General features: G+C 54.1%; 3 protein-coding genes and 1 pseudogene across 10 annotated transcripts; 2 read left to right on the top strand and 2 right to left on the bottom strand.

Moving 5' to 3' along the window:
• Nucleotides 1–36,721: 36,721 nt before the first annotated feature.
• Nucleotides 36,722–37,579, bottom strand: LOC309965534 (mas-related G-protein coupled receptor member G-like; the record flags this gene model as incomplete). Its single annotated transcript, XM_082845043.1, has 1 exon — nt 36,722–37,579. The coding sequence occupies one exon, from the start codon at nt 37,577–37,579 to the stop codon at nt 36,722–36,724; it is 858 nt and encodes a 285-aa protein (XP_082701169.1).
• Nucleotides 37,580–45,686: 8,107 nt separating this feature from the next.
• Nucleotides 45,687–46,444, top strand: LOC309965533 (mas-related G-protein coupled receptor member E-like; annotated as a pseudogene). Its single transcript has one exon. The product of its transcript is annotated as a mas-related G-protein coupled receptor member E-like (transcript).
• A 4,069-nt stretch (nt 46,445–50,513) lies between these two features.
• On the bottom strand, nt 50,514–86,139 carry NADSYN1 (NAD synthetase 1). Of its 5 annotated transcripts, XM_082845192.1 has the most exons (21): nt 85,930–86,139; nt 84,786–84,846; nt 82,678–82,794; nt 77,030–77,083; nt 76,490–76,579; nt 66,938–66,989; nt 64,023–64,111; nt 63,736–63,853; nt 62,840–62,971; nt 59,608–59,682; nt 58,634–58,758; nt 58,160–58,208; nt 57,590–57,692; nt 56,998–57,166; nt 55,989–56,124; nt 55,210–55,316; nt 53,602–53,733; nt 53,160–53,229; nt 52,727–52,855; nt 51,934–52,110; nt 50,514–50,778 (listed from the first exon to the last, which is right to left on the bottom strand). In XM_082845192.1, exons 1-21 carry the CDS (start codon nt 86,012–86,014, stop codon nt 50,695–50,697), a joined length of 2,154 nt encoding a protein of 717 aa, XP_082701318.1. In that variant the 5' UTR covers nt 86,015–86,139; the 3' UTR covers nt 50,514–50,694. The 5 variants fall into 5 exon arrangements, with proteins under 5 accessions (XP_082701318.1, XP_082701317.1, XP_082701319.1 ...); XM_082845191.1 differs by lacking the exons at nt 84,786–84,846; nt 85,930–86,139 and having other exon boundaries at nt 82,678–83,523; XM_082845193.1 differs by lacking the exons at nt 76,490–76,579; nt 77,030–77,083; nt 84,786–84,846; nt 85,930–86,139 and having other exon boundaries at nt 82,678–83,523.
• Nucleotides 86,140–90,167: 4,028 nt separating this feature from the next.
• DHCR7 (7-dehydrocholesterol reductase) lies at nt 90,168–107,192 on the top strand. Of its 3 annotated transcripts, none has more exons than XM_082844168.1 (10): nt 90,194–90,230; nt 94,915–95,046; nt 95,218–95,347; nt 97,717–97,814; nt 98,384–98,606; nt 100,054–100,144; nt 100,904–101,117; nt 102,876–103,080; nt 103,248–103,379; nt 106,354–107,192. In XM_082844168.1, exons 3-10 carry the CDS (start codon nt 95,321–95,323, stop codon nt 106,816–106,818), a joined length of 1,455 nt encoding a protein of 484 aa, XP_082700294.1. In that variant the 5' UTR covers nt 90,194–90,230; nt 94,915–95,046; nt 95,218–95,320; the 3' UTR covers nt 106,819–107,192. The 3 variants fall into 3 exon arrangements, with proteins under 3 accessions (XP_082700296.1, XP_082700294.1, XP_082700295.1); XM_082844169.1 differs by having other exon boundaries at nt 90,212–90,230; nt 94,936–95,046; XM_082844170.1 differs by lacking the exon at nt 94,915–95,046 and having other exon boundaries at nt 90,168–90,230.
• The last annotated feature ends 33,506 nt before the right edge of the window (nt 107,193–140,698 follow it).

Genomic DNA, 140,698 nt, shown 5'->3' with positions numbered 1-140,698 from the left:
GCTCTGGGGACGCACTGGGTGGGCTTCGCCGTCTAGGAGCTGTCGGGGCTTGGGCAAGTTCGTGAAGCTCAGTGCTCAGGTTTCCCCACCTGTCAAGGGGGGCGGGGCACAAGAGCATCTCACCCTGCAGGCTGCCGTGAGTCCCTGGGGTGAGAGGACTCCCCTAGTGAACCCAGGGGAAGAAGTGGCTGGTACCGTCTCTGAAGTATAGCCACTGGCTTCTCACTCGGTTCTGAATTTATGCTAATTCATATGATCTGTCTGTGAGAGGTAAGTTTTCTTTAAAGTGCCTTTACAAATACGGAGAACTTTACTCTTTCTCAGGCGGGATGTAATTAAAGTTAAGACTGTTTCCATCCAAGTCTGGAGAACGGTGGTTCTCAGCGGGGCGAGTTTTGCCTCCCCTCTGGAGGTGACATCATGTGCTGTCCAGAGACATCCTTGGTTGTCACAGCTGGGGGTCCTACTGGCATCTAGTGGGTGGAGGCCACTAAACACCCATCCGCACCCAGGACGGTGGCCCACGGGGGGAAGGATCAGGCCCCAAACGTCAGCAGTGCCGAGGCCGAGAGACCCCGCTCTAGAGCGAGTGCACTTGTCACCGCTAGGGTCGCGCCTTCTGGGCGGTCGGTCCGTGGGGATCGCGGGAGACCCACAGCCTCCTGTTGATGGATCCCCCACCCTGTCCCCGATTCCATGGCAAGGGGCTCTAGACATATGGACTCGAATCCTCCCCACAGTCCCAGAGGGCAGGTCCTGACAGGCTCCATTTTACAGGCGGGGAAACAGAGGCACAGAGCGGAAAGTAAGCGTCCCCCGGCAGCCTGCTCCAGAGCTGTGCTCCGACCCACAGGCTCAGAGGGGAACACCTGGGGGGCCCTGCCCCTTCTGCTGCACCGGCTGCCCCACTGGGAAGGGTGGGTAGCCAGAACACGCTGGAACACACACGCCCGTCTCAGAGAGGGCGCCTCCCGGGTGGGCTGCGGGGGCTCAGACCCCTGCAGGGCCAGCGCTGGCTGGGCCGGTCCACTGGGGTGGGAGGCCCGAGCCAGGCAGGTGCCAGGTGCTTTCACACCTGCCGAGCCAACGGAAGCAGCAGTGACTATTTCTCCCGTTTCTCAGATGAGGAAACTGAGCCCCAAGTAGTAAGGGGTGCAGCCGAACCCCTGACTCCTAGTTGGGCCCAGGGTGGCAGCAGGGCGGCCCAGGGGTTCAGCCAGGGCAGGGGAACCTGGGCCCGCTGGCCCCTGCTGGCCCGAGGGCAAATCCATCCTAATGGTGTGACTAGACTCAGGGACAACTCCAGAACATCTCGGCGCCCGGGTCCCAGTTTCCTTACCTGTGCAGCAGGGCTGAGGTAACTTCCCCACGAGGGGTATGTGGAGGTGTCCAGAGCACAACAGCTAATCGTAAAAACAATCACGGCATTTATCCATCGCTCGTCCTGTGCCGGGCACCACGTCCCCACTTTCCGCGCCTGCGGGATTCCATCCCCTCCTCCGCCTGGTGGCGGGGTCACCATTCCCCGCCCCGTGGAGGTTAAGTGACCGGCTCCAGGCCAGGCCGCTAGGGAGTGGCCAAGGCAGGACTAAACGCCTGGAGTTGTAACCTCCCCACACTTGGGGCTGGGCACATGGGGAAGAACCGTCCTCCAGCCCTGTCCCTGTGGCTTCAGCTCCCACAGGGAAGCATCGCATCCCCAGACCTGTCCCTCCGCCTCTGGCTGGGGAGACGCTGTCTGGTGATGTCTTCCCGGGCTGAGTCACCAAGCCAGGTGTGGGGACCAAGCAGTGGCTGTTTTCTGTCCTTTCTCAGAGGAACCTGTGATGAAATTCAGCTGGAGAGTCTCTCTTTGGAATTCTGAGTCACGTGGGCACCCGGCTGCCTGGATGGCTCCATCTCTCTGTCTCTGTCTCTGTCTCTCTCTCTCCCTGTCTCTTTGCTTCTCTGTCTCTCTGTGTCACACACACACGCACATGCACGCACACACACACCTGTCCTCCAGAAGGTCACATCCAAACCCCTGATTCAGGCAAACCCCTGATAGTAGATAAAGATAAAGGCGTGGAATTTCCCTCTCTCTTGGTCCCAATACTTGTTCTCCTACCTAGAGGGACAGGAAGGTGTTATCTACAGGGCAAGTCCTCCAGGGACTTTACAGGAAGCACTGAAGCGGCCGTGGGGAGCGCATGGTGCCGGATGCCGTTGGACATGCCACTGTGCCCGCACCCAGACCTCCCCGTGCTCACGGAGGTGAGATCCGGGCCATCAGCCTCTGCTTCTAGCCCTCCTGCGTGGGCCGTGGTGGGCACTGCCGTGAGTGGGGGTGACATGCCTGGGGTGCCCTGAGGTCCAATGAGGTGGACATTCCCCGGAGAGCAGGTGCAGCTCGCTCCCGTGGTGTGGACAGAGAATGTCACTTGCTCTATCAGCAAACAAAGGGTGTCGCAGCCCCCAAGCTGTCAGCCACTGCAGCCGCCCGACTGTGCACCCTGCGGGGACTCAGGATGGAGAAAAGCAGGATGCTGGCCCCAGGTGGCTGAGGTGCGCATCCGGGGAACAGTTCCAATGAGCCCAGGCTCTTGCATCTTCCCATACATAGAAAAGCGCTAAGTTCATTAACTTGAGGTGTCTGGTTTTTCTTTCATTAACAGCCATCTTTTGATGTTCCTGCCGCCTGGCTTTTGTTGCAAAAACCCCTGTATATCCTCGTTCCTCCCTTGCCTCTTCAGAGCAGCTCCTCGGAGCGATCTGAGGGGCTGCCTCCTGGGCGTGAGTCCTCAGCAAGTTCGCCAAATAAAACACAATTCTCTCCCTCTAGGTTGTGCGTTTCTTTTCGGTTGACGCCGGCCCCTCTTCACCCAACCGCCTTCTCTGGCTCATCGACACACTTCCTCTACTGCTGTGTGTCCCCGTCTCAAGTGTTCCTTTCCTTTCTCTTAAAAGGATACAGTCATTGGACTTAGGGCCCACCAGGATCATCCAGGATTTCGTATGGAAGTCCTTAACTTAATGACACCTGCAAAGACCGTATGTCCAAATAAGGTCACACGCACAGGTGCTGGGTTTGGACACTGATGTATCTTTGGAGGACACGACTCGCCCACTGCAACAGGGGCCCTCGGGCATCCTGCATCTGCTGTCCCTTTGAAGACCTGCGGTCTGCTTTGCGGAGCCAGACCGAAGTCTGTTGAACGTCTTCCCTGTTCTAAGTGCTTTTGTTCTGAGTCTTCATTTGAGGACACGGCCTCGGGGTCCTGAAAGCTGTGGACTGGAGCTGATCCAGGCTCTGCCCCTTCCTGTCTCTGAGCCCCAAGCCAGAAGCCTGTCCCCTGCCCTCAGTTACAGAGGATGGAAGGGCGGTGAGGGCTTTCCCCCGGCGCCGATGCCCTGAGCGTTGGCTGGGGGCTGCCTTTCCGGCCAGGCTGGGGCACCCTGAAGTGCAGGGTTTTGGCAAACCCACACTGGGGCTGAGGGCTGGCTTTCTCCAGCCTAACTTTGGGAGGTCCATGAGGACTCTGGCACATTCTCCCAGTATATGGGGGAGGGCCCGGGGCTGCTGCCTGATGCCACGGAAACCGAGGAAAAGGAAAAGATTCCACGGCAGGGTCTGCTTTCGGGAACCTGCATGCGGGGCGACCACGCTGCCCTTTCTTCTCAAGATGTGGAAACTCGTCCCGGAGGGATGCTCTGCAGATTCACAGGGCTGGGTCTGGCGGTGGTCTCAGACCCTGCTCCCACTCACCGGCCACCACCAACCTGTCCCTCTTTTGTGGGCTGGGTTTGGTTAGCAGGCAGAACTCAGAGAAACCCAGCAATGTTATGCAAAGGTGACCGAGAGCTCGAGGTGGGAAGCGCATCACCCAGGCCACGTGGCAAGTCTGCACTGGAGCGTGCATGGGCTCCAGGGTGCTTCTGTCGCCCTGCAGGGACACCGGGACACCTGAAGCTGAGAACGCCTCCACTTCATTTGGAGGGTCTTAGAGCAGCACTTCTCAAAGTGGGGGCTTAAAACCCTGCTAGGGGCCAAGACGTGAAATCTCCTGCTATCAAAATACTAGGATGCTTTTTTCCTTTTCCACCTTTATTTTTTCACAACTTAACAGTGGAGCTTTCTGGAGACTACATATGTGTGATATTGCAATAGATGGAATACAGAAGCAGATGTGAGAATCCAACTGGCTTCTGTGAAGCCAGACGTTAAAAAGACTCCAAAAATGTAAAACAATGCTACTCTTTTCACTAAATAGTTTTACTTTGGAATAGAGAGTTGGTTTTCATAAATAATGTGTTATTTGTGTTAACAACATAATGGGCTTATCGTTGTTCTTTTTAAAGGAATAAGTAAATAAATATTTTTTAAAACTCGGAGTAAATATTGATAGACTAAGCAACAGAAACAAATAACCTGTGTGGTCCCCAATAATTTTTGTGTTTAATGGAAAGGATCCTGAGACGAAAAGTTTTGAAAACCACTGATGTAGAGCGTGCCAGAAGGTGGAGTAAAAAGATTCCGGAAAAAGCTGGAACGGGAGTGGAGTCAGAACAGGGTGTGAATCTAGGCTTTGCCATCCTCACCTATTCGTCTACTACTGTCACATCTTTATCACCACGGCCACCATCACCACCACCTCCACTGTCACCACCACCATCACCGTCATTATCACCACCGAACCACAAACGCCACCAGTGTCGCCACCACCATCACCATCATTATCATCACGACCACGTCTACCCTTAGTTGAGCATCTGCTATGTGCCGGGCACGGTAGTAAGTGATTTATAGCCATTATCTCCACTTGCCAGAGACCTCTATGAAGTCGGTATCATTATCCGTATTTACAAGTGAGGAAACTGAGGCTTATACAAGTTAAACAAAATCACCTGACGGCGCGGGCGCCGAACTCCAATCTATTTGTCTCCGTGGACATCTCGGGAAGTTGTTCAAGCTTGCTTAGTCCCCAGTTGTTAGTTGCGAATATTTGTAACGATACTAGTTACGATTACTGACCACCCACTAAGCCCCAGGCACGGGGAGAGGTGCCTGTCCGCACTCTCTTAATCCTCTCAGTCATGTAGAGCAAGCGTTGAAATAACGCCCATCTTGGTGCAGGTGAGTTGCATGTGAGAACACTGCCCCAGTGCCTGCAAGAGGGCCACCAGATGAATGCTTGCCCCTATCAGCATGGCCCCCCTCCTCCGTGTGGGCTCGAGGCTGCTGGGACTGAGACTTGGCGGCGGGGGCGGGGGGGGGGGATGAGCCAGACCTGTGCAGGAGACGGCAGAGGTGGGCGTGGCCTCTACCACCGCTCAGCTCTGTGTCTTGGACTCGGGACGCTCCCAGTGGGCCCCTCCATCCTTCCTCTCCCTCACTGAATATTGATAGCACATCTCTTAAGTGCTAAATAGTGTTCCAGGCACAGGGGAGTCCACTGTGAATGGGAAAGCAAGGCACCTGCCTGCATGTAGCTCACAAACAAAGATGGAAAACAAGTGCGTGAAGGCAGCCCCTAGCAAGGCAGCCCCTTTTCTTACCCATGCTATGAAGGACAGATAGTCGTGTAAGGGGCTGGTAGGAGGCATGGGGTGTTGGGGGCTCTCTGGAGAGGGTGGCTAGGGAAGGCTTTCTGAGAACAGGACCTTTGAGCGGGAGACCTGTGTGGAGTGAAGGACTGAACCCCGGCACCTCGGGGCTGAGCATCTTCTAGACAGAGGAATAGCAGGTGCCCGGACAAGAGCTTGGTGTGTTCACATAATGGCCAGACGCCAGTGTGCCAGGGGGTAGAGTGATGGAGGAGGGGTGCCAGGTGCGGCTATGGAGACTGGCGGGGGCCCCTCATGCATGGCTTTCTGTGCCATGTGTGGAGTTTTATTTTAGTCTGATTGTGATGGAAGCGACGTTGCAGGGGGCGTTCTGAGAAGGGAATGTGATGATCTGATTTTAAAAAAATATGTCTCTGGATATAGAGGTTCAAGAATGGAGGCCGGGTGTCTTTTAGGAAGATTTTGTGTCGTCCAGTCTTACTTTAGGATGGTAGAAGGGGAGGTTGGGAGAGGTAGGTAGATTCAGGTATATTTTGAAAGTAAGTAAAACAGTTATCCACCCAAGCCTATGGCCTTAGGGATGGGGTGGGAAGGTGTCTTAGCCAACTCAGGGTGCTGTAACAATACACCACAGATGAGGTGGCTTCTGAACAAATGTACTTACTACAGTCTGGAGGCTGGAAGAATGAGATCAGGGTACCAGCATGGTCAGGGTCAAGTGAGGGCTCTCTTCCTGGGTTGCAGACTGCCGCCTTCTCTTTGTATCCTCACACAGCCGAGAGAGAGAGCCCTCTGAGGTCATTTTTATAAGGACACCAATCTCACTCATATGGGCTCCACCCTCACGACCTCTTTTCCTCCTAAAACCATCACATGGGGGGTAAGATTTCAACATATGAACTTGGGAGGACATAAACATTCAGCTCACAGCAGCGGTTTCCGGTCAAAGGCAGTTACGTCAGCAGGGGCTGGGACAGGAGCTGGGGTTCTCGCTGGCTCCGCCCACAGCTAGATGTCTTCGACCTTTTGGTGCCTCAGTCCCCCCACCCCCACCTCATCCTTAGATGATAATGTACCTCCCAGCTCTCAAGGGAGTACGGAGACTCCAAAGAGATAGCCGATGGGAAGCACATTTTTTTCTTTTTGAACCACATCATCTTCTGCAATGAGGTCAGAAAATCCGTGTGACCCTGGGGCTCAAGCATGAGCTCTTTGAGGTCAGAGTTGACCTCCTCTCCAGTGGGTCTCCCCACACCTTGCTCAAGGTAGGTGCTTCACAGGTGAGTGAAACTATGAACTCTCATGCATATAGATGCAACAATCCTCAACAAACTATTAGCAGATCCAATCCAGCAACGTATGAAAAGGAAAACCTAGCACCGCCAACTGGAGCTCATCGCAGGAACGCAAGGCTGCTTCAGCATTTGAAAATCAATCGGTGTACTTGGCCACAGCAACAGACCAAATGATCATCTCAGTGGAGGCAGGAAAAGCATTTGACAAAATTCAACATACATTCATGATAAAAAGTCTAAGAAAATTCGTATTAGAAACTTCCTCAACTTGATAAAGGGCATCTGTGAAAAACCCACAGCTGCCATCAGACTTAATGGTGACAGACTTGGTGCTTCCCCCTCAGACTGGGGACAAAGTAAAGATCTCCACTCTATCCACTCCTATGCAACAGCAGACTGAAGTCCTAGCCAGCGCAATAAGACAATAAAAGGAAACACAAGGTATACAGGGTGGGAAGGAAGAAATAAAAGTGTTTGTGTTCACAAATGACACATTTGTCTGTGTGGGAAATTCTAAAGGACGGATAAAAGACCTGTAAGTGAGTCGTACAAGATGTCAGGATACAAGGTCAATACACAAAGATGAACTGTATTTCTATGTATTAGCAATGAATACTTGGAAGTGAAATAAATAAAAACTCAGTACTATAATACCATTAAAGTAACACTAAAATACATGAAATACTTAAACTTAATGGAATAAGATAAGCAAAGAATCTGCTGAAGACACAAAACGCTGATGAGAGGAATAAAATAAGACCTAAATAAGTGGACAGACATACTATGTAACCAAAAGGGGGGTCCGGCTGCTCGCCGCTCAAAAGCCGATAGAGGGGCAAGGCTGGTGGAAAGGCGAGTTTGCTTTGTTTTGGAGGCTGGCGACCGGGGGGCAGGGGAGGCGAGGGTGGACTCCTGTCCAAAGGCCGACTCGCCCCGCAGACAATCAGCGGGCAAGAGCTTTTGTAGGCGGAGGGAGGGGGCTACATGCAGAAACAAACTTATTCTTTGGCTGAAGTTTTTCCATAGACAAAAGACAGGCTGAGGACATGGGGTGCGGGGCGGGTGGGGACCATAGGGTCCTGGTCCGTTTCATGTTCACGAGTTTGAACACTCAGTATTCTTAAGATGTTTGTTTGCCCCAAACGGATCAATAGATTCAATGCAATCTCAATCAAAATCCCAGCAGGATTTTTTGGTGTAGAAATTGACAAGCTGATTCTAAAATTTATATGGAAAGGCAAAGTAACTAGAAGAGCCAAAAGAACTTCGAAAAAGAATAAAATCGGAGGATTCATACTACTTGATTTCAAGCTCACTCTAAAGTTACAGAAATCAAGATTGTACAGTATTGGCAAAAGAATAGACACAGAGATCAACGGAACAGGGTAGAGAGTCCAGAAACAGACCCGCACATATACGGTCAACTGATGTTTGGCAAAGATGCAAAGGCAATTCAACGGAGGAAAGATAATTTTTTTAACGAATGGTGTTGGAGCAATTGGATGTCCATATGCAAACATACACACACCCTGGCTCATACCTTGCACCCTAAACAAAAATGAACTCAAAATGGATCATAGACCTATATGTAAAATGTGAAAGTATAAAACTTCTAGAAAAAACACAGGAGAAAATCTTTGTGACTTTGGGTTAGCCAACGGTTTCTTAGATATAATAGTCTCAAGCATAAGCCATACCAGAATACAACGATAAATTGGACTTCCTCGAAGTGAAAATCTTCTCCTCTTTCAAAGACAGTGTTAAAAGAATCCAAAGACAAGCCACAGACAGGGAGAACGCCTTTGCAAAACACATACCTGATAAAGGGCTGGTATCCAGATTATATAAAGAACTCTCAAAATGTAATACTAAGAAAACACACATCCCAATAAAGCATGAGCAAAAGATCTGAACAATCACTTTGCCAATAATATAAGCAGGTGGCACAACACTCAACATCACCGATCGTTAGGGAACTGCAGATGAAAACCACGATGAGATACCACTTCCCTCGCGTGAGAATGGCTACAACAACTACCGCTGCAGCCGCCACCAGCACCACAGACAATAAGTCCCCGCTGCCGGCCAGCATGTGCAGCAGCAGGACCTCACGCATTGCTGGAGAGAATGCAAAACGGTAGAGCCACTTTGGCTGGAAGTTTGGTCATTTCTTGTAAATGAAAACATACACTGACCATGGGACCAGGCCGTTCCACCCGTGGGTGTTTCCCCAAGTGAAATGAGAACTTACATCCACCCAAACCCTGCATGTAAATGTTATACTGGCGTCATTCATGATCGCCCAGGACTAATACAACCCAGATGTTCTTTAACGCGAATGGGTAAAAAAAAATGTGGTACGTCCATTCAGTGGAAACGTACTCAACAGTCAAAGGAACAAACTACGGATACACCAACAACATGGATGAATCTCTAAACCTTCTGCTTGGTGAACAAAGCCAGATGTAGAGGTCTACACGTTGTAGGATCCACGTGACATTCTGGAAAAGGCAAAAGTCTAGGGATAGAAAACCCATCAGTTCTGCCAGGGGCTGGGCGTGGGGGTGGACTGACCACGAAGAGACGCCAGGAAATTTTGGGGGGTGTTGGAACTGTTCTCTACCTTGACTGTGGTGGTGGATACACAACTGTATTCATTTATCAAAACCCACACTGAAAAGGTTGAGCTTTACAGAATATAATCACACCTCAAAAAAATATATCAATGGGGCATTGAAAAAGGTATATATATGTGGTAAGCATCAACTTGGAAGTAAAGAAAGGCAACCTGTACATTAAAGGGATGTGTGTGTGTGAATGGGCTTGGTGCGCACAGAGGCGGGCAGTGGCTCAGTGTGGGCAGGGTTAGACCTGGCCCTGTCAAAAGACGCTTCTGTTCCTGGTGTGCCTGGGGCCTCGTTGCCAGGGTGGGGCTGGGAATCCAAGCCCTCGAAGGTAGGGCTCCCAGGACTTGGGGGTGGGACCCAGAGACGTCGGTTAGCAGCCGAGGCTGGTACGACCTGCTGTCGGGCCAGCTCAGGACAAGGGTGCCTGCCGATGCCAGCAGGCCTGGGGGGCTGCCAGTGGCCTCTAGAGGGCAGGGCGGGAACTGGATGAGCACGGGTGCTGGGTGTCTTCAGTGTCCCTGGAACTTGGAGAGAGGGTGCCTGGCAGGGAAATGACCATGGCCTCGTGCTGGGCTGGGAGGGGAGCTGCCCCTGTCACCACAGGCCCGAGGGGCCCCCTGTCTGGCCCTGTCCAGAGGACTCTGGCCCCGTGTGTGCGTGGGGCTGTCCCCCCGGAGGCTCCTGGCTCGGGCTCTGGCTCCGTTCCCAGGGGCAGGTGTAAGCAGCTGAGGCCGGTGGCCAGGCCCTGCCCAGGCCCTGCCCAGACCCTGTTCCCCGGAGCTGTGGGGCCAGGGGTGAGGGGAGGGGAGGGTCCTGGGACAGGCCAGCTCTGTCAACACCTGCTGCTGCTGGCCAGGAGGAGGGGCGTGTGGTGGCCTGGCGGGGGCACAGGAGGAAAGGGGGCTTCCTCGCCAATTCATCTGCTGAAGAAAAAGGTGGGGCCTTCGAGGATGGTGTTTACTCGGGCGGGGGGCGGGCAGGGCCCGGGTCTCCTGACCTGGCTGCACGAGGGGCTGCGCTGGGCCTGCAGCTGCTGTCTTGGCCTTGATGGACTCGGGGTGGGAGGGGGCTGGGGAGGAGGCCCTGCCCGGACACCACCAGCCCCCATCACACCCTCTCCTCTCCACTCCCTGTAACGTGTTCCCTGCAGTCCACACCCATCCAGCACTGCGGCTCTGCTTTCCCACAATGGCCTTGGTTTCTATCTGTGGCCATATTTTGTGGGAACAATCCCAGCTCGTTCAGATTCGGGACCTTTATGTTTCTGCTTTAGGCCTCTTGCCCCTTAAAGACATCTAGGGTGGCACCGTTCAACCGAATTTTCTGAAATGAGGGAAATGTTGATACGCTATGTGACCCAGGTGGGAGCCACTGGCCACAGGGGCTGCCGGGTGCTTAGAGTGGCTTGTGCCTCTGGGTATCTGAAGTTTACCTCGTGAAGGTGTCAGTTTACACAGCCCTGTGTGGTCAGTGGCTGCTCTGATGGACAGTGCAGGTCTGGACTCTGAAAAGTACTTTATCTGCTTTTCCGCGGTGACCTGTCTGCCTTCAGACTGTGTGCCCGGTTAGCAGGTGGAAGGGGTCCGGAATTACCCACTGAGATGTGAATGCTACCTAAAGCAGTCTACAGATTCAACGCAACGCTATCAAAATGCTTTTTTCCAGAAATAGAGAAATCCATCCAAAAGTTCATATGAAATCTCAAGTGACCCAGAATAGCCAAAGCAATGTTGGAAAGGAGCAAAACGGGGGCCTCACACTTCTTGATTTCAAAACTTGCTACTGAGCTACAGCCATCAAAATACTGCGGTACTGACAGACACATAGACCAACATACTAGAGTAGAGCCCAGAGATAACCCTCACGTTTATGGTCCAAAAACTTTCACCAAGGGTGCCAAGACTGTTCAAGGGGGAAAGGACAGTCTTTTCCATAGAAAACAAACTTATTACCAAAAGGGAAAGGGGGTGGGGAGGGATAAATTAGGGGTTTGGGATTAGCAGATACAAACTACTATATATAAAACAGATGAGCAACCAGTTCCTACTGCAGAGCACAAGGAACTCTATTCAATTTCCTATAATAAACCATAGCGGAAAAGAATATGAGAAAGAATATATATACGTATGTGTGTATAACTGAATCACTTTGCTGGACACCTAAAGCTAATACAACATCGTAAGTCAACTAGACTTCGATAAAAATTTTTAAAAGAAATAAATGAAAGGCAAAAGGGCAGTCTTTTCAACAGAGGGTGCTGGCAAACTGGATCTCCACATGCGAAAGAGTGAAGTTGGACCCTTACCTCACACCATATACAAAATTAACACAAAATGGATTAAAGACTTAAGTGTAAAAGTTAAAGCTGTAATAGTCTTGGAAGAAAACGGGGAAAACTTCATGACGCTGGATTGGCAATGATTTCTTGGATATGACACCAAAGGCACAGGCATGAAAGGAAAAAAATAAACTGGACTTCATCAAACTAAAAACTTTTGTGCATCAAGGGACACTGCCAACAGAGTGAAAAGGCAATCCATGGAACGGGAGAAAATATTTGCAAATTAGAGAAGGAATTAATATTCAGAATAGATTAGAGAAACAAAAAAAAATCCTCTTACAACTCTGCAGGAAAAACCTGATTCAAAAATGGGCAAAGGGGACTTCCCTGGTGGCTCAGTGGTTAAGAATCCGCCTGCCAATGCAGGGGACACAGGTTCGATCCCTGGTCTGGGAAGATCCCACACGCCGCGGAGCAACTAAGCCCGTGCACCACATCTACTGAGCCTGCGCTCTAGAGGCTGCGAGCCACAACTACTGAGCCCTCGTGCCACAACTACCGAAGCCCACGCGCCTAGAGCTCATGCTCTGCAACAAGAGAAGCCGCTGCAATGAGAAGCCCGCGCACCTCAACGAAGAGTAGCCTCCGCTCGCTGCAGCTAGAGAAAGCCTGTGCACAGCCACGAAGACCCAATGCAGCCAAATAGTAAATAAATAAAATAAATAAATTTATTTTAAAAAAGCGGGCCAAGGATTTGAATAGATATTGCTCCAAAAAAGATATACAAATGGCGAATGAGCACACGAAAAGATGCTCAACACCACTAGTGATCAGGGAAATGGAAATGGAGACCATGCACGACGCCGTGGAGCGCGTGATGGGTTTAACATTGTGGCCACACCTTCACGCACTCACGTGTTCGTCCGTTCCTTTGTTCATGAGCTCTTTGTTCTATACGCACTTAGGAGCGAGACGCAGCTGCGTCCTCAAGGTGCTCTTAGGCTGGGGGAGGTGGGGAAGGAAAGCTGTCGCGAATGCCCACCCTGAAGGCTGATTTTCTGTGTCAGCTTGGCTGGGCTAAGGGTTGCTCAGATAGCGCGATGCAGCGGTCCCCAACCATTTTGTCACCAGGGACCGGTTTTGTGGAAGACAGTTTTTCCACGGCGGGGGCTGGGAGGGGCGGGGGAGGGACGGTTCAGGCGGTGATGCGAGCGGGGAGACGCAAGTGAAGCTTTGCTCGCTCACCTCCTGCTGTGTGGCCCAGTTCCTAGCAGGCCACGGGCTGCTACCGCGGGGCTGGGGACCCCTGGCTGGATGAACGTATGTACATATGTGATGTAAGACATGACTTCTAGGTGTGTCTGGGAGGTGTTTCTGGAAGAGACTAGCACTTGATTCTGTACACTGAGGGAAGATCACCCTGACCAATGGAGGCGGGCGTCATTCAATCCATCGGGGCGAATGAAACAAAAAGGCGGAGGACGGGTGGAGTCGCCCTCTTCTAGAGCTGGGATGTCCATCTTCTGCCCTCGGACCCTGGACCTCCTGGTTTGCGGGCTTTCAGGCTCGGGCTGAATTACATCACTGCAATGGATGGTGCAAGACTTGGCTTCCCTAACCGCGTGAGCAGATTCCTACACTCCGTGTCCTCTTACGCGGACCTACACACATCCCACTGCTTCTGTTTCTCTGGAGAACCCGCAACACAGTGAGCGTGCGGGTGAGCCTGGAGGGGGCCCATCAGGGCCTTCCTGCGGGGTGAGGGGGAAAAGCTCCCTGGGAGGAGGTCACCCGGAGCCGTGCGCCTCCGGGTGTGGATCTCAGGTCTGGGTAGGGGTGGCGGGTCCAGCAGGGTGGTCCTCGGCAAGGTCCTTTGAGGGCACACGGAGGAGACTGGGAACCTGGCTAGGCCCCGTCGTCGCCTCCCTGCAGCTGTGTCTGATGATGACACCCTGTGCGTCTGCTGTGGCCTCCTTTGCTGTCGTCCTGCCTGGTCAATCGCTTTTAGCTCCGGGGGTAAGCGGTTCTGCCCTGTCACTGGGCAAGGACTGCTGGCCCAGGCAGTGCCACGCATCTTGGTGGCGGTGCAGTGGGCTTCAGAATTCAGCTAAAGCTCCAGCTACCTCTGGCCCAGGCGAACAGGACAGCACAGCCTGAAATCCTCAGTTAGATCAGCTGCTGGAGACACCGTGACCCCAGCATCTGTGCCTAGCTGCCCGGGGTCTCTCTCTTGAACCCCCGTCCCCACAGAGGAGTGGGTGACAGCTGCCTTGGGCTGCTGGGTCGTCCCTGGCAACCGCTGCTGCCGAGAGGTGATGAGTGGTCAAGTCTGCGGGAGTGACACTGCCTGGGAGGCAGGAAGGACAGGCCACTTACAGACAGCATCCTGTGCGGTGAAATGCAATTTTTGGAGTAGACGGCAATTTTATAACATAATGGGCAAATCATACAGAAAAATTAGCTCATCTGCTACGTTAGTGTTTGAAGACTGTGGATGTCCCCCAGAATAAAGAGGGCTGGGCTGGGCCAGGTGGGCCAGTTTAGGGTCTGCTCCCTTGCTTTAACCGTAAGAACCCCAGTTTTATTCACTGTAAGTAGTGGAAATGTTCCGTACCTTGGGGAGGTGTGTTGAGGCCCCAGGCTCTATCACAAGCATCTGTGATCAGCGGTGGGGGCAGTATTGGGGGTCTTTGCATACCCACCTTGGTAAATATTTGCACATGGGCAGAGGCCTGGTGGGGCAGCTGTGTCCATCCACCGGTCTGGCTTCCTCAGAAGGGCTGATGTCCATTGGTAACCAGACACGCTCCCACGTGGGGCTGCAGAGATGTGGCCTCGGTTATAAGGATCTGGGGGCCCACCAACACAGAGCCACAGAATGCAGATTCCAGGGTCCCTGGGGAGACCCACTGGTTTCTGGAGGGGACCAGGGTGTCAGTATCCTATGCTTAGTCAACCTAAGATCCAGGGCTCCAGAGGGCAGCTGACCAGAAAGGGAAGGTTCTGGAAGGAGCACCGTGCGGGGCTCTGGGAGAGGAAGGGAATGGGCAGAGCTGTTTGGGAACCTGCCGCTCCTAGAATGAAGCCAAGAGGTGTGAGTGTGGAGCTTAAACGCCAGGGCTGGTTTGCCCGTGAGCCAAGAACACACAGGGAAAATGAATTATACAACTGGAAGGGCACGCCCCTCAGCCCTGCTTGCACCTGGGGCCCCCCTCCACAGGGCCACACAATTCCCAGCCTGCACCGCTTCTACTAGTAAGCCCACTCCTCCTTCAGCCCACTCGGCTCCAGCCTCACCTCCTCCTGGAAGCCCTCCTGGACATCCCCCAGGTCAGTCACCTCCCCCAAGCCTGGAGCTGAGCGGATGTGGCCGTGAGCCCCAGGGAGGCAGCTGCCTGTCTGTCTGGGTCTGTCTGTCAGGGTCCGAAGGGCTCCGCGTCCAGCAGGCATGGGGAAGAGCAGAGGGGACCCCAGTGTCCTTGGGAGTTTTTACCCTCCTGCTCTGGTTGGGGAGGTTTTGTTCCATTTGTCCACGCCTGTTGTGTAAATACGAATCTGCCCTCCATGGGTGGGCAGGCACCAGCACCCACGTGCACGGGGATCACGTGGGGCGGGGAGGGGGACCTCTGCACATCTTAGCTGTGCAGCATCCCCCCAGCACCTGCCTCCCCCCTGGGTCTCGAGAGGAGGTGGGATGTGGCAGGGTGGTGGCCTGTGTGGGGAAGACCGGCTGTTCCCTAGAGCCCCCCAACCCCCATGGTTGCTTCTGCCCCCTCCTCCTTATTTTCGGCCTGTTTTCCAAGTCGGGTCATCGTCCTCCTGTGCTCTGGGAGCCCCTGCCTCCTTCCATAAAGCCCCTCCCCTCAACGGGCTCAGCCCCTTCTACAGGCGGGGCCCAGACCCCCCCGCCGCCCCTCCCGGAGCTGCAGAGGGAGAGGGCCTCCCTCCCCTCCCTGGGGATTCCTGTTTAATTGGCCGTGGGGCAGGCAGGGTCCAGACCTCAGGAGTTTTATAAGCGCCCCAGGTGAGGCCACTGCACAGTGGGGTGGAGAACTTGCGAGGATGAATTGGGTCCCTTGGGGCAGCCCCCAACCCCCAGACGTGGCAGGTAGGGCCCCAGTGACTCGGCTCATGTGGTGGGCTCCTCTGCTGAGCCGGGGCCGCAGCCCAGGGGACCGAGCGCTGGACACTCAGGTTCTGGGCTGAGAAGTCTCCCCGACCCCCAGAGGGTCGGGTCCCAGAATGGAAGGAGCAGGGGAAGGGGGTGGCCCGGTGGCTCTCCTTTCACAGAAGCAGGAAGTCCCGTGGGTGAGGGCACGCGGCCCCTGTCCCTAACACATGCACCAACGCCTGCCTGTCTACCAGATAAATAGGTCACGTGGAGCAAAACACGTGAGTAGTGATCTCTGCCACCCCTGGGGCCACTGGGATTTCAGCTCCAGACCCGAGGCGGGGAGGGATTCACGGAGGAGTCAAGAGACCCATCGGGGGTCTGTTGTCCCAGAAAGTCACTGCCCTGGAATCTCCGGGGACCACACGGCCCCAGTGCCGTGTGGACAAGGGGGCACGGCCGGGGCCCCCGACCAGGCAACTGGGAGGGAGGCCCCCAGACCTGCGGCCAGCTCCACCCTTTCCCACCCGCCCATGTGGTCTCTCCAGCACTTTCTGACTAGGGTAGGTCTGTGCGGACCCTTGGTGAGATCCTTTCTGACAAACAGGAGGCTGAAGGAAAGGTGGGCAGAGGTCTTCTTGGAACTGTTAGCCCTGCCCGCCCCCCACTGGAGGTTAGGCCTCTGCATACCTGGTGAGCGAGAGGGGCGGCAGGAAGGGGGCCCTCCCGTAGGTCACCTGCACCCCAGCCCCGGTGCAGGGCCTTGGGGGATGGAGACGGCCTCCTTGGAGGGCATGTGTGTCTGTGAGGACCAGGGTGGCCCAGGCCCCTTGGAGACAGGGGTGTAGGGAATGCTTAGGGCGGCACGAGGGATCCAGCTCGGCGGCCATGCCAGGTACTCGTTGTCTCATGGTGGGCAGGGTTGCGGGTGGACATTCCTCTCTCTGCTGCGCCAGCCGGCTGGGCTTTTGCTGCTTCCTGGGGCTGTCTTGCAGGGGGTACCCTTTACCTAGAGAGCCCCCTCTGAAATCCAGGATGGGGTTCCCTGTTTATGCTTAAGGGCCTCTGGATAGCCACTGCTCTGATTCCTATTCTGCTGCAAACTGGTCCTAACAGCACGTCCTCCTAATTCATCCTAGGGTGTGAGTGATTGCTAGTGGCGTATCTCAAATCTTTCATTAAGAAGCTTTGCATTCTTACTGGGGAACAAAAGCTGAATCATTTTGATCCGAAAGGAATGTATGATCACCAGCTCCACATCCACGGGCGGTCACATCGTGGACATGGTAGCCTCTGGCTCCAGCGGGGACAGCGCGGGTCTCAGCTCTCCCCACACCTGTCCTCCCATCCTTTCGTCTGTCCCCCTCTCCCTGTGCTGGCGCCAAAAACGTGGAGATGCGACAAAACCCTTGCTCCACGGTGACCCCTGCTGGGAAGAAAGGAAGATGCTCCGGGGAGAGATGGGGAACCAGGGAAAACTCCTGGCGCATCCCCTGGGCCAAGAACAAGGAAGGCTGGTCCTGCCTGGGTGTCCATGGCTACGGTGGCCCGAGCCTGGACCACCCAGAGACTTCGCAAAGGGCTCGAGTCTTTCGGTTTTGTGACAACCGGCCGGAAGTCTCCCTGTGGGTGTGTGGGTCTGGGTCTGGCAGGGGGGAGCCCCCCTGAAAGACCAGGAGGCAACTAACACCTGCCGGCTCAGCTCGCCCGCAGGAAGCAGCCAGCCTGGGACACCAGGTGGAGATCAGGTGATCCCTCTACAAACCGCCAAACCACAGAGATCGCCAGCAGACCGCCGGGAGCTGGGGGAGGGGCCTGGACCAGAGGACCCAACCCTGCAGATGCCTTGGTCTTGGACTTCCAGCCCCCAGACAGCAAGAGGATAGATGTCTATCGTTTAAGCTCCCATCTGTGGTGCTTGGCTACGGTAGCCCCTGGAAATTAAAACATACCCATCGTGCAGGTGGGGAGATCGAGGCATCCCGGGGCTCTGACAGGGGTCTCAGGTGGCAAGCAGGTGTCCCAAGGGCACTGATGCTGGTGGCACAGGAGTGACTCTGGCCTTTGACCCCGTGGCCTGTGATTGGCCCCTTTTCCGTCTTGGAGGAAAGCAGAATCGTCTCAGGTGCAGGAGCAAAGGGGTGGGGCTTATTGGGATCTGCTGGCCTTGGGCCGCCCGCCTCCTGTTTGGCCTGCCTTCCAACCCCCCAGCTCTCTGTGGTGGTTTTGCTGGTTTTCCGTCTTGACTGGGGGGGGCGCTCCAGGCTGGCGTGGTGCCCTTGCGGTTCTGCGGTCCTCCTCCCACTGCCTTGTTATGTGGCTGCAAGGGCCGGTCAACCACACGTTCAGCGCGGCGCGTGTGGGAAGCCCTGGGCCGGGGCCCTGGCACACTCGTGACTTCCACGTTGATGCGCTGACCTCCACCTGGTGGGTGTTCCCCTCACGCACCCCTGCTCGAGAAGGGGAGGGGGCTGGCTTCCAAGGAGTGGGGAATGGTCCGCACCTTGTGCCCCGTGCCCTCGGGACATCGCAGGGAACCCCGTCAGGGCAGAGAGGAATGAGTGAGAGTCTCTGCAGGAAGAGGAGGCGGGGACAGGTCTCGCCGGCTGGGTGGGGCGAGCTGTAATTTAAGGCAGCTGGCAGGCCGCATCTGTGCCAGGAGGCCGCCCGACCTACTTTGCCCTTCACACACCCGACAAGGACGGCTAAGAGCAGGCCTGCGGCTGCAGAGGGCTGCAGGGCGCCGGCGCCAGCGGTGGGGACAGCCCCCAGGCCCGGGCAGGAGGCGCTGAGCCCTGTGACTGCGGCCTCTGCTGTGCCAGGGTGTGCGGGCCGTCAGACCCGCGGGGAACGGCCAGGCTGCTGGCTTTCCTTTGCCTTGGAGGGGCCCCTGGGAGCCCCGCCCGCTCTGCAGGTGGGCGGCGGGGCGGTGGCCTGGCAGTCGGTCAGTCCACCAGGCTGTGGCATTGCAGGGCAGTGGCATTACCAGGCTGCCCGGTGGACCTTGGGAATCCTGCTTTCTCCCAAACTTCAGGGGCAGCAGCAGCTGCAGCTGTGCTCTTTCTGACCACTGTAGACCCCCAGGGATTCGGCCCAGGACGGGGGCCTCTCCCCTGCTCAGCCCCCGGGGGTGTCTGGCCGGCCCCTCACTGTGCAGCCTCCTGTTGGGTCTGAGATGGGGGAGAGGGGAAGGCCCTGGATGCCCCCGTCCTGTGGCAGGGATGATGCGCTCCCCGCAGGGCCTGGCGCCCTCTCCTGCTCCGATGCTGGCCCCCGGGGTTCTGTCACACATGTGTCATCAGCCCTAGTTCAGGTGCCCTCTTACCTGGGAAGAAGCCCTCCCGTCCCTGATGGCATGATTCCTGGAGCCAGAGCCCCTGGGGGCGACCTCAGCTCCGCCACTTACTGGCTGTTTGACCTTGAACGTTACTGAACCCCTGGGATGGGCAGAATTGCAGGTCGACCCAACGCTCCCTCCCATAATAACCTGCCCTTGAGTGTGGGTGGCACCTGTGATTACAAGCGAGCGAGACTGTACTGTGATGACGTCACGTGACCCGGCAACGGGGGTCTTTGTGGACGTCACTGAGGCCCCCGGTCTGTCGACATCGGTCAGTCAAATGATGAGTGTGGTAGGTCTGCCTATTGGGTGCAGAGGTCAGGGACTGGGGAGGCTGGGGCCGGAGGCAGGCTTCCGTGGCCGGATCGGAGATGGAGGAGGCCACGTGGTAGGAAACTTGGGTGGCCCTGCTGGTGGCCAGCTAGGAAACAGGGACCTTAGTCCTACAGCTGCAAGGAACCAGGTTCGGTCAACGGCCTGAACGAGCGTGGACGCGAGCTCTTCCCCAGGGCTGCAGAAGGCACCGGCTGGCAGGTGCCCTGATTTCTGTCTGTGAGGCCCTGAACAGAGGCCCCAGCTGAGCGTGGGCCGCTGGGTCCAGGACATAACAGCGGTGGCAGGGGGCACTTTAAGCTGCTAGGTGGCATTAGCTGCATAACCTCCCATGCCTCAGTTTCCCCGGCTATGACAGGGTCGTCACGGTCTTTACAGGGGAGTGTAGGGATTAAGAGGGTGAGGACACGAAGTCCCTAGGACAGCTGCACTCAGGAGGTGGAGGTCGGGCGTCTGCTCTCATGATCACAGCACCTCGCGCGCAGCTCACGACGCCTTTCCCACCGGGTCTGGCTGCACCCGTTGAACCTGTTCACTTCATCCCTCCGTTAATGACTGGCTTTGAGCCTTTCCTCCTCCAGGCCTACGGCTGGGGGTGTCCAGCTCTTCCTGTATCTCCTGGGCCCCCAAGGAGGTTTAACACAGAGTGAAGCCTGTAAATGTTTGGTGAAAATACTCATGGCTGGACAAGTGAGCTTTGGTCAGAGCAGGGGTTTGGGTCCGTCGTGGGGTCTGGTGCGCCCCGTGCATTAATGCCCGGCCCCAGCCTGAGGCAGACAGTGTAGATCTGCAACGGTTCTCTTACTGAGGTGGGGCCTCCTTCCCTGGCACGCGAGCTGCCCTCCCGCTGAGCTGGTCCTCAGGGCCCCTCCAGGCCCGTGGGCTCCCGGGCTGGACAGGGGTCTGGAGGACGACAAGTCTGTGACAAGGACAAATTACGGGCCAGCCGAGGGCTGCCAGCCAGGGAACGCTGGCTCCTGACTCAGCCAGACAGCTGAGATGCGAACGTTGCCAGCTGGAAACGAAGGCCCAGAAGGGCTCCAGGACACACCTGGGTCACCCCGGCCCTGGGCACTGGCTGGCGGGGTCTGGCGCATCCTTGTCCCTGGCCCGGCCTCCCCCAGGGCAGTGTGAGGAGGGGCGAGCCCTGCCTGACCCTTGGTGTGTCGCAGGGCTGGAGAGCAGGAGGCGGGGAGGGTCTGGTCTGGGGGAGGGGAGGGAACCCCCCGGGGGCTGGTGAGGTCAAGTGATTCGGGACATTGCACTCAGACTGTCCGGGCCCAGGGACCCGTGTGGGACCTGGGGGCCCCATGGGCGCTCCTTGGGAAGGAAGGCAGGAGCTTAGACAGGGGGGCTTGGTTTGGGGCTGCCCAGCCCCCTTCACTGTCCCATCCCCCAGTAGCCCTGCTCCTTCCCCCCACCAGCCCATCTGCACCCCCAAAGTATCTGGTACGTGGTCACCACCCTCTCCCAGCTCCTGTCAGCTCCCAGGCCCCCCACCCCTGCTTATCACCTCGGGTTTCCCTTTAGGAAAAGAGGGTCTTTCACCAAAAATCACCAGCCAGTGACTCCAGCCAAAGCTCTGGAAGGGCATCTCTTGTGGTTCTGTGATCCCTCCTTGCAGCGAGAGGCCCAGCATGTGGGGGGCCCCCGGGGGAGGCCTGGAGGGACCCACCACCCGCAGCCCCTGCCTCGGGGCCCCCGGAGTGTGTGCTCAGCGTTACCCCCCCTCCCTTGGCTTCGGGAGGAGAGCTTGAGTCATGAATGTTTCACTATTTCCCTCGGCCCAATTAGTATTCCTCTCCTTACTTCCTCTGCTGCCCACTAGGAGTCAGCCAGAGGCAGTGGGAGTGTCCAGGACCTGGTTGCCCAGGCCCCCGAGGGGCAGCGGGCAGCATCGCTTGGGAGGGCGCTGTCCAGCCCAGGGCTCCTTGGGCGGCAGGGGAGCAGAGCAGAGCTGCGGTCCCCTGGCTGCAAGGGGTGGGGGGTTGGTCCGTAAGAGGTCTGGGTGCCTCCCCTGCTGGCCTGGGGGGGTGGTGTCCTACCTGCCCGGGTGGGAGCCTCAGATCCAGGGCGGGCTGCTGCAAAACCTGGTGGTTTGCACCCTGTGGCAGAGTCCAGCGGGACAGACGTCAGCGCAGCTCTGTGCTTACTGAGCTCTGCCGGGGGCCCCCTTATGCCCCGAGCCAGGGGGCTTTTTGCTGCCTGGCCTGTGGGCACAGCCTTTCAAGAGCCACCTACTTATCTGAGACTTCAAGTACATCTGTTGGCTCTCAAAGATGAGTAGAAAAATGTAACATCAAAATTAATGAGTGTTCCATTAATTTCTGGTGGCGACCAACACACCTACAGCATCACGCTATGCTGTGCCAGCCACCCCACGCCTGGGAGCTCATCTAATTCTCATAAACGCGGCAGTGAGGCGGGCTTTATTAATATCACAGACGGGGAAGGCGAGGCAGAGGAAAGACACAGGCCTAGGGACATGCAGCTGGGGAGAACCAGGGACTCGAACCAGGCACCGTGAACATCACCTTCGGCCCACCGTGCCTCCGCACAGGCCTCTCTGGTCAGCTAGTCCGGTCTAAGGCTGCCTTCATCCAGCTCTGGGGCTCTCCCCAAGGCCCTGAGCCGCCGCTACTGCCCCCGCTGCACTGACAGAGCCTTCCTCAAACACGTTCTGAAACAACAGGCCCAGGGCTGCAGCCTCATTATGCAAATGCTGGAAGACAGAATGCAGCGGTGGCCACGCCCCTCCTGGCCTCCGATCCCCGTGGGGGCGAAGGCGCCGACCGTCCCAGGCACCTGGTGCGCACAGGCAGGGACTGGGGAAGCCGAGCCCGGCGGACCCCACCTTCTGCTCCCAGGACCCCTATCTGCACCCAAAGTTCTGGTCCTCCATCACTACCCAGAAGACCTCTCAGCTTTGTCCTCCATTCTGCCAACGCAATGTTAGGTCAGAAATTCAGACATACCCCTTTTCAAGTCTGGTTTATAAAAAAGAAATTGCTGTGGGCAAAGAGGCCAGATGTCCAAGGCCCTGACGGGACAGAGGCTTCTTCACACGCGACCGTCCCAACGCTCCTGCCCTGCCGGACTTCCCCTCCAGGAGGTGCTGGCCGGAGCTGCCCGGGGAGGGACAAGGGAGCCCAGACGTGGGTGCAATGCAGCACTGCCCGCTGTGCCCTGGGACCCACCAGCGCTCCCACTGGGGGGCACAGCTGGGGGCCGGGAGGGGGGCCAGAGCCGGCCCCCACCCGGCCTGTGTGTCAGTTCCTGGGGAACTTGGAGGAAGTCCGCAGAGAACCGCTGCGCTCGGCCACCTGCCGCTCTCCGGCCCCTCCCCTCGCGGCTCCAGACGCCTCCTTCAGCATCCAAGGCAGCCCTTCCTCTGGGGCCCAGTCCCTCCCCAGGCGGGCAGCACTCACCCTGCAGCAGGGCATGAGGGCGTGGGCTCGCTGCCTCCTCCAGGCTGGTCCTCCGGAGTCTCCACTGCGCTCTGCTGCCCCCGCGGGGGGGGGGGGTGGGGACGGGGTGGGGTGCTATGCTCGCCCAGCAGACGGCTCAGCCGATACCACGGACGCTGGCTGCCCCCAGCCCAGTATCTTCTTGGTGGGCACCCTGGAGCACCGGAGCTGGCAGAGTCGTGAGGGGAGTGTCTGAGTGGTGGCCGGGATTGGGCCACGGACAGGTGTGGCAGGCTGTGCAGCGAGGGCCAGGGGGTCACTGTGGGGACCGGCGACTCCCAGGAGGTGTGCAGGGGACCGGTATCCCAGCTGCCCCCAGCGCGCTCCTCTGGAGACTGCAGCTGTCCCCTCCAGCCCCGAGCTGCCACCAGCAGGACTAGCTGCGGCAGCTGCATCCGGGCGCCAGGGAGGTCTGGTTCCAGCCTCTGCTGTGGTCTGAGGTGCAGGCTGGGGTGTTACCTAACATCCCGAGGCAGCCACGCCTCCTCCTTGGCAGGTTTGTTTAGGGATTACAGTGGGAAACAGACGGTTCATCATTAAACACCAGAAAATCCTCCAACACTGCCCTGACCTCGTGTGCTCTGTTCCTCCGGGGAGAGGTGGGGCAGCGCCTGAGGCACAGAGAGGGTGAGCGACAGCCTGGGGTCACACAGCAAGTTAGGGGCACCAGGAATTCAGCCCCGTCTTCCTGTATTCTAGTGTCATCCTCCGTCCCCTTGGGCGCCCAGCTCCCTCCCAGCACCCAGCCCAGCCCTGCCCAGTCATGCTCATCCCTGCTTTGCACCCCCCGGCCCCCTCCCCAACCCAGCACAGGTTTGCTCACCCCTCCCCTGCCTGGCTCTACCCAACAGAACAGAATGCCTGTAGCACTGCAGGAGCAACAGCTGACAAGCCTTTTTTTGGAAGCTGGGTTGGGAGAGTTGCAGGTCCCCAACATACAGGTGACTCCTGGGCGGGGGCGTGGCTGGGGGGGAGGGCAGTGGGATGCAGGTGACTCCTGGGGGGGCTGGGAGGAGGGCAGTGGGATACAGGTGACTCCTGGGGGGGCTGGGAGGAGGGCAGTGGGATGCAGGTGACTGCTGGGGGGCTGGGGAAGAGGGCAGTGGGATGCAGGTGACTCCTGGGGGGCTGGGGAGGAGGGCAGTGGGATGCAGGTGACTCCTGGGGGGCTGGGGAGGAGGGCAGTGGGATGCGGGTGACTCCTGGGGGGCTGGGGGGGAGGGCAGTGGGATGCAGGTGACTGCTGGGGAGGAGGGCAGTGGGATGCGGGTGACTCCTGGGGGGCTGGGGGGGAGGGCAGTGGGATGCAGGTGACTCCTGGGGGGCTGGGGGGGAGGGCAGTGGGATGCAGGTGACTCCTGGGGGGGTGGGAGGAGGGCAGTGGGATGCAGGTGACTCCTGGGGGAGTGGGAGGAGGGCAGTGGGATGCAGGTGACTCCTGGGGGGGGTGGGAGGAGGGCAGTGGGATGCAGGTGACTCCTGGGGGCTGGTGGCGAGGGCAGTGGGATGCAGGTGACTGCTGGGGGGCTGGGGAGGAGGGCAGTGGGATGCAGGTGACTGCTGGGGGGCTGGGGGGGAGGGCAGTGGGATGCAGGTGACTGCTGGGGAGGAGGGCAGTGGGATGCAGGTGACTCCTGGGGAGCTGGGGGTGAGGGCAGTGGGATGCAGGTGACTGCTGGGGGGCTGGGGGGGAGGGCAGTGGGATGCAGGTGACTCCTGGGGGGCTGGGGGGGGAGGGCAGTGGGACAGACACTGGGATGTGTTGGTAATGCCATCCCTGGCCCTCGGCTGGTCTCTGCCGCCAAGATGCCAGCCTCTCCTTAACATGCTCTGCGGCTGGCCCCGAGTGCCCCCTGGGCTGCAGGATTCAGGTCATGGGCTCAGAGGGGCAGCCTGGGCAGCTAGAGCGGCCCCTCCTGCCTCTGCCCTGCGCGGGCTTATAAACATGGCCCTCGGACCCCTCCTGTGCCCCAGCGTATCACGTGGAGGTGGAGGCTGGATACCCTGCAGGTCCATGGCCTGGGTTTTGTTGGCACACCCACCACCTGCCAGGCGAGTCCCTCAACCTCTCTGGCTGCAAAGTGGCCTCTCAAGACCCAGGCCAGCTTCCGGTCAAGGCAGGGCTCTGCGAGCTGTCCCGGCCTCAGCCTCCAGGCCCTGGTGCATGCTGGGACCCCAGGGGAAGATTCTCTGGTGGATGCTGGTGCAGCGGGGGGCAGGGGGGCTGCTCCAGGGTGGTCTGCAGGATCCCTGGCATCACAGGAGCAGGGGTGGGCAGCCCATGCCCTACCCAGCCTCGTGACAACTCGACTCCCAGACAGACACGAGGCAGCACTGTCCCTCCTCAGAGATGCTCGTCCTGTCCATTTTCAGGTGTCACAGTCACAAAGTGGGGTATGGGACCATCACTGACATCACCCTCCCAAGGGAGAGGGTGCAGCCCCAGCAGGTTTGAGGGGCTGGGATGGGACCACTGCTCCCGGGCTGGACCAGAGCAGAGCAGCCGCGTCCGTGTCCAAGCTCACCCAAACCATCAGAATTTTGCAGATTATCCAAGGCTTTCCCTGGGACCCAGATCTTTTTGCGACCCGGTGAAAATTTGATCTGTTCTTCAAGTATCAGTTCCTCCCTCCCTCCCTCCCTCCTCTCACATGCCCTCCCCAATCTCTTCTATTCAGTGTTTACCAAGCACCTAGCAGGCCCGGGCCCAATACAGGCAGTGCCGAGTGAGAAACATAGCTCCCGACGCCCATGCTCACCCGAGCTTGCAAACAGGTGCATATACCTGCAGAGGAGGCTGGTTTCAGGCTACAATTTAGAGACTGATGAGGTCACATCAGGGGAACCTGGGGACCTGTCCGATGGAGGAAGCTGAGTGTGCATGGGGCTGCGGGGGGAGCGAGGAGCGTGGAGGTGGGTGTAGGGCAGGCTGTGAACTGAGATGTGGAGCATGGAGGAGGTGAGGGCTGGCTCTCTTCCTCCTGCCTTCCTCTGTCCTTGGTAGGGAGCTGGGGGTGCCTTGAGGAGGAGGAGGAGGAGTGATGGCGATGATGGTGATGATGATAATGGTGGTGGTGGTGATGGTGGTGATGATGGCGATGATGGTGATGTTGGTGGTAATGATGATGATGATAATGGTGGTGGTGGTGATGGTGGTGATGATGGTGCTGGTGATGGTGATGATGGTGATGAAGATAATGGTGGTGGTGGTGATGGCAGTGATGATGGTGACGATGCTAATGATGGTGATGTTGATGGTGGTGATGGTGGTGGTGATGATGGTGATGATGATGGTGATGTTAGTGGTGGTGATGGTGATGGCGGTGATGATGGTGATGGTGATGGTGATGATGATAATGGTGGTGGTGGTGATGGCAGTGATGATGGTGACGATGCTAATGGTGGTGATGATGGTGATGATGGTGGTGATGGTGATGGTGGTGATGATGGTGATGTTGATGCTAATGGTGGTGATGATGGTGATGGTGGTGGTGATGATGGTGATGGTGGTGGTGATGATGGTGATGGTGATGATGATAATGGTGGTGGTGGTGATGGCAGTGATGATGGTGCTAATGGTGGTGATGATGGTGATGGTGATGATGATGACATAATAAAACAATAGAAACAAGTGCTGTGCCAGGCACCTGACATGAGGTGGCATCTCTGACCCTGGGCTCTCCTGGAGGCCTAGTGGGTCTCCTACTTCCTCTCAGCCCGACAGTGGGGGCCATATGTAACCTTGAAAAGCTGCTCTCTCCACTCCACATTTTCTGGCCAGCCGTGGTCCCTGCCCTGCCCTGGGAGCCGATCTCCACTCTGCTGTTTCCCTCTCTAATTTGGCAAATCAGTTTATCCCCCTTTACCCCCAAATTGTGACGCTAAGGGTGGAATTTCAGGCCCTGTGGGGAAGGTGGAGGCAGTATTTTGGAGCAGGGAGTTAACCCCTCAGATCCTCTCCAGAAAGACTGCCCTGTGAGGGGTTGCCCTTCACTCTGCGCGCAGGTATAGAGAGGTCTCCTACCGAGAAGCTAATGAGGAGGACGACTGCCCTGAGGCCTTGCTCCGTCTGTCTGCTCCTGGCTCCCTGGTCTCTCTGTCCAGCCGGGGCCTGGCTCCCCGCGGGAAGCCACCAAATGTCCTTCATCGGTGTCTCTGCAGCCACCGTCCCTCCGCCTGCAGCCCATCCTTCCAGGACATTAGCCTGGCGCAGGCCACCTGCCGCCCCCTTGCTGGAGGGTGCGCACGCCTGTCTGCAGGAGGGTGGGCTGGGGGCCTGGGACACCATCTCTCACGGGCCTGCGCCCGCCCCGTCCGCAGGCCCTGTGGGGCTGAGACACGAGGGTCCTCATCGCGGCTCCCAGGGCCTGGGCACCAGCGTCACAGATGTGCCCACACACCTGTCAGAGGAGGCCCGGCTCTGCCGTGGCCCAGTTGGGGGACTGGGGACAGCCCCCCTTTGCCTGGGCCTCCCTCTCTCCAACACCAGAATGACGGGGTCCCATCTGGGCGGGGGGAGGGGGGAATCTTACCCTTGCAGGGGGTTCAATAACATACGTTTTGTTGCACATTATACACAAAAGAATGTTCGTCGCGTCCGCAAGGAAACGAGCTCCCTCCCATTTTTCTCAAAAAGGGGGGCTCCCTGGGTCTGTCTTTCCCCACATTTCACTAAAAACGGGAGCAAAAAGACCCATTCACTTTCCTCTTCAACCTAGGAAACAACAGTGTGATGTAGCGGTGTGGCCTGGTCTCAGGGTGACAGTGGAGAAGGGGACTCCAGGAGGCGGGCCCCTCCCCACCCCTCCCTTGTGGGCCGGGGGCAATGTGGGTGAGGTTTGCCAGTCTCTGACATTTAGGAGAGGCTAGAAATTTGGATTTTGATGAGAAATTTCCCAATTGTTAAGTGCTGGAAACGAATTCAGACTTAACCCTTGTGAATGCCAGCAAAGGTACCTGACCTCAGGCTCTTGGGTCCCCAGTGGCTGACCTCCGGCCCAGGGATGACCACTGAGGGCCTGCCCTGTGTGGTGTCTGATGAGCTCTCAGGCCAAGCAGGGCTGTCTGAGGCTGTGAAACATCCTTGTCAGCAGCTCCACACGGTGAGTTTGGTCTCCCCTCAAAGCCCCCGCCTTGGCACTGGGGGCTGCTGGAGGGTGATCATGTGGACAGACGGGCCCCCGGAAGCTCTGGCTAGCAAAGGTCAGCCTGCAAGTGGGATGTCAGGGCACTGCACGAGGGCAGAGAGGGAAGGCAGACAGGCTGAGGGCCTCCCTGGACTTCAGAGCAGTTTTCCTGGAGGTCCAGGAAGCATCCACTCACTCTGCAAACTCTCAGCCCCTGCGGCCTGCAGGCTGAGGGGGCACAGAGCTGAGGGCTGCAGACTCCATGCCTGAAGGGACAAAAGCCCTGCTGGGAGGTGATGACAGCCCCGGGAGACTCCTCCCCTGGGAGAACTGTATGCTCACCCACAAGCGTCCCACGGGAGGAGGAAACCGACGCTGCAGCCCTGTTTAGTCTATTGCTAAGTCCAGCTGATTCACCCGTAAGTCATGGGCCCGGGTCCTGCCCTTTTTCATTCTTCTGACCATAACCAGCTCCTCTGAACTGGATTCATACTTTGAAGCTCTGACCCCCAATGGCATGGTATTGGGAGGTAGGCCTTTGGGAGGTGATTAGGTCATGGGGGTGGGGCCCCGTGATGGGATTAGTGTCCTTATAAGAAGGGGCAGGGAGAGACATCTCTCTCTGCTGTGTGAGGACAGAGAGAAGGCACCATCTGCAAACCAGGAAGAGGGCTCTCACCCTCGCCCTACCATGTCAGCACCTTGATCTTGGACTTCTAGCCTCCAGACTGTGAAAAATGCATTTCTGTTATATAAGCCGCCCAGGGTGGGGTGTTCTTGTTATGGCCGTCTGAACCTACAAAGACATTAACATCGCTGGAGGCATGATTTATGCCAAACCTCATGTAACGTGCTCTCTGTGCAGTGAGTCACCTCATTTAATCCTCATGCAGCCCCAGGAGATGGGTGTGGGCCCCCAACCCTTGGGGACATACATGTTTTGGAATTCAGAGTTATCCTTATTCTTTTCATTAAAAAAAGTGTGTACAATGAGGGAGCTGGAAGAGTAGCTGAAATCAGACGAACCCTACTGCTTCCAATAATCAGAAACTGCCAATGCAGAGGATACAGGTTTGATCCTTGAGCTGGGAAGATCCCACGTGCCACGGAGCAACTAAGCCCATGCGCCACAACAACTGAGCCCACGCACCACAACTACTGAGCCTGCGCTCCTAGAGCCCATGCTCCGCAACAAGAGAAGACCCCGCTCGCCATGATTAGGGAAAAGCCCACGTGCAGCAATGAAGACCCAACGCAGCCAAAAATAAAAATAAATTAAATAAATAAATTTAAAACCAAAAAGCGACTGTTGGAAGACAGAGGAGAGTAGATAAATGCAGGCAGAAATTGGAGGGACGCAATCGGGATTAGTTTCTCTTCACTGCTCTGACAAATGAGCATGACCTTGGTGGCTTAAAGGAACAGAACTTCTTACAATTTTGAGGCAATTAATGAATTAGTTAATTAATAACTTTATTATGAATTATAGAGCCTATAGTTCTGGAGGGTGGAAGTCTAAAATGCTGGGCTGTACTCGTCTGTGGGCTCCAGGGGGAATCTGTTCCTACCTTTTCCAGCTTCTAGGGGCACCTGTGTTCCTTGGCCTGTGGTCCGCTCCTCCATACTCACAGCCACTGGCGTAGCATCTTCTCTTTCTCTGACTTTGCTTCCCTGTGTCTTCCTTCTGCTCGCCATACCTTCTCTGGTCTTCCTGTCTCCCTTTTATAAGGACCCTTCTGATTACATTGGGCCTACCTGGACAATCCAGGGCAATCTCCTCACCTCAAGATGTTTCATTTGATAACACCTGCAAAGTCCCTTTTGTCATACAAGGGAACACTCACAGGTCACATGGATTAGGGCATGGATATCTTTTACGGGGCATTTTCAGCATACCACAAGCACAGGTGTTTATAGGTGTTGTGTTTTTTTGATGGGCTGATCCTTTCGTCATCCAAAAAAAATGTCCTGGTTTACCTCTAGTAACAATTTTTTACTTAAAGTCTGTGTTGTCTGGTATTAGTGTAGCCACCCCTGCTCTCTTCTGGTTATTGTTTGCATTTTATATCATTTTACATTTAGACTATTTGTGCCTTTGAATCTAAAGTGTGTCTCTTGTAGGCAGCTTATGGTCGTATCATTCCAAAAAAAAAATCTGTCTGGCAACCTACGCTTTCATATGGAGTGTTATTATTATAAAGGGTGTAGACATCTTTGGGGGCATTATTCAGCCTACCACATGATCCCGGGGGGAAGGAGACAAATTGGTGAGCTCCACATCTATCCAGCTTTTCTCCGGTGGTGCGTTGAAGTTTGGGGGCGGGCAGAAAGTGGTCAGTCTTACTGAGATGGAAGACAGAGTTTGGAATTTGGGGCTGCCAGAGGGACTGGAAATTGAAGGAGAAAATCCGAGAACAGAGAGATACACAGAGAGGAGAGCCCCCCCAAATGTGTGTGCAAATACCCCTCAATTCCTTGGGAGCTCCCATTGGATTAAAAAAAAATACTACCCAATAATATGCTGTTTACAAGAGACACACTTAAAAGATGCAAATGGACTGAAAGAAAAGAATGAAAAAATATGACATGTAAACAATAATCGCAAGATAGTCAGGGCAGCTAACTATTACCTTCGAATAAAGTAGACCTCAAGGCATGAACTATCACCAGAGACAAAGAGGAACATTCCGTGATTGTATTAGTAATCTATCGCTTCATAACTTACTCTAACATTTAGCAACTTAAAACAATAAACTTTTATTATCTCATAGCTTCTGTAAGTCAAGAAGTGGGGAGTGACCTATCTGGGGTAGTTCTGGCTCAGGGTCTTGAAATCAAGATTTTGATCACAGCTGTGGTCATCTGATGTCTTGACGGGGGCTGGCCTCCAAGATGGCTCATTCACATTTAAGCTAAATTCAAATGGTGAAGTGGAAAAATTCCCTGAAAAATGAGACTTTCTAAAACCGATGCAAGAAGAAAAAGAGACTCTAGGTAGCCCTGTATTTTTTAAAGAAACTGAAATTGTAGTTTACACTCCTCCCACAAAAGATGGTTTCTCTGGTGAAAGAGTACTGGTCTTTTCCAAATTCTTACAGAGTAACAGGGGATAACTGATACTCCAAACGGACAAGGGCATTATGAGAAAATAAGCTAGAGAACAGCATCTCCCATGAATGTAACTGCAAATGCCATTATCAAAAGATTAGCAAATCAAACCCATCAATATATAAAAAGGATAATTGATCTACTATGGCCAAGCAAGGTTTATCCAAGGACTACAAAGTCAGCGCTGGAAAATGAATCAGTGTAATTCAACAAAGTAACAGACCAAAGGAGAAAAACCATATGTCATCTTAATACGTGAAGAAAAAGATTTGATAATGTTTAATACCCATGCATGAGTAAAAAAAAAAAACCAACTCTAAGAAAACTAGGAATAGATGGAAATTATGTCAATATGATAACGGGCATATACAAAAAGCCTACATATAACATCATATTTAATGGTGAAATATTGAACACTTTTCCCTGTAAGACTGGGAATAAGGCAGGGATGCCCATTTTTACCATTTATTTATTTATTTTTTATGTGGACCATTTTTAAAGTCTTTACTGAATTTGTTACAATATTGCTTCTGTTTTATGTTTTGGTTTTTCGACCCCAAGGTATGTGGGATCTTAGCTCCCGACCAGGGATAGAACCTGCATCCCCTGCACTGGAAGGTGAAGTCTTAACCACTGGACCATGAGGGACGTCCCCATTTTTACCATTTCTATTCAACATTGTATGAGAGGTCTTAGCCTGTGCAATAAGGGAAGAAAAGGAAATAAAAGGAAGTAGTAAAATGATCTCTATTTACAAATGACATGTTTGTGTACATAGTACACAAACTAAGTAGACTTCAAAAAGACTATTAGAACGAATTTAGTAAGTTGGCAGGAGAGTTATTCAATCCTGTAAAAAGGCAAGATCAAACAACTGGAAAATGAAGTTAAAAGATAATTTTGCATAGCATCAAGACACCTCAAATACCCAGGGGTAAACTTTCCGAAATATGAACAAGATACCTATGCTGAAAACTACAAAAAATACCTGACAGAAGTCAGAGACTGAAATAAATGGGGGTTAAACATGCTTATCAATGGAAAAACTCCATACTGTTAAGATGTCAGTTCCCCATGAATTTTTTATAGAATAACTGAATAGATTCAATGCAATCTGAGTCAGATTTTCAGTAGATTTTTGAAAAAATTGTCAAGCTGATTCTAAAATTTATATAGAAATGCAAATCTTGAAGAAGAAATAAAAAATTGTAGGACTTAGACCACCTGACTTCATGATATACTTTAGTGCTGGTAATTAAGACAGTGTGATGCTGGTATAAGGACGGACAAATAGACCAACACAGAACAGAGTCCAGAAATAGACCCCCCACATACAGTCAACTGATTTAAAGTAAAGGTGTCCATGTTATTCATGGGAAAAGGGAAGTCTTTTCAACAAATATTACTAGAATGACTGGTTAGCCACATGGAAAAAAAAATAAAAGAAAACAAAAACCAGCTGAAACTTGACCTCTGTTTCACACCATCTACATTTAAAAAAAAATAATTATTTATTTATTTGGCTGCATTGGGTCTTTGTTGCTGCATGTGGGCTTTCTCTAGTTGCGGTGAGCGGGGGCCACTCTTCGTTGTGGCGTGCGGGCTTCTCATTGCAGTGGCTTCTCTTGTGGAGCACCGGCTCTAGGCGTGCAGGCTTCAGTAGTTGCAGCACATGGACTCAGTAGTTGTGGCACATGGGCCCTAGAGCGCTTGGGCTTCTGTAGATGTGGTGTGTGGGCTCAGTAGTTGTGGCGCATGGGCTTCCATCACAGTGGCTTCTCTTGTTGCAGAGCACGGGCTCTAGGCGCGTGGGCTTCAGTAGTTGTGGCATGTGGGCTCAGTAGTTGTGGTGCACGGGCTTAGCTCCTCCGAGGCATGTGGGATCTTCCCGGACCAGGGCTTGAACCCGTGTCTCCTGTACTGGCAGGCGGATTCCTACCCACTGTGGCACCAGGGAAGTCCACACCGTCTACATTTTATTTGTGATGAATCACAGGAAATACAGACCCGGGAGGAAGGTCACATGTGTGTCTCATGCCCCATGCCCCCCTGGGGTGTCCTCTGTCCCGTGTTGGTGCACACCTGTTTCCATCCCGGGGTCTAGCTGCCACAGCCTCCTCTGGGGACCCCCGTCTTTCTTTTCTTCTCAGCAAGTGCCCGTGTTTGGGGCCTTTCAGACCGCCCCCAACGGATGGCAGTCCTTTCCTTACACTACTTTGTAAGGTTCAGCGCAGACAGCCCCTCCTCCAGGAAGCCTCCTCTGCTTTCTGAGTGAGGGACATGAGACCCTCCCTCTTCTGTGCTTCCCTAACACTAAGGGGATGTGATGATTTGTCACCCACACTGGGACACGTGTGGGTAAAAAGGGGCAGGTAATGATTGTCAAGGGTGAGTCGAGACAGAAGGTGCCTCCCTAAACCTCTTCACATGCCGTCCTTGGATTGTGTCAATGTGTCTGTCCCTTCTCCAGACGCTGAGCTCCTTGGGGACCGGGGCCACACCATGGCACGACCCTCCCTCGAGCTCCCGCCTAGTGCCTGCCCTGAGCTGGCTCCGTTGGGGTTTGCTGGCTGAAAGGGGAGAGTGTGGCCAAGAGTAGGTGACAGGCTGTGGTGGCTGGACTCTGCCGTGAGAGCAGATCCCCTCCCTTCTTCACCCCCCTCTCAGGTGTCGGGTCAGTAGTCAGGGCTCTGCTGGCCTGGAATGTCCCAGGACCCAGGACAGACCTGGTCTGCGTCCATTGGGTGGTGCTCCACTTCGGCCATGCCCTTGATTCACTTGACCCCATCTTTCGCGCCATCACCCGTTCACCCAACCACAGGTCCATCCATTCCACAAATACTTGGCAGGCCCCTCCACCCGGGCCTCCGGTTCTCGGCCCAGGGAGACAGCTCCCCCCAGGAGCCCACCTTCCCATGAGACACACGGACACTAACAGGGGTGCAAACATGAGTGCAGGAAATGCAGTGCGTGGTGGGTGGGAGGCCGCTCTGGGCAAGGGGGTCCCCTTGGGTGCTCAGCCAGGGCAGGTGAGCACCAGAGGAGCTGAGGGCAGGGCGCCCGCTGCCAGGGAGCTCCCGGTGTCACAGAACAGACCGGCCCAAGGACGGGTCCTGATGGCCGAGCAGGATGTGCCAGGAGCAGTGACGCCAGCAGGCAGCATAGGCGGTGTGCCGAGGTGAGGCTGGGCTGGGGCCATCCGGAGGACTGCCCTGAGACGGAGGCAGAGACGGGGGACGCAACGCGGTTGGCCTTGAAGGTGGGGACGGGCCCCAGCACTGACCGCCCTCTGCCAGCCTGGCTGCCTGCCTCCTACCTCTGCATCCCGGGAAGGAGATGCTCTTCCCTCTCCTTTTGCAGACACGGCTCCCCGCTATTCGGTGACTCGCCGGAGGTCACCAAGCTGGAGAGGTGCCAGTGGGATGGGAGCCCAGCCCTGCGACAGCCCCGTCCCTCCAGGTGGCCATCACTCCTCCAGGACTGGGAACACGCTGGCTCTTTGGGCCCAGGCTGCCGCCCGCTCGCCCCAGCGGCGGGTTCCAGGGCCAGAGGTCCCGCACTCCCCATCTGTCTAGACTGGGCTGTTTATCACGCGCCCCAGGGGCAGCTGACCGTCTGTCCCCAGTGGCAGCACACAGATGGATGGCCCCTCAGGGGGCCTCACAGCTATTTCCTGGGGCTGGGAGGGCGGGGCTTATGCTGGGGCCCCACTGAAGCTGGCCTCACCCTCATCCCATTTCCAGGCGTTCCAGGGAGTAGGCCACACCCCTCCTTGGGGTCCAGCAGGAAGTGGTCCCACGAATGGATGCCCCCTCGGCACCCTACCCCCCAAAGCCAAGGCTGGGGTCCTCACCCACCTTCCTGAACCTGCCGAACGGGATGGCCTTTAGGCTGCCAGAGCCCTGGCCTCCCTGGGCTGGAGTCATCCAGTCCTAAGGGCAGTCTGGGGAGACCAGGCAGGGCGACCAGGACTGGCCAGAACCTTGCCCATCCCAGGGAAGGATGGACAACTGCAAAGGCGTCTCCGGGTTGGGGGGCTATAGGTAAGTCTTTCTTCTTTCCATTTCTTAATGTTCTCTGAAGTTCCCATAATAAGCAACACATACATTTTCTAGTGAAAAAAGGACTTTTTAAAGCAATTCTCCTGGAGTTATAAAATGCTTTATTGTAACAGGTTTCACATAGGATATATAGAATGTTTTCTTTTTGGTAAAAATTGAAATTTCTGTGGGTCTCTATTAGAAAAATAAACACAGCTGGAGGGTTCTATGCCCAAAGTGTCTCCCTCTAGGTCCAAAGAGTTTTGATTTATCTTTTCAATATTTTCTGTAGGACTTGAAAGTCTTGACAATGACTATGAACTGTCATTTAAAAAAAAATCATCAGAGGGCTTCCCTGGTGGCGTAGTGGTTAAGAATCTGCCTGCCAATGCAGGGGACACGGGTTTGAGCCCTGGTCCTGGAAGATCCCACATGCTGCGGAACAACTAAGCCCGTGTGCCACAACTACTGAGCCCACGTGCCACATCTATTGAAGCCCGCGCGCCTAGAGCCCATGCTCTGCAGCAAGAGAAGCCGCTGCAGTGAGAAGCCCGCGCACCCCGGTGAAGAGTAGTCCCCGCTCGCCACAGCTAGAGAAAACCCGTGTGCGGCAATGAAGACCTAACACGGCGAAAAGTAAAAATAAATAAATTTATTTTAAAAAATCAGAGACACATACAATGATTTGTTCTTTGAAAGCTAAAAGGAATGGCTGCAGTTCCCTCCCTCCCTTCCTTCCTTCCCTCCCAAGGGAAGCCCAGGGGAGTGGGAGGAGGGTGGTGCAAACACTGGCTGGGCAGGGTCTGCAAGGAGTGGGCAGGGATGGGTGGGGGTGATGAGTGAGCAAAGGATTCCTGGGAGGAGGGGAAGTTGGAGACGGGGGTTGGGGGCAAGAGCACCCTCTAGGCAGCAGGTGTCCAGGACCCCCGTTCGGGCGACAGGGCTGGAAGGGGCAGGGGAGGGCCCAGCTGGCGCCAGGCTCTGCAGTGAGCCTGCTTTGGCGGGCACACTTATGGGTGCGTTTGGTGAGGAAGCAGCGCCATCTGGTGGCCGGTGGGGAGACTGCTGGGCAGGGGTCACCTGGGCGCTGGGAGCCTGTGGGTGAGGCAGCCGGAGAACTCTATAGTGGAAGGATCACAGCACGGCCTCAGCGAGGACAGGCCCCGCCCAGCTGCCCACGTGGGCCTTGGGGGGCGGCCTCCCCTCCACCCCAGCCCTCAGCTGGTGGCAGGGGGGGAAGGAGGCGGGAGCTGGGGTGCCCATCCTCGCCCCAGTCCTGGGGACTCCCCGCTTAGCTGCTGTGTCTCTGGCCTTCTCCTCAGGCCTTCCTTGTACTCCACAGGCTGGGCATGTGGGAGTCAAGACGACGGGTCTCCTGATGCCCCTGGCCCTTGGGTCCCCAGGGCCAGTGAGCTGGGGGGGCCGGGATGACACATGGTCCTGGAGGGTCTAGTGAAGGGTTGGGGGGACCCTGGCCGGCCCTGACATGCGGCCCATGGGCAGGGACAGCCTCCCGGCCCCCAGCTGGGCCCCCTCCCCCAGGGCCCTCTGGAGGACCACCCGGAGTGGCTCCCGCTTGCCCGGCTCCCGGCCCGTCGCGAAGTAGATGAGCGGCCCGGTGCTGCAGGGGACACAGGCCAGGAGGGTGGCCAGCGGGAGGAACACAGGCAGCAGGAGGTTCAGGATGGGGTGCAGGGTCCAGTAGAGGATGTAGGGGAGGCCGCAGAAGAAGAGCAGGAATACGGAGCCCAGGAAGATGCCATAGAACCGAGGGCGCGGGCGCTGGGAGCAGCACGTCACCCAGACGAAGAGCGCAAGCCCGGCCACGCAGGCCACGCAGGCCACGCAGGCCACGCAGGCCACGGACATCAGCCACGTGACGCTAGCCACATGGTACCGTGGGCAGGTGGACAGGCGCACGCCCTCGCGCAGCAGGCCGCAGATGGTGCCCGACGTGTGTCTGGGGCGGCAGCCCTGGTAGCAGGCGGGGAAGATGTCGGAGAGGCAGCGCTCGGCGCTGAAGGCGGCCAGCAGCCAGAGCCCCGCGGAGAAGGCAACAAAGGTGACGGCAAAGTAGAGGCTGTCCTTGGAGCCCAGGGCCGCCTGGACGGCCGAGAAGCCCAGCTGGCAGCCCAGGAAGAGGAAGTCCACGGTGGCCACATGGAGGATGTAGACACAGAAGGGGCCCTTCTTGATGTGGAAGCCCAGGTGCCAGAGGACCAGCCCGTTCCCCGCCAGCCCCCCGAGGCCCACAGCCAGAGTGAGGTAGAAAACCACGCCGGTGAAGGTCCCCCAGAGGCCGAACATGCTGGCTGGCTCCGCGGCCGGTGGGAAGGACCCTGGAGGGAGGCCACAGACGTTGCCGTTGTTATCACCGCCCGGGAAGGCGGGTGGCGTCCCGGCGCAGCTGGACAGATGCAGCCAGCCCGGGGCGCCTTCCCGGCCAGTGCCCAACCCTTCAGGCCTCATCACCTCTTTGTAAAAGGAAGATTAGGTAGGATGCACCCAACACAGGGAGATGAGGATGGCCGACCGGGTGGGCAGGCCTGCCCCCGGCTGGATGTTTAGATTAAATGCGCAAAGATCGATTGACACGGCTACACCGCGGTAGCCGTGTCGCAGAGGTCAGCGATGGCTGGACAGGTATCTGCAGGCAAAGGGGGCTCTCATGAGGACACGACTCAGGGACTCCACGGGGGCCCTCCCACCCCGGAGGGCCAGGACCACACTCCTGCTGGGTCCCCGCCCCAGAGGGTCTGCTGAGCACACTCTGTCCTGCACTTGCCGTGGACAAGGGTGGGTGCATATGTCCTGGTGGGGGCAGTAGGCGGTTGGGCAGATGAGGGAAGGCTGGGGGACGTGCCCAGCCTCCCCTGCTCTCCCGCCTGGGCAGGGATGCGACCCGGGGCTCCCGCTGCCAGCGGGTCGTGCCGAGTGCGGCTCTGAAGCCTCAGCAGGTGTGTGGACTTGGTGGCGGGGCCCCGGTCCTCTGGGGGAGAAACTGACACAGGTGTTTGCTGCCTGCGAGAAGCCAAGCCCTGCTCTGGTCCGAGGGGAGAGACGCCGTCACAGGGAAGCAGAGGCAGTGGAGGGTCTCAGAGCAGCCTCTCCCTCCCCTGGGCCCCTCTCCCCGGGGTCCACCTGGCTTTTGTTCTTAGCCTCAGAGATGCAGTGGGGGGGCCATCAGGGCCCTGTCTCTGGGGTGAGGAGTCAGGGAGACAGAGACAGAGATAGAGACACAGAGACACAGTGGAGGCGGGGAGCCCACCTGCACACCTTGAGTTTTTCCCATAGTCACTCCTTCGCTGGGCTGTGCCCCTGCAGGGACCGCCCTCGCCCCCTCCCCACTCACCCAGGTCCTGCCTCCTTTAAGACCCTGGAGCCTCCCACAGACCCCTGGGGCCTCCCTGCCTTGTGCCTGTGCGCCCCTGCTGACACCCTTCTCTGTGGTTGTCCTTGTGCCCCGGTGGGAGGTGCAGGGGCAGGTCTCTCGCCTTTACCCCCTCCAGGCTTTCCCCTCGCCAGGCACGCAGTGACGGTGTCTCGGGCCCCAGAGAGCCAAGCTGGACTCTGGTGTCCCGGGGGCCCTGCATTGACCGCCCCCCCATGCCCCAGCCTCAGTCTCCCCGAGGTACGTGGAAGGGCCGAGTTAGGTGGAGGTGGAGGGAGGGCTGGAGGAAGGCCGTCCTCACAGCTCTCAGGACAGGCACACCTGCCCGTACATTCAAACGAGGACCCAGAGCGCCGGCTTCTAAATACTGACCCCGCCAGCCTGCTTCCCCATCCTTGCCCCCAACTCCCAGTCCGACGGGAGCCTGAAAGTCCTCAGGGGTGTCTGGTGCAGGGGCCCCAAGCCTTCTTGCCTGCACACTGCCGCCCAGGGCTCCCCCCGGGCCCTGAAACCTCTCGTGTTCCCGGGACCCGGCTGGCTGGACCTGGGCGCTTGGCCAGGTCGCTGGAAGTGGGAGGGCCCCTCCTGGTCACGGGATGAGCTCAGGTGGAGATAATATCTTCCATGTGGTCCAGCCCTTCTCTTCCTCAGCACCTGAGGGATGTGGGTGGGGGCAGCAGCCTGGGGGCCAGTGTCCAGTGGGCCGTCACCATTCCTGGACAGCTCGTGCCCGGCCTGGCGCTGGATCCCACACGGTGGGTCACTGGACGGTGCCGCTGTGGGATGTCTGGGGCCGCAGATGTTGGTCCCTTTCCCAAGGACCCACCCCAACCGTCCACCTGCTGGCCTCAAACCCTGGGGCCGCAGCTGCTGACACACTCTTAGGGGTTAAAATACTTTTCTAAACTCTATCCCGCAGAGCTACGTGCTCTGAGCTGGTCCTGCCGAGGACTCGCCTCTCCTGTGGGCTGCTCTGTGGCCCTGGGGACTCAGAGTGCAAGTCAGAAGTTATGTGTAGAGATGCTGTTTGTTCTAACATTTTTCAAGTGGATTTAGCTTCGAATTCATTTGCGTAACAAGTGCCGCCCGTGGAATAAGTGTTCCGCGCAGCCTGTGGTTCCCAGCCGGGGTCCCCCGGCTTCTCTGCGCTTCTGCACGTGGCTTTAAGGAGTGAAGAGTTGCCTGGCCTCCAGGCCCAGGGACAAGGTTTCCACCTGCAGGGCCCTGTTGCCGCCCTGCCCGCTCTGCCTGCTGGGTCTTGGGACGCTCTCCCGCTGCCCCTCCCCCTTTCCTCAAAGGCCACCTTCCCTGTGAGCTGTCCCTGGCCTGGATACTTGACACCACACCCCAGCTTGCCCTGCCCTCCTGCCCCCTTTCGTTTTCTCCCCGCCATGTCCCATGCCAGTCCCCGGGTTCTCTGCCCACCGCTGCCAGTGGGGCCTTGCGCACGCCAGGCTCTCAGCACAGCTTTGAGAGGAGCGTCTGCTCTCGGTGTGTTGGCAACGACAGCAGCAAACACCAGGGTGGTGCGTGTCCTGGACTGAATGGGGCCCCCAAAGACACGTCCTCGTCCAATCCCTGGAACCTTACTGAGAAGAAGTGACGGTTTTGAGATGAGGCCATCCTGGATTACCCAGGTGGACCCTAAACACAATTACAAGTGTCCTTATAAGAGACAGGAGAGGAGAGACACACAGAGGGAGTGCCACGTGACCACGGAGGCAAAGACTGGAGGGACGTGGCCACAAGCCCAGGATTGCCTGGAGCCCCTAGAAGCTGGAGGAGGAAGGAAGGACCCTCCCCTGGAACCCTGGGACACCTTGATTCCAGACTCTGGCCTCCAGACTGCGAGAAAGGAAATATCTGTTGTCTGAAGCCTGTGCCACCACCCAAAACACCGAGTGCGTTTGTTCGGACGAATCCTTCCTGAGCTTGTTCACAGCTGGTGGCCTGTGTCCAAGCCCGACCGTGCTAGCGGGAACCTTGACTACACCAAGCGGCCGCCACTCAGCCGTTTCTGCCCTGCGAAGTGGGCAGCTTCACACAGTGCAGCCTCAACCCAGCCCTTGGCCCTGGGCAGGCCGGCGTGCCTCTGTCTCTCAGTGCCCACGTCTGCAGGCTGGAACCTGGTTTTGTCACATCTCGGGCGCGTCACGGGGACTCAGTGAGGAGTACACATTGGGACGAAAAGGGAGCGGGGCGGGGATCGGGGGTGGGGGGATATGGGAGGTCCTGTCATGAACTGTTCCTGTTCCTGTGGTTCCCGTGGCCACCATGCCATCCGAGGCTCAGGACACAATCGTCCGACTCTGGGACCCAGAGCGGGGACCCAGTGTTGCCCAGCCCCCCCCCCGGGGGCAGATGGGGAGTGGGGACCAGAGGAGGGTCTCCCCACTCCCCAGCAGCAGGGTGTCCCAGGCCGAGGGCCTGTCTGCGGAAGGCGTGTCTTAACGGAGGCATTATCATTAGCAGGAATGGCCAGGCCAGCACCTCAGGAGACAGCTGCCGTCCAGTGGGTAGAGTGTTGCTCCTTCTCCAGCGGAGGGGGTGCGCCACCGGGGACCATCGCTCAGGGAAGCACTGTCGGGTCGGGGAGCAGCGGCAGGGGGCTGTGTGGTCAGGAGCCTTTATGGTGGTTTCCGCGGGAAGGAACGGTGAGTCAGGGTGAGCAGGCTTAGGGTTGGCTGTTTCGAATCATCTCGGGGGCTCTGTGGCACAGGCGCTGTCCCTGGCTGTCTGGGACCTGCCCCTGGCTTATCGGGGCAGGAGCTAGTGGCCCTGAGTGCTAGAGCCCCATGGGGAGGTGGGGAGGTGTGGGCTGGGCTTTGAGGGGTTTGCATCTGCAAAGCAGGCTGCGGGCAGTGGTTTGCTATCTAGGAATTGGCTAACCGTGGGAGGGGCAGCCCCTGGGGGGTCAGGAGGCCCCAGAAGTTAGAGCACAGGAGCACAGAAAATAAAAGAGGGGTTTGTATAGGTAGGTGCTGTGAACTGCTGGGGGCGAGTGGGCTCGGGTCTGAGGCTGCACTTTCTGCTTCCTTTCTCCCTTCTCGTTCCTACTCTGGGGCCTTGCATGGCGAAGGGCTCCCAAGGGGCTGCCCCGGGGAGAGGGGGCAGAAGATCCCGGACGGGGAGCTCGCCGTGCCCAGGAAACCGGACCCCCTCGGTCGGCGCTCAGCTCTGTTGCCTCCCATGTGGATCTGGTCGGGAAGTTTGCACGACATCACGCGTGTTATGTGTTTGACCCCGTTGTTACATGTACAACGCGTAGTGCAGATGTAGCATGCGTTGCCTTTCTTGCCTTTTGCACCGCTCCAATGACTGTAAAAAGGGTTTTAAAGAATTGCGCCTTTCCTCTCAAAACACTCCTTCATAAAATCACCAAGCCCACGATCACATGAGCGGAAGCCCCCGGAGCTGAACAGCCCCTCCAGCTGGTCCCTCCCTCCCCCCGGCCAGACTGGGGCGCAGGGGTTCCGGAAGAATGGTGCCATTCATGAAAAAAAGATAAAACTCGAGTGGATTTCCTATTTTAGGTTGAATATTTTTGTGGTGTTTTTCCAACTTCGGATGTAATTAAGTCGCTGAGGAGGGAGCGTGGCCTCAACACAACGAAAACAAACGATATTTTAAAACTTTCATCCAAGTCGGGGGTGGGGTCTGGTGAGGGGGCCTCTCCCTTGGCCCCGGGCCCGAGCAGCCTCCCCTCAGGTCCCCGGGGAGGGGGCAGCGTCCCACCCGTCCCGGGAACGTCTGGCTGCTCAAGACAAGCAGGGATGTGCCTGTCGCTGGGAGCGCTGTCCTGGCCAGATAAGCCCCGGGGGTCCTGGGGTCCTGGAGGGGGGGCTAGGGTGGGCACTGGCTCTGGCTCTGGGGGTCCGGCCTCCTTGGACCCGGAGCTGCCTCCCCTCCCAGCCTGACTCAGGACAGGCTGAGGTCTGGCTTTGCTTGAGGGCAGAGGGGTGCAGGCGGGGCAGGGAGGTGAGAAATGAAGGTGTCCTTGCCTGGGGGGAGCCTGGAGGCTCACCTGCCCGCTCGGCCTGGGGCTCCAGCTGGGAGGATGGCTGCCCCGGCCCCAGTGTCCGCTGGAGTTAAAGTCCAGTGTCAACCTCTCCCCAGGACCCAAAGGTCAGTGCCCCAAGGCAGGGGCAGCGTGAACTCAGCCAGAATGATGGGACTCGAACCGCACACTGAGGAGGGATGCAGGTGAGTGAGGGTGGACCCAGGCTGGGCGGGGGAGAACGAGTGGCGTCCACCCCTGGCTGAAGATGCGTGGGAGCTCGTCCCGTCTGCACTGTGGTCAGCCTGACCCTGGGCTGTCCCGGGGGGAGCCGCGCCCTGCAGACGCTTCAGTGCAAAGGGTGGCCCGGCTCAAGCAGCAGGTGGGGAAGGGCCAAGGCTGAGGCCCTGGAGGCCGAGGTGGGAGAGTCAAGGCCTTTGAGGAGGGGGAACTCTTCTCCATCACCCCCTGCTCTGCCTCCAGTCCTGGGTCAGACCAGCAGTGTCTGCTTCTCCAGTGGCACCGGTGGTGGCCCTGCATTGTGCCCGAGTCCACACACTGGGACAGGCCCCTGGAGTCCCCAGGGCTGAGACCCCCGTGCCCAAGCCCCTGCTCGCCCAGCCTGCCGCCAGCACTTGGGGGGCTGTAAGGAAGCCCCACTTCTTCAGGTGGCGGGGCCGTGTGCCTGGAAGGTGGGACTTGGGGTTCCAGACTCCCCTGAGCAGCGCCGGGCAGCCCCGGGCTCCAGCTGGGCCCCTGGGGGCCTGGCAGACTCGGCAAGGCAGCTTTCTCCCTCCCAGCGACCCGGGAGGGTTAGTGAGGACAGGTGAGGACGCACCGGGGCCTCCATCACAGCGCCGGGCTCTCCAGGGACTTGGCAGGTGGGTGTCCAAGTGAGGCCGCCAGGCCCTGAGCCCACAGACCTCCTCAAGGTCTCTCGGGCCACCGGACGGGGGCCAGGCAGGCAGGTCCAGACTGGAGAGCAGCGCCGGCCAGCTGACCGCACACCCGCTGTGTGACCTGCTTCCACACCCAAGGCCGGGGGTCCATAGAGACCCCGGAGGATGCGGCATTTCTGGGGCTCCTCGGGGAAGGCGCACCTGTCCATGGAGCCCAAGAAGGAGGAATCTAGAGCCCCCCGAACCTCTGGACACGGGGTGTGGTCTCCGGGAGGGAGGGAGCTCCTGAGGGCTGCTGAGCTGTGTCTGTCCCAGACACGGCAAAGGGGTCTGGGGGCTGAGGGAGGGTCGGGGCAGCCCGCGTGGGGCTGCGGGCACCTGAGCCGGCTGTGGTCCCGCTGGTGGAGGGACTGTGGTCTGGGGAGGGGGGGCGTCACACTTGCCTGTCTTTCTGCTCCGTCTCGCTTAACCCCTCTGAGCCTCAGTGTGCTCACGTTCAAGATGGAGTGATCCAGGGCTTCCCCGGTGGCGCAGTGGCTGAGAGGCCGCCTGCCGATGCAGGGGACGCGGGTTCGTGCCCCAGTCCGGGAAGATCCCACATGCCGCGGAGCGGCTGGGCCCGTGAGCCATGGCCGCTGAGCCTGCGCGTCCGGAGCCTGTGCTCCGCAACAGGAGAGGCCACGACGGTGAGAGGCCCGTGTACTGCAAAAAAAAAAAAAAAAAAAGATGGAGTATTCCACTTCACAGGGTTGTGACAAAGATTACGTTCGTATGCACGCGAAGCTAATCTACCACCATATGAGCTCGTGAATTTTCTCCTTCTCGTCTTCTTTGCTTTAGGTTTGTTTTGAAGGGCCCAAGAAGTGTGGTTTCTCTGCCTACCCCCGTGACACTGAGGGATACCCGTGGCGACTAGCTTTTCTGAAGCTCTGGGCGAAGCTTGCATCTCAGGCCTGGGGAAGAGTATGGGTGGGTGGGGGTCCCGAGGGACACTTGAGCGGGGCAGGGCGGGCAGTGGGGATCTGCCAGTGAATCGAGTCTCATGGCCTTGAACAATGGATTGATTATAACAACAGACCCGGGGCTTCCCTGGTGGCGCAGTGGTTGAGAGTCCGCCTGCCAATGCAGGGGACGTGGGTTTGAGCCCTGGTCAGGGATCTGAAATCCCACACGCCTCATGGCTCAGTCAAAAAAAAAAAAAAAAAAAAGGTGTGAATATTACCATGGTCTATACATCATTCTGCAGAACTTGATGTTTTCAGTGTTTCGTCTTTGGTATTTGCCATTCCAAATGTCTACTCATTTTAACAGTGGTGTAGAATTCCGTAGTATGGACACATCTGTAATTTATCCATCTTTGTTACATGTTCTGCTTTACTGTGTTTCACGGTAAGAAACAATCCCGCAATGAAACATGAAGAACAAAGGAGGTGCCCGGGCCTGGGGAGATGACACAGGAAGCTTCGTGGGTATCTGTAAGGTCACTGGTAAAAAATAAAAAGATGTAGGGGACTTCCCTGGTGGTTCAGGGGTTAGGACTCTGCACTCTCACTGCCAAGGGCATGGGTTCGATCCCTGGTCGGGGAACTAAGATCCCACAGGCTGTGGCCAAAAATTAAGAAAAAAAAAAAAAGATGTGAAATAGGTATTTTTAAAATGCTAAAATGTGAAATAGGTATTTTTAAAATGCTAAAATGTGACTCAGCCTGGTGGTGGGTATGTGGATGTGCGTTAAAAAAAAAAAAGCTTTTCTGTACATGTGAACCATTTCATGTCACCAAAGCCTCTGCTCTAGCTCACTCTTGAAGGGGTCACCTAGACCAGCTGGTGGAGGGGAAAGAGATTTGGGTTTTGTTCACAGATAGGTTGATATACTGGTCCAGGCCCCAAATGAGCTGCTGCCACACCGTGGTCCCACTAAGGAGTACACCTAAAGGACAGTGGGGAGGACAGAACTGCAAGCATGGAGGGAGAAGTGATCTGAAATAAGGAGGTACGTGAGCTCTTGAGCAAACAGTGTGGCTGGTTGCCAGGGCCTTGGAGGGAGCAAGGTTGGGAGACGGTGGATGGGCCGCTGCAGCAGCCACGGCTCAATAAAGGCTCAGATTAAACTCAGAAAACAGTACAATGGTGTCTACCAAGGGCTGGAGGAACTGGGTGTACATTGTGTCATGGTACAAATTGGCAACTAGAGACTTCCAAATCCGGAAGCTTTTCCTTCACTATTCCTTTCACCTGCATGACACCTTTATGGTCCTGCGGTTCTTCTATTTCACTGGCCTGGGCATCATGACTGCCATCAGCTTCCAGCGCTGTCTGTCCTCCTTCTTCCCTATTGGGTACCGGTGGCGTTGCCCCAAGCGCCTGTCGGGCAACGTGAGCGCCCTGCTCGGGGCTCTGGTCTTTCCGGTTAATATACTGAGAGGTCGTGCCTGTGGTCAGTTGTTCATCCCAAGGACAAAGCTCTGTCCTGCACGTATGACCGCCACCACCATGTGGGGCTTCCTGCTGTTCTCCATCCTGGGCGTGTCCAGTGAGCTGTTGCCCCCCAAGTCCAGGCGAGCTCCCAGCAGCGCTGGCCCCAAAAGCTCTACCTGGTCCTTCTGTTCTCGGCCCCGGGCTTCTTTCTCCGGCCTGCGCCTCTGCGTCATCAGGGTCCTCGTAGCTGACGTGCAACCCACACTCTCAGCGACGCCTGCATCCTCCCATCCTGCATCAACAGCACGGCTGACCCTGCTCTTTACTGTTTCATTGGGGGCCTCCAGAGACAGCGGCTGAGGGAGCCCCTCAAGCTGGTCCTCCACAGAGCCCTGGGCGAGGAAGCAGAGGATGGTGAGGGTGGGAAGGTGCCCCTGACTGGCGAGGTAGAGAGGGTGGACCTCTGAAGGATGGGGGGGCTCCCAGTGAATCCGTGTCCCTGGGGCACAGTCCCTACCATCTCCTATGCCTCGCTGCCAGCGGCACAGAGCTCCCCAAGTCAGCACCCCCGAATAGTGCCCTTCCCAGCCTCCTCTTTGTGAAACACGAGGACAAACAGCCACAAGCAGAATTTTTGTTTGTTTGTTTGTTTGTTTTGCGGCGCGCGGGCCTCTCACTGCCGCGGCCTCGCCCGTCGCGGAGCACAGGCTCCGCACGCGCAGGCGCAGCGGCCACGGCTCACGGGCCCAGCCGCTCCGCGGCACGTGGGATCTTCCCACACCGGGGCACGAACCCGCGTCCCCTGCATCGGCAGGCGGACTCTCAACCACTGCGCCACCAGGGAAGCCCCAGAAGCAGAATTTTTGTGTGTGTGTGTGTATATGAAACCAAATGCACACATCTGAGCCTTTTGAAACCTGTTAATTTATCCTTCAGAAAGTTTGTGAACTCACACTCACCAACCTCAGAAAGTCGACTTTAACCTCTGACTTACTGTTAAAATTCTGCTTATTTTCAGTTTTGGATAACAAACGCCGCTAAGCTCCTTTCGGATGTAGACTGGTCCTTGGAAATGACGCACCCTTGTCCTTCGCCCATTTTCCCGGCATGTTCTAGGGTCTGAATACAGTGTTTTATTTTTTTCTTCCTTGACTTTTAATGGATTGACCTCGTGGAATGTACTCTCTCTCTCAAAACTCTCTCCTTCTGTCTTTAGCATTCCAGTGAAATGAAGGTTTGTTGGCCAGTGCTGTCCGGGGCGGGCGGGTGGGCACCGTCCAGCTGGTGCGGGTGCGGCTGCGTCAGCGGCTCACGCTGCAGTGACACTCAGGTCTCCGTGTGGCCCCCAGGCTGCTTTGACTGTCGAGGGAAACGTTTCAGCCGAAGCGCGTACGACCGTCCAACCGAGAGGAAGGTGCTGGGGAGTCTTTGCTCTCAGGAGCGGCCCCAGGAGCTGCCGAGTTAGCGCCGGCTTTGGCCTGAGGCTTCACCGCCCTCTCCAGGAGCTGGGGTGGGCGGGCTTGCCTATGTTTGGGTCTCAGAAAAGAGCCAGGACCCCCCACGACGAGCTGGAGCTGCAGACAGGAACCCACCGCCCCTCACCAGCCAAGCTCTGGTGACTACCTTTTAACTGGGGGGACACTACCCTATAGCAGGGGGGACACCTCCTATGGCTGGGGGACACTACCTTATAAATGGGGGACGCTACCCTATACCTGGATGACCAGCGGCCAGGGTCCTGGGGTCCCTGAGTACAGGAGGCTCTCGCAGGACAATGCTCAGGACCCTGCCACTGACCCCACGACTGGCCGTCCCGAGTGTCCACGCTCCCTCCATCTCCCTTCCCTGGAGCAGAAGCCCTCCACCCCACTCCCAGCACACGTGGTGCAGGAGCCGCGGCCTCAGGAGGGTGCGTGTGGCTGGGGAGGGGGGCGGCAGACAGGAGGATGTCTCCTCCCCAGGGTGTCAGCAAGGTGCACGTCCCCCCGGGGGACACCCGTGGGGTGCCGACACCTGCACCGAGGGGCCTGGCCATCACCCTGGGTGACAGCCATCCCAGAAGGTGACAGCACTGTCACCCCTAGGCTGCAGAACCCACGGCCACGTCCTCTTGAGCTCATCCGTGTCACCACCCACGAGGGCCAAACGCTGGGATGAGACCCACAGGTTCAGGGAGGGCTGCCCACACGGGATGCACCCCTCCACTCGCCGGCCGTCCTCAAAACTGTCCTCATCAGCATACCTGGGCCACATCGGCTCGAAGAACAGCTTCTACTGCTGTTCTGTTTTCTTTCCAGATTCTCCCGAAGGTGAAGGACTGAATTCTCCTTGAAGCGTAAACTTTTCCTTTGTTTTAGGAGAAACACCTTCACGGGGGTCTTAGTACGTACGTGCGGGCTGCTGTAACAAAATATTGATGCCACAGACCTGGTGACACATAAGCAAAAGGGCACTGCTCACAGCTCTGGAGGCCGGAAGTCAAGACCAGGTGCGGGCAGGGCCGCGGGAGGGGCCTCTTCCACGTCGGGTCAGAGACTTCTTGCTGGGTCCTCACGTGGCACAGGGGCCAGGGGCCGCCTGGGGCCTCTGTTATAAGGACAGCGATCCCATTCATGGGGCTCCACCCTCAGGCCCCCATGACCTCCCAGAGGCCACACCCCCTGACACCATCGCATGGGGGGGTTAGAATTTCCCATATGAATTTTGGGGGGATGCAAACATTCAGACCATAGCACTGGGATTTGGGTCCACAAGGCCAAGACTCTCTTCTGGAAGGACCCCGGACGGCAAGCAGGATGTGGCTTTGCATCGTGGTTAAAAGGTTGTCTTTATGTCGAGTGACTTTACGTCACAGAAAAGTGGCCCTCGGTGGGGTGAGGGAGAGGGGGTTATTCTGTCCCCGAGCCTGCGGGAGAGTTTCTGGATTCCGGGGGTGGGAGATACAAAGATGGCGGCAGCCTTCGGGGAAAGAGGGCGTGTGCCCTTGTTCCCTTCCCTCGGCCCAAGCCTGGTGTCTTATTAATACGTCCCTGGGTGCTGCTGTCACTGTGGGAAGTCGAGGAAAGGTCTGTGCACGTGCTTTGCAGGCCCAGGGCCTGCAGTAGCATTGCCAGGAAACGTGGGCTTAGACCCAAGGAGCCATCGTCCAGAGCCTGGGCCCAGGCCAGGGCCCGAGGGTGTGTGCAGCGGCCGTTCCTGTTTGGAGAACTCACCATCTATTTTTCCTCATTCTGATAGCACCCCGTGGCCCTCTTTGGAGGACCTCGGGGCAGTAGCTAACTGGTTCAGAAATGGGCGTATGACCCAACTGAGCTAATCCAGGGCCTGTACTGAAGAAACGGGGAAGGCACATGTGCTAATCTCCTGCCGGATCTGAACTTGGGAGCTGGCAAGACTGCAGTCACAAGAGGAAGCCAGCGCACAGAGACAGGGTCAGGGGAAGAGAGAAGTTCCAACGACATGGCACAAACCCTGGGTCCAGCCAGGCCTGAAGCCGTCACTCCCCTGGACCGCTCAGCACGTCCATCAATAAATTCCTTTCCTTGTTCACCAGGTTCTTTTCTTGGGTAAGGCTTTTGGTAACACACGCGCAGGAAGTCCAAGCTGATGCAGTTTGTAAATATCCCTGGGGATTCTTAGGAATTCCTGGTGTTCCAGCAGCATGGGGGCTGAGCTGTCCTGCTCGGGCGCAAGGCCGGACCTTCCGCAAGGCCCGCAACCAGAGCCCAGCTCTCTCCTCCCGCCCACACTGGCATCGTCCCATTTAACCTGGGTGCTGACCCAGGATGGTGAGACCGAAATGGGATGAGAAGGCTGGCAAGGATGGCAGGCAGCCGGCCCCCCGGGGGGGTCTTTCCTTAGGGCAGCACGTGGGGGAGGCAGGCAGCTGGCCCCCCAGGCGGGTCTTTCCTTAGGGTAGCACGTGGGGGGCAGGGATGGTGACCGCGCAGACTCCCCCCCCAGAGCATGTGAAGCCTTCCCTGGTGGCACAGGATGGAGGCGAATCTGCATCCCTGCAGGTTTAGGTCCTCGGAATGACAATGACGGTGACCAGGAAAGAGAGATCTGGGAAATGGGCCAGTTTATAGTGAGAAGAATCATACACAAGGACAGAGGCAGAAAAGGAGAAAGGGCTGCTTTGCAAAACTACAGAGATTGCAAGGGTGGGTGATGGTCGTTCTAGAACCACCCTCCACCCCCCAGGGCCTCCTCCATCCCCACCTGGAAAATCCTCCTTCAGCTCAGGTGACACTCAGAGGAGATGCTGCGCTAGGGCCAGAGGGGCTGGGGACAGCGCTCGCTTCAAGAAGAGGGTTTATATACGGTAGTCTGGGCATGTCCATCCCAGTTCCTGCTGTACAGCACAGGCAACGCTACTCAGACTCTGTAATGCCCTCCATGGGAAAAGAATCTAAAAGAGAGCGGATATAGGTATGCGTATGGCTGATTCACTTTGCCGCACAGCAGAAACTAACGGAACACTGTAAATCAACTATACGCCAATAAAAATGAATTTAAAAGAAAAACAGAAGAGGGTTTAAAATTGCATCCTCTTGTATTTCAGCCTTTTTTAAAGAAACTAGACCGAAAAGATCCCTCTCCCTGAAATATGTCAGACGGGGCTTGTCGACGCCAGCCACTCCTGCACAGTCACCGGCAAGGCAGACGTAGCACGAGCATCCTGGCGGGAGGGGAGCCCTCTGCGCAGGACCCGGGCTCAGTCCACGCCGTCCAGGTCCTGATGCTGTCTGCTCTCCACGCCATCCAGGTCCTGGTGCTGTCTCCTCTCCAGCTGGAGAACCTAGAAGAGAAGATGCAGCGTCACCACGAGGACCTGAACGGCGAGGCTGTCACAATGCACCGATTCACCCGAAAGAGGGTCGCGGTCACGGGACTGAAAAAGCAGGTCCTCCGACAGCGTCTTCAGTGATGAGACGTGGGTGGATCCAGAGTCCGGAAGGATGTGCCTTGGTCCGGGCACGGGGGTCGCTGCTGGGCTAGAAGATTACAGGCGAGTTCCATCTTTACCCACATGTGTTTTTCTCCATTTGAGGGTCTTGGCACACCCTCTGAACCCCAGGCCTGATGTGAGGGAACTCACTCCTGAGTGCGCACTGGTGGAAGCGAGGCCCCACGGCTGACTAATACTTGGCGGGGGGAGAAGGCTGGGCTGTGCACTACGGCGTGTTTTGGCGGCATCCCTGGACTCCGCCCACTAGATGCGGCAGCACAGACCCCTCCCCAGGTATGATAACCAAAAATGTCTCCAGACATTGCCCGACGACCCCTGGATGAGGGCCACGGCCACGGACGTGCAGCGTTGCTTGCGTCCCATCTCGGTTTGCACGGCATCTCCTCATGGTTGCTCCCCACTCCCCACCGGCTAGCTCCAGCCGCTAGTTCGTCACTAAAGGGATACTGCCTATAAGCTTAAATTATACAAAATGGCCCACCTCTGGCCCAACCCTGCCTCCCAGGTCACGAACATGAAGCTAAAATACCTCTGTTTAGCTCACGGGAAACATCCTGACCAGGCCCACCTATGAATGGCTGCAGGGAGGAAGAAAAAAACACATCCCCTCTGCGGCCAGGAAATGTTTGATTCTAGTCCCTCCCCTGTTAGGATAAAAGAAGCCTGAATTCTCAGGCAAGATGGCTCTATTATTAGGTAATTAGGGGAAAAAAGGAAGATGTGAGGCCAGTTGGATACCCTGGTAGTCTAGAAACGACAGTGGTTGGTACCACACTGACACAGTGTTGTAGCCCCTGAGTTATAGCATAGCCCAAAATAGCTCATGCTCTGACTGACGTGAAACGTACTGGATCCTCTGCAGATAGACGGACGCTAAAAACGCCACCGTATATATTAAAAAGCTTCTCGGTCCTCAACGGAAATGAGCTGATATTCCCTCCACAGACCTTTAACAGGGAGAAAAAGCATCTCTGCCTGATTTACCTGAGCTTCTATGCAGCGGAACTGCCAAGGCCAGCGGGCGTTGTACAGAAACGGCCGCAGGTCGAACCTGTTGTCATCTGGGCTGTAGCTCTCGGCGTGATACGCGGGGGTCAGTGTGGTCATTTTGTGTCTGTTCGTGGAATACTTCGAGAAAAACCGCTTCACTTTGTCGGCCACCTGGGAGGCGAGGGATGCACAGGGCCTGATGCTGGCAAAGCCGGGAAGACCCCAGGCTGGTGCTCCCGGCAGCACTGCCCTGGGCTGTGCGAGCTAACAGCACCCACCCCCTGCAACACGGCTGCGTCTGGACCCCCCGAAGGCAGGAGTGGACCGGTGCCACTGCTCGGGCTGGGGCAGCGGGATGAACTTTGAAGACGCGGTCTCCTGACTCCAGCACCCCGGAAGCTGCATCAGGAGACCCGGTCAGGGGTCCCGGGAAGATGTATCTCGCGAGGCTTCCAGGCGGTTCTGCGGGGACCGCTCTGTCTGTGGGCTTCGGCCCTGAGGAGCCTGACAGCTCGCAGAAAAGCAGCGATATTCCGACCTCAGAGTTCGCCCCCTGCCCCCCAAAAAGGAGGAGGTTGCTCGTTACGATGGGGTCCAGCCCCACCCAGACAAACTGAGCCAGCGCAGAAGGAAGGCCTGGGCTGCTGGGAGCCTGAAACTGGACCGTAGCTCCTTAGAGAGAGTGTTCTCATCTTAAGGTCACACCGTGGCCACCTGCTCCTGAGTCAACTCCACCCACAAGGTGACCTTACCTGCCGACTCCCTGAGGACACTGCACATGGCTTACCTGTCTGGGGGTGCAGACGTCCTTCCACACGTAGAGGAGTTTGCAGAACATGCTGTAGGGCCCCATCTTGGCGACCTTCCGGAGCCTCCCGTAGACCGACAGCTCCGCGTAGGTCACTCCCATGTCTTCCTGGGGACAAAAGAGAGGCGTCTCATGAGTGACAGCAAGTCAGCGCTGGGGGACAGGTTAAAACTTCTGCTGGAGATGGAACCAAGCCCCACCCCCGCCACTCGCCTCCACCTCCCTCCCGGCTCCAACCTCGAGAGACCTGAATTGAACACTGAAGGCCAGCCATGGATGACGCTGAGCCCTGGGCTCCCAGGCCAGGACCCAGCGGTGGAGCATGGCTTGTTGGGGCAGAAGGGAGGCCATGAAGGAGCCCAGCAGCAGGGAGGTGGGGGATGAAGCACAGTGACGAAGCCACTGCCGTTACCTCGTCTGTCTGGGACACCCGTCCGTGGGCCAAGGGCTCCAGCTCGGCAGTGGCCGGCGCTGCCAGGATGCTGCGGCCAAGACACACAGAGGTCAGTCACGACACCTGCGTATTAACTCAACAGATACCATGAAAGCACCAGGCAGTGCTCAGCCCGAAGACGGAGGGATACACAGACCTCCCAGCCTTATGGGAGAAGGGTGGTGAGGGGAAGAGGGAAGCAGCGGCTGCCTGATCTGGCCAGAGCCAGGGCAGCACCGACGGGAAGGAAGGGAGTGCCTGGTCTCGGGACCCCAAGCGCGCCTGCAGGGCAGGACTGTTTCCGTCAGGAGATGGGAGCTATGGAAGGTGGCTGAGTGGGGCGAGGGTGGCCCGGGGCTGTGCTGAGACACATACCCGTGGCTCAGGGGCCACGGCTGAGGCCTCGTGGGCGCACACGCACCTCTGCAGGGCGGGAAGCTGGAAGCGCTCCGTGCAGAGCTGGACGAAGGCTCTCAGGTCTGTCTTGCTGATCCCGCCTATGGGGTTGATGTCTGCGCTGGAGCAGTCGTACTTGGTCAGGTAGCCGAGGAGGCTGCAGCAGGAGAAAAACGCGCGGTTTCCATGCAGCAGACCCGAGGGGCTGCAGATTCCACGACCCTGGGGGCCTGGCCATCCGAAGACTCGCTTCTTCCAGGGCCCTGGGGCCAGAGCCTGGCAGATTCAAGGGTCTTGGAGAAGCCTGATGTGCTGGGGCAGATTGGGGAAGGGGCAGAGGCTACGGACAGCCAAGGAGGAGGATCCAGCAAGCCGGACGAGACGTCTGGGCCGGGAAGCAGCTTGGGGACTGACCAGCAGCCACCTGCAAGCGGCCCGTCTGGGAGGGAGGGCTGGGGCCAGCAGAGTGCGGAGCTGAGGGATGGAGGTCCTCGGGAGGGAGGGGCAGGACCTCAGGCATGGACGCTGAGCCCACAGAAGCAGGGCCGCCTCCCCACTGCCAGACACCTCCTGCGGTGGGCAGAGTGGCCCCCAAATGCCCACATCCTAATACCCGGAACCTGTACACATACACATACAGGGTGAAAGCAACTCCGCAGATGAGGTGAGGTTGAGGACCCTGAGATGGGTGATTACCCTGGATTATGGGGTGGGCCCTAAATGCAAGCACAAGGGTCCTTAAATGTGGAAGAGAGAACTGGCGGGCGGGGGGCGTCAGTCAGCGGGAGCTGTGGCCACAGGAAGGGCGCACAGATTCTGCACCACGGGCTCTGCAGACAGAGGAAGGGGCCACACGCCAAAGGATGCAGGCACCCCCATCAGCTGGAAAAGGCGAGTAACAGCTTCTCTCCCGGAGCCTCCAGAAGGAACTGGCCCTGTGCCTCCTTGACTCTGGCCCCGTGAGGCCCGTGCTGAACCCCTAACCTACTGGACTGTAAGATAATTCATTGGCGCCTTGGAGCCACCGACTTTGTGCCCACTTGTCACCTCAACCCCACGACACTCACCCCTTCGATGCGTCCGTCCCTCTCCACCCCGCCACCACCGCTACCATATTCTCGCTGGACCACTGGATGACCGCAGCTCTCCACCCGCATCCCAAGCTCCCCCCCCACAAGGCCATTGCTGACCTGTGCTGTGGGTACTGTTTGGCCTTTGTCCCACCTGCACTCACACGGCTGACCTCTCCCCACTTTTCAAGAGAAAGACCAAACACTCAGCCCTCCAGGCTCCCACGAGGGTGCAAAGCCGGGGTGTAAGACCCCCTGGGTCCCAGACAGGGGGGATTAAAACCTGCACCGCCCTAAGCGGGGCTCCTTCAAGCAACCCCGAGGTGGGTGTTAACATCACTCCCTGTCCCGTTAAACGGATGGCTGACGGAAGGAACAGGGTCCGGTCCGTGGGCAAGGGCCAGGGTTTACGGGCCAGAAGAGACCATCGTTTTCACCTGACCCCTGTGCCCCTTCCCCCCTCGGCTGCTCTCAAAGGGGCATCAGGAGCTGAGGGAGACACAGACCCAGCCGGAGTGGCCGTGGGTCGACCAGGGGACTCGTGCAGAGCAGGGCATACACACCTCTCATCCACGTTGGCAGATCCAAGCACGAGAAGCCTGCCTGGGGCGCCCCGGGACCAGAGGCTCAGCTGAGCGAAGAGGTAGGCCATGACCATCCTCACCCGCGCCTGGACCACAGGAGGGAACGTCATCCGCGTGGGGCGGGGGCGGGGCACGCGCATGCTAACACCGCCTCCCTGCAGCTCGGGGCAGGGGCTCTCCCAGCAACCTCAGGAGCACAGGAAAGTTTAAGTGACGCAGGAGCTTCCAGCGTCCAGAGGGGCCGGGAGCCCGTGGTCCCCTCACCCACACCGTGGGCTCCTGCGCTCAGCCACAGAGATGGAAGGACCAAAGCCCGAGGCCGCGGTGAGACAGGGCTGCAAAGCCAGCGGGGGAGACCGTGGTCCCTCCTGTCACTCCCTGCACTGCTCGGCAAGGTTACCCGCACCCGCAGAAAGGGGACAGAGAGACAGGACAGACCCAGGCAGCTGTAGCCCAGGCCCCCACTTTCCCTCCACAGACCACACAGGGTCCAGCTCCCCTGCAGCCGCCTGGAAGGTGGGGCTGCGTCTGAGCCGCCCCCCAAAGATGCAGAAACTGCACGCACTTGCACACACGCCACGTTCACAAACCCTCACGCCGATGCGCACACTCTCACGCACACGCACGCACACACGCAGACCCCCATCCTTGTCGCGAGGCTGCACACTCAGGGTCTCTAAGGCAGGCGGCTGACCCCAGTGCCGGCTGTCCCCCGGGTTCCCTGCGGCCCCCGTTGTGGCCCCATCTGGGAGGCACACCTGCACGTTCTGCAGGGCCAGGCTCTCCCGGCTGCTTCCCCCATGAGCTGCAAACGCAGGCCTTTTACCCGTCACCAGGCTGAAGATGCCCACGACGGCCTTCACGGCCGGGTCGATGTTGAGACCGATGTGGTGGCTCGGGAGAGGAAGGGAAGGCGTGCAGGCGGTAAAACAAAAACACAGAACTTACCATTTTCAAGTGCCCCACTCAGCAGCATCGAGGACACTGACGACGCCACCCCCAGTTCCAGAACTTTCCATCAGCCCAGAAGGAAACCCTGTGCCCACGAGCGGTCTCTCCCCACCCCCTCCTCTTCCAGCCCCGAGGACAACTGACCCACTGTCTGTCTCTGTGGATCTGCACGGTCTGGACATTTCAAAGAAATGGAACCACACAGTATCTGTGCTTTGCTGACTGCCTTCTCTCACTCAGGATGGCGCCCTCCAGGCTGATCCACGTCGTAGCCTGTGTCAGCGCTGCGCTCCTTTCTGAGGCTGAATACCACCCCCTCGTAACCACCTCTTGGTCACCTACTCAGCTGTCGATGGACGTTTGAGCTGTTCTGCCCGTTGTGAATACACTGTCACGGACCCAAATGTGTAAATATTTGTTCACGTCCCTGCTTTCACTTCCTTTGGGCATCTCCCTGGGAGCAGAAGTGCTGCGCGGGGACAGCTTTTAGCTGAGCTCCGCATACAGAATGGGCAGCCTCTTGTTTTTCCCTTGGAGGCAGAATAAATGGGACGTTCTGAATGGAGCCGAGTCTCCCTGTGTGGAAAGGTGCCTTCTCTCCACCTTCCTCAGGCACAGAGGCCTCCAGGTGGAAGAGGGCAGAGGGCGGCTCACGCTCCCGGGACGGGCGAGGGCCTGCCTGTGCTCCCAGCTGGAGGGGGGTGAGGAGGGAACCCGCTTGCCTCTGGGGTGCTCACTGACCCACAAACGTGGCCTTGGGGGGAGCTGCCCGCCATCACCGCCACCTGGCCGTGTCCGACGCCACTGACCAGCTACCTTCCGATCTGCTGGGCGAGATCTCTGGCTCTGTTGCACGTCTCCCGGGAGGAGTTCTCACTGGCCATGTAGCAGGTGGTCAGGATGCGGCCGCAGAGCTCCCGGGGGTCCTGGGGGGTGTAGCTGGTCTGGTTCACAATGGTCCGGACGTCGGCCAGGACTTCCTGACCTGAAAACCACCGGACAGAAGCGCACGTGCCGTGTGCCAGGTGCCTGCACCACTTAATCCCTTCTCCACCGCCCGGCAACCTCGTCAGATCGGCCCTGCGATGCCCATTTCTCGGCCGCGGACACTGAGGGAATGGCCGATGTCACCGCACAGAGTGACAGGATGTGAACGTGGGTTTGTTCTTTCCTTGGGGCCACACTGCCGACACACGGCAGCGACGGGCACCTGCGGCTTGATGGACACAGCCACGTGGGCCCTGGAAGGGACTTTAACGGCCTTGCTGTCCCCAGGCCCTGGGACTCGGGCGCGACGCTGTGACATCTGAAGACGACCTCCACCACGAGGCCCAGGACCTGGGTTTCCCCTCTGCTCCTCCCACAGGCTGACCCCCTGGGACCCGCTCGGGCCCCAGACGTCACCTACTTCCGCGCTTCACAGCCTCGCAGACCTGGTGGCACATGGAGTAGACGACACAGGCGGTGGCCCCGCTGTCCACCCCGCCGCTCAGGGGCAGGAAGAACCCCGCCTGGAACGGGCCGACCAGACGGGGGTGTGAGCAGGGCCTCTGGGAAGCAATGCGCCCCCAGATGAGCCCGGCTCCCCCTGCAAAATGAGCGCCCACAAAATACTCTCCTTGGGGGAGGGGAAAAGATGCCCTGCACGTTCCAGGATGGACTTTCTAGAAGGCAAAGGGACCTCCACTGTGGAGGGTCTAAGGCTGGGTCTCCACGGTGAATTACAACAGACACGCACGATCACGAAACCGGCAGGAGGCGGGGAGTCTCGTAACTCAGTGTCATCAGACAGGACCCCAAAGACGGAGCCAGAGCTCAGCGGGACCTCTGGGCTCTGTCTAGTGTAGCTGAGGCTCCCGACGGAAGCAGAGCCATGAAATGCTTGCATTAAAAACAAAGTCACCAGCCTGCCGCAGGATCAAACGCAAACCAACCGGGAGAAGAAGCAGAGGGAGGTGGTGAGACACTGATGCCTTACCTGTTGGCTACGTCTTAAAAAATCCCAGAGCCAGCATGCAGGTCCGAGGCTGGGGAACGATGGGAAGCATTAGGATGGGGAACTGCTGACCTGGGGGCAGGTGCCAAGGTGGGCGCTGTGCCCGTGAGAGCCGCCAGCACGACGCCCAGGTCTCTGTTTTAAGCACTTCGCGAGAATGATTTCATTTGAAATCTCAAAACAGCCCCAGGGGGCAGGTGCTATCATTGGCCCGGTTGTGAAATGGCACAGGAAGGCAAGAACAGCGTCTCTGTGCCCAAGGGCCCAGGGCGAGGAGTGGCAGGGCTGGGTGTGGGCCAGGGGTTCCGGCTGCAGCGTCAAGGGCAGGCTCTGGAGACCAGGACACGCTGGCCCCGCAGCGCCACCTGGCGGTGCAGCAGGGGATGGGGGGGTTCCCCGGGGGACAACAGGACCCCCCCCCCCACCCCTCCAGCTTCAGCTTCCCAAGGGCCCCACCTGATCTCCTCGGCGGGACTGTGGTATTTCCACTCAACGGGCTCAGAGAGCGGCTCCAGCAGGTCCTCGTGGCAGGACAGGGCGAAGTCCACCTTCACGCGGGGGTAGGGGCTCACCCTGCTGGCCTGGGAAGGACAACCCCTCAGCGCTGGTACCCGTACAGGCCCCTGGGATGACTGCAGCCAGTGGGGAACACAGCTCAGAACCCCACTGGGGACCCTTCACGGCCGCCAGGACAGCCAGAACAGAGACGGATGTAGCAAACGCTGGCAGGGATGTGGGGAACCCAGAGCCCTTGCACAGCGCTGGGGGGACGTGAGATGGGCAGTGGCTGAGGACAGCCTGGCAGGGCCTCCTACAAACAGGGAACCACCACAGGACGCTGCAGTCCAGTCCCAGGAATATAACAAAGGACACGCAAACACGTCCACACAGACACCCGGGCATACGTCCACAGCAGCACAATTCATCACAGACAGAGTGGAAATGGTCCAGACGTGCACCGACAGACGAATGGACAAACAGCACGTGGTCTAGCCATTCAGTGGAATATTATTCTGCCGTAAAAAGGAATAAAGCACTAACACACGCTACAGCATGGATGAACCACAAAACATTATTCTCAGCGAAAAAAGTCAGACGCGAGAGGCCACATATGATATGATTCCACTTCTATGAAACGTCCAGAACTGGCAACTCCAAAGCGACAATGCAGACTGATGGCTGCCAGGAGCCCTGGGGGAGGTGGACGGAGAGTAACAGCTCGTGGGTCCGGGTTTCTTTTGGGTGATGAGAATGTTTTGACGCTGATTGTGGTGATGCTGCTTGACTCCACGAATACACTAAAATCCACTGAATCGTGTGCCGAAATCAGTGAATTGAGTGGTAAGGGAATGACATCTCAATAAAGCTGTTATTAAAAAAAATTCTGGGTCTTTGACATGCATCCCATGTGTGTGTCTATAAGCACTTACCGCCAGGTTTCGAGATGAAATCTCTGCCCTGTAGCTTCTGATGTCCTCCAAATCCAACGTGGCGGTGAGGACTTCCTGGAGAAGGGAGTTTCAAAGAGAAATCGTGATTTCCTGTTTTGTTTTGTTTTTCACTCACACGTCTAATTTGTTTTCGCAGGTGTGCCAAATGGCACCCGATGAGTTATGCCTTCTAAGGCAGGGACTGGGCGTCCAGGGAGAGGGGACAGCCAGTGGTGCTGCCGACCCAAAGCCCTTTCCTCTTGTCGTCGCCACGGGAACTTCCACTGAATTGCCCGTGATTCGTTAATCACGGCACGGGACACAATCCTGTCAATAAATGTCTGCTGGGGCTTCTGAGAAAGCTTCTTAAAAAGACACATGAGGAGCAAGGGCCCCTCTTCTGCCTTTGAACGGGGCTGCATGAAGATGCGTGGCTGGAGCTCCTGCAGCCATCCTGTGACCAAGAGGCAACTGAAAATGAAGCCCACACAGAGGAAGGCCCAGATGGAGAGTGACGGAGGGGTGGAGCCAGAGCCCCGGCAGTCATCATGTTGGGGTCCTGGCCTGGACGTGCTGCCTGTGCTCTAGGAGATGATGCTTCATTCCTTCGAACCCAGACGAGATGGGGGTTCTGCCACTTGCAACAAATTACAGAAAAGGGAAAAGTTTTTTTTTTTTTTGCGGTACGCGGGCCTCTCACTGTTGTGGCCTCTCCCATTGTGGAGCACAGGCTCCGGACGCGCAGGCTCACGGGCCTAGCCGCTCCGCGGCATGTGGGATTTTCCCGGGCCGGGGCACGAACCGTGTCCCCTGCATCAGCAGGCGGACTCTCAACCACTGCGCCACCAGGGAAGCCCAAGGGAAAAGTTTTAACTCATAGACATTACTCCCTCCCTTATGAAGGAAAAAAACACTAATCAAATTATATTATGAGGACATTGTCTCGTACACACAGGTGCAGGACAGCAAGAACTGCTTCTGGGCACCACTGGGGGACACAGGGTGGCTGGGCCCCCGCTCCTGCCGCTGGGCTGTGGACAGCTACCTGTGTCAGCAGTGGGCCTAACCCAAGCTGGAAGCACCGTGAAGAGACAGAGTAAAGGGCTGCCACGTCCTTTGGTTCTCCTGTCATTTCCCAAGTGACGGGTCACTGAAGCCGCCGGGCTGCCTTGACAAAGCCACAGAAAGTGAGAAGACGCCGGAGGAGTGAACCCTTCCTGGGAAGAAGGCTCCAGTCCACTTTCCCCAGAACTCGGTTAGCCTTGCACAAAGGCTCGATCGAGGCTGTGAGAAGCAGTGCCCTCGAGAAGGTCAGCTGACCACGGAGGAGGTGGCAGAACAGAAGGGCACTGCCCTGGCCGCAGGGCAGTGATGCCACCTCTGTCCCCAACGCTCAGGCAAAATCAGAGAGTTCTGGCTCGAAAGCCCCCTCCAGGGGGCGGGAGACAACGGTCCCCAGGTTTCTGTCTGGCGAAGAATCGCCTGTGTGCTTGCTGAAATGGGGGCTCCTTGGGGGGCCCGGACGGGGTCCAGAACCTGTAGTGACCTGCGCGCCTGCTCATCCTGGAGCACGTGACCCCCCCCCAACCCCCCTGCCAGTGAACCCTGCCACCAGGTGCCTGAGGCTCTGACGTCTGGCTGAGTGCCAAACCGACGTGCACTGAAGCATGTTTGGAGCAGATGAACACCTAGCCGTCTGCATGGCCTTCATCTTCCCCTCCAACGCCCTTCCGTCTTTAACATGGTTAATACTGAACAACAGGACGCCTTTGGGGACGCAGCCACTTGGAAAGCAAGGTCTGAGGGACCACGATCAGGACGACTTTTGCAGGGAGACGGAGTGTTCCCGCGGCCGGGGCCCAGACTGCCAAACCTCGGGCTTCCCTCTGGGCAAGAAAACACCATGGGATTCTTTTCAAAGTTGCTTTCCTCAGCCCATTTTGAAACCGAAGTTTGGTTTCATAACCACTTCCTTGCCAACAACCCCAAGGAGACTGCGGAAGGCATGAAACATCACCTCATCTGTGTGGATGCCAAGGAGGTGAAGCGACAGAAGTTACAACAGAGGGTCCTGGAGACTTTCTTATTCTGTGACGCCGCTTGCCTTTTGCTCCGGCAGAGCAATTCCCGGAAACTTTTTTTTTTTTTTTTTTGCTACCACCTGCCTCTGTGAGTGAGCATTTCCAACACTTGTTTCCAAAAAAACCCAAGTTGGATCCAAAGACAAGATGTGCGATGCCATGTGAGACCTGTACTGACCGTCTGAGCCCAGTAAAAGTGACCCTTCCCGGCAACACTGAAAGTTACGTTGTGTTGCGTTTGCGGAAGTGGAATCTATTCCCATTTTTGGGGCAGTAACAGCCATTTTCCTTCTTGGGTGCTTAAAAAAAAAAAAAAAACCAACGGGGAGAACCACACGATTCTCTACAAGCACCTTTTCATCTCGTCTTATTCTCTCTGTAAAGGAAACTAATGTCCAATTACATGGGAAAGCTCTGTACTCACGTTAATGCGTTTTCAGAAGCAGAGGGTATGCAGTTTTCCTATTTGTGGCTCCAGTGAGGTTATGACAACGTTGGGGGGACGTGCCCCCCCGCGCCCCCAGCTGGTCATCAGTCCAGTGAGACCAGGGCGCCCCCCAGAATGAGGAGGGTGGGGGTCTCCAATGCTGCTTCCAGAACCCGCGGGGCAGGGCCCACAGGGAACGTGTGCTGCCTTGATCTCTGGGGAAAACCCCCTAATGGCCCACCTGCAAGCCCCCTCCTGGATCCGCCCCCACGGACGGGCTCCGCGCTCATCACGGGGACCAGGCGCGGCGCCTGCTCATTCCTGAGGACTGGCTCCAGTTCCCCGCCAGCCCCGGCTGTGGGATTCTTCAAACAAGCCCATCACATCCTCCCGGGAACCAGGGGTCACCCCTCTTGTCACTACAAAGCCCGCTCCTGCAGCTCCTGGCCTCTCCCTCAGCTCCAAGTGCAGCCTCGGGGGGACCCTGCAGGGCACGTGGGGCTGATAAACTGCCGGGGATCCCATCCGTCCAGCGTGCTGTGCGGGCGGTTCCCGTAACCTCAGGGTGAGACTCCCTCCCGAACCAAGGAGGTGAAGAGGAAGCAATCAAAACCAGCAGGACCCACCACGGGGGCCACGTCAGACCCCCCGTCATGGGGGAGAACAGAGAACACAGCCCCTGAACCAGAGACCCTCCCGCCATCCCACGCGGGCTGGTTCGTACCACGTCGTCCAGAGAGAACTGGGACCCCTGGGCAAAGATGCTGCCGTTCATGGCTATCAGGGCACAGCCGTCGTAGTACAGCCGGTCCCCGTCACAGCCCTTCTGATTGGCCAGCAAGTAAATCCCGCCGTTCTGGAAAATGCAGGGGACGGCAACGGTCAACTGTGGCCCGTCACCTTCACCCTCCTCCGGCCCAAACACACGAAGCTTCAGACGCCCCTGCGACTGTGTCATAATTAGCCCCCCACCCCAGCAAGAAAATGTGCGCCTCCAGGGAACGTCCGCAGCTGTGGTGCTCACGGCCTTCCAAGGTACCAGGCATCACACGAATCATTCATTCTCGCCTTCCAACTACCCTTCAAGGCAGGCGCTGTCACCTCCACCAGACAGGAGGAGAGATGCAGCTTCAGAGAAGACAACCCCCGCCCCCCCCAGGTCACGAAGCCAAGACTCTGTCCCAGGAAAGAGCAAACACAGCCCATGGTGTCACGCTGCCAGCAAGAGGGGCAAACTCGTGGGCGTTCCCCGTGCCTTGCTGTGGTGCCAACGGGCATCCTGGTTCCCGGTCACCATGTCACTTGTCCTGAGACCAGTATGATGGTCAAGAGCCCAGGAACCGGACGGCTGGGGTGTGAGCCCAGGGGCCACTTGACCGCCATGTACCGAGTGTCCTGCTCCAAAGAGCAGAGGTGTCAACAGCACCTGGCCCGTAGGGCAGTTTTGAGGGTTAAATGAGGTCAGGCAAGTGGGGCCCGGGAAGGGGCGTCACGCACACCGATCGGCTGCGGCTGTGACCAGAAGCACCGGGCATCCTCACGCTCAGGCCCTGCCCAGCGCTGGGCGCTGGGGTCACAAGCGTGAGACAGACACGCTCCAGCATCCCCGCCGCCACCTACCTTGGTGGTGGCCATGGTCACCAGGTCCACCCTGGCGTGGGCTTTGCGCAGCACGTGGTGGCTGCCTGAGGCATTGGTGAAGATCTCCACGCCGTCCAGGCCCATGTCCACGTGTGGGCTGTGGGCAGCGGAGGGCAAAGAGACCGGTGTCCCCAACCCACCCTCCCAGCCCCGCAGCTCCCAGGGCATCTCCCCAGCCCCAGGCCATGACGCCAGGAAGGCTGCAAACCTCCAATCCTCCGGGGCCCAGCGAGGATGGGATCTATGGCGCAGAGGGCAAGGCTGACCTGTGGGGTGTCCAGAGTTCCTCGCAGACCTCACTCCCGATGCACGTGTCCCGGGTGGAGAGGACAGCATCCCCAAAGGGCACGGTTTCCTGGGTCGGGAGACCAGAGCGCTTGAGACCCCTTGACCATCCCGTCTGGGCCAGGTACTGAACCAGGACGCCAGATGTCACGCATGAGACTTGCATGAAGGCCACGATTTTGTTTCAAGTACTAATGAATCCTTCCTCGACCCGGAGCGTTCCCAGCCCAGGGGCCAGCAGGCATCTCCTCCGCTGACCCAAGGGCCTCAGTCACACCTGGAGGCCGAGCTGAGCTGCCACGAGCTTGAGTGTGGCTGCAGCGAACTGTGACTCGGTTCCTGAAGCTTCCACGGGCCCAGACGGCCAGCGGCAGCAGCGTCGGCTGGGTGCTCTTCTGACATCATCTGTGCTCCTGGGGGTCCCATCCCCATGTCAGAAACGAACGGACTGAGCTCTTACAAAGTTCACGCCAGCCGACGGGTCATCCAGCCCCTGAACGGCAGGGCTGGGGCAGGACGCAGGCTCCCTGCGTCTCTAGGAGCTACGTTCGCGTCCCCGGAGGGGTGGGAGCTTCCAGGGCAGGGACGGAGCTGCCCCTGAGGCTGCCGCAGTCACCGAGATGACCAAGTGCTGACAGGATCACCGGGCGTGGGGCCCACCTTGGCCTCCTCTCTCGGGGCCCAAGTTTCAGCTGCGCTGCCGTTTCACTGAGCCGAAGAATCATCCCGGTGGGCCTGGACCGCATCCCAGCACTCTTGCTTGGGTCCCCTGACGTGTGTTAGTGGGTTCAACTCCTTTATCACCAAGGACAAGAACCGAGGGGCAGGCCTGGCATTTCCTGTTCCGATGCTTCTTGCCACGGACACAGCCCTCAGCCAGGACCCCGAGCTGGCCGTCCCGGGACCCCTGCACACCCCGCAACGGGTGCCTCGCATTCCTTATCACAGGGTTAGGGCTGGAATCCTGACCCCATCCTCCTGTGACAAGACCAGGGCTCGGGGCAACAGGGTGATAAGCAAAGCATGCGGGGGGGCTCTCGGTGACAGGCCCCCGACCTGAATTATCCAGGTTACAGCAGTTACGGGGCTGGTTTGCCCTGTGTCTTGAAAACTCCCCTGAACTTTAATCCACTTGCACCCAGGGCCAACTTCTGCCACTTGCTCTCAACCAGGGACACCAAGCAGCGTCCTTCCACCTGCAGGTGGCCCCCACGCTGGTTTAGGGGGGTCACCTGGCATATTTTCTAGGATATCAAAGGGTCCTAGAAGAATGAAAGGGAGGATTTCTCGCAGCAGGGGGACTGCTGCTGAAATGCTTGTTTCACACACACACACACACACACACACACACACTCACTGTGTCTGGATCACGATGCACTTAAATTGTTCCCATTGCTGCAATTCACGGTCAGAAAAGTTTCCAGGTCACATGGGAGGCGACCAGACCTGGCTGAGAGCCCCTGTCCCCAACCTCAGCTGTGCCCAGCCCTGACTGCCTCGCGGGGGGCACCAACCCAAGCTGGCCCCCCGGACATCCTCTCTTAGGGATCAGAACTGGTGCCAGTGACTTAATCTGGCTCTCGAGCAGTGGTGATCTTGGCCCAAGGGCCAGGGAAGTGAGAGGCAGGCGGAGACCCCTGGCATAAAGAGGAAAGGGGTCTGGGGGCTGGTGGGATCGGGGAGAAGGGCACTCCTGTCCCACACCCCCCCCCCCAGATCCATCCCCGAGGTCCAGATGCGTCCCTGCTGACCTGCTCCACTGCGGAGGTTCAGTGTGTCCCCATGAGCCACCTTGAGCACAACAGTGAGGGGTGCAGAGAATTGGGTGTCATGGGCTAAACTGTGTCCCCGAAATTCATGTGTGGAAGCCCTAAGACCCAGCACCTCAGATGTAGCTGTGTTTAGAGATGGGGATCTTTAAAGAGGTGATTAAGGTAAAATGAGGTCACTAGGGTGGGGCCCTAATCCAATGTGACTGGTGTCCTTATGAGAAGAGGAGAAAAGCACACAGACACACACAGAAGGACGACCCCGTGAGGACACAGGGAGGAGACGGCCGTCTACACGCCAGGGAGAGAGGCCTCAGGAGGACCCAGCCCTGCCCACACCTGGATCTCAGATTCCAGCCTCCAGGACTGGAGACAGTGAATGTCTGTTGTTTAAGCCACCCAGGCTGTGGTGCCTGGTTATGGTGGCCTAAACAAACTGATACACTTGGCAACCAGAATGGAAACTCAAGCAGGAGCCAGAGAAATCAGGGCCCCCCCCAAAACACCCGCTCTGTGCCCCTGGCTCTCAACGCCCCGCAGGAAGTGGACAGCACCGGGTCCCAGCTGTCCCACCGCAGCAGCTTCCAGGACGAAGGGGATGGTTGAGGTCCCCAGATAAGGCTGCAAAGTCAAAGCTCTTCAGGCCTGGCCAGCCAGGTGCAAAAGATAAGACAGGACAAGACAGATTTCTGATGCTGAGTTTTCACAGAATGAACAGGCAGCCAAGGAAAGTCCTTCATGAGTTTTATAACTAGAAACCCTCCAAACCCGGCTTCTTGAGCAGTCCCTAAGCCCGAGCCCCAGCCCAGCAGGGAACAGCCGGCCGGCCGAGGTGGGGCTGGAACCCCTTCCCCCAGGCTCCCCTGAGCCCTCTACCCCGTTGAGTGAGCCAGAGGAGAGGAGAGGGCAGGGACAGGACAGGCATGACACAGGGGAAAGGAGACGCCCACCGTCCCCCCACCTCTGCTCCCGGGACCCTCCCCACTTGTTACAGACATCACCCCTTTGTCTGTGCTCCTTACACGGGCCATGGTGATGCCCATCACTTTGACCCAACGGGTCTTGCCCCCACGGCCCACCCCAGAGCGACGTCTGACTGAGAACGGGTTTTCTTCTCCGAGACTCACCTGCTTTGTCAGGTCCTGTATCATCCGGGGGAGAAAATATTCCTCTGTTTGCCTGGAAAGGAAACCACCACAGATGTGAGAAGGACCATCCGGGAAATACGCAGAACGGCACCCAGACGCAGAGCAAAACGAGAGCTCGGAACGGATGGGCTGGCCAAGGAACCATCAAAGAGGCCCGTATGAGCCTGCGCGGTGAGGCGCCCAGGCCACGCGACAGCGAGACGCTGGGTGCTCTGCTACCATCTGCGTGGCGAGGCGCCCAGGCCACGCGGCAGCGAGACGCTGGGCGCTCTGCTACCATCTGCGCGGTGAGGCGCCCAGGCCACGCGACAGCGAGACGTTGGGCGCTCTGCCACCATCGGCCTGGCTTCCCCACCCTTTTGTAACTGACCAGGACGCCACGGGGGCCTCCCCCACAGCCTCTGCGTTAGCTCCTCTCTGAAGTACCTAGATAACAGTAGTTGATGCCCATTTCCTGAGTTGCTTTACAGATGTGAACACCCCCCACCACCACCGCCAAATGGAAGAACTACTCAGCGACCGTGAACACGTGGCCCCAGGTCTCCTGGAGCCTAAGGACTGATCACATTCACCCCGTGACACCACCCTGCTGCCTCACCTCAGCCAATCAGAGAACTGCGCACGAACTGATCGCGTACCCTGCCACACCCTCCTCTCCTGGCCTTTAAAAACGCTTTGTCAGAACCCTTCGGGGAGCTCGAGACTTCTCAGGGCCTGGGCCACCTCGTCCCCTTGCGCGGCCCTGCAGAAAACCTTTCTCTGCTCCGAACTCTGACATTTCAGTTTGCTTGGCCTCGCTGTGCCTCGGGCACAAACTTGTGTGAACACTTTCACGCGCGGCATCGGAGAGGCATGTCACGGGGGTTATCTGAAAAGCAGTCGTATTTCCCCACGGAGACATCCAGGTGGAATTCCTGATCAAGGGTCCTGAATCAGAATGATCGCACTGCATGAACCCAACGTACGGTGACAAACGGATATCATCACTGAAGTAATAAAATAACGTCCCAGATTGTATGAGCTGGACACAGAGTTTAATACACAACTTCAGTACAAGCCATCCCACGGTCTACACTAGAAGGTAGAATTCGAACAATAGATGGTTTCCAAATCTGACCTCAAATAGGCTGTTACCAGATGCACCATTAAGACATTTAATTAACTAGATTTCTTTTTGCTTTCTTGGAATTCACAAGAACCTTCTGGGAGATTTTCGTGGCTTTTACTTGAGTAAATTTTAAAAGCAGAGAAATTGAGAGGACAATGCTGTTTCTCCCTCACTAATGAAGGGAAAAGAAACTGTAGACGTCCTCTGACCCCCGAGCTGCCTTGGCATCCCATAATGAGCTCGCCATCGGTAGGCTCGGTGATGGCGATGCCGCTGCGTCACAATTTGCTTTAGAGGGAAGAGCCGCCCCGAGGTTTCTCCCTTCACCCTGGCCTCTCCCCTCAATTTGCACGAAGATCCATTCAGAACCAGATGCAGGCGAGCCCACCAGGGAACGACGCAGGTTCCCCTTTGCTCCTCGCCACGCCCTGCTCCAAAGCCAGCCTACACCTAGCGGATGGCTCATGAGGTCCGCACAGTTCATTAAAGAACCAGAGTACCGACAGTAAACCCTCCGGATCGGCAGTGAGTCATTCCAAGCTGGCTTCATGCTGGCCCGCCCCATCTTTCCAGCTGCCTCCACACCTGAGCCCCTCCTGCTCTGCACAGCTCCTCTGATGGGCTGTTCTTCTTCCTCAGTGAACATCCCCTGGAGAAACCCTAGCAGCATATTTCTGCCAAGAAACCACTCCTGGCCATGCTAATTTCAAGTCTTTTCTGGCCCTCTGGGAGCTACAAGAGCCCCCTCGACACCCCCGCCCCCCAACACCCCCGTCTTGCTGGGTTCAGATTTGGGGCATCCACCTAAGAATCTAATGAAAGTGAACCTAGATTCTTAAGTTCTCTGCAGTCAAGAACTGGGCCTTTTTTCTGTTTTCCTACAAAAGCCTGAAGTAGCATCTTGAAGCTGTGACGGACTCATTACTAAAGCAGGGACACAGTGACAGAACCATTTTATTGTCACCATTTTGGCACGACTCCCGAAGGGTAAAAACTCTGTTTTGTTTTTTAACTGTACCAGAATGAAAGCTTCTGGTTCCAGCTCAGTATCCACTGCCACCGTTTCTACAGGCACCATTAAATGAGTGATGGTCTGAAAGGATTCAACATTTCAACATTAGAAATGGAGACAAAAAAAGTGAACTAGAGATCTACGCTGGCATAGAGTTAGAGACAACAGAAGCCAATGCAAGATAGCAAAGATAATCAGACAATAGAAGATAAAAAGTGAGCTCAAAACTAAGAAAATAATTTGAAAAATTAAAACATTTGAAGATATGAAAACATATTAGGTGCATCAAAGAACAGAACAGAGAGGGAACCCTTGGGTACTGTTGGTGGGAATGTAAATTGGTGCAGCCACTGTGGAAAACAGTATGGACGTTCCTCAAAAAACTAAAAATAGAGCTACCATATGATCCAGCAATCCCAATCCTGGGCATATATCAGAAGAAAACAAAGACATAATTTGAAAAGTTAAATGCACCCCAATGTTCATAGCAACACATTTACAATAGCCAAGACATGGAAGCAACCTGTGTCCATCAACAGATGAATGGATAAAGAACATGTGATACATAGACACAATGGAATACTACTCAGCCATAAAAAAGAATGAAATTTTGCCATTTGCGACATTGTGTATGGACTTGGAGGGCATTATGCTTAGTGAAATAAGTCACATAGAGAAAGATAAACACTGTATGATATCACTTATATGTGGAATCTAAAAAATAAAACTACTGAATATAACAAAAAAGAAACAGACTCACAGATATAGAGAACAAACTAGTGGTTACCAGTGGGAAGAGGGAAGCTTGTTTCAGAAGCTGATCACAGGAATCTCTCTTTGGATGAAAATCAGAGGCCCCATGACCTGCAACCAGGGATTATACATACTAAAAAAGTCATCATTTCGGGCTTCCCTGGTGGCGCAGTGGTTGAGAGTCCGCCTGCCGATGCAGGAGACACGGGTTCGTGCCCCGGTCCGGGAAGATCCCACGTGCCGCGGAGCGGCTGGGCCCGTGAGCCATGGCCGCTGAGCCTGCGTGTCCGGAGCCTGTGCTCCGCAACGGGAGAGGCCACAACAGTGAGAGGCCCGCATATCACAACAACAACAACAACAACAACAAAAGTCATCATTTAAAGGACTCTGTCTCCAACTTAGATGAAAGGACCCTTATCAGGTATTCATAAGTAGCTCAAGCACAGTGAAACAAGGGAACTGACTCTTGAGTTCACATTTCCCACTTACGAGGGGTCTCTGCACCAGACTGTCTACAGAAAGGACTGCTGACCCAAACAACACCCACCCCAGGATGAGAAGAAGACAGCAGTTGTAGACAGCTGACCCAAGAATCTGGACCAGACCCATTCTACTAATTCAATTTACTGTTTACCAAATGTCTGTCTCCCCTATCAACATTAAAGTTATTGTTTTACTTCTAACCATACCTTTGCCCCCAAAGTTCAGATGGAAAGAAAATCCTCTAGTGAAGTTGTCACAGAGTATACGTACTCGTGACATGTACCAGTGCTTGCTTTAAGTCTACTGCTAAAAGCACATGTAAAATGTTTCCTTGACAATTCAGTATAATTGATAAAATGTATAGCCTATAAAAGGTTTCCTTGCTAGCATACTTCTGTGCTTGTTCACTGAGTCTGATTAGTTTCCCCAACGTGGATAACTAGGCATATATATCTGTTTATATCTATATCAAGCTGGCCTAGCACCGAGTGATATGATGGGCCCGTAGCAGGCAGCAACCGCCCTGGCATCGAGGGACAAATATTTTGATCATAAATGCTTTCTATCAAAAGATCTGAAATCAAAAGGGGAAAATGATGGAGGACATTTTCACATGTTGAGGTATGGGGAAGTCATTCTGGCTTATACATGATTTAACTTAAACTTTATACTAACCAGAACGACCTGTTTTGTGGCCTATCAAACATGCATTGTACGTCTGCTTTAACCACTGAGGAAAAGAGTGGATTCAAAAATCAAAATAGAGTAACTGTGGTTCAGGCATCCAAAGCAGAGCTGGATGGCCATGGTGGGTGTGGTTTCAGACATGCCCCAGTATCACTGAGAACTTGAATTTTCTGAACTGTATCGGACTCAAGGACACCACCATCTGTTCTCAAAACAGTATCTGCTTGCTGCCAATCGCAAACTTATGTCCTCAAGGTCTCCTCTTGTAACTACGAAATCTTTTTTTTTTTTTGCGGTACGCAGGCCTCTCACTGTTGTGGCCTCTCCCGTTGCGGAGCACAGGCTCCGGACGCACAGGCTCAGCGGCCATGGCTCACGGGCCCAGCCGCTCTGCAGCATGTGTGATCTTCCCGGACCGGGGCATGAACCCCTGTCCCCTGCATTGGTAGACGGACTCTCAACCACTGCGCCACCAGGGAAGCCCACTACGAAATCTTTTACTTTAGGAATAGCAGCAAACGAGCCAGCTCAAGCCATAGCTTCCCAGCAGAGGGCTCTAGATCCTTTAGCCAGAAGGCTACTGGACAATAAAATTACTTTAGGTTATATTTTAACAGAAAAAGGGGGCATGTATGTAGTGGCCAATAGTTCCTGCTATGTATGTATTAATATCACATCCGAAGTTAAAACCTATTTAGAGAAAATCAGACAAAAGGCAGCTGGGCTCCAACAAATGTCATCCCCAAAACCTGGATTTGATCTCTTAAGAAATATCTTCTAATGGATCCCAGCAAGAATAAGGTCTATGTTTGAGGGACTGGTTAATGTCATTTTGTGTTTGCTAGGATTTATAGCCCTTTTTGTCGTAACTCTCTACTTGCTGTTTGCCTTGTATCCTTAAGCCCAAAGTCTTGGCCTCATCTTGGGATTTGTGAGTATTTCAATCAAATTCGAAACAGTTTCATTCGTCAAAACTTTGTTAGGCCTACATCCCTCTTCAGTAGGAAGCAGCCAGAGTGGTCATGGCCCCCTTTCCTCAAGACTGAGAAATGTTTAGAAGGTTGGGGGGACTGGAACCACGCCCCCTGGAGTTAACAGAGTTAACAGAAGCTGACGGGGGGGGGGGGGGGGGGGGGGGGACTGAAACCACGCCCCCTGGAGTTAACAGAGTTAACAGAAGCTACGGCTAAAAGGAGTTCTTGAGGTTGTCTTGCAGAGCAGCAGACGGGAACAGCTTGTTAAAACCCCTCTGCCTGTAAACCGCCTTTACTGAGGTAGCTCACTTCAGTTATTTTTTTCTTTCTTTCTTTTTTTCCTCTCTTTAATTGAATACGCTCCCAGCTTCACGTAGCCCAGTTGTTTTACAAAAACGTGGAGGTTGGCTCATCGGTTACCAGGGAAACCAGCAAAGGGGCATGTCCCTCACCGCCCCTTTGATAAACTGTCATAGATAGTTCTGATCTAAAGATTAGAACAGTCGTCACTAGCTGGGGCCAGGGGGCAAGTATGCAGGCATTTACTGATTAGGCTCTATGACTAAGAGGGAAGGTGAGTCAGGTGAGTGGGGTGTAGGTGAGGCAGGGACTGGTCCAGCGGGGATGTACAGAGAGCCAAGAGGGCAGCCATCTTGGGTGGCCTGAATGCACAGTTGCAAACCTCAGCATCTCGGCATTTGGTTTGCTGCATGTTGGACAAATGGATGTGTCCACAGCAACAGACTTGTGATTGGCATCTGAAGTAGGGTGGGGGGCAGTTCAGTGGGGCTGCGCCCTGAACCTGTGGGGTCAGACACTACCTCCAGGTAGACAGTATCAGCACTGAGTTCATTGCCTGGTGGTGGTAGAATCATAGAAAGCTACTGGATGCTGAGTTTCAGCAAATGAGTGACTGACAGGGGAAGACAGTCATCTAGGAGGCTGAGCAAACCCAGGAGGGAAGAGAAGTCCCAGAGAACTGTGACAGGGAGGGGGTGCCGGCTGTGCAGCCAGCCTGGGGGACAATAAGCAGACTGGGGCAGGAAGTGCCTGTCTGTCTGTGGGAGGGGTGTTGGGCGAGAACAGAGACTGGAAGCAAAGGAACTTGACACTGGTCGACTCCAGGCAGGAGAAATGAGCGCAGAAACGCGGATTCAGAACACAATCTGCGGCTCAGTTGTGAACGCAGATGTCGGCCGATCGTGGAACACTGAGCTGTGACTGGTTAGAAACAGCAAGCCCAAAATGGAGCCATCTGCCCCAAGACAGGAAGCCAAGACTTCACTGCAGTTTCAACCTCTGAGAACAGTCAGTCTGACGTCCTGCTCACACTGGGGAGGCAGGCTCTGCACGACGAAGACCCTGCTGTTACTGTTCACAAGGGCCAAGACATGGAAACAACCTAAATGTCCATCGACAGATGAACGGATAAAGAAGATGCAGTGTATGTATGCAATGGAGTATTACTCAGCCCTAAAAAAGAATGAAATAATGCCATCTGCAACAAAATGGATGGACCTAGAGATGATCGTACTAAGTGAAGTAAGTCAGACAGAGAGAGACAAATACCATATGATATCACTTATATGTGGAATCCAAAATATGACACAGATGAACTTACCTACGAAAGAGAAACAGACTCACAGACATACAGAACAGACTTGTGATTGCCAAGGGGGAGGGGGGTGGGGGAAGGGAAGGATTGGGATTTGGGATTAGCAAATTAGACTATTACATACAGAATGGATAAACAACAAGGTCCTACTATATAGCACAGGGAACTATATTCAATATCCTGTGATAAACCATAATGGAAAAGAGTATATAAAAAATGTAGATATATATATATATATAACGGAATCACTTTGCTGTACAGCAGATATTAACACAACATTGTAAATCAACTATACATCAACTAAAAAAAAAAAAAAAGACCCTGCTTGCTGTGTCCTCCGTATCAAAGAGGAAGGCCTGGCCTGAAACTTTTCTCTCGCTAATACCTTCTTGTCCTGTCCTTCTTCTGCCTATAAAAACCTTCCATTGTGTACAGCCTCTTCTATTTACTAGTGGGAGGCTGCCCAGTTCCTGAATCATTGAATAAAGCCAATTAGATCATCAAATTCACTCAGATGAATATTTGTCTTTTTAAACAAACTTAACCAGAAAACTGTGAAGTGCCCATGTTAGGAAGAGGAGGTCAGAGAAACTAACAGTGAGGGCTGAATTGTGTGCCAAATCCTGTCCTTCCAGAGCAGGAGGCCACGAAATGGCAATGTTTGCACGAGTTAGAAATACCAAGGCGGGGGCTTCCCTGGTGACGCAGTGGTTGAGAATCTGCCTGCTAATGCAGGGGACACGGGTTCGAGCCCTGGTCTGGGAAGGTCCCACATGCCGCGGAGCAACTAGGCCCGTGAGCCACAACTACTGAGCCTGCGCGTCTGGAGCCTGTGCTCCACAACGAGAGAGGCCATGATAGTGAGAGGCCCATGCATCGTGATGAAGAGTGGCCCCCGCTTGCCACAACTAGAGAAAGCCCTCGCACAGAAACGAGGACCCAACACAGCCAAAAAAATAAATTAATTTAAAAAAAAAGAAAAAAAAGAAAGAAATACCAAGGCGGAACCCAGAGGCTACAGGAGAAAGGAGAAAAATGGAAAATGGAAATGGACAGCTATGGGGAGCAGGGCTCGGAGACGGGGCAGATTGGGGGGGGCGGGTTGTGTATTTCTTTTTTGTTATCAAGCTTATAGAATTATTTATGAATTACAAAACCACATTATTATATAAAAGAGCAAACTATTTGTACTATGTATAAAGGAACAAACCATTGGACGAATCTCAAAAGCATCATGTTAAGCTAAAGAAACCATTTACAAAGGAATGTACATGGTGTGACTCCATTTGTATGAAATCTAAGGAAGGAGAAGACTAACCTTGGGGGCATCACCTGGAGAGGGGCAGGGGTGCCGTGGACATGGCTCTATCTTCTTTAGGGTGTGATTGCACGAATGCACACAACTGTCAAAAAAGAAAGCTCCTAAAATCTGCGTATCTTATTGCACGTTATTTATGCCTCACTAAAAAAGTGTAAAAGTAAACACTATTTGATACAACATTCCCAACTGTAAAGAGAAGTTCTGTCACATTATTACTTGATATTACATGATTTTTAGAATATTTAAAGCATTCAGAGCACAGAAAAAAAATGTTTTTAACTAACATAACACTGGCATATAAATTTAGAGAAGAGAGGGGCTTCCCTGGTGGCGCAGTGGTTGAGAGTCCGCCTGCCGATGCAGGGGACACGGGTTCGTGCCCCGCTCCGGGAAGATCCCACGTGCCGCGGAGCGGCTGGGCCCGTGAGCCATGGCCGCTGAGCCTGCGCGTCCGGAGCCTGTGCTCCGCGGCGGGAGAGGCCACAGCAGTGAGAGGCCCGCGTACCGCAAAAAAAAAAAAAAAAAAAAAAATTTAGGGAAGAGAGGGAAATCCTGAATAGATACTAGCAAACGGAAACAAAGTTTAACATTCCACATCCATGTGGAGCTTATAAAGACATGCAAAGACTTACCATGTTCATCTCAACATATGCTAAGAAGAAATTGATAAATTCAACAACCATTCTCAATTAATTTTAAATCCCCAAAGTAAAAATAACTAAGGATGGATATAAATCTGAAACCAAATCAGAAACAGGAAGAGCTTTCCAAGTCAAGTTGGGAAAAAGACAAAAATGCCTGTTATCAAAGACATTTGTTCTAGAAATGATCTAGAATATTGTTCTAGAAACGCTGGCCAAGAAAAGTAGTTTCGAAAATGAACTGAGGGATGTAAATATTAGAAAGAAGTAAAATTAGTTTTCTATTATAGAATTTCTACCTGAAAAAAAAACAAACTAAGAAAATCAATAGAATAACTACTAGACCCAATAAGAGAATGTAGTAAGGTGGCCAATTACAAAAGCAACACACAAAATCTCAAGTTTTCCTACATAAAATTCCATTTGTGATAGCAGCAACAATAAATAGACAGGAATAACTATAAGAAGAATACAGGGCAGGGGTTCTCAACTGGGGATGATTCTGTCCTCAGGGGACACTTGGCCATGTCTGAAGACATTTTAAATTGTCACAAATGGACGTCTCTATCAGGTGGAGGCCAGGGACGCCGCTATACACCTTTCCATGCGTAGGACAGACCCCCACGACAAGAAGGATCCAGCCTAAAGCGACGGGGCTGGAGCTGGGAAACCGTGATATACAGGATCAGATGTATAATGATGGAGGATGGGTGACTGATGACTGAGAGTCTCATGTGGTCTCTGATAAGTGGGCTATAAATTAATCGGCAGGGTCAAAGCAGCTATAGCTAAGCGACAGGTACTGCGGGGCAGGGACTCTGCCCGGAATCCTCGTCTATCTCCCCCACGACCTGCACAAGCTACGCGCAGGAAGACGCTTCACAAGCGTTCAAGAAGCAGTCACAGACCTGGCTCCCGGCATCGGGCAGCGACTCACCGGCTCCGGGACCACGGGGTGAACCAGCGCAGCTCTCGGTAGTTGCCCTCGTTGGCCAAGGCCATTTTGGGTCTGATGAGCAGGATCTTCCTACAGGCAGGGGGACAAGGCCACGCCTGAGATGAACACGACCCGACGAGAAGCAGCTGCCGGTCCGTCCACCCCGACAGTCGACGGGCACAGGGCAGCTAAGACCCGGCAGGGGGGCACTTGCGAGCAGCTGATGTCCCGGGTCTGCGAGGGGACCCGACAAGGCCTCTCTCCCTGGACTGACCTCCCAGCAGTGGGGCCATGTGTCCCCACACCCAACCCCGTGGCCTCTCTCTTTCTAATACCTGAAGGTGTCCGTGGTGGTGGAGACCAGGAGCAGTGCCACTTGAGTCACCCGCCTGGTACACCAGCCCCCACTAAGGTAGTTCCAGAAGAAGCCTCCCTGCACAGGGCCCCCAGGGACCGTGCCCCAGCACACTGGCATGAGTGCCCGCAGGCCCCTAGAGCTCAGCGGAGGCAGGCAGGTCACTGCTCCCGGCGGTCACCCACCTGTTGAGAAAGATCACCCTGCAGTTGTAGCGGACGTTTCGGTGCATCATGGGCCTGCGGAGAGAGGGGACGCACGCGCTTGTTGGCACTGCGGAGAGAGGGGACGCACGCGCTTGTCGGCGAAGAGCAGAGCCATGTGTCTGCTTGGGCCTGTGGAGAGAGGGGACGCACGCGCTTGCTGGCGAAGAGCAGAGCTGTGTGTCTGCTTCAATGTGAAGCTTCTCCGTCCTTTGTGAGAATCAGAAGGCCCCCCTGTGGCTTTCTCAAGCCAAAGTTAACAACAGGCCCAAGTGTTTCGCCACCGCGTAGGCCCTAAATGGGAGAGCGTCTTCTAAACAGAGCACCAGGTCCCTCCCTGCTCAGGGCTCTTCCTCTCCTCCGGGAAGGTTCTCGGACCTTCCAGTGGCTCCCTCCCTCCCCCTCTCACACCCCTGCTGTCACATCACCTCTTCGTCCCCTGCTGGCCTCAGGCACCAGCCCCTGTGCCTCCCCAGTTCTCCCTCCCAGCACCTCTCCTGACCCGAACACCCCCCACCCCAGAATGCAGGCTGCAGGGCAGGGGCAACGGGTCCGAGGGGCCGGGGCTGGGGTGGGGAGTGGTGGGCCCTTAGCAGATCTACTCACCCCTCTGTCTGGACCCTTCTCAGGACAGACATTGTGTTTTACATCTCCTCCCGGACCACCTGGTACCTTCCTCCTCTGCAGGGGAGGGGATCAAAGCTCCAGAGGCTGGGGTGCTCTGGGGCCAGTGGCTGGGGCAGAACTGGGGCACAGCTGGGTCGAGACGGGGCAGAGCCAGGCGGAGCTGGGCAGAAATGGGGCAGAGCTGGGGCAGAGCTGGGGCAGAGCTGGGAAGAGTTGGGCAGAGCTGGGGCACAGCTGGGCAGAGCTGGGCAGAGATGGCAGAGAAGGCAGAGCTGGGCAAAGCCCAGGTGCTGAAGCCCAGCTCAGGGTGAGAGCGCAGGCGCTCAGGGCAGAAGACATCAGGCACCACGGGAGGATGGCCTTAAGGGGTACCTAAGACGATGGGTTGTCAGATAAAATTAATAAGGCAAATAAATAAATGCCCTGGGACATGAGTGATGGAGGAGGAAATAAAACCAGCCATTAATAGTGTGCGCTATCAAGTCAGGTGGCCAGGTCCCAATCCTGCTTTGCACTGGCTAAGTCTCGCTACCCTGGGTTCCTCCTCCCAGAGGGACTGAAGGACAGGATGCAGGCGGGGGTGCCCCCAGTTGTGGCCACGACACACGGATGCCACCAGCAAGGACTCCCACCGCTGTGGTTTCTAATCCTCCCCAGGCCAAACCAAAACCTGCCTGTGTTCACATTTATACAAAAATGTGTTCAAGGGCTTCCCCGGTGGTGCAGTGGTTGGGAGTCCGCCTGCCAACGCAGGGGACGCGGGTTCAGGGCCTGATCTGGGAGGATCCCACATGCCGCGGAGCAACTAAGCATGTGCGCCACAACTACTGAGGCTGTGCTCTGGAGCCTGTGAGCCACAACTACTGAAGCCCGCGCACCTGGAGCCCGTGCTCCGCAACGAAGGGTAGCCCCCGCTTGCTGCAACTGGGGAAAGCCCGCGCGCAGCAACGAAGACCCAGTGCAACCAAAAATAAATAAATAAGTAAATAAACTAAAAAAAAAAAAAAAATGTGTTCAAGGCAGGAGGTCAACTTATATTTTAAACAAAACAGAGACCCTCAGTGAATATCCGATTTCCAATTGGAGTAAGCCTCTTGAACAAAAACAAACAGAAAATTGAAAGCTCAACGCATAAAGTTAAACAGCAAACAACATACAAGTAAAAGTATTTTTATCGTATGTGGGGATGGGTTGATATTATTCACATATAAAGAACTCTTAAAATAAATTAGACACCTCAACTGTAGGCTAAAGAACAGGTGTCGCAAACGGCCAGGAACAAACAAGAGAGTTCACCTTCCTCAGTCATGAAAACAAACGAATAAGATCTTTTTTTAAAAAAATTGTTGTGCGTTTTAAGATTCTATTTTGTTGTTTAAGTTTTCTTTATTTTGAGCTAGCCCTTTGTGATCAGCTAAGGATAACACGCCTTCAGAAACAGGGCAGGAAGGAGGCTCAGCACCTTTTTCCTGGAGGATAATTTGTAAAGACAATTTCAGACGGAGAATATCCATGACATCATGGTATGACGGTTGTTTTCTTCAGTGGTGCTTACAGATCCAGATAAATGCTGGATTTCCAAAGAAAAATATCTTTTTTTTTTTTACATCTTTATTGGAGTATAATTGCTTTACAATGGTGTGTTAGTTTCTGCTTTATAACAAAGTGAATCAGTCATACATATATATATGTTCCCATACCTCTTCCCTTTTGCGTCTCCCTCCCTCCAACCCTCCCTATCCCACCCCTCCAGGCGGTCACAAAGCACTGAGCTGATCTCCCCTGTGCTGTGCGGCTGCTTCCCACTAGCTATCTACCTTCCGTTTGGTAGTGTATATATGTCCATGCCTCTCTCTCGCTTTGTCACAGCTCACCCTTCCCCATCCCCATATCCTCAAGTCCGTTCTCCAGTAGGTCTGTGTGTTTATTCCTGTCTTGCCCCTATGTTCTTCATGACTTTTTTTTTTTCTTAAATTCCATATATATGTGTTAGCATACGGTATTTGCCTTTCTCTGCCTGACTTACTTCACTCTGTATGACAGACTCTAGGTCTATCCACCTCATTACAAATAGCTCAATTTCGTTTCTTTTTATGGCTGAGTAATATTCCATTGTATATATGTGCGTCCGTCATCAGATGAATGGATAAAGAAGATGTGGTACAGGTTATTTTTTTTTTTATACCCCAATAAAGATGTTTAAAAAAAAAAAAAAAGAAAAATATCTTTAAATATGACTGTTAGCACTTTGAGGACAAAAAGCAGAAAAATTATAATCGGATTATAAATTCAAGGCCAGCAGAGGAAAGTGGAACAAAGAAAACACACAAAAGACAACAGGAAAAACAAAAAAGAAAAAACCATGATGACTAGGACATTTAATAAAGTGGCCAGAGGTGGGAATGTGAAATGGTACAGCCACTACGGAGAACAGTAGGGAGGTTCCTTAAAAAACTACAAATAGAACTACCATACCACCCAGCAATCCCACTACTGGGCATATACCCTGAGAAAACCATAATTCAAAAAGAGTCATGTACCAAAATGTTCATTGCAGCTCTGTTTACAATAGCCAGGACATGGAAGCAACCTAAGTGTCCATGGACAGATGAACAGATAAAGAAGATGTGGCACAGATATACAATGGAATATTACTCAGCCATAAAAAGAAACGAAATTGAGCTATTTGTAATGAGATGGATGGACCTAGAGTCTGTCATACAGAGTGAAGTAAGTCAGAAAGAGAAAGACAAACACCGTATGCTAACACATATATATGGAATTTAAGAAAAAAAGAAAGTCATGAAGAACCTAGGGGTAAGACAGGAATAAAGACACAGACCTACTAGAGAACGGACTTGAGGATATGGGGAGGGGGAAGGGTGAGCTGTGACAAAGTGAGAGAGTGGCATGGACATATATACACTACCAAATGTAAGGTAGATAGCTAGTGGGAAGCAGCCGCATAGCACAGGGCGATCAGCTCGGTGCTTTGTGACCACCTAGAGGGGTGGGATAGGGAGGGTGGGAGGGAGGGAGACGCAAGAGGGAGGAGATATGGGAACATATGTATATGTATAACTGATTCACTTTGTTATAAAGCAGAAACTAACATACCATTGTAAAGCAATTATACTCCAATAAAGATGTAAAAAAAATAAAATAAAATAAAGCGGCCAGAATCAGTCCATGTGGTGGGCTGCGTAAAGGCCCCCAATGATGTCCCCATCCCTATTCCTAGGACGTGCAAGCATGTCACCTCATGCGGCAAAGGGTACCTCGCCGATATAACAAAGTTACAGACCCTGAGATGGGAGATTCTCCCGGACTCTCTGGGGCCCTCATCATAACCACAAGGGTCCTTCTGTGAGGGAGGAGGGACAGTCGGAGGGCACGTGGCAGTGGAAGCAGGGGTTGCAGTGATATGATCGCTGGCTTTGAAGATGGAGGGAGGGGGAGGGGCCACGAGCCAAGGGATGCGGGCGGGCCTCCCGAGCTGGACTCTTCCAAGGAAACCGATGCTCCCCCAGCAGCCTCCAGAAGCCCAGCCCTGCTGACCCGTTTCAGACTTCTGAGCTCCACACCCACAAGACACAGATTTGTGTGGCTGTGTGTCGCATCTGTGGTACTCTGTCACACAGCAGCAAAAGAGGACACAAACATGGTCCGTGTGTCAAGAATGATAGTAAATGCGAACAAACGGGGTTAAAAATCTCATCTGTTCACTGCTCAGAAGAGACCTACCACACAGATGTCGCAGCAGCTTGAAAAGGCAGTGCAGCCCACGTGCAGGGCCGAGGAAAAGAAAGCAAACTCGGCCACATCCACACCACGTGACACAGAGTGAAGGATGCAAACAGAAACAACATAAAGGCCCACCAGTGGGCTCTGGTTACACAAAGCACGTCACAGACACGCTCAACAATAGTCCTAGGCCAGAGCCCTACCCACGTGACCTGCACCCATGGGAACTACACGCTATGGACCTACAGGCAGACCTCGTCTTCTTGCACTTTGCTTTACTGTGGTTTGCAGGTATTGCTTTTTTTTTAATTGAAGGCTTGTGGCAACCCTGCATTGAGCAAGTGCATTGGCGCCAGTTTTCCAACAGCTTTTCCTCACTTCCAGTCTGTGTCACATTTTGGTAATTCTCGCAATATTTCAAACACCCCCCAGGAAACAGATTACAACTCCCTGAAGGTTCAGATGATGGTTAGCATTTTTTATCAATAAAGTATTTTTTAAGTAACGTAAGTACGTATATTTTTAGACATAACATTGCACGCTTCATAGGCTACAGTATAATGTAAATGTAACTTTTATATACACTGGGAAACCAAAAGCTTTGTGACTCGCTCTATTGCTATGTTTGGCTTTACTGCAGTGATCTGGAACCAAACTTGCAAGGTCTCCAAGGTCTGCCTGTACACCACGTGGGCCTACAGCTATGGAACCTACATCATACACGTCTATACTTACGGAACCTGCATCTATGGAACGTACACCATACGGACCTACACTTATGGAACCTACACCTATGGACCTATATACCACACGGACCTATACCACATGGAGGAACCTACACCTATGCATCTACAGCTATGAAAGCTACATTTATATATCTACACCCCCTGGAACCATATGGTCAGCATGTCCATATGGAGTGATGTGGAACCATCCCAAGACTTACCGTTAAGTAAAGAAAGAGCTATACATGTGAAAGGGAGACCCTGTGCTCCCAGCTGTGCAAAGCGTGTTCCCACATGCACAGTAGCATCCGGAAGAACATACAAAAAGAATCTCCCAAGAGCGGCCTCCGCTGGGGGAGTTGGTACCTGCAGGGCTAGAGAGGGAACAAACCCCACTTCTCTACAAGAGGCCTTCTGTATCTTTGAAATGTGCAGATTCCACCTCCCTGATGTTAGAATGGCTCCAGACATACGACGACCTTGAACTTGCCTCCTTCCAAGCCAGCCTTTCCCCATGCTCACGCCAGCACTTACATTCCCACATCACAGATGATATCCTGAGTGACTGGAGATTCCAGAAGGGCAGCCAGGACCTGGAGCGAATGCAGGAGGGTGTCCGACTCGTAATAATGATCCCAACAACCGTAGCCACTGCAGAGGGAGGGAGCAGGACAGTGAACCCCTGAGATACACCGGGTGGGCCCAGGGGCAGGGGTGGGGCAGGGGCCTAGGGGCCTAGGAGTCAGAACATGCAGGGGTGCAACCCAGGCCTTGGTATCTTTTTTTTTTTTCTTTTCTTTTGCGGTACGCGGGCCTCTCACTGCTGTGGCCTCTCCCGTTGCGGAGCACAGGCTCCGGACGCGCAGGCTCAGTGGCCATGGCTCACGGGCCCAGCCGCTCCGCGGCATGTGGGATCTTCCCGGACCGGGGCACGAACCCGCGTCCCCTGCATCGGCAGGCGGAGTCCCAACCACTGCGCCACCAGGGAAGCCCCTTGGTATCTTTATAAAGCCTCCCAGGAGATTCTATTGTGCAGCCAGACTTGGAATCACTGCTACCAAAAAAACCCCCAAAACGATGCTCTTTATTGGAAATTCATGGACTGGGCCCCATCCACTTCTCAAAGTTGTCAGTTACAATGAGAAATTCTCTCTCATGTCAAAAAGTGTCTGCTCTTGGATTTTTTTGTTTTTAACCTTCAGTGTAGCCCAAATTCCACTAATCTACAAGAAAGGGATGCGAAAGAAACAAAGCTGGACCCAGAGAAAAACATTCCTCAGGCAAAGGGACCATGACTAATCATTCGAATGCCACTCACACAGCTACTCCTGAGTTTCTTGCTATAGATACGGAAGCTTGTAGGGGGCTGAATGGTGTCCCCCGAAAAGATGTGTCCATGCCTTAACCTCCAGAAGCTGTGGATGTGACGTCATTTGAAAAAAGTGTCTTTAGAGATGTAAGTGAAGGATCTGGAGATGAGATGACCCTGGCCCTAAAGCCAGTGACAAGTGTCCTTACATGAAACAGAAGGAGGAAAAGCCATGGAGAAGAGATGGGGCTGGGGCTGGAGGGATGCGGCCACAAGACAAAGAACTGGGAACCAGAAGCTTGAAGGGGCAGGAAGGACCATCCCCTGGCGCCCTGGAGGAAGCAGGGCCTTGCTGACACCTTGATTTGGGACTTCGGGCCTCCTGAACTGTGAGAGAATAAATTCCTGCCGTTTTAAACCATCCAGTTTGTGAAACTTTGTTACAGCAGCTCCAGAAAAAACTAATACAATGCTCAATGAGGTCCTAACAGGGGAAGTGGGTTGAGAGTAATTTCTCAGTCTGGGAGTCCCAGTAATGAAATGTACAGAGTTTGTAAAGTACTATTTTATTTTGTTTTATTTATTTTACTATTTTATCTTATCTTATTTCACTTCATTTTGTCTTATTTCCATACCGCATGGCTTGTGGGATTTTAGGTCCCCAACCAGGGATGGAACCCCGACCCCCGGCAATGACAGCGTGAAGTACTAACCGCTGGACTGCCAGGGAATTCTCTGTAAACCACTTTTAAACCTTCACAAGGTCCTTCCCACTACGCATGGCCCGGAAGTGATGTTGCCAACGCTGAGCAAACTTTGCACATGTGAACACAAACCCCCAAACTGGCCTTTGCCACCCTTAATGCCTTGAAAAGCATTCCTCTCGGCCTCTGGTTCTGATAAGGGGGAGAGTCTGATTCTTAGATGAAAACGGGGTCCAGACCTGGGATGCCCTTTCCTCTCCAAGGACAGACTCCTGCCTCAGAGGCTGTCACTTCCGCACCTCCCAGGCCACATGTGATATCAAACACCAATGCAATGCCAGACGTCCAGCCAGCTTTGACATCAGCCCCGGACTGGGAAAAGTCTGCCTCTCTACGAGCTCCTGTGTTACCCGACGTAGGAGTCTGGGATCACCCAGCCTTGCCGGGCCTGCTCTTGTTCAAGTGTGCCAAGCACGCACACTCACGGGCTTCTGATGGTCTCCTAAATGGGCCTGCATGTCCGCAGTTCTCAAGGCCCGCCACCTCCTTCCTTGCACTTTCGGCGGAGGGGAGCTGATATAGACGCCTCTACCTGCCCACCCTGGGGTGTCTGTGTGCTCTGCTCTCACCATATTTCCAGTTCTGGTCCAAGCCTGTATCTTGCTCCTTTGTGCTTGGCAATTTCAATACCTACATGTACAGAGAGAGAGAAAGAGGGGCAATTTCAGCACCTACAACTGGTCCAAAGGCAGATCCAACTCTCTCGCTGCCATAGGTGTCGTAAAAAACAAAAGGGCATCTCCCAGACCCTGCTGACACCTGCAGGAAATGAGAGACACAGGCAGGGCCTGCAGGGCTGACCCTCAGCACCAAGAAGGAGCAGGGCGGGGCGAGGGAGGAGTCACACACTGGTAGTTTATTAACCAGCAGATGCAGAAGACCCTGTGTAGGGAGAAGACAGGACCCAAAGGCACCAGCAGCAGGTACCAGCCGCCTCTGGGTTTGAGCAGCAGGCCGGGGAGGAAAGGCTGGCCAAGTGGAGACTCAGCCCTGGCCACCGAGACTGCCTCTCTTCACTCCAACTAGATTTGCTCTGAGCTCTGATGAGATGAAAGCAGGTTGAGATCGAAAAAAACAAAAAGGATGAAGGTCCGAGGCACATGGCTGCTAAGATGCCCTCACCTGAATCATTCTGTCTTTACTGCGGTTGGCAACTCTGCTGCAGTAACCAGCTGAGGACAGCCAGTCTGAGGCGGCCGAGCCTGTAGGGTCGCCCAGGGCAGCCCCACTTCAGGTGTAGATGTCAACAGTGCAAACTTGCGCTTTCAAAGGTGAGCTGGTGCAGGTGACAACTGTATGGGGACCCCCGCCACACACACACAACGACCACACCCAGTCTCTAAGCTGGGGGGCTCACCCCTATTCCACTTCCCTCTTTGGGTCGGTTTCAGCTCTAGAAATGTCACATGCGACCCCAAAGATATTTGAGGACAGGTTCACCCCAGCCCTCCCATCTCCACCTCCACGGCCAGACTTTTCTTACCACGCGTACATACCACGTGTCCCCAGTCACTGTAACCCACTCCGCACCCCCATTCATGAGGAGGACCTGGGCACTTACGGGCAAAGGCGTGGTCATAAGATAGCTTATCTTATCTGCCCCCATGCCAACGGCCGCGAGTTTCTCCAGAGCAAGGCTGCGTGTGCGTCACAGCAAGCCTGGCGGCCAGAATGGACCTTCGCCCCTCTGCCCCACGCCGCCCCTAGACTCACTCTTTAAAATCCTTTGCAAATTGCCCTCGAAGTCCAGGGCCCACTGGTTGAGCGCGCAGGTGGCCACGGTCACCTTCCGGCCCATCCTGGCTGCAGTCGCCTGGGCAAAAGGCCGGCCGGACGGTGGGTCTTTCTGTCCTAGGGAGACAGGCGGCCGCGGCTTGTGTCCTTCCGGGTTGCCCCGTCCCGTCCCGCCAGGCGCTGCAGGGACAGGACAGCAGAGCCCCAGCGTCAGGCCCCGCCGCAATCTCCCCGCCCTCGCCCCGCCCCCCCCGCCCCGCCCAGCCCGCCGAGCTCTCCGCCGCGCCTGCGCAGGAGGCAGGCCCGCGGAGCCGCGAGTGCTCGGCAAGGGTGCCAGCGCGCTACCCCCGCCCGCGCCGCCCCGACTCTGACCGGGCAGGTGGGACGGTCGCCAAGTCCTGGAGCGCAGGTGGAGAGGGGCCGGCCCGCCCGCGTGCCCCCATACCTCCCCGCAAACTGCATCTTAATACGCTTGTGCAACTTTATTTTCCCCCGTGATATTAATTACGTTCTTTTGGTTATTTCTGCATTTGTCACTGCACTGTAGGAATAAAGCCCACTTTATCCGTTCATTTAAGTTAGCAGCGCTGTGCCAGCACACACGCGCACTGCTACTTTCATTCCTGTAATGCATCCCGTGTGAGGGCAACTAGTTTCTCTACGCCGCCTACCGTTGCCAGTTTCCCCTGGAGCTGCACTTACCTGCGCCTCGCTCGCCAGGCGTAGGATATGCATACGTGCAACTTTACTAAATGTTACCCAATTTCCTCTCTGAAGCATTTGAACCTATTCACTACCAGCAGTTTTTCAGGTTTTGTTTTCACATTTCACCCTTTAGTCCCCTTAGGGTAGGAATTCATTTTTTTCCCCTTGTGAATAAGTAGCTGGCTGACCATCGTTGATGGAATAGGCCATCCTTTTCTACTGGTTTGCAATGCTGCCTCTGCCATACGTACTGTACACGTTTTCACATTTCAGACAAACATGTATCCTGTTTATAAAGTAATGCTTGTTCATGAGCTTCCATTTGGAAATTTCAGAAAACCACAAAAATGTTTATATGTTCATTCATTTAATCCTCACTTCGACCCTTTGGGGCAGTTTTCATTGCTAGAAATACCTCAGTTCCTTCCAGTATGCTCAAATATCTCCTGCCAACCACGGCTGGTTCTAGGCCTTGGGCAGGGAAGGAGCAAATCCTCCAATGTCTGGTTGGAGCAGAAAATAAGGACGTTCTCCAAAAATGATGGGAACATGTTATTTGAAAAGGAAGAATCAGTTTGGAGGGGTTCCCACTGGCCAAGTATGGGACAATATGGGACCTTTAAAAAAAGGTAAATGACAGTACAGGATCATAACTCAATGAGCAAAAAATCTATTCGTCCATTCTGACAAAAAATTAAGAGAGGGAAATTCTTTACAGAAAAATGCCAACAAATAAATATTGAAAGGTTGAGGAAGTTAGATCACCCTTTTTGCAACAAGTAGTTTGGTTCACGCAAGAGTCATCATTAAATGCTAGATAATTGGACCGAGGGTTATTTGTGAGCAGTGTATTTACAGCCTCAAAGTATCACTCCACAGCTTACGCGTTAATCGTGAAAGGAAAAATGGAGACCTTTGGCGGATACCACCTGAACCACACGATCAAACTTACCATCAACAAAAGGACAAAGTGACAGCATGTTGCCTCCTGCTAGGATGCATGAAGATACGACATCTGGGTAGTATATTATCCCGCCCCACAATGCATAACCTGAAAGCAAGGACAACAGCCAAACCCAATCAAGAGACTTGCTGTGCAAAGCCAGCCTTGACTCTTCAAAATTGTCAAGGACGGAAAAGAAACAATAAAACAAACTAGAAAGTACTGCTGGGGCCGTGGTGTAGATGAAGGCAGGCTGAGGAGCTCAATGCACAGTGTGGTTCCCCGATTGGATCCTGGGCTTTTTAAACGAGCAACAAACAACATGGTTGGGACAACTGCAGGAAGCTGAACATGGGTAATATGTTAGGCGACAGCGTGGAGTGCATGTAAATTTCCAGCGTGTGCTCATGCTATTTTGGTAAAGCAGAAGAATGTCCTTGTTTTTAGGAGACGGATACTGAAGTGTTCAGGAGGGAGGTGTCATCTGTAGCTAATTAGTGGTTCGGGGAGGGGGGAAAGGAGGGGATACACACACCTACAGAGCGAGAGCGAGCGAGAGCGAGAGCGAGAGCGAGAGAGAGCGAGAGCGAGAGCGAGAGCGAGAGCGAGAGAGAGCGCGAGAGCGAGCGCGAGCGCGAGAGCGAGCGAGAGCGAGAGCGAGCGCGAGAGAGAGGGGGGGAGGGAGAAATGAAATATGGCAAACTGTTGGCGGCTGCTGAGTCTAAGTATGTGGGTGTTCACTTTACTATTTATTCAACTGGTTTGCATGTTGCACATTTTCAAAATAAAAGACTACAGGGGAAAAACATGTCTCTGTGAGGGACACAGAGATGGCCATCCAGATCCCTCTGCCAGTAAACCGATGCCCCAGATGTTGGAAGTTGGGGTCAGCAGCAGACACCTTCAGCTCCCCTCCCCTCCAGGGGCTGCCTGGGTTGCACAGCTGCCCAACCCGAGGTCATGCCCTTGCTAGGGCAGGGGTATATGAAGGAGGCTTGGCCATTCCTGCTGTCCACAGAAATAATCAATAAACCAACCTATAAGAGGAATAGAAGAGTTTTATTTGAGGCAAACTGAGGATTAGAGCCCAGGAGACGCTGATTCAAGAAGCGATTAAGGGCTTCCCTGGTGGCGCAGTGGTTGAGAGTCCGCCTGCCGATGCAGGGGACGCGGGTTCGTGCCCCGGTCCGGGAGGATCCCACGTGCCGCGGAGCGGCTGGGCCCGTGAGCCATGGCCGCTGGGCCTGCGCGTCCGGAGCCTGTGCTCCGCAACGGGAGGGGCCGCGACAGTGAGAGGCCCGCGTACCGCCAAAAAAAAAAAAAAAAAGAAGCGATTAAAACTACAAAATGGGAGAAGCTTCTAAACGCAAAACCCCCCAAAATGAGAAAAGTTGTTTGTTAAGAATTGAAATTGCAGTTGGCAAGAAGTCAGAGCGCCTGTTAAGCAAGGATTGGTTGGGGTCCAACATGGTTGCATAGTTACAAGAGGAGACCTCGAGCCTTTCAAGGTTACAGCGGGCAGCCAGCAGCTATTGTTCTGAGAACAGCTGGTGGTGTCCTTGAGGCTGACACAGTCCAGAAAATTCAGGTTCTCAGTGATGTAGGAACAGGCCTGAAACCATGTCCACAAAGGCCACCCAGATCCATTTCAAATGCCTGAACCATAGTCACTCCCTTTTGATTTTTAAACGCATTCTTTTCTTGAATGGTTAAAGCAGATGTACAGCGCACGTTTAATGGGCCACGAACAGGCTGTTCTGGTGAGCCTGGAGTGCAGGGTGAACCGCGTACAAGCCGGAATGACTCCCTCACACCTTGACCTGTGAACATTTCTCTTATCACTGCCCAGGGGACAACTCTGAGGGGCTGTCTTATTAGGGGGCTTCTCCACGTGGTTGACCTAAGCTGCTGCTCGCATCCCCACTCAGCTTCTCTCTCCACCCAGCCCTGCACACTGCGAGCGCACCCTAAACTCCACCTCCCGGTCCCTTCCTGGGGAAGGCCTGGGGTGGCCTCCTAGCGGCGGGCTCTCCCCGACACCCCTGAATAAAGCTGCTACCCACACACCCTGTTTTGATCTTCTCCGCACCACTTTCCACCATCTGACACCCTATTTGCCTGCCCGATTGTTTATTGATTACGCACCACCACTACCGCGCGTGCGCCCCAAGAGCTGGGATTTTGGTCTGTTTTGTGGGTTGTTGTGGACCCGGCAATCTGTACACCACAGGCTCAGCGTGGGCTGCGCGCCTTTGAAGCCCCATTGGCAGAAGAGGAAACTGAGGCTGGGGATCTAAGCCGCTTGCCCACCACCACCGGTGGGGACGAACCCCCCCCCTCCCCAGCCCCCAGCCTGGGCGGGGCTCCCCGCCCCTTAGGGAGGCTGTGCGCGGGACTGGCCCTCAGCTGTCAATCTCGCGCCCAGCGGCTGCCGAATGGAGCGCGCGGTGGCCCGGAGTCAGCCCAGGGGGTGGGGCGAGGCGTCGCGGCCAATCGCGGGGCGCGAGGGCGCCGGGCCTCACAGGGCCCGTCTCCGATTGGTCACCTGCCATTACGCCACATCTTGGGACGACCGGCCTGGAGCGCGCGAGTAGGAGCGGGTGCGGAGCCGGGCGCGGAGACTGGCGCTCAGGTAAGCGGGCCAGCTGCGCAAGTGTGAGACGCGCGCAGGGGAGCGGGGGGCGAGCAGGTCCGGGGGCGTGCGCAGGTCAGGGGTGGGATGGGTGCGCGCAGGAGCGTGGAGGGGGGCTAGTGCTCTGGCGAGGAGGAGATGCGTGCTCAGGTGGGCAGGGGTGCGTGCGTGCAGGTGAGCAGAGGCCGGAGATCTAGGGGCGCAGGTTGGCCACCCGAAGACGGCCTTTCGGAGATGCTCCGTCCCCCGGTGGTCGGGAGATCCCGGAGGAGCCGGGGCGGAGCCAGGTGGGTGCTTCCTGCGCCGGGTGGGCCGGTTGCTTCCTCGGGTGCCCCGCGTGAGCGGATGCAGTTTTCTGGTGAGGAAACGCGGATAATTTGTCTTTGCTCACCGAGAAGGTGGGAGCAGGTAGCAGGAGACTCTGAATTGCTTTACTAGGAATAGATTAATGGGGGGGGTGAGGGGGGGTCGATGCACGGCGGGCAGGGCAGGGAGTGCTCACAAAAGACCAAACGCTCCCTCTTTTCTTTTCCAGCTTTCCCGACTAACTTAAATAATGATGTATTGCCTCTTTCCTGGACATTTTATAATTTTATGAAAAAGGTTTTTAAGGGTAGGAATTGCTCTGGTGAGATTCCCGACAAAAGGTAAAGAAAGGAGACAGGAAAGTTGGAAATGAGGAATCGTGTTTATCAAAAGTGGTGTGTGAGACCTGTTATTTATAGGGTGTTTCCTGAGTGTCCGGCACTGGGCTGGGTGCTTAGACCTTAATTCTCAGAACAACCTGTGTACTTGGCATTGCCCCCATCTTACAGATGAGGAGACTGAGGCTCCCGAGAGGTGAAGTGACGTGTAGAGTCATGTACTTAGCGGCAGAGCCGGGGTTCAAACCCAGAGATACCGGCTACATGACTTTGGTTTGGGGGGAAGAGCCCCGTAGGCAATGCCTGCATTTAGTAGGGGGGTGGGGGTGGGGATGAGAAGCTGAGAAGCTTGGGGTTTGCAGGGGCCAGGTGGTGGTTGAGCAGCCCCAGGCACCTTGAAGGTCCCCAGGAAGGCGGCAGGAACAGGCCTGAGGAGGATGGAGTTACCCCACCTGCAGGACACTCGCCACTCAAAAACCAGGACGGTTTGCCAGGCAGAAACCCAGAAACAACCATGCACAATTAATTCTTGGAAAACTTCCCACAAAATCCTTTTACGTAACTACTGCTGCTAAAAAAAAAGTGGCAGATTTATGCAGCAAATCTACCTATTTATGTAGAAGATCTACCTAGTAGAAAGCTGCTTTCTAAGATCAGAGAAAGTGAAGAAGCAAACTTACAAAAGAGTTTAGAGGTAAACGAATTTGGGGGGAGAAAAAGGCGGGAGAGTGGGTGTGTATCGTGTGACAAGTAGCTCGTGAGACAATCCGGAGAATACACAGCAAAATTCAGTGACTCCAGGGGCTGGATTGAGGGGATTTGTTGTCTGACTTTCAAACTTCTGTTGCAGTGATGGTGTTACAGTGAGTGTATATTTTGCAACTTTCAAAAAACAGAAACCCTGTACCTGCAGTCAAAGCTGCCATTTACCCTTTCGAATCAGAGGTCATCGTTTCTGGAGTTTCCTTCCAGGGCTCACATGTATTTCTGGAGGCCTCAGAAGCGCCCCAGGAGCGGGTTGCCATGCCCCAGCCAGGACCTCAGCCCTCCCCAGAGAGCCAGGCCAGAGCTGTCCAGTGCCAAGAGCAGCCTCTGCATTTGTCAATTGGGGCTTGTGAATTGCATGCGCCAGTTGAGGGAGTGACCATCGGCAGAGGGCTGGGGGGGGGGATGCAAAAAAGCTGCAGGTGAACCCAAGAATGACCCCCGAAATCACTCCCCTATGCCTTGAGAGCAGATGACCTCCCTGACCCCGGAGAGAGCCACAGATGTTCCCAGAATTGTGGCTCTAAGAACTCCAAGAGCTGTACCAACAACTCATTTCATCGTTGTTAAATTATTTTATTATACAAGTATCCACTAGACAAACTAGGAAAAGGCGGGGCCGGGGGGGGAAGCCCACGTGGATGTCCCACACTACTGAGGGTTTGGGTATACGGCTTTTTGAATAGCTTTTTAGTGATAGACCGTCTTGCGGCTGGCCCTTGTGCTGTAACATACCAGGGAACTTTCTGCCACGGTAAGCTCATTCTTTTTAACAGTTGCTGAGTATTCCCCTGCACCGGTGTGTCAGTGTTTCTCTCACCTGTGGGTTTACACAGCCATCTGTATGTGTCCCAGGATAAATTCGTACAAGTAAATGCTGGGTCAACCTGAAGGTCTACCTGGCCTCTGAAATTGTTCTCCCACCAGGAGAGCAGCTGCCCAACTCTCACCGGTTCTGAATTGTATCATTCCTTTAAGTCCAAGTTGGGGCATGTCTGTATTTTTCAGTGTCTACCACTCCTTGGACTAACAAATTTCCAAAACAGAACCCCTGCTGTTCCGACAACATTCCAACTAAATGTTTCTGTATGTATGTTAGGATAGTACCTGGCGCAGCACTCAGAGAGGTTGGCTCTTGTTATCACTACTCTGAATTTTACTCCACAGCCTCCCAAGTGTGTCACAGAGCCTGGCGTGCACGCAGACCCAGCTCTGTCCCTGTAGGTCTGTGCTAACAACTTGTTCCGCGTTCCTCGCCTCAACCCCCTCATCTGTAAAATGGGCCTAATGATGGCAACTCTCCAGGATTGGGGTGGGAATTCTATGAGCTGATGGGTGCTTGGAGCTTGGTAAATGCTCAATAAATAGTCGTCACCTATGATAGGTTGTATCATCCAGGATCTCACGTTCTTTTAATACCCTGCAGCTTCCCCATCAGGAGTCAGAGCCTGCTTCCCCTCCCCTTGAAAGCTGGTGGGCTTGTGACTCAGTGTAGCCAGATGAATGTGCTGGGCTGACGCAGGGCAGAAAAGGCAGCTCGGGCACCTCCTCCCACTGCCTTGAGTCCGCCATGCTGGGAGGAAGCCCAAGCTAGCCCACACCGAGCGAGCACGTGATGAGCCGCCGCTCCGGGACACCCCAGGCCATAGCTACTTAGCCAGCCTCCCCAGATTCCCAACCCACGGGAACAAAGGACGAAAGACTGTTTTGTTTTGACTGCACCCCTCAGCTTGTGGGATCTTAGTTCCCCGACTGGGGGTTGAACCTGTGCCCTTAGCAGTGAAAGCATGGAGTCCTAACCACTGGACTGCCAGGGAAGTCCTGATAGATTGTTGTTTTAAACCACTACGTTGAGGAGTGATGAGCTGTGCAGTGGGTAACAGAACCCTCTGGGGTTGGGCCTTGCAGGTGCATCCCCCTTAGACCTCTGACAGGCCAAACGTCACCCCGATGCCCTGTGTGAGCCCCACTGAGCCTTCCTGAGGCCTGGGTGGTGCTGGTGGCGGTGTCGGCAGTAGCCGACTCTCTGGGGCGGACTCTGATGGGGCTTGGGTGGGGCTCTGAGCACTTGGCCCCGTGACCTCATTTACCCGACAGAGTAAGTTACTTTGCGGATGAGGAAACCAAACCAGCAGAGAACTGGCAGCCTTGAGGGTGACATCTGGGCCTCCTGGGGGTTCACCGTGCCATCCCATCCCTGCCATGCATCTCCAAATACCAAACCCTCGAGATGCCGAAAGCACTGCCACGGGGCTTAAGCCTTCTGTTGTGTGCGCCCCGGGCTGTCGATGGTGATGTTCTCAGCTATAGAACATTGGAGGCACTCGGCTGGACTGCTCTGCTGTGAGGAGCCCACAGACGTCTCCCCCGCCGGGCCGTGTAGTGGCCAGACTGGCCCCTGAGGTTCTCACCATGATTGCAGGACGCCTTCAGCAAAAACCATCATGGAACGTTGAGGAACGAGATCTATTGCTCATGGGTCCTGTGGGTGCACGCAGCCAGGTTGTGGGTAGAAAGAGGGTGCGGGTGTGGGGCTGGCTCTGCCTTTATGAGGGCGTGAGGGCGGGCTGTCTAGGCTTCACGGGGTCACTCTTTATTGGTGAATTTAAAGCATAGGAACAGGAATTAGGGTGTGGGAAGGGAGCAGCGCGGTTACTCAAGCTGTCAGTCGCTAGGTTACCCCGGACTTCCTGAGTGAGGGCCCTTCGTGGGTTGGGGGACGCCTCGGTCCTTATCTGGTGGTTCTGCTGGTGGCTATGTGTTTATTCAAGGTGGATGGCTTTTGAAATGGACGCTTACTGTCGGGCACTCACACTACATCATCCCAAACCCTCAGGAGAAACATCCCTTTATCTTTGGCCTGTGGAACTCAAAATCCGGCCCAGGGAGCTGACCAGGGTGCCCCCAGGCATTTCCCTGGCTCCTTCCCGGGTGTGGACACGAAACCTCCTTTATCCAGCTTTAACAACAAGCGCAGAACCTCGTGTGTGTTTGTGTGTGTGGCGGGGGGGCTTTGATGCCCCAAGACACTCAGGAAGGTCCCAGGTCCGGTACGTCTGCTGAGAACCAGCCTCCGAGCCCAGATTACTGTCAGTGGTGCCCCGTATTCTTGGGAGCTCACTGGCTCCTAGAACGTGCGGTGGGAACGTGCAGGCTCTAGCGGGGCTTGATCCGGGTCAGTGGCACAAATGGCTTGTAGAAACGGTTCAGAGGCACGTGCGCTGCCTGGCGTGAGTCTGCAAAGAAGCCAGCTTTGGCTCGTTGCTGTTCACCAGCTCCGTGTCTGCCGTGTTAAGGCTCATCTGCAAGACAACTCCTCCCTGAAGCCCTCCATCCTGCTCTGCCCGTTGTTGATCAGTGCTTACTCTTCGGCAGACGGCGTGGGTGCCAGGCAGAGAAGCTGCGTGGTAAGATTGCCTTCTCCTGGGGGATCCCCACCCGTGGGGGCCTCTTGTGCTTTAGAACCCCTAGGCGCTGAGCTTGCGCCTTTCACTTGGTCCCAGCGGCGGGCCTCGAGAAAATACCATCTGGGTCCTTATCTCCCTTTGTTCCCCTGAGTCTCTTCGTGTCCCCTGCAGGACTTTGTTCAGCGGGTTGAAAAGGATCAAGCGGGCCTTGTGGAGCGTGGGAATCTAGCGACTTGAAAGGGGGCGGTTCGAGAAGGAAAACCTGCGTTCTGCCATGAAACCGCTTGGTAAGAGGTTGGAGGTAAGCCCATCTCAGCACTGCTGCTCCTGGGCAAAGGCAGGGATTTTTCAGCTTTGGAGAAGTAGAGGCAGCTGGTCCCTCAGCTCCTGGTATCAATTCTCGTCTGACTCTTAGCAAAACAATAAATTACATCCAGAATGCCACCCTGTGCCCTATTTTCAGCCATCTCCTGCCAAGGATGTTACTTACACCTTTATTAAAAATTCAGTGCTTATGACAGAGGAGTGAATGAGCGCTATTATAAGCTCAGAATAATTATTTGGGCTTGTTTTAATCCCTAGAAGATACGCTTCTTCTTTTCGGCTTTCCACATTTCGTTCTCAGCCTGTACATTTCTGGCCCTTTTGCAACTTTCCAGCACGTTAGATCAGAGTAGCTGCTATGTACCAGGCTCGGTGTTCTGTGTTTTGGGGCTGTAAAGATGGGTGGTCCCCGCCTATAAAGAACTCTTCAGCCTGCCTTGTACATCGCAGATGCTCCACAAACTAACCTGTGTAAATTAACTTATGTGGCTGCAGTTTTCATTACTGAAAAATTGTAAATGAATACACAGTTGTATTAAAGTAATTCATGTTCCCATTTAGAATAAAATCAGTGTTAAGAGGCTTATATATAAAGTGAACAGTTCCGTGACTCATCTCATAGCCTCACTTCCCAGAAGTGAATACTTTTCATTCCCTTAGCTACTTTTGTGTGGTTTTCACCTGCTTCTCTCTAAACCATTTCCTTTCAGCACTCCCAGCTTTACACGGTTCCTTCTATACATCTAGTAGTCAGTCAGTCATCAGAGTTTACACGGTTCTGGCAAAGTTATTATTATTTACTGTTAAGCTAAGTAATGTACTATCATTATGGTTTGGGTGTTTTCCCCCTTTGTATGGCTTTTTAATCTTTCTGGAGTTAATGGCCGCCTCCCTTTTTCCATATACTCAGGTTTCTGTGTATCTATCACTAATTTTTTTCCTGCATGTTTTAACAGAGCCGTCATACATATCAATGATTGTTCTACACACTCGAACACAACAAAATGTGTCATTTCCTTTCCTCCCTCACCCCTGTAGCCATTCGTCTTGTTCCGGTGTGGACCGGTTACTGTCTGATCCACTGCACAGCTGTTCTCTTGGGACTTCCTCTTGTCCTTTCCTTGGGCATTTCTTTAGCAGCTTTCTGGATCCTGTGTCTTCTCTGAATAATAGTTAACCTGGGAATAGAACTGTAGGTTGAAATAAGTTTCCGTCAGAATTTTGAGTTTTCCACCCTTGTTTTCTAGAATCCAGCCTGCTGCTAGTGTGACTCTTAATCCTGGATTTTTTTCTGAAAGCTTTTAAGATCATCTTTTTTTTAATGCCTGATATTTGGAACCTTGACAATTGTGAACTTGTTCTAGACGTGGAGACGTCACTGCTTCCCCCATATTATGACCACTGGTTGGCTTGTATGTTGGTACAAGATGAGTGGCTATGGGTGGGAGAGAGGAATGGAAATGATAAATCGTGTTGGGAGTATGTAGAAAAATTATTAATATGTATGATAGCTCTGTTAGAGCATTCAGAGAAAAAAGTTAGTGATAGATGCGTAGGAACCTTAGAAAATGGAAAAAGTGAGGCAACCATTAACTCCAGGAAAAATAAAAAGTCATATACTGAGGAGGGGACATTTTATAGGAGACCTGAATGAGGAGACCTGTGAAGCGTGTTCTAACCTGAGAAGTAGCGGGTGTCATGAACAAGATAAACCACATTTAAGGATTGGTAGGGAAATCTAGAAAAATGGTACAGATGAACCGGTTTGCAAGGCAGCAATAGAGACACAGATGTAGAGAACAAACGTATGGACACCAAGGGGGGAAGGTGGCAGGGGAGGTGGGGGTAGTGGTGGTGGTGTGATGAACTGGGAGATTGGGATTCACATGTATACACTAATATGTATAAAGTAGATAACTAATAAGAACCTGCTTATAACAAATAAATAAATAAAATTTAAAAAAAAAGGATTGGTAGAGGCCTCCTTGTGCCTGGAGCAGAGGGTATGAAGGGAGAGTGGGGACGAGGGGAGGAAGGAGCACACTGTGGGAGGGTTCTGAGCCACAGGTGTCTGGGTTCACGTAGTAAGAAGGATGTTCTGCTGTCGTTGGAAAATGAATTGAGACAGGCAAGAGCAGAAGTAGGGCCATGTGGGAGGTTATTGCGGGTTCCAGGAGTGAGTCCAAGATGCACTGATCTCTTCCCTGCCTGGAATCTCCCATCTAGGACAAGATAAAGAATAGGTGAATGAAGGAGGCCAGCCCTGTGGGGCCTGTGAACAGTGGCAGGGAGGTGCAGTGTCTGTTTGTCACGGGACGATCTGAACGCAGTGTCTCCTTCCCTCAGGGCCCAATGGCTGCAAAGTCGCAGTCCAACGACCCCAAAACCAAGAGTCCTGGCAGCGTCAGCAAGGCCGCGACCCACGGGCAGTGGGGCCGTGCCTGGTAAGGCTCTCACCCATCTTCCCAGCTAGAAAGTAAAGTGGAATCTCAGTGAGAGGTTGCCAGCCTTTGGGATTTCGTGAACCTATTTAAAAAATTCTTTTTATCAGCAAGACTATCATTAGTAGCAGTTTCCCCTTTTAGAGAGTGAGGAATTACAAGAAGAAACTAAAAACTGATTCCAAGGACAGCTGGTGCCCTTGTACCGCCCTCACTGTGCAGCGCACGGGGGTCATGGTTGTCGAGCCATAGGGTGCTGGGGACTTGGTGAATGTCCCCCATGGCCCGGAACGGGAAGCCTCTGGCCACCTGGGTTGTGAAAAGCCTTCTGCCTTTCGTGCCCTGGGCCCTGGGCTTTCTGGGGGTGCCCACGGGTCTGTCAGCCTTCAGACTGCTTACGGTGGAGCATGCAGGTGGGGTGCCTTCCCCAGGCAGTGGGGGCCTTTGCGCTGCGAGCTGACAACCTTCTCTTGGGAAGCGCTGGCGGGTTTGCACGTGGAGCAGAGCATCCCGTGCGTCGGGTCGGAGGGTCAGGAGGGCGCCACGTGACCTACCGTCCGTCCGCCCCACAGGGAGGTGGACTGGTTTTCCCTGGCAAGCGTCACCTTCCTGCTGCTGTTTGCACCCTTCATCGTGTACTATTTCATCATGGCCTGCGACCAGTACAGCTGCTCCCTGACGGCCCCCTTGGTGGACATCGCCACCGGGCGGGCTCGACTCTCGGACATCTGGGCCAAGACGCCACCTGTGACGACGAAAGCGGCCCAGATCTACGTGGCATGGGTCACGTTCCAGGTCAGCCCTCCCGGCCACCGGCCACCATGGGCGGGGCTCCGCCTCTGCAGAGCGTCCCCTCCTGCCGGGACAGTCCTGGCCCCTTGTCAGGGGTGGAGTCCTGGCTCAAACTGGTGTCCTCATTCCCGGGACCCAGCAGGGAATCACCTGCAGCCCGACGGACTTAGCGCTGTCTTCAGATCAAGGGCACCTGGTGGCATTTCAGTGTCCGACTCACTTTCCGCTGAGCCTCCTTGAGGTTCAGGGCTGTGCCCAGCCCTGTGGGGACCTGCTGAGCGGGAAGCAGGACCCCGTGGCAAAGCGTGAGGGCGTGGCCCACCAGGGAAGCCCCACGCACAATGGGGAGCTTATCCTAAAGGGCCGTTCTCGGTCTCAGCAAAGCCAAGGCTGTGTCCCCTGCAGGTGGTTGCACAGACCTGTCCAAGGACAGCCTTGGCTCTGCTGTGACCCCACTGGCCTCCCAACCAGAAGGAGTTCATCAGAAGGCTGTCTGCACCATGAACTTGGTGAGCAGGTGGTGTTTTATTATCTGAACCCAGGAGGTTTCCAGGGAAACGGTGCTGTGAGATGCCACCCCCTCCCCGCCCTGGGGTTTCCTGTTCTAAAGGAAGACTTTGACCACTACTAGCTGTTTCTCCCCACATTCCCAGCTTTCGAGCTTCAGATTCCCTCTCATTTCAGGTCTCTTGGTCCCTTTGGGTAAAAAGTGATTCAGAGCAGCGAGAGTCACAGTAGCCTAAAGGCAGAAACAGCCCACGTGTCCATCGACAGTTATGGACACACACAATCCATCCACGTGGTGGCATGGTGTTCTGCCATAAAAAGGAATGAAGGTCTGACACAGGCTGCAGCGTGGACGGACCTTCAGAACACGATGCTCAGTGAAAGAAATTAGCAACAAAGGGATACATCCTGTCTGATTCTTTTATGTGAAAAGTCCAGGACAGGCAAATCCATAGGGACAGAAAGTGGGTTAGTGGTTGTCAGGGGCTGGTGGGCAGGGGCCGAGGGGAGTGACTGCTTACGGGTGTGGGGTTCCCTTTGGAGGGGGTGAAACTGTTCTCTAATTAGACATTGGGGAGGGCTGCACGAGCTTGGGAGCGCACTGAACACTTTCGGCGAACCCTTCCAAAGGGTGAGTCGTCCAGAATGTGAACTAGTGGGTTCTCCCGACGGGAGTGGCCGAGTCCCGTGGGGAGACGGCTTGGGCGCTCTGAGCAGTGATGAGTTTCCTGTTCAGGGCCCCCTTCAAAGCCCGCAGTCAGCCTGCAGCCAGAGCTCCCGGAGCTATAGACTCTCCTGGAAGAAATAACTGGCTATGAGTAGGCTCTCTCCCGTTCCTTCGGCACCTCCCCGTTTATCATCTGGGTTAACAAAGCAAGGCTGTGTCGAAGCACAGCAGGCCCCCAGCTCACAGGGGATTCAGCGGAAGATCTCTGTGTCTCAGGTGCTTCTGTACGTGCTGCTTCCTGACTTCTGCCACAAGTTTCTGCCGGGCTACGTGGGGGGCGTTCAGGAGGGCGCCATGACTCCTGCAGGTGAGCTGGGCCCCGCCCCTGCTGCCCACCACCCGTGCCAGCTCTGCCCTCCCTTCATCTCACGAGGCCTCCCCCCAGCCCCGCCCCCACGCAGCTGCCATCCCAAAGGCTGCCCCCAGACAAAGTAAAAACTTTGCTTGGGAATTTCCACACCCCGGGACCGCCCCAGATTCGAGGTGGGAAGTCACCTTCTCAGTCGGAACGGAATGCGCCCTGCCCCACGCTGGCTGTGTAGCCGGGCTCATGGAGCTTCTCCCCGGCGGCGACGCTTCGAGTCCCCCAGGGGCACCTGGTGGGACGGGGCTTTTGTTAAGGGGTCCTTGGGGCTGCCTGGCCCATTCATTCCCCGCAGTCACTGAGACCCCACCCCAGCACACAGAGAGCACCTGGTCCCTCAGGGAGGCTGCTGGGTCCCCCGCCAGGTACCCTAGGGGACGCTCGTCCGCTTCTGCTGTAGCTCAGCCCCAGCCTCCGGCAAACTGCAGGCTGGTGACTCCGCCTCTGGCTGGTTCCAGACATCCTGCACCCTCTCACCCTTCCAGGAACTCGGCAAGCAGGAGCGGTTAGTCCCCAGCTCACAGCGTGAGGTGTGCCGCGGGCATTTTGACCCTAGGGGCCCGAATGGCAGCAGCAGCTGACTGGCTGTCAAGCCTGGGGTCTGGGGACCCCGGCAGCTGAGGCCCAGAAAGGCGGCAGGGCCGGAGCCAGGAGCTGTTGCAGCTGGGAGAGCGCCTCCAATCTTCCCTCTTCCCTCCGCAGGAATCGTCAACAAGTATGAGATCAACGGCCTGCAAGCCTGGCTCATCACGCATCTCCTCTGGTTTCTTAATTCCTACCTCCTCGCCTGCTTCTCTCCCACCATCATCTTTGACAACTGGATCCCGCTGCTCTGGTGTGCCAACATTCTGGGCTACGCCGTCTCCACCTTCGCCATGATCAAGGGCTACTTCTTCCCCACCGACGCCCGAGACTGGTACGTCCTCAGCGGCCGGTCGAGCCCAAGGTGGAGAGTAGGTGCCTTTTTCTGTTACCTTGGGCTGGGAGGTTGCAGAGCCCTGAGGACTGAGAATCCTTGAAGGAGGAGCTTAAGGGAACCTGATGGACTCTGGGAAGCATCCTTTCCAAATATCTGGGTGGCTTCTCCTGCCTTAGGGAGGATGCAGTTGAAGACGGCCGAGTCCATCTCTGGTGGCCGAGCTGTGTCGTGTAGGGCTGTCAGGGAGCAGGGGGGTGGAAAAGGCGTATTCTGGTCGGGTGGCAAGGACAGTCCATCACCTCTTTTTCTGGAACGTCAATGTGGCCTGAAACAGTCTTAGTGAGGAGTCCTGTTTTTTCAGTGGCTTTAATGTAAGAACTTCCCAGGGAGAGCCTTACTGATGGGTGTCCATTCTCACGGGGCCCTGGGTTGGATAGTTATCAACCATGCATCCATCTCTCCTTCATCTCTCCATCTATCCAGTTCTTCGTCCATTCATCCACCCACACATCCACCCATCTGTCCATCCATCCACCCATCCACCCATCCATTCATCCATCCATCTCCCCATCCAACCACCTACCCATCTATCCATCCCCCATCCCTTCCTCCAACCCTCCCTCCCTCCCTCCCTTCCTGTCTCCCTGTATCCATCCATTCACCCATGCACCCATTCATCCAGCCCATTCATCCATCCATCCACTTATCCCCCCATCCCACCCTCCCCACCTCCTTCCATCCGTCCATTCATCAAGAGATGTTTGTTGGGTTCCTCCTGTAGACAGGTGTAGGCAGTGGGGCTTTAGGTGTAAACAAGATTCTTATTCTCGGGGTGCTTACATTTTAGTTTGGGGGTCCAAATGAAAATAAAGTATGTTTCCTTTAACTGTTACACCTAAACTCTTAGGAAATGTGTTTGGTTGGTGGTACTTTGAGCCTGTGTGATTTTTTTATCAAATAGTGAGGCTGGTCTTCTAGGACTCATGGAACTCATTTTCTCTGCTTTATAATCACATCCCCTATTGTAGACTTTGTATATTTGGCTTCTTTCTACTTAACCTACCTGAGGGAAATGGACACGAAAATATGTTTCTCTAACTAGCACAGAAATCCCTGTGTATGTACAGCAAGTTATACTTAATGAAGGTCTCCACAAGGGTTATCATGGCTGATTCTCTGATCGCTCCTGGAGAGGGCTATAGGTCAGGTAACCAAGGTAACGAAACATTCAACTTGCCCAGCAAGGGATGGGTGTGGGCCCTGGAGCCAGGCGCTCGGCTCTGAGCAGCACGCTTTCTTTCACATCTACCTCGACATCACGTATAACTCCACTTGCCCACGGGAGACCCGAATGCCCTGTGAGTCTTTCAGAATAAAATCTCTGTCCAGTCGAGCCAGTTGGGCGGCTCAGCTGTGCTGTGCCTCCAGGGAGCCTGGAGTGGGGAGGGAGGACCCTGGGTGCTGGCCCAAGGGAGGTGCACAGATACAATCGCCCCACCTTCCCTGGAACAGAGCGAGCAACTCAAGGGCCAGAGGCGAACGTGGAGCAAAGCACTGAGTCTGCGGGGAGGGAGGGAGGCTGACGCGACCTCTGCCTGCCGCATCCCCACAGTTCACGGCAGGTCTCCCCCCAGGTCGTCTCTCTTGGGCCTGCCGTACCCAGGCTGGGCTGGGCACCTGTGTCCGTGCCAGCCGAGTAGGCCACTTGTGAGATGCGCTTGTTCACGACACGCATCTGTTCTTTGTATTTTAAAGCAAATTCACAGGCAATTTCCTTTACAACTACATGATGGGCGTTGAGTTTAACCCCCGAATCGGGGAGTGGTTTGACTTCAAGCTCTTCTTCAATGGACGCCCCGGGATCGTCGCCTGGACCCTCATCAACCTGTCCTTCGCAGCCAAGCAGCAGGAGCTCTACGGCCACGTGACCAACTCCATGGTCTTGGTCAACGTCCTGCAGGTAGCCTCTCTGTGGCCCAGGGGGGTGGGAGCTCTGACACCCGGTGGGCGCTGGGGAAGCCTGAAAGCCAGATGGTTTTCAAAAGACCGTAATCTGCCGCCTTTACGTGGGGATCGGCCCCCTTCCCATGTGTCTCTGGTCAGTACACGGCCGCTCCTGTGTTGCAGGCCATCTATGTGCTGGACTTCTTTTGGAACGAAACCTGGTACCTGAAAACCATTGACATCTGCCACGACCACTTTGGGTGGTACCTGGGCTGGGGGGACTGCGTCTGGCTGCCGTACCTCTACACGTTGCAGGTGAGAAGCAGGGGCAGGGAGCCCCCTGTGATGCATGCCCAGCACGGCAGCACACTGAGCTGTAAGGTCCCCGGGCACCCCCAGCGCTGCCCTCGGAGCAGACACAGCTGAGCACATGCCGAGCCTTGTCGTCACCCAAGTGTCTGTTTTTTTGGGGGGTGTGGGGTGGCGCCAGAACCTGGAGAAGGGAGGCTGCTCCCCTGTCTTAGGAAGAAGAGAAGGCTTAGTGTACGAGTCAGCACAGGCCACTGTAACAAATGCCACGGACCAGGCGGCATAAACAACAGGGTTCATTGTCTCCAGTCCTGAGGCTGGAATCCGAGACCCAGGTGTGGGCAGGGCTGGTCCTCCTGAGGCCTCTCTCCTCGGCGTGTAGACGGCCGTCTCCTCACTGTGTCCTCACAGGATCGTCCCTTTGTGTGTGTCTGTGTCCTGACCTCCTCTTATAAGAACACCAGTCCTGTGGGATCAGGACCCACCCTAGTGGCCGCATTTTACCTTCCTCACCTCTTGAAAGAAAGACATGCAACTCCAAAGACAGTCACATTCTGGGATGCTGGGTGTCAGGACTCCGACATGTGAATCTGGGGGACACAGCTCAGCCCATAGACTGAGAGAAGATGATACAGAGTAAACTTTGGGTCAAAAGAAATGCTTTGGGGGATCTGGGTGGATGGAGGTGGGTATTTGTATTCATGTGTGTTCAGATCTCAAGACCGAAAGGATGAGAGGCCTTCTTTCCCTCCGTCATTTGCATTTAAGCTTTGAGTATGTACACGCAAGAGTGGAGGAGATGCAGGGGGCCCTGCGCTCTCGGAGCTCACAGCTGGGAGGGAAAGTCCCTGACACAGGCAGTCCAGTGCGGGGAGGGGGAGCTGGACAGGAAGTGGGGTGCTGACCCCTGAGAGAGGGCCAAGGAGGAGCCCCCAGCCAGCAGGTGGGGGTCACAGCCAGGCTGAGAGCAGAATGATGAGTCTGAGGGTAAGAACATTCCAGAAAGGTGGAGTGGGGACTATATCAGGGTGGGGGGGGAGGGCAGAGGGGGACATTTAAGGCACGAGACAGTTCAGCGTGGCTGGGACACAGGACGTGGGGGTGGCAGGAAGCCTTGCCCAATTGGAGGCTGGAGGATCAGAGGCCAGCACCGCGTGGGAGGCCTACAAGAGGGGAGTGTTCCAGGCGAGAAGAGGATGCTGGGGGTTGGGGGGCACAGGCTCCGGGGAAAGTTCCCACGAGTAGTGAATCAGGCCGGGTCCCCAGGAGAGCCTCAGCACACGCTGCAGAGTCGAGGGTAGAAACCTTGACTGGGGAACCTGAGGGACCTGGGTTTGCACCTCTGTAGGGCTGCCAGCCGGGGGAGGGGGCCTTGAACTCGTCCCTGAGCATCTCTGAGAAAGCAGGGCGGACGTCACCTCTGTTAGGGCTGGGCATCCTCGTTCCTGCACCCGCCGTGTTCTGAGGCTGTTGGGGAATAGGGGCGAGGCCTCATCATGAACCCGCCCGCACCCCTCCCAGCTCACAGAGGACAGCCCTGCTTTCCTCTGCATGGCACGCGGGCTCCTGTGTAGGGTGGCTGCTTCAGAGGCCTGGCCAGATGCCCACCTGCCCGTTCTGTGAGCAGGTATGAAGAGGTGTGGCGGTGGGGGAAAGAGCGGGTTCTAGGGCACTTGAGTGGTTAGCAGTGGCCTGCCTTAAACAGGACGTGCAGGAGTGGAGAGGACCAATGCTAACAGACCTTGTCGGCTGGCCCGGATGTGCGCAGGCAGGTGGTGAGTGGTTGCAGCCAGTCCTGCAGGCGGTGATAACGGGGCCCATGGTACCTGGCTGATGACCCTGTGCAGCAGCGTGAAACAGGATCACTGGGAGAGCAGGAAAATCACAGCAGAGTGAGCAGACTTGAGGGGAGAGGGCCCTGGGCTGGGGGCCACAAGTCCTGGACTCTGGTCCCTACGCTGGATCCTCTGGACGGACCCTCTGGACTCATTCCTCTGCTTGGCTGGTTGCAGGCTCACTGGTTCCCTGATTTTGTGAACACCATTTTCCAAGCACGCAGAGCATTAGCAGTAGATCACACACACACACACACACACACATGTATGTGTGTTTATTTGATTATGTGACTCTGGTGCATTCAAGTCCAGAATCTTCAGGGCAGCCAGCAGGCTGGAGGTCCAGGGAAGGGTTGGTACCGCAGCTGGGTCTGCAGGCCGTCCGCTGGTGGAATTCGCTCTTATTTCAGGGATTCTTTCATTCTTGGGGCCTTCCGCCGATTAGACGAGGCTTACCTACATTGCAGAGGGTGGTCTGCTTCACTCAGTCTAGTTGGAAACATTAATCCCATCTAAAAAATACCTTCGTGGGGCTTTCCTGGTGGCGCAGTGGTTGGGAGTCCACCTGCCGATGCAGGGGACGCGGGTTCGTGCCCCGGTCCGGGAGGATCCCACATGCCGCGGAACGGCTGGGCCCCTGAGCCGTGGCCCCTGAGCTGTGGCCACTGAGCCTGCGCGTCCGGAGCCTGTGCTCCACGACGGGAGAGGCCACGGCAGTGAGAGGCCCGCGTACCGCAAAAAAAAAAAAAAAAATTCGTAACGTTTGACCAAGTGTCTGGGTCCCGTGGCCTAGCCAATGTGACACATTAAATTAACCATCACAATATTATATTCAAATAATCCTTGTAATATTGTTATATAATATGTATACTATATATGATACACATGTGTATGTATGTACGTGTAGACAGACAGATAGATAGGAAGGCAGCTAGGTGGGTAGGTAGGTGGACGTGCAGATTTGCATAGTTACCTGTCTGATCCCACAGCAACCCTCCGGGGCAGGCGCTTCTATTTACAGGAGAGGAAACCGAGGCAGGGCACGGGGGCAGCCGGTCAGGTGCGCAGCAGGGCTTTGAACCCAGGCCATGCTCCCGAGCCCGCGGTCCCGCTCAGCCCGCTGACCCCTCCCGCTCGCCCTGCAGGGTCTGTACCTGGTGTACCACCCCGTGCAGCTGTCCACCCGCTACTCCCTGGGCGTCCTGCTGCTGGGCCTGCTGGGCTACTACATCTTCCGGATGGCCAACCATCAGAAGGACCTTTTCCGCCGCACGGACGGGCGCTGCCTGATCTGGGGCAGGAAGCCCAGGGTCATCGAGTGCTCCTTCACGTCGGCCGATGAGCAGAAGCACCACAGCAAGCTGCTGGTGTCCGGCTTCTGGGGCGTGGCCCGCCACTTCAACTACACCGGCGACCTGATGGGCAGCCTGGCGTACTGCCTGGCCTGCGGCGGCGGCCACCTCCTGCCCTACTTCTACATCATCTACATGGCCATCCTGCTTACCCACCGCTGCCTGCGGGACGAGCACCGCTGTGCTAACAAGTACGGCCGCGACTGGGAGCGCTACACGGCCGCCGTGCCTTACCGCCTGCTGCCCGGAATCTTCTAAAGGGCCACCCCGGGAGGAGCCCCCAGCGGGGCAGGGAGGAGAGCTGGAGTCAGGTCCGCTGGGGAAGCGGGATCTCTGCGCCGCACTCCAGGAGCCTCTGCGTCCTCACCTGTAAGACGCAAACAGCCCGGCACTTGTCCTGAGTGGAATTCTGGGGGCTTACACCGACTGCCTTCTCGCCAGCAGAAGTGACCAGCTTTCTCCGTGCAGTGTCCCCAGGGTGGGAGGATGACCTGGCTGGCTCGCAGATGACGCTGTTTCTTCTCTGGGGTCTGAGCCGCCCGCTGCCCAGACAGCAGGAGTCCGACACTGAACGGGATGTCTTCCAGCCCCCGTGGTCAGCCCTGCCCTTACTCTTGCTAAATAAAGTAGAAGTGGACACGTAAGCTGTGGCAGTTATCAATTGACGGCCTCTCAGCCCCAGGTGCAGCCCTGCATCACCTGCTCTGCGGTAGTGAGCTGCGCCCTTCAGACTTCTCTCCTTCGCACGTGCACCTCGTTACGTTTGTCTGTAGAGGGCGCTAAGGGATGCTGCGTGAGTAGGGGCATCTTCTGGTTCTGGTTCTTGTACATACTTGGCCCAAGCCACCCAGAGAACTTGGCCACACCATCCGGGGGCCTCACCCAAGCCTTCCCCAAGGAGACCTGGACCCCCAGCCTCGGGGACGGGACACCCTTCACGTGTTTTCTTACCTTGGGCAAACTCCTTGACCCGTAGGTATTCTGGGTTTTTTTTTTTTTCAATTTACTTATTTATCTTTGGCTGCGTTGGGTCTTCATTGCTGCGCGCGGGCTTTCTCTAGTTGCGGCGAGTGGGGGCTACTCTTCATTGCAGTGCACGGGCTTCTCATTGCAGTGGCTTCTCTTGTTGCGGAGCACGGGTTCTAGGCGCGCAGGCTTCAATAGTTGTGGCACGCGGGCTTCAGTAGTGGTGGCTTGTGGGCTCTAGAGTGCAGGCTCAGTAGTTGCAGGCTTAGCGCACGGGCTTAGTTGCTCCGTGACACGTGGGATCTTCCCGGACAAGGGCTCAAACCCATGTCCCCTGCATTGGCAGGTGGATTCTTAACGACTGTGCCACCAGGGAAGTCCCCACAGGTATTCTTGACGGCTCTCTTTAGACGTTATGCCCTAGTAGAGTTAATAATTCTTTATTCAGGTGTATCTGGGACGTATTGCAGGTTTAGTTCCAGACCTCCCCAATAAAGCGATTATCACAATAAAGCAAATCACACAAGTTTTTTGGCTTCCCAGTGCGTAGAAAAGTTAGGTTTACACGATCCTGTACTCTTTTAAGTATGAAATAGCATTGTCTTAAAAGACAGTGCATACACCTTGATTTAAAAAAGCTTTATTGCTAAAAAATGCCAAAACGATGACCGTGGTAACATCACAGGTCACTGATCACAGATCACCGTTAACAAATAGAAAAGTTTGAAGTACTGCCAGAAACGCCAAGATGTGACACAGAGACGCAGAGTGAGCAAATGCTATTGGAAAAGTGGCACCGGTAGACTTGCTGGATGCAGGGTCGCCAGAAACCTTCAGTCTGTAAAAAGCGTGATTATCTGCGAAGCACGATGAAGTAGATGTGCCTGTTTTAAACTTTCCCTGTTCAGACTTCCTTGTGGTTTGTCTCCCAGTGGGCCCTGGCCATAGACAAGGGCTCAGTTTCTGGTGTGTAGAGGCGATGCCCGGGGAACTTTGGATCAGATGCTTGGGTCCTGCCTCAAAGCTTTGGGTACCGATCACGGGATTCAGGGGCGGGCTCCACACTTTCCCCACCGTTGGCCCTCTGTTGGGGCCACTCTTGTGCTGGGTGTGAGAATCCATTCCGTTTGCCAAAGGAAGAAATTCCAGTCTGGCCGCCTGCCCCCAACAAGAGAGCGGAGAAGCACAACGATGGCAGTGCTAGGCTTGCTTCACACCTGGAGGAACCGAGGACTGGAGTGTGCTGGGGGCCCCGCTCCTTGGGCAGGGAGGGCCGGTGCAGGGCAATGCCTCCCCTGCTCAGTCTACAACTGGTTGAGCAAAGACAGGCGGCCTCCTGCGCAGCCAGGAGGGGACCGGAGCTTGGGGCCCACCTGGGCCGACTTAAGAGCCGTGATTTTCCGATGCTGGTGCCCCACCCCTGCCCGTGGAGCTCATGGGTCAAAGGGGGTCCCAGGTGTTTGTAGTGTCACCAGCCACACAAGTGGTTTGAGTACCAAGGCCAGAGCAGTGAACTCCCACCGGGATGGCGCTGAGTGCGGTGGGCCCCGCCGTTTCCTCCCAGTCACTGTGTGAATTCGTTTTAAGGAGGCTGGAGGGTGGTGGCTGTGAGCGCACCTGGCTTCCCTATTCAACAGCTGTGTGACCCCGGCCAGGCAATTTCCCTCTCTGTGCTTTGTTGTCCTTGTTTGAAAACTAAGGGCGATGATTGTCTTCTTGCCTTGTGTGACGTTCCTCAGCCAGACTTCCTGGGAGAGCTCTGGGTTCGAACCTTGGATCTGCCTCTCAGTTTGCCAAGTTTCGTTCGCGTGTTAGCGTCTTGGAGCTGGGCTGCGCTTTGACCTGTTTTGTTCCGCGTGCTCAGCTAACGCAGTGAGGCAGGGCGCCCCGTGCCATAGGGTAGGTTTATCTGCCCTCCCTCACCTCCTCTGCATGTGGATGAAGCCCGGTGCCCCCTCTCCGGGCAAGCCCTGGGGAGCCCGGAGCTCCACCTTTGTGCATGGTGAGGTTGGCATAGGTGGTGGGGGGAAAGGATGGTCCACACCGGAGACGCGCTGCCCACGGCGATGGGCTTGGCTTCACTGCTATCTTCAGGGAGAGCTATCCCAGGAGGGACAGAGGCCTGGGGGTGTTCCTCCAGTTCTTGGCGCTCTCCTACCTGGATGTGGGTGTTGTTTCGATCATGAGAAGGCAGGCCAGGCAGTGACCCAGCCAGGTTCTCTGGGTGAGAGGCTGAGTTGAATAGAATATGCAAGATCAAGATGTAAGTCCACCCCGCACGCTTCTTTTCTAGAAAGGGCAGGTCGTTCTCACACTGCACAGCCACACGCTGCCCCTCACCAGACTCAGATCTCCACATCTACTGGGAAAGATGTCGAAAGCATGCCCTGGAGTGTCACGTGGGCAGACGTGATTGGGAGGCAGGGACGGGATGGCTTCAGTGGGCGCCAGAAATTCAGTGCCCCACGTGTGGCTGTCCACCAGTGACCCACACACAGACCTGCTCATGCCGCCAGTTCCCTGTCCTGGGAATACAGGCAGGCCTTGGAGATTGGTGTAGGGCCAGCTCACTCACCTGGACAAACAGGGACGTGAAAAGAGCTCTCGGTGAGAGGCAGGTAACCAGGGAAGCTCAGAGCTCTCGGTGAGAGGCAGGTAACCAGGGAAGCTCAGAGCTCTCGGTGAGAGGCAGGTAACCAGGGAAGCTCAGAGCTCTCGGTGAGAGGCGGGTAACCAGGGAAGCTCACCTGGTTAGGGTCTTAAAGCCTTCTCAAAACTTCACGGATCAGCAACTCCCACGTCTCCCCCAGAAGTTGCTCTCAGGTGATGGCAAGTCCAGACCCGCACGTGGAATTATCCCTCTCTCATCCAACCGGCCTGTACTCCTGCAGGCTATCCTGCAGAAGGCATCCGGCATCTGACCACTCCCTACCGTCTCTGTGCTGAGCCTGTCCCAGCCCCGCCCTGTCTCGACAGCAAGAGGAGCCCCAGCACTGGTTTCGTGGCCTCTGGCCTCTCGGCCCCAACCTGTTCTTAGCACAGCGCAACAGTCAGACTTGTCCTGTTAAGGTGTGAGAGTCAGAGCATGTCACCGCTCTGCTCGGAACTCCTCAAGGCCTCCTGTCACTCACAATAAACATCAACGTCATTTCCAGAACCTAAGGTTTGCCTCGCTCCTTCTCCCACATTTGCCCAGCGACAGCCATGCCGGCCGCCTCGCTGGCCCTCCAAGGCCCCAGGGCTTTTGCACAGGCTGTTTCCTTTGCCTGGAACACTCTTCCCCTTGGCATCCGTCTGGTCCCTCAACAACCTCCTAGACGTGGCTTAAATATCACCTTCACAGGGAAGCCTTCCTCACACACTCATCCCAGGACTCTGCTTGGCTTTTCTTCATAGAACCTACTCTCCAGTTACAGATTATAAATTACCAATTTATCTTGCTTATCTGTCTCCCCCACAAGAACACAAGATCAGTGAGGGTAAATTTCTGATTATTTTGTTCCCAGATGTATCCGCAGCCCCAGAACGCCATCTGCCCCGTGTCAGCAGCTCTTCCAGCTTCTACTGTGCACCCACCACCGCTGTGAGAACCTTACATATACTCTCTGACCCTCACAATAACCCAGCTACTAAATACTATCGTCATCACCCCCATTTTATAGGTGGTGAAACCGAGGCACAGATGGACAGTGGGACCTGCCCAAGGTTCCATGCTGATACGTTGCAGAGCTGGAACTCAAACTCCATCTGGCGCCAGAGTCTGTGCTCATTACCACCTCCCCTAGAGCTTCATCTCCTCTTGCTCTACTTGTTAAATAACTAGAAAGCCTGTGTCTTGAAGCAGGGCTGGGCCAGAGGCAAAGCTTTCCACCAGTGCTTTCAAGGACTTTGGGTTGCGACCCACTCATGGGTCATCAAGTCATCCCCAGGGTTATGTATTATCTGTCGCCGTGTTATAAGTGACCCCTAAACTGAGTGGCTTAAACCAACAATAAACATCATCTCATGCAGCTTCTGAGGTTTAGGCATCCAGAGGCGGCTTAGCAGGGGGTCCTGGCTCAGCGTCTCTCATGGTGTTGCAGGCAAGGCGTTGGCTAAGGCTGCATCATCTGAAGGCTCGACCGAGGCTGGAAGACTTTCTCCCAAGGCAGCTCCTTGTGTATTTGGCAACTGGTGCCGGCTGTTGGCTGGAGGCCTCAGCTCCTCACCACGTGGGCCTCTCCACAGGCTGCTTGGATATCCACACAACACGGCGGCCCCCACGGTGGGTGATCCCAGACACACAATGTCCTTTATGCCGAACCTCGCAAGTCCTGCTCCCCCACTTCCGAGATATTCCATTGGTTACACAAGTCAGCACCTTTCAACACGGGAGGGGGCTACACAGGGGCTACCAACAGCCAGGGGGGCATCTCAGAGGCTGCCTGCCATAGGTGACTTGACAATAAAGGAACCTGCAAAAGTCCCTGGAGAGGGGTGCCTCACTGATGGTGGCATGTCTGATGGGTGGCAGAGCTCCACTAAGAGGCAAGAGCGTGGGCCTCGTCAGCTTCCCCAGGCCGCACCTTCCCACTGAGGTCCAGGGCTTCTCGTGGTTTGTAGCTCCTGCCTGGCTCTGCTTTCTGGCCTAGCACCTAGGTTGTTCTCAACACCCGTTGCTTGATGAACTTGATGCAAAGACGAGGACGAGAATGTGGCAGGTTCAGCTAAGAACATGGGAGGCTGGGGACTTCGCTGGTGGTCTAGTGGTGAAGAATCTGCCTTGCAGTGCAGGGGACACAGGTTCCATTCCTGGTCAGGGAACTATGATCCCACATGCCGCGGGGCGACTAAGCCTGCGTGCCACACCTACTGAGCTTGCGCGCCTCAACTAGAGCCCGTGTGCCGCAAACCACAGAGCCTACGTGCTCTGGAACCCGCGCGCCACAATCGCTGAGATTGTCCTCAGTTCTTTTCATTCTTTTTTCTTTATTCTGCTCTGCAGTAGTTATTGCCACTATTTTATCTTCCAGGTCACTTATTCATTTTTTCCGCCTCAGTTATTCTGCTATTGATTTCTTCTAGAGAATTTTTAATTTCATTTATTGTGTTGTTCATCAGTGTTTGTTTGCTCTTTAGTTCTTCTAGTTCCTTGTTAAATGTCTCTGTATTTTCCCCATTCTGTTTCCAAGAGTTTGGATCATCTTTACTATCATTACTCTGCATTCCTTCTCAGGTAGACTGCCTGTTTCCTCTTCATTTGTTTGGTCTGGTGGGTTTTTACTTTGCTCCTTCATCTGCTGTGTGTTTCTCTGTCTTCTCATTTGCTTAACTTACTGTGTTGGGGTCTCCATTTCACAGGCTGCAGGTTCATAGCTCCCGTTGTTTTCGGTGTCTGCTCCCAGTGGGTAAGGTTGGTTCAGTGGGTTGTGTAGGCTTCCTGGTGGAGGGGACTGGTGCCTGTGTTCTGGTGGATGAGGCTGGATCTTGTCTTTCTGGTGGGCAGGACCACGTCCATTCGTGTGTTTTGGGGTGTCTCTGAACTTAGTATGATTTTAGGCAGCCTCTCTGCTGATGGGTGGGGTTGCGTTCCTGTCTTGCTAGTTGTTTGGCATAGGGTGTCCAGCACTGTAGCTTGCTGGTCGTTGAGTGGAGCTGGGTTTTAGCGTTGAGATGGAGTTCTCTGGGAGAGCTTTCACTGTTTGATATTACGTGGAGCCTGGAGGTCTCTGGTGGTTCAGTGTCCTGAACTTGGCTCTCCCACCTCAGAGGCTCAGGCCTGACACCCGGCCGGAGCACCAAGACCCTGTCAGCCACACGGCTCAGAAGAAAAGGGAGAAAAAGAAAGAAAAATAAATAAATGAATAGAATAAAGTTATTAAAATAGAAAAAAATTATTAAAAATAAGAAAGTAATAAAAAAAAGAAAGAGAGAAAGAAAGAAGAGAGCGAACAAACTGAAAACCAAATCCTCCAATGCTAACAAGCGCTAAAAACTACACTAAAAACCCAAAAAACAAACAACAAAAGATGGACAGTCAGAACCCCAGGACAAATGGCAAAAGCAAAGCTATACAGACAAAATCACACAAAGAAGCACACACACAAGAGGAGAAAAGGGAAAAAAGAAAAGATATTTATAAAATAAAAAAAGGAAGAGAGTAACCAAATCAATAAATCTACCAACGATAATAAGCTCTAAATCCTAAACTAAGATAAACATAAAACCAGAAACAAATTAGATGCAGAAAGCAAACCCCAAGTGTACAGTTGTTCCCAAAGTCCTCCCCCTCAATTTGGGATGATTTGTTGTCTGTTCAGGTATTCCACAGATGCAGGTACATCAAGTTGATGGTGGAGCTTTAATCCGCTGCTCCTGAGGCTGCTGGGAGAGATTTCCCTTTCTCTTCTCTGTTCGCACAGCTCCCGGGGTTCAGCTTTGTATAGGCCCCGCCTCTGCATGTAGGTCACCTGAGGGCGTCTTTTGGGAAGCCTGAGGTCTTCTGCCAGCATTCAGTAGGTGTTCTGTAGGGGTTGTTCCACATGTAGATGTAGATTTGATGTATTTGTGGGGAGGAAGGTGATCTCCACGTCTTACTCCTCCACCGTTTGAAGGCACAAACAGGCCATTATCAATAAAAATTTTTTAAATTAAGAATTAATAAATGCAGACTTTTGGGTCAGATGAATACCCAAATGGAGAAAAATGAATCTTGACTCCAGCTCACATCATACAAAACAAAACACAACTGAGATGTAAAAGGTAAACCAATAAAATCTTCTTTAAAAATAAAAGAGAATCATCTTGGTTAGGCAAAGATTTCTTAAAAAGGACAGTGAAACAATAAGGTCCTGCTGTATAGCATAAGGAACTATATTCAATATCCTGTGATAAACCATAATGGAAAAGAATATAAAAAGGAATGCATATATATGTATAACTGAATCACTTTGCTGTACAGCAGAAATTATACAACACTGTAAATCAACTATACTTCAATAAAATAAATTTTTAAAAAATATAGAAATAGGAAAAAAAAGGACAGTGAAGGACTAACCACAAAAAAAGAAAAGAAACTGGATTTCAGTGAAATTAAGAGCTTCTTTTAATATTACTCAGCCATGAAAAGAAACGAAATTGTGTTATTTGTAGCGAGGTGGATGGACCTAGAGTCTGTCATACAGAGTGAAGTAAGTCAGAAAGAGAAAAACAAATACCGTGTGCTAACACATGTATATGGAATCTAAAAAATAAAAAAGGTCATGAAGAACCTAGGGGCAAGACAGGAATAAAGACACAGACCTACTAGAGAACGGACTTGAGGATATGGGGAGGGGGAAGGGTGAGCTGGGACAAAGCGAGAGAGAGGCATGGACATATATACACTACCAAACGTAAGGTAGATAGCTAGTGGGAAGCAGCCGCATAGCACAGGGAGATCAGCTCGGCGCTTTGTGACCACCTAGAGGGGTGGGATAGGGAGGGTGGGAGGGAGGGAGACGCAAGAGGGAGGAGATATGGGAACATATGTATATGTGTAACTGATTCACTTTGTGATACAGCAGAAACTAACACACCATTGTAAAGCAACTATACTCCAATAAAGATGCTAAAAAAAAGAAAAAGAGCTTCTTTTCATCAAAAGGGAGCATTCAGAGAGTGAAAAGGCAATTCACAAGGAGGGAAAAGGTATTTGCAACGATGCTCCTCCCACTGGAGGACTCATGGACAGAATATATAAGGGACTCCTACAAATCACTAAGACGGTGATTGGCAAGCTGATTTGTATCAAGGAGGAAGAGACTTGAACAAAATGACCAATAACCATATGAAAATGTGCTCAGCATCCTTAGTGGTCAGGAAAATGCAGATGAAACCACTTCCCCCTGGATGGCAAAGGTGAACGGGCTCAGAAGCCCACCTGTTGGTGAGTGTGCAGCCCCTGGCACTTCCGCCCCTGGGATGGGGGTGCAGGTTAGAACGGCCCCTTGGGGGAAAGAGTCTGGTAGCATCTCTTAAAGCCGAGCGTCTGCGTCCCCTGGACGCAGCTCCCCTTGGCCGAGTTGGACTGCCAGGGACAAAGCGTCTGTACTCACAAGAGTGTTCACAGCGGCATTGCTCATAAACAGTGAAAGAACCCGAAAGTCAGTCCGCAGTAGAGTGGGTGACCAAGGTACAGCACACGGCAAACCCCCTGCCGCGGGGGCTACAGCGCACGGGAGACTCCCGTGCACGCTGGTGAGCGGAGGAAGCCGGACCCAGGAGCAAACACTCTCAGAATTCCAAGGTCAGGCCAGCTGCACGATGGCACCAGGAGACAGAGGACGGTTACCTCTAGGAGTGGGTGACCGATGTGGCGGGGGCAGGGCAGCTGTCCCAGGAACCAGAAACACCTGCATCTCCATCCCGTTACACAAGGGCAGCGAATGTCAAAGTCCTCCCGGTGTGCCCGTAAGGCCACGAACTTCATTATCTGTACAAAGTCACAAAGCCCAGGGGCTAAATTCTGAGCAGCATTCACCACGCACGTACACGTAAAGTCCATCCCCTGCAGCCACTCGCTCCCCCTCACCCGACCCTACCAGACGGGCCTGTGCGTCCAGGCGGCCGTTCGGAGGCATTCATGGAGATGGCATTAGAATCTTCACTCTGGACCCAGGGAAGCGAGTCTGTTACAGTTTAACTACCCCATCGGGGTCCCCAGGTTGGCATCATGACTGGCAGAGGCAATGCCGTGGTGCCCCGAGTGGGTGGGATCCAGGAGTCCCCGTCACCTCTTGTTAGCGTGGCATGTGGGATCTCAGTTCTCCGACCAGGGATCGAACCCACGCCCCCTGCATTGGGAGTGCAGAATCTTAACCACTGGACCACAACGGAAGTCCCTTTTTTTTTTTTCCATCGTTTCAATGAAGGTGCTACATGTTCTGCCCACAGAGGAGAACTCCATCGCTTCTGTCCCTGCCTTGTCCAGGCCAGGACATGTGGGCTCTCCTCCAGCCTGGACCTTCCCTGCCCAGGGCTGAGGGCAGCTCTGCCCAATGGTCAACTCTCCTCCGGTGCCCGAGGCTTCCCATCCAAGGGGAAGGCCTCAGTGTTCTGGCTGGGGCCTGGGTCTCAGCAGCAGGACTGATTCCTGGAGGACCCCATGCGCCAAAACAAGTGTGAGAGTGGATATAGCAAAAGTAGACAGGAGGTAATAAAAACTAGAGGACATGCCGGGCCCTGGCAGGCTGACCCTGATATCAGGGGCAGAGCCCTGAGGTCACGGCTGTGTCACAGCGCAGCGCACTTGTTCTGCATCATGATGGCCACAGGCCACCAAGACAAGGTCATCCCACACCCAGCACTCTTGGTAAAGCAGGCAGAGAGGTTTGTCATTTCCTTGAGAGTCTCACGTGTTTAAAAACGTCGCGTTCCTGAGGTTTCAGTGGTCCGGGTAGCTCAGTTGTACAGAACTGCCTTTCCCCAGTGGACGGGGTTGGGGAAGTCGTTAGTGGGTTGTCTTGTCCGTCATGTGCATTCAGCTCTTTGTTTCAGTAGCTCTGGTTTGGCCTAGATGCTTTCGCTGTTATTATTTTTTTTGATTTATTTATTTTGTTTATTTTTTATTTATTTTTGGCTGTGTTGGGTCTTCTTTGCTGCACGCGGGCTTTCTGTAGTTGCGGTGAGCGGGGGCTACTCTTCGTTGCGGTGCGCGGGCTTCTCATTGCAGTGGCTTCTCTTGTTGCGGAGCACGGACTCTAAGCGCGCGGGCTTCAGTAGTTGTGGCTCGCGGGCTCTAGATTGCAGGCTCAGTAGTTGTGGCTCACGGGCTTAGTTGCTTTCTGGCATGTGGGATCTTCCCGGACCAGGGATCTAAACCCGTGTCCCCTGCATTGGCAGGTGGATTCTTAAGCACTGCGCCACCAGGGAAGTCCCACTTTCACGGTTTAATTAGAGGCTTTTGAAATCTTTTTTTGGCCACGCTGCGCCACATGCAGGATCTTAGTTCTACAACCAGGGATGGACCCCGTGCCCCCTGCTGTGGAAGTACAGAGCCCTAACCACTGGACCACCAGGGAAATCCCTGTAATCTTCTTTTAATAGGAAGAGGGATGTCGCTGAGCAAGACCCATGGTTGCTGAATAAACGCAAACCCCCTTGAGAATCAGGCCTGCAGGTGCCACATCTCTTCCTCGGGGAACTTAGAGGTGAGAGCGGGGCAGTTGCTTTCCAGGTAGGAAAGTGTACTTCGGAAATTTCAAATTTCTTACGTGTAAAAATGAATGGTTTCATGTTTTCTCTTGATGCTTTTTTTTTTTTTTGCGGTACGCGGGCCTCTCACTGCTGCGGCCTCTCCCGTTGCGGAGCACAGGCTCCGGACGCACAGGCTCAGCGGCCATGGCTCACGGGCCCAGCCGCTCCGCGGCATGTGGGATCTTCCCGGACCGGGGCACGAACCTGTGTCCCCTGCATTGGCAGGCGGACTCTCAATCACTGCGCCACCAGGGAAGCCGGACACATCATTTTTGATATGCTCCACAGAAGACAAAATTTGGCTTCCAACATTATCAGGAGAAACAGGTGAATGTGGAGATGGCCCCTATATAAATTTCAGTCCAGCAAAGAGGAGGTGTCCGTGCTGAAAGGGTGAAACTTTGGTGTAGATGGTGGGTTCGGTGGTAGAAGCCAAAAAAAGTGAGGAGATGTTTTGGGTGGAAAATGCTGGTAACTGGTATGACTATTGTCCAAACTGAAAAATACTGGAGCTCTCCAAGTTTGAAAACATCAAGAAGCTTTTCTGGCCAGAAATAATGTGTGGCACACAGTAGGTCTGCAACAATTTTTGGAATGAATTGATGAAAAATCAAATCCACAGAGGAAGCTTCTTTCCAGGCTAACAATAGCCCATTTTATAGGTGCCTCCGTGAACCCACTCACCCAGGAGTGGGCAAACTTTTTCCAGAAAATGCCAAGTAGGAAATACTTTAGGCTTTGTGGGCCAGACAGCCTCTGCCACAACGATTCAACTCTGCTGCTGTAGTGAGAAAGCACACAGACAATATGTAGACAAATGGGCTTGGCTGTGTTCCAATAAAACTTTATTTACAAAAACAAACAGGGGGCCGGATGTGGCCCATGGGTCATGTGTGCAGTCCCCTGCACTAGATGGACTCATTGGTTCTACAGGACAGAGATGGCACCTTTGTATCCTCTCAGGACCCAGAACTGGATATTTTAGTTAAGTACAATGTATTAAAACTGCCTCTCCCAAAGAGAACCCTCCTACACTGTTGGTGGGAATGTAAACTGGTGCAGCCACTATGGAAAACAGTATGGAAGTTCCTCAAAAAACTAAAAATAGAGCTACCATATGATCCAGCAATCCGACTCCTGGGCGTACATCTGGACAAAACCATAATTCAAAAAGATACATGCACCCCAGTGTTCACAGCAGCACTATTCACAATAGCCAAGATATGGAAACAACCTAAATGTCTATCAAGAGATGAGTGGATAAAAAGGATGTTGTACATATATACAATAGAATATTCCCCTGCCAATAAAAAAGAATGAAATAATGCCATTTGCAGCTACATGGATGGAACTAGAGAGTATCGTACTAAGTGAAGTAAGTCAGACAGAGAAAGACACGTACTATATGATAGCATTTATATGTGGAATCTAAAATATGACACAAATGAACTTATTTACAAAACAGAAACAGACTCACAGCCATAGAGAACAGATTTGTGGTTGTCAAGGGGGGAAGGAGGGTGCAGGAGGGATGGATTGGGAGTTTGGGATTAGCAGATGCAAACTAGTATATATAGAATGGATAAATCATGAGATCCTACTGTATAGGGAACTATGTTCAATATCCTGGAATGAACCATAATGGAAAAGCATATGGAAAAGGATGTATATATAAGTTTAACTGAATCACTTTGCTGTACAGCAGAAATTAACACAACACTGTAAATTAACTACATAGCAATTTAAAAAAAGAAAAAAAACCTGCCTCTGCCTCTTCCTTTCACTATTGTACATAAAATTTTTTTTATGTTGTCAAATTACTGTGTATTGCATTAGGGGTAAGTTGAAAGGCTGAAAACCTTTCTTTGCTCCATGTTTCCTTCCTGGACGTGGATTTGAGAGCCGGGTCCATGAGCATTGCGGTCTAGTGAGCGGCCACCAGGGGACACCCCGGGCACACAGGAAACTGAGCTGCTTTGCAGGAAGAAACAGAAAGCGGAATCGAGTCTGGAAGGGGTGTACCGTCCCAGCGCGTTGTGTGCGCTCTTGAGGCGCAGGGCTTGGAATCTGGGATGGGAAACGCGGAGCCGGAAGCGTTCTTCAATTGCCACACTCTGTGGAAGGTTTGCTGACATGTATTACTCGTGCAAATAAATACTTGATTGTAAATATGAACGTGTGATGTCCTCTGGACTAGACCAAGAAGCGTGACATCCTAGGAGAGCAAGCCGAGACCCCTTCCGGCCACATTATTTAAATAACTGACCTGAACATTTGTTTAGGGGAGAGGTCAAGTGCTATGAGGGGCACATGGCGGGGCTAAGCCTCACCTGGATCTCCCCCAGATTCAGCTCTGTCTCCGACCTGCACCTCATCACGTCCTCCAGAGAAAGGGGGCGTGCTCTTCCTCGTGCCACAGGTTGTCAGCCACCTGCTGGCATTCAAACACACCCCTTGGCTCAGATGAGCATGTATCCACACAGTGGAATAGGGAATACTCTACAGTGGTGAAAAATGAACCACAGTCATATCACCAATGTGGGGAGATCTCCAAAGACGGAACCAAACGAGCAAGGCCCTGAAACATCCAGGGTGATCACTCCCTGCCTAAGTTCAAAAGCAGGCAAAACCAAAGAATACCTTCTTCAGGGACAGATCCAGGTGTGGCAAGACGGAGACAGGAGGCAAGAGAATTATTAACACAAACTTCAGGGTGACGGTTGCCTCTAGGAGGGAGGCCGGAGTGGAGGGCTACGCAGAGGTTTGGATGGTATAGATGCCTCGCGCTGGGTGGTGAGCTAGTAACTTATTTATTAAAATAAGTAGTCGTTGCTAAAACGTGCGTATACGTTACATGGATCTTGTATAACACATCAGCATAAACTAGTACAAAAAAGAATACTCACCCCTTCCCTGTTTGTATCTCAGGGCACAGCTCCCTGGGGGAAGGGAAGAGTGTAGAGCTGGGGCCCCTCAATTTCTGACCATTAGGGGTTGCAGTGTGCTTTCCTAGAAGCTGTAGGGGATGCACTGCTAATTCTCGTCTCAGCCTGAAGAACTGCACCTCGTGTGAAGACCCGGCTTCGTGGTCGAATGGGAGATGTCACAGGTGACAGCCTCATTGCCAGGGATGCTGGGTCCAGGAGCACAGTGGCTGGCCCGGATGCCCCTGTGGGTCCCCATGGCTCCCAGGTCCCCAGTCCAGTGGAAACTAGAGTTTCTGCACAGTGGGGGTAACTGCCTTTGGCTGCCTCTGAGCACCCCCTCAGCTCCCAAGCCCCAGGGCCCCACCTGTCAACTCCTCCCCCAGCACAGGCACTTAGCATCAGTAATTGTCATCAGCCTGCACATGCTGGGCTTTTCTGGGCTGCAGGAAACATTGTCTTTTAAATCCCAGACGTGGAGGGACCAGTTGTCCCAGTCTTCCCAGGACTGGGGTGTTTCCAGGGACATGGTTCTTTCAACGTTAAACCTGGGAAAATCTGGACAAACCAAGACGAGCTGGTGATTCCGCCCGGACTTTGTAACTTAGATATAAGGCTTGTTTTTTTTTTTTTTTTTCATCTTTATTGGAGTATAATTGCTTTACAATGTTGTGTTAGTTTCTGCTGTATCACAAAGTGAATCAGCTGTATGTATACATATCTCCCCATATCCCTTCCCTCTTGCGTCTCCCTCCCACCCTCCCTACCCCACCCCTCTAGATGAAACTTCAAAGCTTTTTGCACAGCAAAAGAAACCATAAACAAGATGAAAAGACACCCTCAGAATGGGAGAAAATATTTGCAAACGAAGCAACTGACAAAGGATTAATCTCCAAAATATACAAGCACCTCATGCAACTCAATATCGAAAAAACAAACAACCCCATCCAAAAATGGGCAGAAGACCTGAATAGACGTTTCTCCAAAGAAGATACACAGATGGCCAACGAACACATGAAAGGATGCTCAACATCACTAATCATTAGAGAAATGCAAATCAAAACTACAGTGAGGTGTCACCCCACACAGGTCAGTAAGGCTTGGTTTTGTTCCAATTGATTTCATGCCGTGAAAGCACTCCAGACCTCCTGCATGCCTTTCGTAAACGCCAGATTTATTTTGGAGGGGGGCAGGAAGGAAGGTTTGACTTTATCCTCCACTGCCCCCAAACAACTCCTTCTACACCTTCGGCTCAGTCATGGCACTGGGGGGGACGGCAAGTGTTTTGGTGGGTGACTGTGAGCTGGTGCTGGGGGCAGATTAAACTAGTCAAATAAGGATTCAGGGCAATTATTCCTCTTCCAAAAGCTGGGAGTGGGAAAGAAAATGCTTTTTAAACTGGGGAAGCAAGCATTATACCAGATTTCTGTCGTCAAAGATGGTTGTGTTGTCTGACCTTGAAGCCATGGAGATCAGAATCACTGGGAGGGCTTCTTAAACAAGAGCATGTCTGATGGTGTCAATCTGGGGTAAGGACATAGGACTGCATTTCTAACTAGTGAAGTTAACTCTGCTGGCCTGGGGGCCACATTTTGAGAACAATTGTCGTAGTGTTAAGGGCATTAAGTATGGACTAGGGGTTGTCAAACTTTTTCTATAAAGGGTCACAGAGTAAATAATTCATTCAGGCTTTGTGGCCACCTGGTCTCAACTACTCAGCTCTGCCATGGTAGCCCCCCCTCCCCAAGCAGCCATAGGCAATATGTAAAAGAAAAATGGACTGTGTCTGTGTCCCAATAAAACTTTATTTACAAAAGCAGTCAGTGGGCCAGTTTCAGCTCATGGGCTGTAGTTTGCCAACCCCTGGTTTGTGACTTTTGATAAAATATTGAGCTTCTCTGTGTTCTTTATCCCTGTGTATTGGTGAGCAGATGACTTTGACCCCATTGACAGCAGGCCGCGAGGGTCGCGGGAAGGGCCATTTATTAAAAATACAAAGGCAGAGTAGCAGAGTGTATCAGTCAGCCTTTGCTGCGTAACAACCATGCTAAGACTTAGTGGCTTGTGACAACCACCATCTTATTTTTAGTCATCAGTCTATGGGTCAGCTGCTTGATTATTCTGGTCCGAGCTGGTTTGGTCTCTGATGGGCTCTCTCGTGTATCTGGGGCCACCTAGCAGACCCTCTGGTGCTGGATGATTGAGGATGGCCTCCTTCAGATGTCTAGCGGGTGGTTGGCTATTGGTTGGGCGCCTGGGGTTCTCTTCCCAGTGGCCTCTCCTCCTCCAAGAGGCTAGCTCAGGCTCTTTTACCCAGTAGTCTTATCGGAGCAAGAGAGGGGGTCACAGTTCCTCTGGATGGATGACTACTAACATGATGTCATCTCCATCAATGTCACTGGTCAAAGAGTCACAAGTCCCTCCCAGATTTGACAGTGGGACAATAGGCCCCCTCCCTTAGTAACAGGGGAAGCTGCTTCCCCTGACAGCTCAGACTGAGAGCTGCGTAGGGAGTCAAGCTCCCTGAGACTGAGTTTCCTCTCCACCTCTCACCAGCTGGAGCTCTTACTTTATTCCCCTGTGCCCGTCTCCTCCTCGGGACATTGAGGCTGGTGCTCCCCAGGCCCACACCATTGCTGGGAGGCTTAAATGAGTTAACTTAGAACCGTGTCTAGCATGAGAAAGTCCTCTCCACATGGTGGCTGTCATTCATGTCTAAGTGAAGCCCCACACTTGTGACAGCAGTGGGGACACAAGGAACAGAAGACCCAGGGCCATATGGAGTGTCCTTTCATCTTTCAAGGACTGCCCCACCCACCCTGGACGCCAGGCTTTTGCTTCTCTGCTCCCCTGTCTGGAATCTGTGCAAGTTTTCCAAGGCCAATTCATAACATTGCCTCCTGTTTACAGCCCTTATCACACTGGATTAAAGTGACTTTAGAAAACAAATGTGTTTCTCCCGTAAGCTGGGAACTCCCTGAGTGCAGAACCAGTGTCTTACTCAGAGCCTGCAGTAGTGTCTTTGAGATCATCCAATCACAACCCCTTTAAATCATGTGGGGTATGTTTCTCCCCATTGTCTATTAAAAACATTGAAAGCCAGCCAGGGTCTTTTCCCACTAAAGGAAGGACCTGTAATAGGAAGTGTGTAAACCCTGCCTGTCCTGCTCCCCTTCAGCTGAATGCGGTCTCTTTACGGGGACACCACCGCATGGAGTTTGGGTAATTTTCTTAAGAAAAACAAACGGTAGCCACATTCTGTGGATCCTCTGTGTTTCCTGAGAGAAGAACAAATCCCGTTCTGAGGCATCAGGGATGGTCCAGCTCAATGTGGGGGGCAGGGGCGGCTGGGAGGAAGGAGTCTCTTTCTCCACTTAGACCCAGGAACTTGCTAAAGCAACACACGAGTCAGTATTCCATACACGTTTGTGGGATTAAATGGTTTTATTATAGAAGAGAACCAAGACTGTAGGAATTTTGCAGAGGCAGCAGAAAGATACATCATTTCTCCTCCGGCAAGGACCATTTTGAGATGGATTTCTTTACTTTGTTTTATTTATTCTTAATTGAAGTATAGTTGATATACAATATTGTGTCAGTTTCAGGTCTACAGCAAGGCAATTCAGATATATATATATATATATATATAATTTTCCATTATAGGTTATTACAAGACGTTGAATACAGTTCCCTCTGCTATACAGTAAATGCTTGTTGCTTATCTATTTTAGTAGTTTGTATGTGTTAATCCCACACTACTAATTTATCCCTACCCCCGTCCCTTTCCCATAAGTTTGTTTCCTATGTCTGTGAGTCTGTTTCTATTTTGTATATTGATTCATTTGTATTATTTTAAAATTCCACATATAAGTGATAGCATATAATATTTGTCTTTCTCTGTCTTACTTCACTTAGCATGATAATCTCTAGGTCCATCCATGTTGCTGCAAATGGCCATACTTCCTTCTTTTTTTATGGCTGAGGAATATTCCATTGTATATATGTACCACATCTTCTTTATCCATTCATCTGTCGATGGACACTTGGGTTGCTTCCATGTCTTTGCTATTGTAAATGTGCTGCTATGAACATGGGGTTGCACATACCTTTTCAAATTTGAGTTTTCCAGATATATGCCCAGGAGTGGGATTGCTGGGTCACATGGCAACTCTATTTTTAGTTTTTTAAGGAACCTCCATACTGTTTTTCATAGTGGCTGCACCAATTTCCGTTCCCACCAACAGTGGAAGAGGATTCCCTTTTGGAGATGGATTTCTTTTTAACAAATGGACTAGGTGGAGATATGGTTGTCTGAACTTTGAGAGGTATAAGAGATGAAAGGCTAGAAATGATTATATGTATGTCTATCTATCATCTATCTAATCCATCCATCCATTCATCCCGGGGCTCACCAAACTCTTTACAGATACTTTAGCCCACAGACTTATCTTCCAAGTCTATGCTACTCCAACATCCCCTTCACAAACACACACACACACGCACACACACACACACACACACATACACACACACACACACTCTCACTCATCCCAACCTCTCCCATTTGGGAAATTCAAATTTCTCAAACTATCATAAGGATAAGCCCTTGTTTTTAAATCATCCGCTCCTCAGGTGTCACAGCATTTGTGGTTTATAAACACGAGGCTTTACACTAATGCTCTCCTCCGTAGCTGCACCACTCACACAGACACAGGACCCGTCAGGCACACCAAGGTCACAGGTGGGAAGAACCTCCTCTCTTCCGTCCTTGGTAGACGGGGGTGGGCATCGATGCACCTGACAGTGAAAAGAACAAGAAAATGTCCTGAGAATAACCTCCACAACTCGGTCATTCTGATTTTTGCATTCCTCCTCGTGATGGAGTTGGTTTGGAGGAAATTGCTTTGCATAAAAGGGAGTAAAGCAATCACTCGAATCTGTTGTGATCTGGGTAATCCGGGACCTGGGACACCTGGTTCTAACTGCTTCAGAGCTTGGAATTGTCTTCCCACATGCTTTCATAGGTCTCCGTCATGAAGGTCCTTCCCTCCACCAGGGTTTTTCAGCCACAGCTATTCTGTCCACCTCCCTCTCCCCAGGAACATCTGGTGGTGTCTGGAGACATTTTTGGGTGTCACAAGTGGGAGGTGCTACTGGCCTCTAGTGGGTGGAAGCCAGCATGATGCTCAACACTTTACGGTGCCCAGAATGGCCCTCGCAGCAAAGAATTATCCAGACCAAAATGCCAATCATGCCAGAGCTGAGAGCCCTCGTTCTACACACTCACCCGTTCAGAGCTGACGGGCCCACCTAACTTGCTTTGGAGGAGAAGAGTATGCAGCACGCTCCCTCTGCGTGACAACGTTATCCTGCGACGTTTGCACACTACAGTCACAGCTCAATGTTCAGGCAGGGCAGGTGGTCCCAGGCAGCCCACTTCAGTTCTGATGCAGACCTACAGGGCTCTGGATTCAAGGAGCTCGAGATGGGGAGGAGATGCAGGTAGGGAATTTCACAGGAGAGGAATAGAGGACCAAAGGTAGGGATGTGATCTGTGTACTCAGGGGACGTGAATACTTTCGGCAAGATTGACAGGCCATCCCTGAGAATTGTACATCATCAAAAGCTTTGAACGATGTAAAAAAAATGGTGGCAAATCCTACATCTGACAAGGGTCTAGTGTCTGGAATGTATGAAGAACTCGCATAACTCAAAAATAAAGGCAAACAAGACATGGGAGCAACCTAGGTGTCCACTGACAGATGAATGAATAAAGAAGATGGAATGGAATACATACACAATGGAATATTACTCAGCCATAAAAAAGAATGAAATAATGCCCTTTGCAGCAACTGGAGATTATCATACTAAATGAAGTAAGTCAGAAAGAGAAAGATAAATATCATATGATATCACTTATATGTGGAATCTAAAATATGACACAAATGAACCTATCTAGGAAACAGAAGCAGACTCACAGACATAGAGAACAGACTTGTGGTTGCCAAGGGGGAGGAGGGGTGGGGGAGGGAAGGACTGGGAGTTTGGGACTAGCAGATGCAAGGTATTTCATTTAGAATGGATAAACAACAAGGTCCTACTGTATAGCACAAGGAACCGTGTCTAATATCCTGTGATAAACCCGAATGGAAAGGAATATGAAAAAGTATGTATATCTATATACCTCTCTCTCTCTCTCTCTCTCTCTCTCTCTCTCTCTATATATATATATATATATATATATATATATATATAAAACTGAGTCACTTTGCTGTACAGCAGAAATTAACACGACATTGTAAATCAACAGCATTTCAATAAAATTAATTAAAAAATAAAGGCAAACAGAGCATTTGTTTGGGCAGACTATGTGAGGAGAGATTTATCCAAAGAAGGTATGTGAATGGGAGATATACAAATATGTGCGTGAAAAGATGATCAATGTACTTAACCAGCAGGGAAATACAAATTAAAACCACCATAAAATGTCACTTCACACCCACTAGGATGACTGTAAAAAAAGACAGACAATGACAGGTGTGTGGTTAGGGATGGGCAGAAACCGGAGCCCGCAAACGGTGCTAATAGAAATGACGATGGTGCAGTCTGGCAGCCCCTTAAGAATTTTAATCATAGAGCTACCATATGACCCCGCAACTACCCGAGAGAAATTAAAATATGTGTCCACATAAAAACCTGTACATGAGTGTTCGTAGCAGCGCTGTTGACGAGTGTCGTGATCACCTCTGGGGCCAGAGTCATCCAAACCGCAAGAAGGGGGATTTGATGGCAAGAGAGAAGCAAAGGCTCTTAGAGAACTTGGAGAAGACTAACTGGGTCAAGAAGATGCCGTCTCTGCCAATCACATACCAGTGGCTTCATGAGAAGCAACGACACAGAGGGACGCCACCTGGGCTACAGGTGGGCTCCACCCTTTACATCTCTGGACCTTCTTGTCTCCAGTTCTCACTGGTGCCAGCCATGTGCTTTTCGTACATTTCCTGAAGTTTGGGAGCAATTCAATCTTCCCCTTCCTTTTGCGTGTCCATCCTGTGGGTAAGCTGAACGTTTCCCTTCCCATTTCCATCACACCCTCCCTTAGACTTCTGTTTCTGTGTGTTGATATGACTATTCAGACTGACAAGGGAGTCCCAGCTCCATAAGGATTTGGAGCAGAGCGGGCAAACGCCCCTTCGTGGAATGTTGCATTCTGGGCCCAGCGGCCCTGCCCTCCTTTCCAGCGACCGGCAAGCTCAGGGAGTCAACCCGTTAGAGGTAAATCCCCTCCCTGCTCTGAACCAGTTATATTCCACTCAAGACACCTAGATGAAAATGTTCAGGCTTGGAAAGAGCTGCGCAATTACTCGTGGCCTAATTTTCCTCCTTTTGCTAAGTAAATGGACATGGAAGGCAGCATCAGATGATTTTTAGAAAACCAAGGAAAGGGGCTTCCCTGGTGGCACAGTGGTTAAGAATCCGCCTGCCAATGCAGGGGACCACGGGTTCGAGCCCTGGTCTGGGAAGATCCCGCATGCCGCAGAGCAACTAAGCCCGTGCGCCACAGCTACTGAGCCTGCGCTCTAGAGCCCGCGCTCCGCAACAAGAGAAGCCATCGCAGTGAGAAGCCCGCGCTCCACAACAAAGAGTAGCCCCTACTCACCGCAACTACAGAAAGCCTTCGTGCAGCAACGAAGACCCAACGCAGCCAAATAAATAAAATAAATAAATTTATTAAAGAAAAAAGAAGCTACATGAAGATACGCAGCCAGCAACCAGACATACAGGACACCCACGAAAATGCCCAAAGTCCTCCGTAAAGGACAGACCAGAATTCCAAAGCAAATCAACACACAGTAGCTGGGCATCCGGTGGAGCGACAGGTGCTTGGACGCAGACGTGAACTCTGCCCGGAGGAGCTCGTGACCCGTCAGGGAGACCGGGGCAGGTGGAGGTGGTGGACGGGGTGGAACGGGCCTTGACGTGGCAGCAGCAAATCAGCCGATGTTTCTGGACGGCAATTTGCCAACATGTTTATGGAGCCTTTCAAAATTCTTGGTCTTCCCACCGGTCATTCTAAGGACGTACAGGATCAAGAGTTGGTCCAGGGTTCAGGACAAAGCAAGAGGAGTAAGGAGGCTCATCGCAAGGTTATTTATAAAAACCAGAGAGATTGGGTCTAAACCTTCCACGATAGGGGTCAGTTAAAGGGATGAGCAGATAATAGCTATAGCTATAGATAATATTTTAAATACATGTTAATATTTTATTTTCTAATTTTTATTTTATATTGGAGTAGAGTTGATTAACAATGTTGTGTTAGTTTCAGGTGTACAGCAAAGTGATTCAGCTATACATATACATGTATCTATTCTTTTTAAAATTTATTTCCCATTTAGGTTATTACAGAATATTGAGCAGAGTTCCCTGTGCTATACAGTAGGTCCTTGTTGGTTATCTATTTAAATATACTAGTGTGTATATGTCAGTTCCAAACTCCCTTTTTATCCCTCCCCCCACTTCTCCTTTGGTAACCATAAGTTTGTTTTCTAAGTCTGTGGGTCTGTTTCTGTTTTGTAAATAAGTTCATTTGTATCTTTTTTTAGATTCCATATGTTATTTGTCTTTCTGTCTGACCTCATTTAGTATGATACTCTCCAGATCCATCCGTGTTGCTGCAAATGGCATTATTTCATTCTTTTTTGACTGAGTAATATTTCATTACATATATATATATATATATATATATATATATATATATATATATATCTCACATCTTCTTTATCCATTCATCTGTTGACGGACATTTAAGTTGCTTCCATGTCTTGGCTATTGTAAACAGCACTGCAGAACATTTGGGTGCATAAATACATATGATATTTCATATGCAATGCATGCATACAATAAACACATAGCTACACCACATACCACTGCCCCCGGGAATCGTACCGCACATGGCTGTTCACAAGGCACCAGACAGAAAATGACCCCAGTGACCCCTATGCTATATGTAGGAGTCGAAAGGGTAGATGCCCACTGTTAACAAAGGCTGTCTATGACTAGTAGGATTTGGGGAGACTTTTATGTCCCCCCATAGTTTTCTCTAGTGAACATGTTGTCTTTAACTGGAAAAGAATTAAAATCACTTTCAAAATGAAAAAAACATTTGTTACAGTAAAGGTTTAGTTAAAATGCAATATTCAAAAGGGAAAATGGATTCATTTATTTTGAGGGTAATTAATTTTTTTTAATCATGTATACAAGCAAAGTTGAAACAAATATCAAAATAGAACAGGGCAGCGGTGGGTGGTAGGACTCTGGGAGATAGGGATTTCCTTCTTTATACTTTCTCATGTTTTCCAAACTTGTAAAAACGTGGAAGAAGTTGTCTAGAAGCCAAGTGGAGGGGGGGATTCATCTCGACCCTGGGCCGGGAGGTGGGAGAGGTCTCCCGGGAGAGGCAGTATGGGTGCTGAACTTGGGGGCCTGGCCAGGACACCAGCAGGCAGACCACCAAGACCACGGTGCCTACCAGGGTCCCCCTGCCCAAAGCCCCTGGCTGGGTGAATGGTGAAGGGGCTGCTTCAGGGCACCCCAATGAAGCAAGTCACGGGCCACACCAGGTAAGAGAAAAAGCCTTAGCCCAGTGCAGACACATGCAGTGGCCATCTGAGAGCCTGGCCGCTCCAGAAAACTGCCCAGAGCAGCCAGATGGTGGCTCGCCCCCCAGGCGTGCCCAGCTCTGGGTGCGCGGAGCCAAGATCGTACCTGGCTCCTCACCTACCCCGCAGGTGAGAGCCTTGCGAATGGCACAAATAACCGCATCTTCTGTCTCTCCCTGCAGCCACATCTAGGTCACGTGCAGCACAATGAATGTGCCCCTCATCTGCGACTGCGGCTTGGGCGTCAGCAAGGTGGGCTTCGCGGGGACCGAAGCGCCCCTGGCTGTGTTCCCAACCGTCTTCGGGAAACTTTGTCAGGATGGGAGTGCCAGGTGTCCTCCCTGGGGGCCGCAGCTCCTCCCCCCCACAGGCCGGCCACGTCAGGTCCGTAGAGCAGGGTGGCTGTGGCGAACGTGCATCAGACTCACGGGGCGCTTGGCTTGGCAAAAGGCAGGGGGCCAGGCCCGCCCAGAGCTTCTGCTTCAGCGGGTCTAGGGGAGAGGCTCAGGGTTTGTACTTCCCGCCACTTCTCAGGGGATGCAGAGGCTGCTGGCCCGGGGCCACACTTTGAGAACCACAGACTTAGAAAGAACAGGCCGATTACATATGATAGAAGAGCAGACAGTTGTCAAAAATAATCATGCCCATCTATTTACTGTTTGATTTTCCCACTTCTGAGAGGGGAAGGAGTTCTCCACCTTTAGGAAAAACGTCAGTCCACTAGTACTAGGTGACAACTGACACTCAGCCTCCATGACAGGAGGACAATAGGGATGGGTGGGGACTGAGGCCAAGGCTCTGCCTGAAAGGGCATCTTTGCTGCCTATTGACATGCAAGAAAGCAGGCCCAGTATTGCCAGATTTTCCTGCTCTTCAAGAGAATTTAGAAATTCAGGGTTTTTTATTGTGATAAAAAATATATATAACATGAAAGTTACCATTTGAACTCTTTTTAAGCATACAATTCAATGGCATTAAGTACATTCACCTCATTGTGCAACCGTCACCCCCATCCACCTCCAGAAAATTTTCATCTTCCCAAATGGACACTCTGTCCCCATGAAACACTCACTCCCCATCTCCCTTCCCCAGCCCTGGTCCCACCACCTACTTTCTGTCTCTATGGATTGAACTCCTCTAAGGACCTCACCTAAGTGGGACCACACGGCACGTGTGGTGACAGATTTCTCTGTCACGTAACAGGGTTAACAAAAGTATATACATACATACATTTGGCCTGAAGGTTAAACAAGATGGTGAATGTATGATTAACACAGTTTCTGGCCAGTAGGAAGTTTCTAACCATTACCTCCCGGGAAATCGGGGTGATCTCATCTTGAGATCCTTACCTTAATTACATCTGAAAAGAACCTTTTTCCAAATAAGGTCACACTCACGGGTTCCGAGTGGACACATCTTCTGGGGACACCACTCAGCCGACTACAGTGACCTCGAGAAATCGAAGCCTAATGCAGCCTCTGTACCCCGACACTGAATTGATTCTCAGAGACAGAGTTTGCGGTGAAGGAGAAAAGATTCACGTCATTGCTTTGCCAGGCAAAGGAGGCCACAGCGGGCTAATGCCCTCAAGGCTGTGTGTCCCACCCTGGAGGGGGGTAGTGAGGAGTTTTATAGCGATGGTTCAAAGAGGGCGTGGTCAGCTCACGGACATTCTTCTGATTGGTTGGTGGTGAGGTAGTCGGGAGGGCATCATCAACCTTCTGGTTCCAACTGGTCTGGGGTCTGTGTGCTTGTGGGCAGCAGACAGTTAACTTCTCCCACCTGGAGGGGGCTTCAGTCTCTGCAGAACAGCTCAAAGATATTGTTGTTTGTATCCCTTGATGGGGAACCAGGACCCTGCCCCAAGGCTGCGCTATTGTTTCTCCTAACTGCTTCTCCCTTGTCTCTGCATCCACGCCCTTCCCTAATTAACAACTGGTTGAACCTGCTTGTTGGAACGCAGGGAAGGTCATGGAGGCCGAATGAAGCCTATTTCCTGTAATCAAGAAACGCAGCGGCTTCCCTGGTGGCGCAGTGTTTGAGAGTCTGCCTGCCGATGCAGGGGACACGGGTTCGTGCCCTGGTCCGGGAAGATCCCACATGCCGCGGGGCGGCTGGGCCCGTGAGCCACGGCCGCTGAGCCTGCGCGTCCGGAGCCTGTGCTCTGCAACGGGAGAGGCCACAACAGTGAGAGGCCCGCGTACCGCAAAATCCTCAGTGTGGGCTGGCAGGCTGGAGACCCCGGGAGGAGGTGGTGCTGCTGTCTTGAGTCCCACGACTGACCAGGAGCAGAATTCCTCCCTCTTGGGGGACCTCCGTCCTTTCTCTGAAAGCCTTCAATTGATTGGATGAGGCCCACCCACATGGTGGAGGGCGATCCCCTTTACTCAAAGTTGACTGATGTCAATGTTAATCTCACCTTCTCAGCAACACTTAGACCAGTGTTTGCACACCCAGGAGAACAGTTGGGTGTGTTAATTTCCTTGGAGACTGAGCCGTTTGACTTCCGAGAAGGGCCGCCCAAACTCCCCAGATGAAGCTTTTGTTGCTAGCGGTGGCCGCTGGCTTCCAGTCCCGTAGGCTCTGGAGTGTGGAGCAGCATGAATGCTGGAGATAAGAAAAGGCCTGGAGAACCTTCCTTCATCTACTGACCATGGCTGAGCTGAGTGAGAGAGGGGCCTCGACACCCCTCCAAGCCCCTGCCGACGCACAGCTATAGACTGAGCTGTATCCACCGGGACAGCTGCCGGCCACTGCAGCAGGGGGAGCGGGACGTTCTGAAAGCCCCTGCGCACGCCCCGCTGCATCTGCAGAAGCAGGAACCCAGTCTGGCCGCCCCTCGATCCTTCCTCCCAACGTTTCGCGGTCTCTGAGCCTCGTCTGCTATCTGCTCTCTCAGAAACCGAATTCTCTCTGAATAATTCCCCACCAACAGGACAGAATGCATTTACTTCCCACCTCTCCCACCCCACTTTTAGGGGTTTAACTACTCAGTAGTTTGGAGAGGGGGAGTGAGACTAAATTGGGGGATAGGGGGCAGGCAGTGGGGGGCTTATACTTCCCCTGTTGTAACTGCTGCTGGGTTAGTGCCCTGGGGCGGCCGTGACCAAGGGCTGCTGTCCTGGTGGTGAAACAACAGACATTTAGACTCCCCCAGTTCTGGAGCCCCAAGTCCAGAATCAAGGTGTCGTCAACTGAAAAAAACAAACAAACAAACAAACAAAAAAACCCCCGCACAGGCTAAAAGCTGAGAATTATGTTTTACTTGGCAGACTTGCTGAGGACTCGAGCCCGGAAGACAGGCTCTCAGACAGCTCTGAAGAACTGCTCTGAAGAGGCAGGGGAGAAGCCAGGATATATAGGGGTTTCGCAACAAAAACCAGGTCGTCGGTATGTCAAAAGATTATTGCTAATTAAGGAAAAACACATATCTCAAATGAACGAATTTAGCGCTTTTCTATGTATGGGAAGATGCAAGCGTCTAGGCTCACTGGAATCGTTCCTTTGATGTGCACCTCAACTCTCTCGGGCCAGTATTCTGCTTTTCTCCACCCTCGGGGTGCACAGTCGGGCGGCTGCAGTGACTGACAGCTTGATGGCCGCGACACCCTTTGTTTACTGATATGACAGGCGACCTTCTTCATCTGCGGTGTTTCAGGGCCACACGCTCTGAGGGTCCAGGGGAGGACCTTCCCTGGCCTCTACCAGCTTCTGGTGGGTGCAGGCATTCGTGGGCCTGGTCTGTCTCCATCAGCACGGGGCTTCTCTCTCCCCTATTCCCTTCTCTGTCCCAAATCTCCCCTCCCTTCTCTCTCATAAGGCCACTTGTCATTGGATCTCAGGCCCACCCTAAATCCAGCATGATCTCATCTCCAGATCTCTAAATGAATCACATCTGCAAAGACCCTATTTCCAAATAAGGTCACACCAACACAGGTTCTGGGGGCGGCCCGTGGACCTATCTTGGGGGCCACCAGTCAACACGCTGCAGCTGGTTTCTGCCTCTGTTCTGCTCTGCGGTGCCCATGCCGGGGCTGGGGCTCCTCTAGCTACTGCTCCCTGAGAGGTTCTGCAAATAGAAGGCGGCGGGAGGGGACAGTCTTCCCGTTCTCCTGCCCCGTTCAGCCTCCCGCCAGCAGCAGCGATTTCCTGCATCCTCCGGCTCCACCCACACAGCGCCCAGTGGCCATGAAAGAATGGCAGGCAGAGCCCCTCCCAGCCCTGTGGGGCCTCCTCTGAGCCCTTGTTCTGCAAACCCACTGCCCGGTTCCTCCTGCAGCCAAGCAGTGTAGGGTGGTTCTTCTCTCTGCCCTGTTTGTGCTTTCAAACCCCTGATGCTGTGTGACCACCTCCTTGTATTCAACCCCTCTGTTTGAAATCCCTGCTGTGGCATCTCTTGCCCCGACACGTATAATAATTTGTCCTGCAAGGTCAAAACTTAAAGCTGCATTCTTTTCCATTATGGTTTAGAATATTAAAAAATAATGTAAAAAAAAACAAACTAAATACTACAAAAAGTGAAAAAAAAAAACCCAAAAAATTCCAAATAACAACTTAACATTGCCCCATGGAAAATATTCCACAGCCACAGGGGAGGAAAAAATACTTGTTATCTCTACAAAGAGGCACAACAGGAAACGGAGTGTATATAAAGTAGGTTGCATACCTGGGGAAGCATAAGATCACAGCAAAAAAAACCCAAATTCCTCACCGAAATAGCAACGTGTGACCAAGACGAATGATCAGGCAGCAAACCGTCTATCAGGACCGCAGCCGACTGGGCTGTCTGTCTTTGTTTTCCGTGAGACATCTCGCCTGCATCCTCCCAGGCTTCGGGCAAGCCCCTGGGTGGCAGGAAGGAAGTGTCTGTCTCCAAGAGGGGTCGGCACGTAACAGGATGCTCTGCGTGGACTCATTTCCATCCAAGCGCCATGACTCCTCCTGGGCACTTCGGTGTAGCAGCAGGTTGGCAGTGAGACCCCTCGTGGGGGACCTGCAGCCACAGAGAGGCAGGACGAGGCTCAGCTCGGAGTCACCCAGCCCACTGTAACCAGAGCGGTCGGCAGACCTGAGCACCGTCCATGTCGAGCCAGGATGACCCTGCTCCTTCTTCACCGCCGCAGGCGCGGTGCCCCCGAGCACCGCCCCAGCCCTCCGTCCTGCACTGAGCCTCAAACCTGCACGACGGCCCCGTGTCTCTCCTCGCCTTGTCTGGCGTGCTCCCTGATAAGATCCTCGTACCTTTCCTCTCTTGGTGTCTGGTTCTTGGTGGACCCAGATTAACACACAGCCGACTCTCAGATCGTTTCCGAATGATGGAACGAACGGTGTAATCCGCATGAAAGTAGGTAGATTTATCTTCCTAAAAAATAACAGAAATTAACTGAAATCGCACGCTTTCCCCACTCACTTTCCAAAGCAAATGTAGAAGCCAGTGTGTCCCTCACCCCACGGTTCTTTCCTCCCCCGCCTCTCTCTTTGTGGCCTCAGTGTCCTCACCTACAAAGTGGGCAACAGCGTGTCCCAGCAGGGGTTCCTCCGGTACACTTCTTCCCTGCAGGTCATTTGGTGAAACCCCTTAGTGGCATTTTGACACAGTGCACGGGTCTGAGAAGGCCATCGATGGCGGTGCTGTGACCCAGAGCCATCCCCAGTGGCACGTCGGGGTTCCCTGCCGTTCACTGCGCACGGACACACGAGAGCCCAGTGAGGCGAGTTGTTCCTGAGGGCAGATGTGGCCTGGCCTATGTCTTTCAGAAGCTGTTGGTGGGAATGGAAGAAGACTGGTTCATCGGAAAGGAAGTTCAGAAAAATCGAGGGAAACTCAACCTGAAATATCCCATCACCAACTGGCACACCATGGAAAAGGTAGGCTGCAGCTGCTGTTGGGTGGGACCCGCTCCCAGGGCCCCCATCGACGCCGAATGGCAGCCCCGCTGCCTGGCACCTAGGAAGGGATGAACCGCCAGCATCCGGGGCTCTCCTGGCGCTTCCTGGCTCTGGGTCCCTGGAGACACTACACAACGGTACTAACCTCATCGATTCTAGAGTCAGAGACCTGGGCCCGAATTTTGCCTCCACCGTTTATGATCTGCGTCATTTTGGACCAGTAACTTGGCTCTCTGGTCCTCAGTTTCCTAATCTGTAAGAAAGGGGTATAACTTTTCCTATCACACAGTGCTGTTGTGAGGATTAAAGCGGACGACGGATAAAAAATCCTAAATCCACTCCACACCTATTAGGATGGCTGTTCCTCAGAAAACCAACCAACAAACAACGCCCACGCCCCACCCCAAGAAAACAACAAAGGTTGGTGAGAAGGAGGGATTAGAAAACTGAGACTCTGAAACACTGCTGGTGGGAATGTAAAACGGTGCAGCCTCTATGGAGAACAGTATGGTGGGTCCTCAAAAATTAAGCTAGAAGCACTGTATGGTCCAGCAATCCTCCTTCTGAGTGAATCCCCAAAGAACTGGAAGCAAGGACAGGAAGAGATATTTGTACACTCATGTTCAGAGCAACGTGATTCACAACAGCTAAAAGGTAAAATGACCCAAGCGTCCTTCAACAGATGATTGGATGAGCGCAGTGTTGCCCGCCCGTAAAATGGAATATCATTGTCTTAAAAGGGAAGGAGATGCTGACATAGGCTACAATGTGGATGAACCCTGAGGACATAATGCTAAGTGAAACAGGGCAGTCACAAAGGGACAAACAATGTATCATTTCACTTCCATGAGGACCTAGGGTCAGCAAATTCTTAGAAACAGAAAGTAGGCTAGTGGGGGCCAGGGGCTGGGAGGGGGTTGGAGAATGAGTGTTTAATGGGGACGGAGTGTCAGTCTGGGGAGATGGGAAGTCTCTGGAGATGGACGGTGGTGGTGATTGAACAACAATGTGAATGTACTTAATGCCACTGAACTGTACACTTAAAAAAAGCTTACAGGGGTAAATTTTATGTTCTGATGTGCTGTTTTGCCAAAAGTTTTACTTTTGTTTCAGGTTCGAAGGGTTTGTTAGCAAAAAGACACCACTCATCACACAAATAGACAATTTCAATTTAACTTTCATAGAAAATCGGTAGAAAGGAAGAAATAGAAATGAAAAGGGATAGAAAAGCAAAAGCAGGTACATCACCAGATTGGGCGACACCTACACCCAGACTCGGCGCTGGGAAGTCCTGAAAACAGCGATCTGGAGTCCCAGCTGGGAAAGGTCCCAGGCGGTGCGTCCACCCCGTGGGTGAGACTTCAAATTGCAGTTTAGGGGACTGCCGCTTATAATACCAGGCCGCTAACTGATATCATCCATTGCGTGCAAATATACAGCCCTCGGTTTCCTCAGCAGTGCTGTTTATCTCATTTTGTGTATCGTGCAAATTTCTAGACCCCCAGGAAATGACCAGGTCCACGAGGCTCAAGAAATTCCACGATCCACTCCCTTCTTTTTCTTTAAAGTTTTAAAAATTAATTTTATTTATTTATTTTTGGCTGCGTTGGGTCTTCGTTGCTGCACGCGGGCTTTCTCTAGTTGTGGCGAGCGGGGGCTGCTCTTCGTTGCGGTGCGCGGGCTTCTCATTGCGGTGGCTTCTCTTGTTGCGGAGCACAGGCTCTAGGCACGTGGGCGTCAGTAGTTGCAGAACATGCGCTCAGTAGTTGTGGCTCGCGGGCTCTAGAGCGCAGACTCAGTAGTTGTGGCGCACGGGCTGAGTTGCTCCGTGGCATGTGGGATCTTCCCGGACCAGGGTTCGAACCCGCGTCCCCTGCCTTGGCAGGTGGATTCTTAACCACTGCGCCACCGGGGAAGCCCCTCCCTTCTTTATCTTAAGTGTCGCCAGACTTGCTGGCGGCAGCTCACAAGCAGGCACGTAGTCCAGGCAAGGTCACGAATCGGTTCGAGGCCTAATATCGCCTCTGAAGCCTGAGCAAGATGATTTCCACTTCAATCCTCCTAATACGTGCCCCCCACTCTCCTCAGGTCTGGCACTACTCCTTCTACCAGGTGCTGCACGTTGCCCCAGAGCAGCATCCTCTCATGCGGACAGAGCCGCCCTTGAACCCGACGTCCAGCAAAGAGAAAGGGTTGCAGGTAAGAGGCCAGGTGGTGGGCAAGGGGGTCAGGGAGAAGGCTGCGTGGCGGGCAGCTCGGGCCCCCCCACCAGCCTCGGGCTCCCTGCGGAGAGACTGAGATACCAGCTGAGACCCAACCTCTTTGACATTAGCGGCAAGAGTGACGGCAGCCTCTGGAGAACTCGCCAAGCAGTGTGGTACGGGCGAGGTGTTTAATCTGAATGATTTCATCTAGACCTATGGCTACTCTACGGGCAGGGCGATTATTAACCCCTTTGCACAGATGAGGAAATTGAGGCTTCCGGGAGTGGAAGTAACTTAGCTGAGGTCACCCAGCGAGTGGCCTGTGGACCCGCCCAGACCCTGGGGTCTGAGTGCACAGCCCCATTCTCAACACTGATGCCTGGTGTGTCCTGCCTGCAGGTCTAACCCTGACTTAAAAGCTCCCAGACCTCCTCCATCTCTGGGCCTCACGCGGGGCCTGACACCCCCGCACCCCAAGGAGTTGGGGTGTGTGCTGGTCGGATTGCCCCAGATTGAACTGGATTGAACTGGGTGGTGGAGCCCGTCAAGGCTGCTGGGGAAAGGGGGGTGCGCCCCCAGTACAGGTGGCAGAGTACCCCTCAGGCTGGAGCGGGGTCCAGGTGAGGTGGGGACCACAGGGGCTGCCTTATTGAGGACTGAGGTGAGCCAATTAAGCAAGCAGCCATGTCCCACCACCTGGCCCCGACTCCCTGGAGCCCAGCGGTGCCTCCCGCCGTGAGCGGTGACCCAGCGGGCATGCCCAGTGGCCCATGCACCACCTGCACACAGAGGAGGCTCGTGCCATGGGCCAGAAGCAGAGCACCGCCCAGCACAGCTCAGGATGCGTTACCTTATGTCGCCTCGTGTAACACAGCACTCAGGGGAGCCAGTGAATCTCCCCTGCATGTGGGCAGGTCGGTCACAGATGTGGGCCCCGCCGGGCGCCATGTGGACCTGGCACAGGCCTGCAGCCTTGCCACATCAGATACCAGCTCCGAGAATGCCAGTTGCCCACTGGGGCCCCTGTGAGCTGGAGAGAGAAGACAGAGACAGAACTGTCCCTCACCCGAGGGAACGTGCCACTCCAGACTGCCTTATTCGGGGTCCCCCAGAGAAACAGCACCCGTCGGAGACGCACATAGAGAAGGAGGTTTATTATAAGGGATTGGCTCACGGGATTATGGAGGCCAGCAAATCCCAGGGTCTGTAGTCGGCAGGGTGGACCCCAGGAGAGCGGATGGTGTACGTTCCAGTCCAAAAGCAGGAAAAACCGACGTCCCAGTTCAAAGGCCACCAGACAGGAGGATATTCCCTCTTATTCAGGGGAAGGTCATGCCTTTTGTTCTAGCCAGAACTTCAACTGATTAGATGAGGCCCCCCCGCTTTGGGGAGGGCAACCTGCTTCACCCAGTCTATGGGCCGAAATGTCAATCTCACAGACAGACCCAGAGTCATGTTTGACCCAATGTCTGGCCCTTCCGTGGCCCAGGCAAGTAGACACATTAAGACACCCTCACACAAACTGCACTGCTGGCCACACAGCCTGTCTTGGGCACTTCCCCACCCTTCCCGGGCCCACTGCCTGCCTTTCTGTCCTGACTGTCTCCAAATTTACCCTCTAATCGTATCAGGATCCCAGCAGGAAACCAAAGCACACTCACGTCAGGTAATGTTGGTGAGGGTTTGTTAAAGAGATTGCATACCGAGGTGAGCATGAGTCTTAGAAAAGCAGCACGAGAGGGTTGCAGAGCCCCCGGGTGGTGACGGGGAGCCGTCCCCTCGCCTCCACTCCCAGGGCTGAAGGAGCAGGGGGATACCTGCGTCGGGAAGGCTCAGCAGGTAGGGAGAGGGGCCCTCAGGTCTCCAGCACCCTCTCCTGCATCCCCCGGCTCTCCTTCTGCACCCCCACGGGCAGATCCCGGTGGGTCACCTCGGGGGGGAGTCTGTGACTACAGCCCAGGACAGAGAGAGGTGTCGAAGGGCGGAAGCTCCTGCAGGCTTCTGAAACAGCAGGCGATGGGGGTCCGCACCGGGGCACAAGGAATGCCACCTCACTGTGGACAAATGGGCATCTCCGCGTCTGTGGGCGCCACCACGAGCTCCCCATCATGCAGGCCCCTCCCAGCAGGGTCCCTTCCCTGCCTACGTCCCTCTGTCCAGCAGCCCATGTCCAGGGCTCCTCCCGGAGACTGGGACAGGCTGAGAAGTGCAGGGTTGAGTTTTCTCCTGGAATAAACCTGTATCTGAAGAGGATTTCTGGGGGCCGTGTCCCAGAAGAGAA

Source organism: Leucopleurus acutus, assembly GCF_964270905.1.
Source record: "Leucopleurus acutus genome assembly, chromosome: 8".
In the NCBI taxonomy this organism is placed as follows: Eukaryota; Metazoa; Chordata; class Mammalia; order Artiodactyla; family Delphinidae; genus Leucopleurus; species Leucopleurus acutus.
This window is presented reverse-complemented; position numbering and strand designations above follow the sequence as displayed.

Bases quoted from the DNA above. Each gene is read 5' to 3' on its own strand.
- NADSYN1 (XM_082845191.1), bottom strand. From the start codon at position 83,051: ATGCCGCGGAGCGGCTGGGCCCGTGAGCCATGGCCACTGAGCCTGCGC. The intron at 58,209-58,633 runs GTGGGGCCCTTG...ATCGTTCCCCAG, and splicing joins AGTCCCGCCGAGGAGATCAG to CCTCGGACCTGCATGCTGGC. The intron at 56,125-56,997 runs GTAGCTGGTCAG...TCCTCTCCCGAG, and splicing joins CTCGCCCAGCAGATCGGAAG to CCACCACATCGGTCTCAACA.
- DHCR7 (XM_082844170.1), top strand. From the start codon at position 95,321: ATGAAACCGCTTGGTAAGAGGTTGGAG. The intron at 97,815-98,383 runs GTAAGGCTCTCA...TCCGCCCCACAG, and splicing joins GGGCAGTGGGGCCGTGCCTG to GGAGGTGGACTGGTTTTCCC. The intron at 101,118-102,875 runs GTACGTCCTCAG...TGTATTTTAAAG, and splicing joins CCCACCGACGCCCGAGACTG to CAAATTCACAGGCAATTTCC.